General features: G+C 39.4%; 1 protein-coding gene across 1 annotated transcript; it reads right to left on the bottom strand.

Moving 5' to 3' along the window:
- Nucleotides 1-11,190: 11,190 nt before the first annotated feature.
- On the bottom strand, nucleotides 11,191-120,851 carry LOC306670183 (cytosolic beta-glucosidase). The gene is made up of 5 exons (XM_079154792.1): nucleotides 120,599-120,851; nucleotides 79,982-80,209; nucleotides 68,952-69,757; nucleotides 68,087-68,210; nucleotides 11,191-11,821 (listed from the first exon to the last, which is right to left on the bottom strand). Exons 1-5 carry the CDS (start codon nucleotides 120,654-120,656, stop codon nucleotides 11,619-11,621), a joined length of 1,419 nt encoding a protein of 472 aa, XP_079010918.1. The 5' UTR covers nucleotides 120,657-120,851; the 3' UTR covers nucleotides 11,191-11,618.
- Between the last annotated feature and the right edge of the window lie 23,328 nt (nucleotides 120,852-144,179).

A 144,179-nucleotide genomic window follows, 5' to 3' on the forward strand; every position in this document is an offset into this window, starting at 1 on the left:
AGCATCGAAAAAAATAAAATACTTGGGAATCAAACTCACAAAAGAGGTGAAAGACCTCTACAATGAGAACTACAGAACACTAAAGAAAGAAATTAAAGAAAACCTTAGAAGATGGAAAGATCTCCCATGTTCTTGGATAGCAGAATTAATATTGTCAAAATGGCCATACTACCTAAAGTGCTATACAGATTCAATGCAATTCCAATTAAAATCCCAATGATGTACCTTACAGAAATAGAGCAAACAATTATAAAATTCATCTGGAAGAATTAAAATCCCAGAATAGCTAAAGCAATCCTTAGCAGGAAGAGTGAAACAGGGGGTATTGCAATACCAGATCTTCAACTCTACTACAAAGCAATAGTAACAAAAACAGCATGGTATTGGTACCAAAATAGACAGGTAGATCAATGGTACAGAATAGAGGACATGGACACAAATCCAAATAAATACAATTTTCTCATACTAGACAAAGGGGCCAAAAATATGCAATGGAGAAATGATAGCCTCTTCAACAAATGGTGCTGGGAAAACTGGAAAACCATATGCAACAGAATGAAATTAAACCCCTATCTCTCACCATGCACGAAACTCAACTCAAAATGGATTAAGGACCTCACAATCAGACCAGAGACCCTGCATCTTACAGAAGAAAAAGTAAGTCCAGATCTTCAACTTATTGGCTTAGGATCAGACTTCCTTAACAGGACTCCCATAGCCCAAGAAATAAAAGCAAGAATCAACAACTGGGATAGATTCAAACTAAAAAGCTTTCTCTCAGCAAAGGAAACTATCAGTAATGTGAAGAGAGAGCCCACAGAGTGGGAGAATATCTTTCCCACTCATACTTCAGATAGAGCGCTAATTTCCAGAATATATAAAGAACTCAAAAAACTCTACACCAAGAATACAAATAATCCAATCAACAAATGGGCTAAGGAATTGAACAGACACTTCACAGAAGAAGATCTACAGGAATCAACAGATATTTGAAAAAATGTTCAACATCTCTTGTAATAAGGGAAATGCAAATCAAAACTACCCTAAAATTCCATCTCACCCCAATTAGAATGGCGATTATCAAGAACATAAGCAACAATAGTTGTTGGCGAGGATGTGCAGAAAAAGGTACACTCATACATTGCTGGTGGGGTTGCAAATTAGTGCAGCCACTCTGGAAAGCAGTATGGAGATTCCTCAGAAAGCTTGGAATGGAACCACCATTTGACCCAGCTATCCCACTCCTCGGCCTATACCCAAAGGACTTAAAATCAGCATACTACAGAGATACAGCCACATCAATGTTCATAGCTCCTCAATTCACCATAGCCAGAGTGTGGAACCAACCTAGATGTCCTTCAATTGATGAATGGATAAAGAAACTGTGGCCTATATATACAATGGAATATTACCCCACCATAAAGAATGATAAAATCATGGCATTTGTAGGCAAATGGATGAAATTGGAGAATATCATGCTAAGTGAGATAAGCCAATCTCAAAAAACTAAAGGACGAATGATCTCGCTGATAAGGGGATGAGGACATATAATGGGGGTGGGAGGGGTTAGCGTTAGGGTTAGGGTTAGGGTTAGGGATAAGGAGGGTGATAAGAATGGAGGAAGGAAGGACTGTACAGAGGGAAAAGTGGGGTTGGACGGGGGGAGGGGAAAAATAACAGAATGAATCAAACAACATTACCCTATGTAAATTTATGATTATACAAATGGTATGCCTTGACTCCAAAATAGAGAAACAGCCTGTATGCCATTTGTTCACAATAAAAAAAAAAAGAGTCTTGACCCAATCAGTGATTTAATCCCCTAATAAGGATTAATGGAACTGTAACTTGAAATGGTAGAGTGTAGCTGGAGAAGGTGGGAATTAGGGTGTGGCTTTGGGTATATATTTGTATCTTGGGAGTGGAGTCTCTCTCTGCTTCCTGATCATGATGTGAGCTGCTTCCCTCTGCCACACTCTTCCGCCATGATGTTCTGCCTCACCTCCAGCCCTGAGAAATGGAGCTGGCCTTCTATGGACTAAGACCTCTGAAACTGTGGCCCTCAAATAAACTTTTCCTTCTGTATAATTGTGCTGGTCAGATTCTTTTGGTCACAGCAACAAAACAGCTGACTAAACCACCTTCTTTACATAGACATTCTGAGTTTCTGCACTCTAAGATTTCCCATGCATCTATGTAGTTTATTGTTGCTTTCCTTTTGCTAAGAAAAAAAAAAAAAAAAAAAAGAACCTAGTTATTTACTCATTATTTGGGGATTTTCTGTAGGAGAGAAGAGTTCTAGCAGCTTCTGGTCAGTACTCTTGCTAATGTCTTAAATCTTTTTTTATTTTTTTAGGAGAGGAGGGCAGCTTCTCCCTCTCTGGTGCTCTAAGCATGGGAAATCCAGACTGCTTACACGTATGTTATAAGTTGCATGAGGGTCAGAGCTGTTGCTGTCTTGGTCACGATATAGCCATGGTGTCCACACAATGGCTGAGCCAAGACAGTTCGTAATACAGGTCTTACAAAAGGCTTAGAAAGTGAGTGAGTGAATGAGTGAGTGAGTGAATGGAGAGGGAAAGAATGAGCAAGAGAAGATAAAATGATGGATGAAAAGAGCATGAAAGGAAAAGTGGGGAGAAAGAAAGGGAAGGAAGGAGGGAGGGAAGGCAGGTAGGAGGACATAAACCCGTTGGCCACTGTCTTTATTTTCCTATAGGTTGGGAGAGAGATGTACTGGTACTAAACTCCCTAGTCTATTGTCAGAGCTCAAAGGATCATCTGTTTCATTATCGCTTAATTCTAGAATAAATGTTTCTGCCGTCCTTTTACAGAATTATGAACCGTGTCTTTATTTACTTACATGGCACAATTTCCAAGTACATGACAGCCCATTGCTCATGTTGTCTTTGTCATGGAATTAGGGAAATGTAGCGTGCGCTTGGAAGGTGCAGCTGCTGTCCAATGAAGAGGAGGTCCACCTTGAGCGGGGGCCGTGATATGTGCACCAGTTATTCATCAGTTACAGTCTCTGGGGCTTCTGATTCCAGCACCCTAGAAAAAGAATAGCATTTATACAGACAGCTCTTTTTCCTTCCTGTTCACTCCTTTCTAATGAATCTATTGTAAACTGAGGTACACACTTAAATTGATTCTATCTGTTGTACCAAAACAACAATATTTACAGGACTTGTTGCCACAGAATCCATGCAAATCACAGGGAATTTATACATTCAATACATTGAGCAGAAATGGAGACTTTAAATGACATCAATCTCATGAGGTGTCAACACACTACAATGACGTGCAGACCCTATTTTCTACTTTTCCCTGATAAGAAACAAGAGTATGCAATTGTCTAGCATTCAGATTCATCAAGTAAGCACTCAAGAGCAGATTTATTGCACAGGTTAAAGTTGAGAAAAGAAGACCAATATGCTATAAGGGAAAAAATAAATAAAATCTCCTCTCTCTTTTGGTCCCCAGACCCTAATGTGACAAGTTTAGCATTATCCACTGGAGTCATAAAGCCTTTTATAGAGATATTTTCCCCCTTAGCCCTGTTATTTTAATTTGTGCACAGATTTTAGCACAGGCAATTTCTCCCGGCAAGGGCTTTTCCCTAATAGAATTATACTGTCTTAGCTCAAAATGGTCTTTGGTTCTTAGTCCACTGGGCTCAAAAGATTATTTTCTTGTGGTGGAGAGCTCTCCACACCGCCCGGGAGCCCACCATTATCTGCACTGAGCACCCCGATCCTCTCCATCCTTCAAGAGGCTACACAGCTGGGCCCAGCATGAAAATGACAAGCATTAGGAAGCTCCAAGAGTTTATTTTCCTCTGGCTGGGCATCTTGGTTGCTGGATTCCCAACAATGCCATCACAACGCATGCCTTTCAATAGAAAGTGATTCTAACAGGATTAAATGTAATTTAGAGTCAATAAGGAGAAGTTTGCCATAGGCAGAATTATAATAGACAATGTGATCAGAAGGTAGAGAATCTGGAAGGCTTTCAGGGATGCATTCTACTGTACAAAAACGAAATACAGAGGGCGAAGAAAATGTTTATTCTCTGCCAAACCTTTCGCTGGTTCCATCGTGCACACAAATCAATTCACAGTCTATTAAAGTAATAAGAACTGTGCATTGTCGTTTACAGGGAGGCAAAAGAAAGAGATGTTTGCAGGAGAATGAGACGCAGTATGATTTCAGCCACCAGTCTTCTTCATTGCTGTACAAGTGGTTAATGGAATGCTCTGGAGTCTGTGGGACGTGGAACCAGAACCCACAAAAGGCACATAGAGCTTGCCCCAGAACTGCATTTGATGCAGGGCAGTTTTTAAGTCATCACTCAACCAACATTGGTATGGAAGGTGATCACTGCCGTGGAAAACAGCCCTCCATCTCCCATGCAGGGCGGATCTGGACAAGTAAGAGAGTAACTGGGCATTTGATTAGAACTCAAGTCCAGGGAAGAACAAGCCTCCACCTCAAGCAGGAGGAACTGTCTTGGAGCTTCCTGAAGCTGCCCTTCACCAAAATCAATTGCTTTAATCCAGAGAGAAGGGATAAGAAAGTAAAGGTAGGTATGTAGCAAGAGTTGATCGTCTAAAACTATTTCCCTACTTTTAGAGTCTTTATACCCCAATTAGTAGAAAATAATAATAAGCCACCACTTGCTGGGTTTTGTAATTATCACTTAGTGGACAACGTGCTAAGCTGTTTTACACTTACCACCTCATTTAATTTTCACTATAGCCCTATAAAGTAGTGGGTTTTATTTCAGTTCTCAATTTATACCTGGGAATAATGAAAATCAAAGATATTCCCAAGTTGCTTGAGGTCACGTGTTCTACAAACGAAGAGCTGTGATCAAACCCTGGGTTATGTAACACCGCCGTCCACAGGTTGAGCCATCCCGTCTGTTCAACTGGTGACTGGACATGCAAGGCTTCAGTCCTGGAAGAGTTGTGGTTTGGGTCAATGGCATTTCTGGGAAGAGTAACAAACTTATTAGAAAACAAGAGTCGATAACAAAATGGCCTGGTGAGTACAGTAGCAAAGAAAATAACTTTGGATAGGAAAATGGTCATCTTAGGAAGGAAAGAAGTTACTCATCTATTACTCTGAAATGACCAGCTGTGAGGTATGAAAAATTGGCTGAAGTTTCAGAGATATGAGGAATCTTTGCTGAACAGCTGTGCTATGGTTAACTGGCCAGGGTAGCCTGCTGTAAATGCTGGGAGTCAGAAGCCCTGGGTGAAGGGCCTGATTCTACCACAAATGTTAGGAGAGGGGATAAAGTGCATACTGATATCTGCAAACAGATTGGATGGCTTTCTATACTGACTCCATCACTTAACAGCTCAGTGATTCACAGAACAACTCATCTCCCTGCTGCCTCAACTTCCTCATCTGCAAAATAAGGAAATTCTTGTAGAATTACCCCATATGATCTTTTCTGGGATTAGTCAATCTACATCCTAAATTTCAATTGCAAGTAAGAATTTGACTACTATCACTTATTGCATTAATTATTTCCTACATATTTAGAGATTACTTAAAGATGACAGTTATCATACCATGTGCTGGAAATATAAAGATGAATAAGATCTCAAGTTGTTAACTATTGTGGAAGAACAAAGAAACAAAATAATTAAAACCAGTATGTCTATCACCTTACAGTCTGTTAGAATGACTCTCATCAAAACAGAAGTACAAGAAGTGTGGGTGAGAACAGAGAGAAAAGGGACAACTTGCATATCGTTGGTGGGAATGTAAGTCAGCACAGTCATGAAAACAGTATAAAGGTTTCTCAAAACCTTTATACTTCTATTAAAAATAGAACTACCATATGATCCAGCAATCCTACTCTTGAGAATACATCCAAGGAAAATGGAATCAGTAGACATCTGTACTCACACATTTATCTCGGCATTGTTCATTCTGGTCATGACATGAAATCAACCTGATTGCTCATCAACAGATGAAAGGATAAAGAAAATGTGGTATTTATATGCATCAGAATAGTATGCAGCCGTTAAAAAGCAAAATGCTGTCATCTGGGACACGTGATATGGGAAAAAATGAATTTCTGACAAAATTCTGCCATTTGGAACAACATTATGAAAAATGAAAGAAGTAAGACACAGAGAGACAAGCACTACATGACTTAACTCACATGTAGATTCCAAACAAACTGGACTTATCAAAGTGGAAAGTGAAATGGTAGTTGCTAGAAACTACCTATGGGGAGAGCAAGAAGGATTGAGGAGATGTTGGTCAAAAAAAGAAAATTATTATGTGTGAGAGAAATGTAAGTTAGTGATTATAAGCTAGTGAAAAAATATCTTTAAATATCCCCAAACTGTAATCAGCACTTAACAATGCTTGTTGCTGGGATGGGCACGCAGAAGGAGCAAGGTGCATGCTGGCCGATGTCCATCCACGTGTCATTGCTCCTCACAGAGCCATCACGGATGTGTCCATCTCCACCACCCAAACACCTCATGGATCATCTTGAACGCTAAAGAGTGTCTTGTAAAATATACCTTTGACAATAGAGGAAAATACAAGGTAAGTACAGAAAATATATAGATAAATTACAAAGAAAAAAAGTAGCCCTACCACCACAACTCAGAGAGAGAAAAAGAAATATCAGGACATTATTTCTTTCCCAGCTGTTATCTTTGTACATGTCGATTATACTACACATCTACATCTGCTTTATCTCTGAATATGTCGTTAAGATTTTTTCATGTATTTTTTTAACTTTCTATTTTAGAATAGTATTAGGTTTACAGAAGTGTTACAGAGACTGTACATAGAGCTTTGCTTATTCTGCACCCAGGTTCCCCTAGGTAACCATGGATACTTATGGAAACTACAAGGATAACATCAGTAAAGTACTATTAATCAAACACAGACTATATTTGGATTTCCCAGTTTTCCCACCAATGTTCTTTCTTCTGTTCCAGGATCTGATCCTTTAAAAGCCCATGTCGTATTTAAGTCCACATGTCTTTTTGATATAGTAGGTCCAATTGTACACTAACTTTTCATGTGTGCACTCCCCATTCCAAATAGCTTCCTTAACACATCAGGTGCTTTCTGCTGTAAAGCTTTCTGTCTGGTTCCTGTGTCCCCCTTCCTTTGCTATCCCTTGACATGTTACTTTTACTTCTTTACCATCCTACTCGGAAAACTTCAGCCTTGCTCTAAAAGAAAGCTTAACCTTCTCAGAAGAGCACCAGACTCCACATGTAGTCCTGGTCTGCCTTCTCTTTTCCCTAATGTGAACTGGCCTGGGAGCTGCCTCCCATCTACCCAGAGGTTTTAACCTTCCTCTTCCTTTCTTTTCTTTTCTTTTTTTTTTTTTTTTTCACTACTACTTTTTGTGCAATCATGTTATAACTTATATTATTTATATTTTATTCTTCATGAAGCCCTCCCTGCCCACTCCAGCTAGCAGAGAGTGCTCCCTCCTGTCTCTATACACCTGTCACCCTCTGGGAAATTCACCTGCTATGGTTTGTAATTATTTCGTATCTGAGTTCCCAACCAGTCCATGATTTTCTTTGGAGAACTATCTCGTCCACAGTACTGCATTTCTTCCAAGTATTACATGGTTGAGTTTAGGGATCATGAACCAACTCAGCTGCTGGTCACCTTCAAACACAATGAGAATGAAACTGTGGCACCTTCTCGCGTGTGGTCCAGCACTTAAGGGAAGTGCAAGCCGTCACTCCCACCCTGGCAACCACAAAACCAAAGAAATTAAAATTAAGGTCTCTTCTTAGATCCACCCGAGAATTGAGATTGAAAGGAAAATCACTGCCACTGATATTGGAGACACAGGGCAAAAGAGTGAACCCCATCTTACCAGAGCAGAAAGTCACAAAGAGACACCTCTGGGGGAACCAAAACCAAGAGGAAACCTACACTATAACCAGTGAGTTGCTGGGAGCTCAGTGGGAACACGTTTGAGAGTTAAAGATCATGGCTCATGCTACCCAGGCCCTCTCCACATCTAGGAACCTCTCTAAACACCATATGTGTATCTGCTGATCGCCTCTCACAAGAGCTTAACCTCATTTCACAGATGGGAAAACTGGGGCTCAGGGAAATTTCTTCTGTCTCCTAACATCACTTAGCAAATAAATGTCCAAGCCAGGATGCCAATCCAGGTGAACGCCAGAGCCCAGAGTCTTGGTGTTGACACTGTGTTTGTCTAATACCAGATGTCAATAGCCATGTCCTCGAGATACCAGGAGCCAGCCACTGGCTGGGACACCTAGGGCTGCTGGGTGAGCCTGTGGGTCTCCTGGCGTGAGCAGCACTCCTCACCTCTCTCAGAAGGGAACTGCTCCTCCGACACCCTCCCCTGGTGCTGGGACCACATCTCCCCAGCTCACCTACTGCTTCAGGTGTAAGGTTTATTCTCCCTTCGAGCTGCCCATTACCCATTTTTCTAAAGGCCACAGTAAAATATCTCTCCATCAAAATCTCTGCTAACGCCATTCCTTAAAACTCCTGGTGCTCTGGGCTCTGCGCGTATCCCACCCAGGCCAGCCATCACCTAAACCATTGTGATGTGTGATGAATATGGGTTCTCCACGTGACAGAATTGCTAGTAATTCAACAGTATTAATCCCATCAGCTTTGATTTATGATCTCGCTCTCTTGGTAATAAGACTCACAACGCTACTTTCTTTTCCACCTGGTATTGAGTAACAAAATTGTTGTTTAAGGATTACCAGATAAATCTACTTTTTGGGGCCAATGTTGGGACATTTTTTCCAATATATTACAAAAGTTTTCATTATTCCCTAGTTCGTAAAAATAATTAAAAACTACAGGCCAAACACAAATTCCTAGAACACCAAAACTTGACTGGCATTCCACAGCCAAGTACCAAGTTTGCCAGCATCTTATTTTCTGGGTTTCTTAATGAGAACTTGTACCTCTTCACTGAATGAAGGGCTTAGGTGGACATTTCCTCCCAGCATTCCCAGGAGTGAGAAAACTCAAAGATACGCATCAAAAATGTCAAAAGGCCTACTCCCATATTATGGGTTTATAGCAATTCAGAAATGACTTGTTCTAAAATAAAAACTACTTGAAAACGAAAACAATTCTTAAAAATAATTCCCAGAAAGTAAGTAACCTGTGCTCACATTGACACCCCCCGCAAAAAAAGAAAAAGTACCAGCAGATCTCATCCATCATTGTGATATCCGAGTTTCTCCTTAGATAAAACAGACATAAAACATGTGCTTTACAAGCCTCAGATGACCTTCAAGACATCTAAGTACAGTATCTATGGATTTTTAAGTATAATTAACAACTCCTGTTTTTCCAGTTAAAGAATTGAAGCTCTGTTTCGTTGACAGGCAAAAGCCAATCAATCCTTTTCTCAAATGCTAATATAAGCAATTAAAAATAACATTAATTGAAATACTGCAGGGGCTGTTAGACTTTTGGTTGATGGGAGTTTTTCTTTCTTTTCTGATCCTTCACCTTAACCTCCTGGCAATACTAATTCGAGGACTAATTAGGGAAATACCTTTCGTGTGATCCATCTCTGGGTGGAGGAGCTCACCTTTAAAACCCATCAGAGGGCTGCAGAAGGCCACAGCGCTGGTAGGGAGCTTGGATCTTAGCAGTGAGAATGTTTATTCCAAGTGGTAGACCAAATGTGACAGATTGTTTCATTTACAATGCGAATATTAATTTTCAGGTTTTGGTAAGGAAAATAGTGTTCATTTGTATTGTCGTAAAACTTGTAAATATGCCCGGTAGGATAAGTAATACTCAAAGCAACATCCTAATTAAAAGGAAAACTCAGTTGTCTTGCAATATAAGAGGGCACATAAATTGTAAGCAAGATACATGGCAAAAATGAAAAAGACAGGCTGGATAGGAGAGGAATGAAATAAGGTTTGGAAATGTGCTTCTTAAATGAACACAAATTGTGAGATAATGTCTCATTGAACAATAAAAATAACAAACCAGTGGCAAAGATGTAATAGAATTTCCCGTGTATACCATTTTAATCTTAATATAATTTTCCCCAGTGCAACCACGTTTATTGAACTACCATGACCATTTCTTTCTTACTCTGTTCAAAGTTGCTGAAAGTGTGCACTTTGCTGTAAATAATTCCCTGATAATGAACATGAAAATGGTCCAGAAATTGACCACAGTTTATAAAAGAAAAAAATGACATAGCGTCTGCCACCCGGGCAGGGTGGGGGGTTCAAGGATGGCAGAGGCGTGGGCAGTTTCCTCCAGGAGCAGAGCAGAGCACAGAAATCACCTCCTCACAACCACCTGGGTCATCAACTGTACACCTTGTTTGCTTTCTTTTTCTATCTTTGAAAAATGCAAAGAAGTCTCCCATGGCACCCCAAGCTCTTGGTGTGCTGGGCAAGGGCTGGTGGCAAGGCAGTGCCTGAGCTGGCTAACAAGCACGGACGCTATTTGAGAAAAATGCACATCCACACTACTGCAGAGCCAGTCTGCAAAATGGGATGATGATACCTCTTCAATGCAATTCATGGATGTTTGCTAAATGCTACTGGCAAATGGGTGTCAGGGACCAAACTCCCCATACATGAAAGGTGCTAGAGAGGAGAAATGGAGTCCAGAGCAATCCCCACATCCACTACTGACCCCTCCTGAGGAAACTCAGTCCAATCTCCAGCTTCCTCCAGTCCCGTGTGCATCTCAGAAATTTCAACTACCAAGGTAAGAAGTCCCCACTCCAACTTCACATCCACTGTTCTGGGGACTCGATTCATGTGCTTATTTTACAAGGTTCTAAAATCTAAGAGAAACCTTCAAAAGTAGAGACCCTGCTCTGCTCATTACCTTGCTTTTAATTTGCTGCCACTCTGAAATTGGATCTGCTTTTTGCTGAAAATCAGCACTCAAAAGATTGTTTCTACCACTCAATATCTAAATCATTGTATTATTTTATTGTTTTCCAAAAGTTCATTAGGTAGCAGAAAGATGTATTTGTCTAAGCATAGACAAACTAAGTGCCAGACATATCAATAATACATTTTATTAAATAGATTGTCAATTAATTCCTTTGTGAAAAAAGAATGCATGACTACATAACATGATTTTTAACTTTTATTTTTTTAATTCTAAATTAAATAGTGACAAAATTATAGAGCTCTCACAAAATGGATGGACTAAGCAAAAAGTAGCAATGTAACCAGAATATGTAAGCTGGTAAAAAGTATCCTTGTGATTAGCTTGTCATTACAATTGCAAATCATCAGAATATTATTTTTATAAACTTTGCATCATTATTTCCTAGAAAAATTTCTAAGGATTTAAATTGAAGTTTCCAAATATATCTGATTTTTTAATGTAAAAATCAATTTCAGTGGTTTTCTATTTTACTTTTTTAAAACCCTCATTAATCAATATACAAATAGAGGCTGTCATCAAATACATTCCCAAGCATTACAAATTCAGACTTCATAATCACAGATCAGTGGGTACACAGGCAACCCGAGGTCATCTGAGAGGTCATCACCGAAGCAGATTTCCTTTCCAGAAGCATAAGTGTCCTATCCAGGGGACACTGCCCAGCCACCATCTCTATGGAGGCCCCTCCAAGCCATTGCTTCGGATGACCTTGGCATACTCCTTGGCTGATGTGTAAGGGACTCGAGGTCTAGCTGGGTCTTCAAAATCAACATGAAAAAGACCAAACCGTAAGTTGTATCCATCACACCATTCAAAGTTATCCAGAAGAGACCAGGCACAATACACTTGAAGATTGACTTTATCAACATGGATAGCTGAAATTTTGAAAAAAGAAAAATTACCATTTCTTGATAAGTTTTGAGAACACAGGCAAAATCACTAATGAGTACTCTGGGTCTTCTTCTCCTGGTCTGCTGGGGATCTCAATGGGAATAAGAATAAGAAAACCTGCTCTCACCTCTTTATCCACAAAAAATGGCACATGAAGTAATGCATATGTTAATTAGCCAGATATAGCCATTCCACTGTGTGTGAATGTATGTCTGTATTTACATACATACATATATACACACATATGTATTTGTATATATAAATTATATATATACACACACATAGATATGCACACATACACATATATAGTATCAAAGCATTATGTTGTACACTGAAAAATATACAACTTTAATTTGTCAACTTAAAAAATAATCCCCTTTTCCAGTTTTCAGGTTGAACCAAACAGGGTTTCATTCAAGAAGTTAAAATTACATATTATTTTAATTATGTAACCATTTATTCATTTTAACATTTGTTTTATTCGTTTATTTACTCAGTGCACTTATTTAATACCTATGACATTTCTGGCACACACACACACACACACACACTCTCTCCTCTCTCTCTTTCTCTCTCTCACACACATACACACACTCACACACACACACATACACACACACACACACACACACACACTTCTTCCCTGGTACCTAGGAGAGTATTCAGTAAAGACACTACCCAGCATCTCAGTATAGCCTCCAATAGCTCAGAAAATCCATTGGTGAGTTGGAAGAAGTAGCAGCAACATGCCTGAGGGAGTCCCAGACCTCACCTTCTATCCCCATGACCAAGCTATGTCTTACAATTTTGGAAACAGAACCACCAAAATGAAAAGGGTCCGCACACAGCTCTAGCTATGCCTGTCTCCTTGACTATGTATAAAACTGCTCTGGCTCCTGTCTCAGTCCAGTGCGGTTACTGCAACCCAATACCATAGTCTGGGTGACTTATAAACAACAAATTTATTTATCACAGTTCAGAAGGCTGGGAAGTCCTGAATCAGGGTGGTAGCAGATTTTGTCTTTTGGTTTATCGATGACTGCTTTTGTCCTCACATGGTAGAAGGAGCAAGGGAACTGCTTCATGGTTCTTCTGATATGGTCACTGATCTCATCCATGATGATTCTGTCCTCATAATAGAATCACCTCCAAAGTCCCTCTCCTAATGCCATCTCACTGTGAACGAGGATATCAATAGGAACCTAGAAAGATGGAACTTCCATTCTACAGTATATGGAGTCATGTTTAATCCCTTTAATAACAACAACAAAATCTCCCCCACTGTGTATATTCATAAACATGATGTTCCACATAATGTCATTTGTGAATTTTTTAAGCATATCCATGTATTCCACATCAGTGTGGAGAATTCTCTAAATAATTTTACAATGATTTCCATTGTTTTAGTCAAGAAATTGAGTTCACTTTTTATTAGTATTTTAAGTTTAGTAAAACTCAGAGGTTGTGTGAGTCTTTGCATGGAACATTTTCTTTTTTAAAACCATAATAAGTAAACTCAATCAATGCAACACACTAATATCCATTTCTCGGTGTAGAAATTTAAATGAAAGGCAGGTTGGTTTCACAAGATGGCCCTATTCCAAAATAAGCTGAATGAAAATGAACATTCATGTAATAAATCAGATTTTAATTGTACTGGGGACTGATTTCAACCAAAGTGACTCATCTAGCTAAACTTTCAACAAAGCAAGATCCATTCTTCAATTTTTCTTTTGGTATCAATTTGCATTTTTCCGGTATCCTAAAAACACTGCACCCATATTCTAGCAAGCGTGCATTGGTCTCCATATCTTAGGATTTTTGTTTTTTTGACTGAGGATATTATATATAAACAAAAAGTCCCTGGCAGGTTGGTTGACACATAACCCCTCCACATTTGTGCATGGTGCTTTTTGCTTAGAGAGGACCTTATAAATGCCCTAAGTGGAGGAATTGAGTTGAGTTGGATTGACTCTTTTTAAATAAAGTACTGCTGGAACAAAAAAGGAAAATTTAGCATTCATGCACATGAAGTTTTACAGGAACAAAATTATTTACTAGCTATTTCTTCTTCTATCTATTGTCATGTGCATGTGTGTCTCCTCCCTTCTCTGTTCATTATCTGGAAAATACCATTTTATTTAACAATTTACTTTTAGAGACCTACTTTAAGGACAGAATGACATCTTCCTAAGTACCAAAACAGCCAAATACCGGGCTAGAAAACAATAATCCACTTGGCTTTGTAATTCAACCTGGGGATACTTGAGAATCTGCATATTTTCTTCCTCATATGCAGAACTACTACCCAAGGAGAAAGCCCACCAGGTATACAGCCAGGCAGCTCCTGGAAACACACAGTTCCACTGATCACGCATAAAAGGAGTGATTCATGTGCGAAACCAAGGGATAAAAATGAGGCCCTGCCTGCTTGGAAGGGAACAAAAAGGAAATCTTGACAATTTCATTGTTAACTGCCAGGAGTTCAACAGCAAGCTCTAAACTGCCCGAGTGACACTGGTAGATGTCTCTGCGCTTTCGCTGCAGGAACATCCGAGTGGAGAATTACCTAGTTAGGGCTGAGAAACTAGCCTGCTGGAATCCTCACCACACTACCGCTGGGAAAAATGACAAAACCACCCTGGAACCTGCACGCTTCTCCTCCTCCAATCTCCTCGGGAATGTAGAGAGACCATCATCACATTTCTAGCCACCATGATTTATGAGGTCCCAAATCTTGGCAGGGAAAAACACTTCTGTGAGTTTGCTTTCTTTCTTTAGCTTGGGTTGGGAGCAAACCCAATGAGGACCGACAGAACTTTGGAGCACAGCACGCGAGGATAAAAAACGCACTTATCTTCAAGTAGAGTGTGGTGTGAACTGGAGGCTGTGCAAAGGGCCTCACAGCCAGCAGGATGCATAGATGCGAGGAGAAAAATCACTCAGTCTAGCCTCAGTCGGCCTGTTCTCATGATAAGAATCCCATGCTAATGTTGTGTTCTACACAGGCACACACGCAGACACACGTGTGCACAAACACACCCAGGTGCACGAGCACACGCTGCCCAGAATTAGCCAAACTGAAAAGGTTGAGGGCTTAACCATAAGACTACGCTCACACTTCTGCAAGTCCAAGAGGCTCCCCAAATCACCCTCGGTTTTCGTAACTTGCTGGATGCACTCATGGAACTCACTGAAAACTGATATTCTCGTGGTTATGATTGTTACAGGAGAAGGTAGAGATGAACATCAGCTAAAAAAAAAGAAAAATAGATTCCTGATACAGAGTCTGAGGGATTCTAAACAAAGCTTTCATTATTCTCTCCCTAGGAGTCAGAACACATTCTGTCCTGGTGCTGACATGGGGCAATTCAAATAAAGCGTTGCCAACAAGGGAAGCACACCGGCGCTCCATTGTCCAGAGTTTTTATCAGAGACACCATTACATGGACATGATTGATTGATGGACTGATTGATTGATTGCTATGTGGATGAACTTGGTTTCCTGGTGAGCTGGTGACCCAAAGACCCAAATCACATGGTTGATCTTGTGGGTGTGGCTATCTCCATCCTAAACACATTCCTGCTAATTACAGCATGCATTACCTCCTAGAAACTGGGAGCAAGGGCCAAACAACTCACAGGGGAAAATCAAATTCTTTACTACATACATGCATGCCACTCAAACACACACACACCTAATTTAGAAATTCATTATTCATGGTAGTCGAGGAATCTTCTCAAGTTACTGGTTTATGAAATGCCATAATTATGCCTGTGTTCACTAAATTACAAATGTCTAGAAATTGGGAACTTGGGGTCAATGGGTTTATTGCTCACAATTTATTAAGAGGTAGACCACAGGATTTTCTAGGATGCTGTAGGACATCCACAAATGTGCCAAGACAATGAAGCCATCAGACAAAGTATTGATCCACAGACACGAACCCGTGACCAGATAAGAGGAGAGGCTCAGCATGGTGCAAAAGGCAGCCTCACAGCAATATGAGAAAAATGTGAGTAATAAAGCCCCAGGAACATGCAGGAAGAAAAGCATGGACTTCCAGACTTCCGTGTCCAGGTAATGGCAAGCTACGTTATTTAAACAAGACTTCCTAATGAAAACAAACAAAACACACCAGATGAAATATTTTCAATAAATCTCAAACCAATGGAAAGCTAACAGTTGAGCAGGTACCGTCGGGTCAAGTCTCAGAAGTGAAAAATGAGATTGATAGACATGGAAGCTACTTTTGCCTGATGGAATTTTCCAGTCCTCAGAAATCTGAACTGTTTTTGTTCTTCTGAGGTGAGGATACATGTCCAAACCCAGAAGCACACCAGGTGGGAAGTCTAGAATGAAATTCCATATTCAGAAATATAAAACCCTGAAGGAATGAGCCCTCAGGGTAGGTGAGAGTGGTCCAGGGGAAGCTTGTCATTGGGATATATCAAGTCAGCAAACATCTATTGTGAATCTTGGATGGACTGGAACCCAGACCAGTAGTACTCCAAGTGCCTGGTATATGCACATCCAAATTTGTTTTGAATGGCAGTATCTATATTCCGAAATTTCTAATTGTTATTAAGATTATTTTAAAATATAATCACTGTACATAATCAAATATAACCAGGCAAATGTAGAAAATGATCAAAAAAAGGAAATTAATGGAAACAGAAATAAACTCACAAAATTCTCAGTTATGAGAATGCCATTCAGACTATACAATAACTAAGTCCATTGTGCTTAATGCATAGATACCCATTTTAAACATCTTCAGAGTTTAAGAATCCATAAAACTGAAAGGGTAGCTGGGATTGTGGCTTAGTGGTAGAGCACTCGCCTTGCACTTGTGAGGCATTGGGTTTAATTCTCAGCACCGCATAAAGTTTTAAAAATAAAATAAAGGTATTATGTCCATCTGCAACTAAAATACACATATGTATACATATACACATACACACACATATATATACACACACACGTGTGTGTATTGAAGGGGCATTGAAGGGTTACCTTGGAAAGGTAACCTCTGCAGGCTCAAGTTCAATGCCAGATACACCAGTTCCTAGCTGAAAGGAGCGTCTCACTTCTCATGCTCACAATAGACATTGATATTTACTAGGACTGCTGTCAAGATTGAATGGGATAGCACAGACCCCAGCACAATACCCAAAGCATGCTGGGTTTCTGTAGCTTTCCTCATCTTGCCACACCTTAGGAAAATGTGGACTCCAAGGTAAAAATGTAAGAAGAGGGATAGAGACCAGGAATGTACGAGGACAGAAGAAAGACCAGTGAAGACACAGCTGGAAAGTAACGATCTGTCATCCAAAGAGAGAGACGTCAGGAGGACCCGAATTGGTGGTCACCTGGATCTTGGATTTGCTGCTTCTAGAACTGTGGGAAAATAGATTTCTGTTGTTTGAATCACCTGGTGTGTGACATTTTGTTATGGCAACCTCATCAAACTAGCACAGGCTGGTGCCTGAGAACTTATTTTAGTCAAATATCTGAGTGATGTTTATACCTAATCAAGTGTCCAACTCATAGGCCCAGAAAATACTTTGGCAGTCCACTGTGGTTTTTAAATATAGTTTCTATACACAGAGGCATCTCTTTTGAGATTTTTGCGTGTTGGAGAATGTCTCCAACTCCTCTTCCTAAGAGTTCTAGCTAGAGAAGCCCTGTGCTAAGAGACACAGCTATATCTAAGCCAGGCCATACTACCTTTCAGAAATAGATCAGCATGAAAAGAATATGAAAATATTGGATGCTTAAAAGTCCCGCCTGAAATTCCTTTTCAGTCCTCTGCTCTGTTGAAGGCTGATTTTATTGCCATTGATCAGAAGAAATTCTCTCAGTTCATCTTGTGAGGTGGGTTAAATGGAGGCCCCCAAAGGATTTGTCCATCCAAAACCTGTGAACATGACCTTATTTGAAAAAGGATCTCTGCAAATGTAATTTGTTTAAGGATCTCAAGTGACCACCCTGGATAATGGTGAGCCCTAAATTTAACGACGACTGTGCTTGTAAGAGAAAGGAAAGGAGAGAAGAGACATCAGGAAGAAGACTCTGAAGACACAAGCAGAGATTCAAGAAAACACCAAGGATGGCCAGCAAGCACCAGGAGCCAAATGAGAGACACAGAGCAAAATTTCTCCCATAGCTTCCCAAAAGGCCCAGTCCTGCTGTCACTTTAATTTTGGATTTCTGTCCTCCATGACTGTGAGAGAATATATTTCTGTGGTTTAAAGTCACCAGGTTTGTGGTAATTTGTTACAGCAGTCACAGAAAACTGATGCCCCATGTTCTTTTAGAGCAGTTGCCCACTGAGCTCTAGTTGGCAGACCCTCACCGGGAGCTTAAGAGAATTTCCAACCAAGTCTGTCAAAGCCAATGAGAGAAAGCCTTCTGGGGACACAGCTCAAAGATGATTCTCTAGCAATTGCCCCCCACACTAACTTTGAAAATGAGTTTCTGAGTTTGGTTGAGAAGCACCAGGGTCTTTACAATTACGAAGTGTCTTCAGCTGGATAACTGTTCCTGTAAGAGAACTGACACACTGGCTGCTTTCCCTCCCTTGGAAAAAAATAAAATAAAACAACATCAGGAAGATCTAAACATAGAATATGCACAATAAGCCCCCACACATACTTCCAGCTGAATAGCAGTAGCTGGGCAGCATCTGTGAAAATGTGCAAATAGTCCCAATACAGGAGGCCCCACCTGCAGATGTACACTCTCGGTAGCAAAAGCTATGACTCTCTGAAAAGAGAGGCTTCGAATACCAAAAGCTAATTTCTAAATATTTTATAGGAAAATGCCAATTAACCAGAAATGAGCTGCATAGTTTTCTTAATTAACTGTATTATTCCTACTCCTTATATTACACTTTGGGGAGAAAACTGCAAATAGCAAGGAGTTGAAGGCATTATATAAAATATCTAAATTGTAAAGCTGATCTGAGAATAGGTACCTGTCCATGTTATCTCCTATAATTTTTCCATCTATACTGCTTGTACAGTCATTTCCGCTCCAGTAAAAAAGTTTATGAGAACCAAAGTTTTTCCCATCCAGGGAACTTCTTTCTGGTCAAAAAGGCTGCCTTCCTTCCTCCCTTCCCTCCTTTTCTTCCTTCCTTTCTCTCTGGGACTTATTTTCCTTTTCTGTAAAATGAGGGTAACAGTGTCTTCTTGTGGGAGTATAGTGAGCTTTAAATAACTAGGTAGATATCAAGCTCTATGAACAATGCTTAATTCTTAATGAATACTTAACACACACTACTTCATGGCTGCCATTCTTGGAGTCTGGGAGGGTAATGAATGAAGCGTTTTTTCTCTTTCTCCCATCTGGTTTCAAACACCCTTCAGAGGGTGCAGAGTCAACTTTGAGCACCAGTGCTCAGAACCAGAGGAACCAGGACGTCCAGGAAAGTGCAGCCTCCTGGACAGGGCTATGCTCTGTGGTGTGGTCAGTTGTGGGTCATGAAAAATAACCAATAGAAAAGTGGCACTTAGGGTGATGCTTCCAGGTGTACCAGGGTTGCTGAAGCTCCCCCGCTGCCATGTGCTGGGATGGGGACGCTGTCACTCAATTTTCCCAGTACCCTGTGGTAACACCTATTCCGTCTTTATTAAATAAATACATGTCATGCTAGCAATTGGAAATATAAAGGTGAACAAAGTTTTACAAAAGTCCTCTTTCATTGCAATTATAGGTTATGTGAGGGCATATCTTAATCACATTGTCACACTGTGAGCTTTTAATTACAGTCTGCAAAAAGCAGAATGAAAAGGAAGAAGAAGGAACCATGAGAAACAATAGGTTAGCTAACACATATTGAAAATGTGGATACCATTTCAAGGGTTTCATGTATGCATCAAATCTTTCAATCTTTACCATCAACCTATAAGATAGACAGATACTGTCATGGTCCCCATTTCAGAAATAGAGAATTGATGCCCCGAAAGATTAGATAACCTTGGTAAAGTTCCTGCAGCAACTGAGAAGGAGGGTTGAGATAGAAACCTAGCAGATCAACAGCAGAGGCTGCAGACCAAGTCACAGCATCATACTGAGTCTTGCTTGCACTCTGTGGTAGATCTGTCTTCATCAGCAGGGTGGGACCAAAAGAGAGTGGAGCAATTTTCTGCAGTGAAATAGAACCCACAGCCCAAGGATGAGTTAGAGTTACCTAACCCTATCAGCCAAGGTTCTTTCTCAATTTTAACAGCAGCTGACTTGGCCAATGAAGCACTAAAAAGGTTGGGTAGAAGAAATAGGCTCCAATGAAGCTTTCAGGACCAATGTTCAAAGTCAACCACAAGTCTGGTTGGTTGGAGAAACTGCTTCAACTCTAAAGGTCTAATGAGAACCAAATCCCATATTTTTAGTTGCTGCCAAAGTCTAACTTTCCTGCCACCCCAGTAGCCATCAGCGTTCTGGTGGCTTCTGCATCAAAAACTAGACCATAGCAATCATTGTCATTCCCAGTCACCATGCCTAAATGACTCTGCTGCCATCCTCACTAGAATAAGAAGTTCTGCCTCATCCCAGATCTTCACCTTTGAATGAAATTCTCACATGGAATGAGGCTGACTGGTGGACCACATGTCTGCACCCTCACTCCAAGAAACCAGAAATCTCATCCTCTCCCTTGGAGAGACAAAACTTGTATGAAACAAGCACATTGGGTATGTGCTGGGAAGCCCAGGGAACTTGACAGATGTCCACTATACTAGAAGAAGAACTAGAGTGATCCAAGAAGAATAATGGCATGTGTGAAAACTCAGCTATATGAAATGTTCACAGCACATGCAAGGAACTTAACACAAGAAAATAGATAATAAAGAATGATGGGGAAGGTCCCAGGCAACACTCAGACAGAGATGTAGGTCCTGATAAAGGTTTTAAGGACCAATGGAAAATCCTTGAAGGATTTTAAGGGAGGGAGTGACTTTAACTAATTTGCATTTTTTAAAGATTCTGATATTTGTGAAGATACATCTGAGTTCAGCAAGAATGGAATTGGAGAGAACACTTAGGAGTGACTGCAGTCAATCAAGAGGAGATGATGGGAGGGGAGTCTGGAGTGGGATAAGAAGATGGAGAGAGCCAGACACGTGCAAAATACACTCAGACAAAACCAGCAATTCACTGGGCTATCCAGGATGAAGGAAATAAGAAAGCAAAGTGAGCATAATTTCATTGATAATGTTTTCAATCTCTGAATTAGGGGATACTGGATATAGACAAGCTTAAGAGGAGAGGCAGGGAACATAATGGATTAAGCTTGGTTGTGATAATTTTAGGATGCTATTTTGACCTCCAAATGGAGAGTTAAACAACTCTCCATTGGTAGTAGTAGTTGGATAGACAGAAAAGGGGCTTGAGGTAGAATTTGAGATAGGGATATAATGTTGGAGAAATGACCCAGAGATGTTAGTCAAAATCATGGTTTTTGAATGAAGAAATAGAAAACAAAACTTTGGTGCACATCTTATAGCATTCTAATATTTAAAGGTAATGTGGGAAGGGAGATTGAGAAAGAAGGACAGAAATGTCCCATGTTTTGACATGATAAAGTGACAGGGTACACTTTCTATGGGTATAGCTTTAAAAAGTCACACAACTAGAAGGGACAATTTGGGAATGAAACCTAAGGCTATCTGACTACAAAGCCCATGATTTTTTCATCAGTATAACATGGAAAGTTTGCAAGTCTAGACACAAGGATCATAAGTGGCATGCAGAATCAAAGTCACCATGGGAAGCACTGTGCCAGACCATGTGGACAACATGAAGGGACGGACATGGGAGAAGCACCTGGAACATAAGTCTTCTAAGAATAAAAATCGAAGTTAGATGCTTAAGACCCTGTATAGTCAAATCCCTGCTTCACCCTCTACATCTTCCTGTCCTTTCCTGGCCATTTTCCAGGCACACTGGCATCCTATTTCTTCTTAAAGCCTTTATACTAACATTTCCACCTGTCCAGATTGTTCCTCTAGATCTTTACCTAATGGAACTTTGTGCTATTTAGGTCTTAGTTCAAATTCACCCCTATAAGAGGTCTTTTCTGAAGCCCAATTAAAATCCTAGTCCCAAACACCTCATTCTCTCTCATATCATCCTATACTACTGCTTTGTGATCATTATTATTAAATGAAAATGTATTGTGCATATGTTTATTCATTTATTTATTTCTTGTTCATCTCCTCTGGAAGAATGAAAGTCTCATGAGAAAAATACTCCTTGTGTGTCCTTTCAATATGCCCCACCTGAAGAAGGGTACCTAGAACAGGGTAGATGCCAAATAAGGACTTGTTTGAAGTCATGATGGAGAAAGGAAGGTAAAAAGACATGGAGGACAAGAAGAGGGAAAGGAAGATAAAAAGTGAAGGAGGAAAGGAAGGAGAATCGGCTTAATACATTCTTAATGAAACTCTGGTATCACTGTTCTTGTATTGGTCTTAGAATCATATCTCCAGGATGAACAATGAGGAATTCAATAGCCATTGATTCCCCACACCTAAGCATGTCAGAGTGCTCCAAGCTGACCTTGTTTTCCGTATCACTCAGCCCGATTCGAGACCCAACCCGGATATTCCAGCATTCTACCCACATGGACCAGAGTCCCTCTCACTTCCCACTGGCCTCCCACTTTCTGACATTACCCAAAGCTTTCCCCACTGCCTGTGACTGCTACCAGATTTTTGCCTCCGATTCCCTGTGTTTCTCAAAGAACCCCTGTGTGGCCCTTGGCTGCATTTCTGGGCAGCACTTCTGCTAACTTGGGAAGTTCTAGATGCTCAGGAATGACTCCATTGCTCTCCCCTGGAGCACAGCATTAAACTTGAAGAACAACTCCATGGTCTCTGGAGTACCTTAGGGCACCATATAGATGCTCCGAGAGAAAACACCTTTCATCATACACTCTTTTCCCTAGCCCAAACAACGCATTTTGGCATAGACATCTTTTTTTAGTCCATAAGAATATTGATCTACTTGCATAGAGAAAGATCTTGTCTCTGCCAACTATGAGCACAAAAGAGCAGCTCTTAAAAAAAAAAAAAAACAGTCAATATTTCTTTACTCATATGAAAGGCTAATTTCTAGGATCTATAGGTTTAGAAACAAAAATATAGCTACCTCAGCAAATAGAAAGAAAGAAAGAAAGAAAGAGAGAGAGAGAGAGAGAGAGAGAAAGAAAGAAAGAAAGAAAGAAAGAAAGAAAGAAAAAGAAAGAAAGAAAGAAAACACTAAAAGTGGGGACCAAAGAAAAATATGTAGTTTTACTCTGAAACTGATTTAGGGCTTTCAAATTGTAGTTCAACAAAGTGTAAACTGAAAAAAAAAAAAATAATGAATCTTAACACTCCTTACTTAAATTTATCTTTCATTCTCCTCTTACATTTATAAATACTTGATTAAAGGTTTACTACTATATATGTTATTATTTTAGGTGAGCGATTCTTATATAGGGAAAAAAATATTTAATCTTTGCTCTTAAGCTGCAAATAGGCAATAAGAGCAAAGAACACAAACAGGTTTCCCTACAGTGCTCATTCACTCAGTACCCCTAACTTCCTCTATGTAACCTGTGTGAGCCAGGAGACTCTTTTTTTTTTTTTAATATTTTTAGTTGTAGATGGACACAGTGCCTTTATTTATTCATGTGGTGCTGAGAATCCAATCCAGTGCTTCACACATGCTAAGGAAGCACTCTACCACTAAGCTACAACCCCAGCCTGAAACATGTAACTCTTTTTCCAAAGTCTGTCTTCTCCTTTTGTTAGTCAGCTTTTCATCCATGTGACCAAAATACCTGACATGAACAACTTAGCAGAAAGGTTCATTTTGGTTCACAGTTCCACAGAATTCATTCCATAGACTGCTGGCTATATAGCTTTGGGCCTGAGCAGAGGCAGAACATCATGGTGAGAGGACGTGGTGGAAGAAAACTTCTCAGAGAGACCAGAAGAGTCCTCAAGAGCCTGCCCTCTGTGACCTACTTCCTTTAACAATGTCCCATCTGCCTGGAGTTTCCACCACATTCAAGGAGTTCATTCAACTTATTAATCCATCAAATGGATTAATCCACTGGTAAGATCTAAGCTCTCATGATCGAATCATTTTCTAAAAGCCCCACCTCTGGACATTGGAACCAAGCCTTCAACTCATGAGACTCTGGGGGATAATTCGAATCCAAACTACAACAGATCTCCAGGAAGGCAGGAATCACGTGGACCCTTCACTCCCAAGTCTTAGCCCAGTGGTTGATGAAGGACAGGTGCTCAATAGATATTGCTTAAACAAATGAATAACTACACATAGACATACTATGATATTAAACATACTGCCAGCCACATAAGAGTAGAGAAAAAGCAATTCCTCAGCAGCAAGATTACTTCTGTTTACCAAGATGTCAAATTCAACTTCAGGTTCAACTTTTACAAATAAACAAGAAAGCATATGGGACTTACTTTTCTTCCAATTGGATCAACCCCCTGCACAGTGCCCATTCTGTATGTTAGGGATGGGACCACTTTGTTGTGTTCCATTGACCCCAGGGCCAAGGCACTTGTCAGTTAGTGATTTCCTATACATATGCAATAAGTGCTGAATAAATTTTATTAAATGCCCCTTAAAAAGCAGAGGCATCAATGCCACCTTCCAGTAATGACAAAGGAGAGCAAGTGTTAGCATCTTTCTCCCCACACTGACACCACAAATTCTCTTCAGATGCTTGCGTACAGCAGCCCCTGTAATTACCGAGAGTTGAGAGATAAAGTAAGTGAGAGTTAAGAAGAAAGAACAGTGACACCTCTTTAAAATGCTACAGTGTAAATTTTCATATTGCTGGCACCAAGTTCAAGCCCAGGTGGGCACACCTCACCCAGACTGCCTATCCTGGCCTAATGTACAAGTCTCGCTAGTCTGCTTTTTAAGGACAAGGAAGGACACTGCTTGGTGATATGGCCACAAGCTGTTCAGGGGAGAAACTTTGCTCAGCACATTTCAGCTCCTGAGCAAGGCTGGGATTATTTCAGAGAGCCACATAAAATAAATAATCATGCAAAAGCAGATTCGTTCTGATAGGGCTCTGACAGCTGCTCGGAGAGGTGGGTCCTTGCAAGCCCATCTTTCAACGACGAGCTGACCCAAAGATCCAAGAGAGCTCCAGACAGGACCATATGGCCAGGAATAAAAACATATTTCAAACTCTGTTTATTATGCATATCTTTCAAAGGTTCACTACTCTGGATGAAACATTGCACCTGCAAGCCTTTAATAAGCTTCCCAAGCAAGTACAATTATAAAATCGCAGGCACCTGAAGAATTTGTCTTCTCTCACACTTAGACATGCACTGCCCACCGATGACTGGTCTCATTCTTTTTAATTATATGGGTTTGCGGTATTTTGTAAGCTGCGATCAATACTTATTCAGAAAATAAAACTCCTTGTAGGCCTCGGAGTGAGGACCATGAAATACTTTCCTCCTAAACTTTGGGATTCCAATATTATTACATGCAAAACTCTCCAGTCTGCCCAAAAAGAAAGGAAGGAATTCAGTTCATGAGGCCCTGCAAAGGCATGTAAACATTTGACATGAATTTAAGCTGGACTTCATTTATCAATAATATCAGGGGCAAAGAATAGCTTTTCTTCACAAGTGAGCCCTATGAATCCAAATATTTGAGAAACACAGTTTGTTCATTATTCACTTAGAAAATATCCATTGAGCATCTATTATGTGCCAGACTCCAGGCTAAGTGTGGTCATCTAGAGATAAATAGCACAAAGTTTTTGCCCTCAGAGTTAATGGTCTCATTGGGAAGATAGGCCCAAAAGAGAATTAGTTTGGGAATATAGAGGAATGTGGGCTATAAAAGACCCTGCACCAACAATGGCTTAACCCTCTGGGAAGATAAGGAAAATTTTCCAGAGGAATAATCATTTGAACAGAAATTTCAAAAATAAATAAGAATTTGCCAGCTGGTTTTGAAAGAGAAGAAGTGCAGCATATCAAGGTTGTATCATTTGAACTGGCCTCTGTCTTCTAAGGCCTTGTGCCTTGTGATACCCTCTAAGGTCCCCAGTCCTGTTTCATCCCTGTCTCTAATTAGTTGATGCATGAACAAGGCGTGTTTAAGAGTGTTCCACAACTGGTTTGAAATGGATCTTCTTTATAGTTCCACTGGCACTAGAATCTCTCTCTTTAGGGTTCTTCTCAAACTAGCAATCTTTGTGAAGGCATTTTTTTTTTTTTTAATGTCTGTACTCAAATACAGTACACAATGGAACCTCTCAGGATGTTAGGAATGAAATTTATACAAGATGGCTTATCCTAATTATTATGCAGAATTACAGAGTGGCTGAGACTGGCCTGCTAAGATTCTGTCTTATTCCCCCTGAGCCTCTGGTTCAACATCAAAGAAGACTTTAAATTGTATCCTAGAAGCATTATATCATACTTGGCCTTCAAAATAAAGAATGTAGGACCAACAGTGATAGGTGAACTATGAAATCACATGGTAGACCTGGAGACATGCAGAAGATGACAGTACCGTTGCTCCCTGGGGGTGCCAATGCTGCCTTCAGGCACCCATGAGGATGAGCTGCTTCAACTGAGGGCTGTTGTCAGGCAAGTGCATTGAAAGGAGAAAGGGAGTGAGAAACGGAAAGGGAGGGAGGCATCGAGGGAAGGAGGAGCATCCATTTACACAATCAGAAGTATCTCCAATCTGTTTTTATCTCCGGGACCTTAACAGGCATGTATCCAGGTCATTATCCTTCAAGCTTTATCAAACTCAAGGAGAACCTCAGAGGATTACCAAAGGCGGCATCTTACGCTTCCCTTGCACATAGAAAGAACAGCTATTGTTGATTGCTGAAAGCCACATGGTTCACAACAACCCTAAAAGACTGATGCTGTTATGTCCCTTAGATAGACACAGAAAATGAAGTTCAGAGAAAGTAAATGTGCTCCAGGTGATTAAGAAAACAGGTGACAGAAAAGGGATTGAAATCCAACCATCTGCCTCCAAAGTCCACATGCTTTCCAGACCCCATCTTTCCTATTCCCTGATTAATTCCTATGAGAGTTCACAGCCCTGCTTAGGAGGTAGAATTGCCATTATTCTCTCCATTTTTCTTGTTTTTTTTCAAAGACTCTTGATCACAGCACTGTAGGTGGCTGCAGCAGATGCCCTGCACCAAATACGTGACTGGCAGTGGTATGTCCAAGTACAGTCTATTTTTTTTTTTCGACCTTATGGTCTTTCATATATCAGTTATTCTTTACAGGTTTGTGTATTAAAAGGACAAGATGTCCCTAAGAGGCAACCACAGAAAAAAGAAAGATTAGAGAATGTGCATGGGCAGTGACACCCTTGTATTTCATTGTGAACTGCAGTGCAGAGAAAACCATCAGACAAAAAGGAAATGAAATCACCAGAGTTTTAGTTTTCTCTGGCTCATGCCAGGACTCCATAAGTCTTCAAACTCCATTGTTTTGCCATATACATATTGGTTTGTTTGGATTTTAATACATCTACTCTCTTATGCACTAATTCCCTGACATCAAGGAAACTCACAGACCACCTCTCCCTCCATTTCACAGATACTCACCAAGAATAACTTTCCTAAATGAAGAATAGGGTGATATTGACTCCATTTTGGAGCTAATTAAACAGTAGAAAATCACATTTACTGAGTATTCACAGGATGCCAAACACTGTTTGAAGAGTTTTATATGCAAAATTCACTTGCTCTTTCCAACAATCCCGTAAGGTAGGTTCTATTATTGCTCCCATTTTAAAAGATGAGAAAACTGAGACACAAGGAGGCTGTGTCATTTTGCCCAAGACCATTTGCTGACAAATCTATAGTATGGTCTCCTCTTATAGAGTGGAATGGATTAGCAAACTCCAGATAATTCTCAAAGGACAACTATCTCATCTTATGGGGGTTAAGTATAATATTTATTCTTTGATTAAAACAATATGCATTGGGCTGGGGCTGGGGCTCAGTGGCAGAATGCTTGCCTCATCCATGTGAGGTGCTGGGTTAAACCCTCAGCACCACATAAAAGTAAATAAATAAAGATATTGTGTTCATCTACAACTAAAAAATATTTGAAAAGGAACAATATACATTGATTTTCTTCTAAGCTACTGGGAGTGTAGAAACAAATAGAGTGAGACCCCAATCTTTAAGGGGTTCCTCCATTATTGTCATTTGGATCTAGACTATCCCCCTAAAAAACCTAAGTATTGAAAGCACAGTCCCCAATATGGCAAGGTTAGCGGTTTAGAGGCAGTGCTTTTAAGAAATAATTTGATCATCAGTGGATTAACCTATTTGATGGAGTAATATTTGGGATGACTGGGAAGTAATTGTAGGCAGGTAGGTCATGACTGAAGGAAATAGTTCATTTGGGGCATGTCCTTGAGGACTATATTTGTCCCTGTCCCTTCCTCCTCACTGTCCCCCACTCTCCTTCCAGACTGCCACTAGATGAACAGCTTTCCTTGGCTACCCGCTTGCACCACCATGATCTGCCTCATCTCAGACCCAAAAGAATGGAAACAACCGACCGCAAATGAATCCTCTAAAACCCTGAGCCAAAAGGAATCTTTCCTCCTTTACGTCGTTCATGTCAGAAATTTTGGTTCCTGCAGTGAAAACTGAATGACACATCCATAAAGGGGTGGACACATAAAAAAGCAGCTATGATATAAAGTGATCAGAGAAAATGCTGGGTTCCCTGCAAAGATCAGCGAGGGTGTCAGGGAGAAGGAATGCCCAAGGGTGCTATACAGTATGTGATGCTGGAATCTTGAAAGGAAGGGAGAAAATAATGAAAAGGATAAAGCCAGAAAGAACAAGAGAAAATAGGGACACTGCAATAGTGAGAATTCTCAAGAGAAGACCAATGGGAGACCTATCCTTTTACCTATCCATGGCAGGTAGGATCTTAAGGAAGTGGCTTGTGACTTCAGAAGCTGGAGAATTCCAAGATCTGTGGTCAGCAAGCTGGAGATTCAGGGTAGCAAATGGTATAGGTCCAGTCTAAGTCTGAAGGCAGGAGAGGAAAGGTGAATGTCCTGCTCAAAGACAGGGAGAGAGCGAATTCTCCTTTACTCAATTTTTCCATTTATGCTTTCAATAGGCTGGATAAGGCCACCCACACTGAGCAGGAAATCTGTTTACTCAGGCTATAATTCAAATATTAATCGCATCCAGAAATATCCTCACAGATACACCCAGAATGTTTAGCCAAATATCTCAGTTGACTCACAAAATTAACCATCACAGACACATCCTGGGAGCCATGTCTAATTTGTTGTGACGCAAGGCACTGGTAAAGCAGAAGGGTAAGAGTGACCCTTAGGGATATGTAAAAAACCGTATCATGGAATGTCTTGTTTGCCATGCTAAGAAATTGAAATTTTATGCTGAAGGCAATGAGAAGCCACTAGGGAGTTTAAGTAGGAGACAGAGGAGCTTGGGTGTGTACAATGCTTCTGCCAGACTAGAGACTGGAGGTCAGGAGTTCCATTAGGAGGCTGCCGGTGCCTTGTATCAGGGAAGTTGCAATGAGATAGGAGGAGGGCCAGAAACTAGTGACATCATCCAATCTTACAGACCAGCTAGATGGGAAGAAGAACTTAAGATGAAGTCGAGTCTTAGTGCTATGCTACTTGCATTGAAAAGAAAGAGAATTCAGTGGAAAGACCAGGTTTGGAGAATCAATGTTGATAGTAAACATGAGGCTTCATAGTTGGCCTATGTTACCGACATTAATCATTTTGTTATTCCTGTAAGCTACCTTATGAGGTTGGTGTTTTCCTCATTTGAGATGCGAACACGAGTCAAAAGAGCAAGTGACTTACTCAGGATCCCAAAAGACATGGAAGGAAGAATCAGAATTTTAACTCTTTCCAAATTCCATTTTATTCCCCTTCATGATCTGATATAAATAATAGTCATGGCAAAATAATAGTGATGATGGCTTCTGTGTTGAATGACCACTATAATCTGTACACCCTTCTACAAAACTTTTTTTTATTTTATTTTTATTGTTGCTTTATAATTATACAAAATTGTGAGTTTTTTTTATATTTACATATACACATAACAATTGATCTATTTCATTGCCCAGTATTCTTTCCACTTTCTTCCTCTCCTCAATCCCCCCGATTCCCATCTTCTACTCTACTGGTCACAATTCTGAAAATCATTTTTTCCTCCTTTTTTCTCTCTAGCTTCCACAAATGAGTGAAAACATCTGACCCTTGACTTTCTGAGTTGGGCTTATTTTACTTAACACGATGTTTTCCAGTTCCATCTACTTACCAGCAAATGACATAATTTTGTTTTTCTTCATGGCTTTCCAAAACTATAGCCTATATTTGCTACATTTTCTTTACCCATTCTTTCACAGGTGGGGACTAGGCTGGTTCCATAACTTGCTTATCATGAGTTGTACTGCCATAAACATGGGCATACATAGATCACCATAGCATGCTGTCTTTAATTCTTTGGGATAAATACCAGGGAGTGGTATAACTGGGTCATATGGTGGTTCCATGTCTAGTTCCGAAGAACCTCCATTACCAATTTCCACAGTGGTTACACCAACTTACAGTCCCACCAAGTATAAATGCTTCTTTTTTCCCACATGCTCACCGGCATTTATTATTATTGCAAACCTTACTTTTGTTAACTCGTTTGACACTCACAACAGCCCCATGAGGTAGGCGCCATTGCTAGCCCCATTTAGTAGTTTCACAGAGAGGTACAGAGAGGTGCTGGCCACAAGCTGCGTCAGCTGGGACAAATAATAACTGCCTGTTGCAGCCTCCTCTGTGGGGAGGATCTAGGATCCTGGCGAACAGACCACATGGTAATCCTCGGTGACTTGGCCCGTGGGTGTGTCCCTCCCAGGCCACACTTCTCTCGGAGGCTCTGGACTGGGAAAAGCCCTGACACAGTCCCCTGGTTTAAAGCCATATGGGAAAGGTGAGAACTCTGGCCCCTCGTGGCCCCCACTTCCATGCCGACACAGAGCAGGTGTAGAACCTCCATGCTGGGTTCCTTGTGTGACTTTCTGAACGATAGAGCCAGGACTCTTCATCCAGTGTGAGTTTTAAATCGGACACCATTTTCCTGCAGCATTAGCGTGCTGGGCTGTGCAGTCCTGGATAAACAAGGCAGGTCTGACTGCCCGATGCGTCAAGCTGTGGAAACAGCCCTCCTGAGGACACCATTCACCCCAACCCCATCGGCCAATTACTCAGAGCCCGTTTAGTAAATGAGCTCATTTGGTGTGCTAATTGGAGCCCTGCGAAATACACTTGCAGTGAGGAGCTAGCTCTCTGAAACCACAGTTCCCTTCTGGAACATGGCAGGGGCAGCCATAAGGGAAAAGCCGGGCAGGGAAGTAAAGTAGGCCACAAACTCTAAGCCAGGCTGCCTGAGCTCAAATCCCAGCATGGCACTTAGCAGTTCACAGACTTCAGCAAGCTATTCAGGCCTCAGTTTCCTCATCTGTGCATTGGGGATAATAGAACATTCCCAGGACTTAGGAGTCTCAAATAAGGTAGCAATTCATCCACATCTGACATATAATTTATTTACTGCCCTACTTATTTATGTGCAACAACCCACCTTAATCCAAGAAATATAATATTAAAAGGTAGGTGGAGGGAAAATAAATTTGCTCAGATTTTATTACTCAGATCTGAATAAAAAAATTCACTCAGGCTCTTCTCCTTAAAAGTCAACTCCTTCCCCTCAAATGGCCTTAATTTTTACTTTATTATGAGTTTTTATTACTATGTAACTAAGCAACTTTTCATCTGAGCATTACATAATTATCAGGTGTAATTACCTCATCAGTTTTATTTTATTCTCCTTTATTCTCCTTGAAAACTGGTTCCATGTAACTTTATGCACTCCCAGTATCAGTCATTCAATAGAGATTTGTTCACTGATATATGTACTTGAGTAAATGTCCATCATTGCTGATGAAAATCAGCTGGACTGAGTATTGACCAGTCAACTGTACTGCCCATGAGTATTTACTTCTTTGATAGGGAATCTTAAAATCTGGAGACTGGGAAGCCCGACAGCAAGTTATTGGCATTTGGTGCCTGGTGAGGACCCTTCGGCTTCCTTCCCACTTAACACCACTGAACTGGGTCTTAAATTCCATTACATGAATTGGGGGTTGGGGAGATAGATACATTCAAACCATAACAGACCCATAGAGCAAAAAAGAATTGAGTTAAGCCGAGACAAAAAAATATACTTCTCATGAACCCCAGGTAGATTATTCTATGAGCACTTCATAACAAAGTTATGAATACTACCTAACAAAGTATCTGAATACTTTAATCTTTGTGGTCTTAACTCCATTGGGTTGGACAACAGCTAGCCTAAGAAGCAGAATACACCCCCCAAAATAAATTGAAGTTCTGCCTGAATTAACTGTAATTGTCACTGATTCTAGGCAAACCTTCATGCACATGAACACTATTCATTTAGCATTATTGAAACAAGGCTATCCCATAACCACCTCAAGGATTACACGCTAGATTATTATTGACTGAAAAATTATAGCCGTCAAGGTCAAGGTCAATATCAAAAATAATAACATTATAAAGTTATTATTATTTAACCTTTTAAAATAATAAACACAGGTTGATTTGGACAGGTTAATTCATATAAAGGCAAAACAGAAAAAGTATTACATCTTTGTTTAGTAGAATGAGGAAGCCAAACTGTGTACCTTCAGACCTGTTGCTCTAGTCAACTTAGAGAGTTAAATTATTCCTCATTATCAAGTTTCTATGGAAATATTTTTGTATTTTAAAGAAACACAAGGAAACTTTGAAATAGCATCTTTTCTTTAGTTTGTTCATTTTCCTTATTCTATAAACAGAAGCAAATACAACATGACTAGGTAATTCCCAGCTGCGTAAAGATTTAAATCCATGTCTGAAAACTGGACAATCGAATTATGTAGTAGCACAGTAGCCAAGAATAAACCCAATACCTAAATGCAGTTTATTCAACATTATTAACACAAATAAAATTTACACCTATAGTCCTGCGCCTTAAAAATTATTTTTCCCACATCAAACAGCAATATTTTGCTATGCCAATCAAATTAAACCTCCAGAAACATATGGAAAGAAATCAATTCCATAACAAACCTTTGAAAAGTATAGTATTTATCATGTTCAAAGACAGGTTCATTCCAGTTCTAAATAAACTTTCTTCTTCCAAGTAAGGGCTTTTTTCTCTCTCTCTTTTCTTTCTTTGCTTTGCTTTTCTGGGAATGTACTCAATCCAGACATTCTGTCAACCTAACCATAAAATCCTTTTCCTCCCACCCTATGTGAATTAAAAGGGAGGGGGATAAAAACAAATAATCTTACTAGACTCAGACAAATTTAACTGAATTGATTTTAGGTAAAAGTGAGACTAAAATCCTATGCCAAGAATGAGAGTCTGAAAATTATGATGAGAACTGTTTATAGAAAAAGCCCTGTCCCCTTGTTTTCTGTCAACAGCCTCAGAGACTAATTGTGCAATTGCCTCAGCAAATATCCCTGACTAAAGGAAGAGAAGCCATTTTTAATGGCTCTTGGAGCCCTAAATTCCACATACCCCTACAGATGAAAACTGATAGGCTCAAACAGAGCCCGAGTCTGAACAATAAGTGCCTCATGCACACTACCTGAATCATATTCCCAAATTACCAGCTTCTATAGCCACCATTAGCTCACATTTGAGAGGCACAGTCGAGATCTGTCTTCCAAATCATGTACCACAATAGGCTCATCTGCCAGCTATGAGCAGGCGAACAATACAGATGAGGAAAAAGGAACAATGCCTGTGCCAAGGTGCACACAGAGTGGAGTGGAAGGAGAACACATGCATGGGCCAAAGGGTGAACCTACCAGTTACCCGTGGCTTCCACTATGGAAGAGTGTGGGAGTGAAGATGCGGAATACCACATCCCTGCTGCCACAAGGAAGAAATGGACGTCCGGTGCCCAGTGTCCACAGGGCTTCTCAGCATTTCAGCAGCTCCCTGGTTATTCCTTACAAAGATGGAAACAATCAAAACTATTGTGTCAAGATGAAGAGAGGAGATGCTTTTCCTGCTGGGGATTTGAAATTTATATCCAGTTAAAACTAGTCAACAATACAAAACAAAGTTATCCTCTTTGTTTCACCTGAATTTTGCCACATACATCCTTCATTTGTTCATTCACTAAGTCAACAAATACTTACCAAGAACGACCAAGTGTCAGGCACGTCACCAATTGCAGGATCATGCCAGTGGACCAAGCAGAGAGTCACTGGGAAGGAACTGTCACTAAACAAGTACAGATGTGTATATATCAGGTGGTGACAGACAACATAATGAAATCAGAGTAATAGTAGAAATAGTCAGAAGGTGCTAGTTTATACAGCTAATGGTTGAGGAAATCTTCACTGACCAAGCCAGTTGAGAGATAAACAACAAAGGAAGCAATAAGTAAGAAATAGAAAAAGCATTCCAGGCAAAGGGAACAGTATGTTGCAAAGGCTTTCAAGTGAAAGCATTTTTGACATGCAGAGGAACAAGAGGAAGGTCAGGCTAGTTTTAAATAAGCAGAAGAGTGGTAGAGAAGGAGGGAGCCAGTGGGGACTAGATCAGGCAAGGGTCCTGGAGACCACAGCAAGGGTTTTGGATCTTATTCTCAGTGAGAGAGAAAGCCTTGACAGTGTTTTTAGAAGAGAAATAGCAGGATCTGACTTGGTTAACATGTGAAGAATGCATGGCTAGGAAGCAAGAGTAAGGCAGGCAGATGACTTAGGAGGTCGTTATCACCAGCCAAGTGAGATGGTGGTGAAATGGACTTAGGTGTAGCAGCAATGGAGATCATGAGGATTCTGGAGGTATTTGAGAGGAATCAACATGAGATATAACAGAAATTGAATAGTCAATAATAACTCCATGGTTCTTAACCTGAGTAACTAGAATCATCACTTACTGGAGCAAAGAAAACTGCAAGAAAACATTTTCTTTAGGAACATGTTAAAATTTAAGATATCTATTAAGAATCCAAGTGCATATGTTAGATAGGTAGTTGAACATACAAGTCTGGAGTTCAGGGAACAGTTTATAGTGGCATTATATAAATGGGAATTGTCAGCTTATAGGGAGTGATGTAAAGCCATGAAATTGGATGAGACCATCCAGGGAGTGATCATGAATAAAGAACACTTCTAGAGACTAAGTCCTGGTATATTTCAGAAGCTAGAGGCCAGAGAGATGAGGAAAATACCACACAGAAGCTGAGAAGAAGCTACCAATGGAGGAGAATGAAAAGATTGATAACTAAACAGACCTTGGAAGCTATAACGGCTTGGATACGAAAAGCTCATATTAGACAATGCAGAAATGTTGAGAGAAAAAGTGATTATGAGAGCTGTAACCTAATTAGTGGATTGATCCATTTGATGGAATAATAATTTGAAAGAATTATTGTACTGATAACTGTAAAAGGTAGGGAACAGCTAGAGGATGGAGGTCACTGGGGGTGTCCCCTTGGGAATTATCTTTTTCCCCTGGTTCCTTACACTCTCTGCTTCCTGGCTGCCATGAGCTGACCAGCTTTTCTCCTTCATGCCCTTCTGCCATGATGTTCTGCTACACCTCAGGCCCAGAGCAATACAGTTGATGAACCATGAACTGAACCTCTGAAACTGAGTCCAAAATAAATTTCTTTTCCTCTACGTTGTTCTCATCAGGTATTTCAATCACAGTGACAACAAGTTGCCTCTCAGAGGCTAAAGGAAGAAATTATTTCAAAAAGAAAAAAGTGAGGAACTATGTTAAATTCTGCTGTAGGTAAAGTTATAGAGGAGTCAGGAATATTTCCATTTTATTGGGCAGTTAGAGGTCATTGATGTGCTTCCAAGAACTGCTTCACTAAAGCGTGGAAGGAAAGGCCACAATAGTTTCATGAGAGAACAGGACAGGATTATGAATAGCTCAGTGTTTTGAGGAACCTTCCCACACCACAAAAATTAACTCAAAAATGATAATTTCTTAGACACACATTGTGCTGTTAGTCCAAAGAAAAATTGCAATGTCACAATCAGGCCAACTAGATAGTAAATTTGTTGAAGGCAAGAACTATGTCCTTATTCCTATTTTTAAAGAAATGTTGAAGTAAATGTAGTAGAATTCCCCCTCAGAAACAGGTTGTGACTCACAAATTTGTTGGATGTAAACACTTCAGAAAGTTACTAAATATCTTTATGCTTCCATTTCCACATATGAAGAATAATGCTCACATTAAAGTATTATTTTAAGAATTATCAGTAGTAGGTATATGACACCTGATAAAAGGCATGACAGAAAGACCAAGAGATGGTCCCTAGTATTATTACTACTTGAATCTTGGCACATAGGTAGTAGTCAGAAAATGTTTAGTGTATGAGAGGGAAGGACATCAGTCGATATTCCACATTTAGGAACAGTCAGACAAATGGGTGCGATTCTGATGGGAAAACTTGGCAGACAAAAGAGAGAAAAATGTTCTTAAAAATCTACTTATAAAACTCATCACCTTAAGAGTTTTTAGGCCTTCTTGCTGTTCTCTAGGCAAACTTTGTAGGGCAGGATGGGGTCAAGGGCAAGAGGAAATCATGTTACTGCTGTAGTTATAGTAAGGGTCAAAAGATACTGACTGCCTTACCATCTAAGGAACTACCAGTAGTAAAAGGCAGTCCCTTCCCAGAGTTTGCGTCATTCAAGACCACAATTCATCACCCATAACGATGGTCACTACCACTACCTCCATCAAGCCCAATAGACCTGATCTGATTCAGGAGGGAAAAGAGGTCACCTTGTTACAGCTTGGGGAGAAGTAAAGATCCCCTTTTCTGGAGGAAGAAACCCAACTCTTCTCCTTCACTTCTGCCAAGTTAGAGACTGTGATCATTGCTTGTCTGATGGTCTGAGCAACGGGATCCTCAGAGTCTCAGTACTACAGAGATACTGGATCAAGAGCAGAGGCAGGATGGCCGAGGTAAGACAGGAAGTGTTATGCAAACACCATGTAGTGCCAAAACTTACTGTGCAAGAATATGTGGACTTCCACTGGGTGGACCAGATGTCAGTAGATGGATAAGTTTAAGCATTCCCAAAAGGGCTACTTGATGGGCAAGAACACCTTGATGCAAGGGGTCATGGGATATGTGGCTTGCCCACAGTGTTGGCTGAAGGTAGCAGGAACAGGTCAAGACTAAGCTAAGTGTCCTGGGCTAGAAGACTACATGGTGTAAATGTGAACAAGTCTCTCCCATAAGCACATGTAAAAGAGATCCCTTTAGGAACCTGCCTACACTGAAAATGATTGTGTGAGTGAAGGGAAGCTAACCAGAGGGCTTTGAGAAAGACTGTAAGAAGCTCATTACCCTAAAACTTTAGCTTTTTGTGTAATAATAATGTAATTCTAGTGAGAGTTTATGGAGGAATATGTAAATATGATATTCCATGAGTATGTTTTAAAATGTGAAGATGCACCACTGAAAATTTCCTACATTAAAAAATGTCACTATGAGAGTCTCTGATTAAATACTGTAATACATATTCGCCTATTACAGAATTCAAATTCACAACAATTCAGCAGAGATTTTTATAGATACACATACACATATGATATTCACTTGATCTTGAATCTTCCCCAAATTTTCCAAATTTGGTGAAAATATCACCTTCAAAAACTGAAAATTTATTTTTCAAATATATGTATATATATTTGAAACAACTTATGGTGTATGTGTGTATAAATAAATACATATACCTATGAAATAGTCTTGTCTGTTTGAAGAGCATTTTAATGGTATTAACCTGCATCTGCCATTTTACCTGCATTCCATGGACATGTTACTTTGCTTTTCTGAGTTTATGTTCTCATGAAAGATTTGGAATATAGACAGCATTTCTAATCTAATCTATTTCTACAGCCCATGGTGGAGAGTCTCCTAAAACTTCACTCATCCCATTCTGTTATTATTACACAATATCCTGGAATCCACTTTCCATTTTATGGGTTTCCACTGACTGGTTTTGCCTATTTCTCATGCATCCACCTCCCACCAACCACTTCAGTTTTTCTGGAGACATCAAGTAGGCCGGAATGAATGCATATAGTGGATTAGATGAGATTGGCTCCCTCCCTTGACTCCAGATATGGACACAGACTTTTTTCTGGCAAGTCATTATTTCACACAAAAGTCACAGTGATTGGTCTAAAGATGGACTCCTGACTCAAGTTGTCTAGTCAGAACTAAGACAAGAATTGACTGGAGAAGTAGAAAGAAGTTGCTCTTTCATCTGGTCTTGAACCTAGAGGATGTAAAAAAAGAAGCCTAGATCTTCTAATGGCTGCAAGGAGAGAGCCCAGAAGCTGAAGAAAATCCACAGAAATGCAGAGGCAAGAAAGAGAGAAGAAAGAGAACTCTGTTGAGCATGAGTTCGAACAATTTGAAGAACGATCCATAGATTTTTCAGTCACTTAAACAAATAAATCCCCTTGTTTCTTAAACCAGTTTCTGATAAGTTCTTTGTAATTGAAAGATATGTATCTAATACACATGGTTTATAGACTGAATAATTATCCAGTGTTACACAGAGATGTTCAAATATTTTTATAATATATGTAGATAGTGTGTTACATAAAATATAAATCACTATAAAAGTCTTCTAAGTGGTTTTTATTAGGATTTTTTCAATCAATATATAGTACAAGTAAAATTAGAAAATTTCAGCAGTCCCTTCAAGTTCTAAAACTCTGTGATGTTTAAGAGCTTTGGCATTACATAAATCAAGGTGTAAACCTGCACATAAAATGGTACAAAAGACATTTGTCCTCAGAGATTAATCAACGCACAGCTGTGTTCCTTGGCCTGATATTGTGAAACGTGATAACTTTGAGACAATGATGTTACATTTTAGGGTTTGCAGATTAGAGACAGGAAAATAACATTGTGAATTCTGAGTAAGACCAAACAATGTGAAAAAATCCAAAAGATTCCTTTTGTTTTGATCCTTCCTTTAGTGCCAGCAGAGAATTCACATTGGGTAATATAAATCACCAATGTGCTAATTAAGCTTCGCTTCTCACTTTAGGTCTTTTTGTGCTTTCCTCAAAGTGATAACAAATGGAACACCATCATTTTCCTTAGATCTGAGATCACAAAATGTCCACAAGCAATATACAGTTGTAGTGATACAATAGCTGGCAAAATAAATAAATAAATAAAGCTTTAAATATCACCCACCACAAAGTTGGAATATAAAATGTGAAATTTGCAGAGGCATGACTAATGGGGTGATTTCTTTTTTTCCAGCAACTGAACGCCCAGTCCCTGAACCAAGCACATATAATACTTAGAAAACAGTCTTAGAGAAAACTGACAGATATATAGGGTATTTTATCTTGCATTATGTGATTTGTAGAAGTAATCTCAACTGGAAGTACTTCAAAGGAAGGCATTAAACAAGTGTAAAATAACTAATCCACAAGTATTTATTAAGTGTTTGCTATGTAGCCAGCCAAATCCAAGGTGATTGAGGAGGAAATAGGAAAGAGAAAGCTGAGGCTCCATGGAGAGTAGCCTGCTCACCGTGTCCCCTGCTCCATCCTTTGCCCCTTTGGGCTAGCATACACGTTGCTCCCAGGATAGCTGGTTCGAAGCTCAGTCAGATCCCCTTTGCTCTCCAGTGGGAACATCTTCGCAAGCTTCTCACCATCTACCACATCCATTCTGGACCTCCCATAATAGTTCCAACCCAATCTTCCAGCTTTGTCTCCCAGTATTCTCCTTCTACTAGCAGAGAAACTGGGCTCTCATTTTCTTCTGAGAAGGAATTGTTTCTAGAATGACTATGAAAATGAGGATACTGATGTTGATAGAGAAGGAGAAGGAGAGAGAAGGAGAAGGAAGAGGAGACGAACGCGCTGTTTATCGGCTTTGTGCTAAGAAGTGGACAGCTGTACATCTCGTGCTTACCCCATGAGGTGTTGTCATTCCCATTTTTTTGCTACTGCAATGAAATTTACACAACATAAAATTAACCATTTGAAAGACAAACAGTTAATGTATTTACCATGCTATTCAACCACCACTTCTATCTAGTTCCCAAATGTTCTTGTCATCCCCAAAAGAAATCTGTACCCATTAAGTAGTAATTCCCCAATTGCTTCTCCTCCCAGTCCTTGGCAAGCATGGATCTGCATTCTATTTCTCTATCATTCCCATTCTAAAGGTCAGGAAATGAAGTCTTGAAGAGGTTAGGAAACCTAGCCAAAAATCTCACTGCCAGGGATGATGGAGTATGAGTTCTCTCTCTCCCCTCAGCACAACTAAGCAATGGGGCTTTTGAAACACAATTTCTTAAAGAATAAACTTACTATGAATATGGAAGTTAGAGAGAGACTAAATCATGCACCTTGGGGATCTATTAGCTATAAAATAAGCCAGATACAGCACGCAATGGGCCAAGGAAACTTCACTGGCAGCTCTCATTACTCTAAAGGCCCCTGAGGCTTCCTTTCTAGCCAGCCTTTGTTCTCAACATTTGCTATAGTTTGAATGGTGAGTGTCCCCCAAAGGTCCATGTGTAAAAGGCTTGGTCCCCAGGCTGCCAGTACTGGAAGGTGCTGTTGACCTTTAAGAGGTAGAGCCTACTGGACATCCTTAAATTACTGGGATGAGACCTCAACAGGGACGGTGGGATCTCTTTTCTTTTACTTCCTGGCTCATGAGATGAGTGATTTGCTCTACCACACTTTCTTGCCATGATGTGCTGCCCTTGCCAGAGAACCAAAGTTTATGAGCCACCTGGTCTTAGAATGGAGAGTCCAGATCCATGGGCCAAAATAAGCCTTTTCTCTTTATAAATTATTCATTTCAGGTATTGCATTATAGTAATATATGGGAAGCTGATTAGCACACCATTTATGTAATAGACAATGAAATCTACTGTGAGCCTACTGTGTGGTTTTCAGTCAGTTATAAGCATAGTCTGCAGAATATTTTATGCCTTTAAAATTTTGTAGAAGTTAAGAAAAAGAAACCTATATATACCAGACTCAAAAAAAAAAACTAACCATTTCATTGCTTTCATGTGAGAGTCCAGTTTTTTATAGAATATGATTATTACAAATATCTTATACAGAAGATGAAAATAGCAAAAACTATAATAGAATATACATACAGTAATATATTTTATTTTATATACAAGAAATCATACTAATACATACATAAATAATAACTCTGAGAATGTGATTTTCTAAGACACCTCACTTGACCCTATCCTCAATGAACCTCTACAAACACTGTCTGACTTATGCCCCAATCTCCAACCTTACCATATCAGTCAGGGTTCAGAAACAGATCAAGGAGAACTATGTGCATGTTTTTTCAATTTGTGTATGTTTGTACGTGCACACAGGCACATATGTGTGGAGGGAGAGAAAAAGAGACATTTTTCTTAAGAAATTAGCTAACATGATTATGGGGACTATGAACTCCAATTAGAAACCCAAGGGAGAGTTGATGTTGCAGCTTAAGGAAGACTAGAGGCAGAATTCCTTCTTCCTTTTTTGAATTACACACATAAATAACACCATGTTTGTGTGCCTGGGCTTATTTCACTTAAAATAATGTCCTCCAGATTCACCTGTGTTATCTCAGATAGCATCATTTCCTTCTCTTTTTTAAAGCAGAATAGTATTCCATCATGTGTGTAGACAACAGTTTGTGTACATATACATTTTTTATCCATTCCATATGAAAGGCACTATTTCACTCCATTGCATAGTTTCCTTTGGGAACCCCCTTTTTTAAGAAAGCAGATAACACAATGAATTAGAGATTTAGAATATTCTCTCCAAAATCTATGCTAATCTTTGCTACACCATGCTATTGCTAGGAGCCTGACTGAGACAATATGAGTACTTTATAAATATTAATCTAGGGTGGGTTCAGAGGTAAGGCTACCATATGGCATATGGCCTTCTCGGTGTCAGAAATTAATGGAGTCCAGGTGTAGACTTGCATAGGGTCTGATGGAGACACGCTTCACTGCATTCAGTCTTCATGGTCAGGGCTACCTAAGTGTGGCCTACATGTCCTGAGGGGAGGCATCCTGTGAAGTCTGTTACAATGTATATAATTATATCATTAAGGATACGTTCTTTTGAGTTATGGCTCTGCTCTATTCCACCAAGCCTTTTAAAATCACCAAAGAGTGTCTTCAAGAACTCTTTCTTTTGAGACCACCAGAAACCTAGGCCTAAACAATGAAGAAAACTGATAGGCATAGGAAAGTAAAAGTCTAGAGACATATTGACTTAAGGTAAGATTCAATCTCTCAGCTCAGATATCATGCCATGGATCCAATTTCTTTCCATTAGTCTATGATGAGTTCCATAATATCTGCTTCAATTTCACGATTCCCTCATTGTGCCCCAAAAGCTCTAGGCTCTCCCTTTGTGAGTGAATACAGCTGCCAGAGTTTCAGATCTCTCTTTTTCATACCCCATGGGAAAAAACCAAAGATGTCCTTTAATAACTCTCCTGGAAGAGGGTAAAATTGTCTTTGTCAAAACACCAACAAATGTCTCCTTTTGTCTCTTTGTCTCTGGGATTCATCCCACATGCTCTTATCAGTGTCTCAAGAGTGAGATTCTCTGATTTAACTGACCTAATCAGGACTCTTCTCTGAAGCGAAGAGTGGAGCATTCTTGCCATAATTAGGTGGCTGAAATGGGGACAGAAAAATTGCTTAAAGGAAATGTGGAGTATTGGAAGAGCTAACCTGTGTCCACTAGAAAAGCTGTAAAATTACATTTGAAATTTTTTATGCCTTATCAAATGATTGGTATATTCACTGATTTTCAATCGTGGCACCTAAGAAGAATGTCGAGGGAAGGTGTTCTGGTTGGGTGTTGGGCAGGTGGGCACTCTTCATATCCTGAAGTGCACAATTGGTAGAGCTTGAAATACAAGGATGTAGTACCTTAGGTCACCTGTGAGCACCGAAGTTAGGAGGCACAGCACGTTGAGGAAGGCAGGAAAGAGAAAGAGGTTTCACCTACTTGACAATTTTGCCTCCTTTGTGAGGCTTGAGCTCCAGGATGGGCAGGCTCCAAAATGAGCAGAGATAGACTCTGCAAAACCAAGCATACATTAGAGCAACCCTCAGATGGGGTGATCCTCCTGAGAATTTTTTTCATGTCCTAGCTAATTAGCCAAATAGATAATTCATTTTACTCTGGAGAATCCAGTTTTCCCTAAGGGGGGAAAACACTCAAGCTCTGCAAAAAGAAAAAAAAAAGAGTCCCAGACTACTGTGAGTGTTACTAAATACCAAATATCCATCCTCCAGGGCTTAGCCCAGCAAGGGCAAAGCAAAGACACATTATCTGGCTTTGGGAGTAGCCTCTTCCCTCGGGCTTCCCTTCATCCTCTTCCATCTAATTTCCCTGTGCCCTCCCCCAGCATTTAAGGCTTGGAAATAGCTCATGCCATGAGAATGCAGATCCTGGGGAGAGTTCCTTCTGTTACTGCCAAAATATACAGTAGAGAGAATCCCACAGCATGATGTGGGCAGGCAGGACACATGGGAAGAAAAGACATGCCCAGAACTGGATGAGTTAGAAAAGCATCACCACATCAACATGGCGGCACCACTGGAATCCTCTCTCACAGCGTATCTCTCCCAGTGCAGGTCAGGGCTGACCAAAAGCAGAAGTGAGGCAGGGTACACCATAGATGGGACAGAGCAAGTGAAAGGTGAAGTTCAGTCAGGAAAACAGGAATCAGGCAGTTTGTCCATGTGTATGCAGCACACCCAGGGACCAAGCAATTGATACAATATTTTGTGCCCTAAGTAGAAATAACCATTCTGGTAGAACCAAAATCTAGTCCTTGCCCTGCCATGACTACCTGGCCACGGTTTAAGCTTTATTTATGCTTCACTTGTCGATTTCTTTCAAGAATATGTCACCTGATGGACATCAATATCCTATGTCCTTGGCGGTTGCGTTTTAAATTATAAATTAATAAATCCACATTTTGGTTTATATCTCAGTGCCTTGCAAGTTGCTAGACATGAATCTATTCCATGAGAAATGATGTACTTTCAGAATGCTGCCAACACTTTACTTTCTGAACAATGCTGCAGAACATGGCCTTGACTGGCCATGACAGTGTCTTCCAAAGGGCACTGCCCACCTGTCTGGCTGGACTTCAGGTATCATCCCTTTCGTTCGTGCCCTTCAAACTATAACAGCAGTGCAGGGCATCAAGGTCAATCTCATTGCTAAGGATCAGCCTCCATGCTAATCAGGAGTACAGAAGAGGTCATTGCATGTTGAAATATTATAGCTGCTTCATTCAAAGTAGGCAAAAGACACACAGCAGATAAAGACCTATAGTGAGTCTCCATTTCACAGGTGATGACAAAGAGTCTCAAATGTCTTGTCACATATTTCTTAGCAAAAACAGAACCCAGGATTCTTATCTTAAATCTAAGGTTCTTTTTGCTTCCTTGCAATGGTGCCCTAGAATTATCAAAACTAGTGCCATATCCAAACACAAAAATATTTTCTACAACATGCTTTCCTTTGCTTTCAGTTATTCTTAAATGAATTAAATTTCAAAACACATTCAATTCCAATCTACAGTTCTCCCTCCACAAATGTATGTACAAATTTTTATTGCATCTTAAAGATGAGATGCTCTAACTAGCTCTTAACTAACGTACAGTTGCTCTTATGGGTCCTCGATTTCCTTACATTAGTAATGCCATGACCTCATATGACATTTCAGTACAGATCAAGTAAAAACTTAGTAAGAAATTAACATGGATTCTCATTTTTACATGGCACACAGTAAGTTACTAATAAATTCTTCAGTCAATGGTTATTGATTTCAGTATCAGAAGATGATTCTGTTATTGCCTCTTGTAGAACTGGTAGGCATTCAGGCAGAGTTGACCAGAAGAAACCATGTAGGGGCATGTGGAGAGAAGGATCTGGGGTGGGTCCTGTGTGCCATACCTGGGATGAGCTAACTAAAATCCTAGCAAGATGTAAAGTAAAGAAATTAAAAAAGAACAGTGCATTATACTGGAGGCAGCAATGATCTACAATAAAATAGGAGGGAATATCATGCTGCCTAGAGGTAGCAAAATCTAGAGAGGAAAGTGCTGATCAGGACAGCAATCCTGGAAACTCAGCATAAGCCCTCTGCCATTATCCTTGTGAGTATATGATTAATCTCCCAACCCTGCTTAAATTAAAAGAAGAAAAAGAAGAAGATAAACAAAAAGAACCTTCTGTTACTAACTTGCCTAGTTGTACAGGTTGGCTTTGTTTTAAGTCCCCATCACTGCTGAGTTAAAGCAGTCACTCAGGTTCTAAAATACTCCTTTAAAAAAATAGGACCAGGCACGGGCATGTGCCAGTAATCCCAGTGACTCAGGAGGCTGGGGCAGGAGGATCGCGAGTTCAAAGCCAGCCTCAGCGAAGTCAAGGTGCTAAGCAACTCAGTGAGACCCTGTCTCTAAATAAAACACAAAATAAGGCTGGGGATGTGGCTCAGTGATCAAGTGCCCTTGAGTTTACTTCCTGGTATCCCCTCTCCACCAAAAATAGGATGGTTTGCTGAAGCTAACTTGTAATGTGCAAACCAAATGCAAAAGGATAACAACCACCTTTCTTTAAAAATATGATGCTAATTCTCACTCAAGTCAGTGACATGCCTGGAGTGTTCCAGAAGAACAGCAGGAAGAAACATGGCAAGAGTATAGTGAGAGAGACCAACAGAAGTGAGATTCAAGAGGCTGAATAAGAATGGGACCGTGTAGGACCCTGTACGTCATTTTAGTGTTTTCACTATTACTCTGTGTGACATGGATAGCCTTTGATGAGTTCCAAGCAGAACATTTATGATGGGACTTGTGTTTTAAGAGGGTGAACCTGGCTGCTATAAATGGAGAAGTGGGGGTCCATGAATCCAGAAAGAGATGGTAGTGCTTTACACCTCCGTGTTTGCAGAGTCATTGTCTTGAGAAGTACAAAGGAAAACCCAGAGACAAAACTGATTCCTCGAGCACCTGGAGACTTGGAGCTGCCATTGAATGAGAAACCAGGCCAAGACACTGGTCTCCAGGCACAAAAACCATGGCAGCCCTGAGAGCTTACTTCCTAGACAGGAGACAGACAGGTAAAAGCACATTGGTCGAAGCAGGCTTCCACTTCTTAGGTATTTATTTTGTGTCAGGCATTGAGATAAATACTCTGCACATGTGACATGATTCAGTCCTCAAAACGACTTCATGGAGTAGGTAGGGTCCGCCCTATTTTGCAGGTGAGAAAGGTGAAGTTTGGTTGGGTGAAGTGACTTGCCCACCATCTAACTGCTGAAAGACGGAGGCTGGTTTAATCCCATACCTTTCTGACCCCAAACTTGTGCTTTTAACTACTAAGCTTTAGTCTCACTTCAGCTAAACTTAATCTGAGGAAATATGGTAGGTAGGCAGGATGTATGAAGTACAGAGCAGTTTACCTCTGACAGAATGATTGTGTGATCACTTTTAATCCATAAAACGAGAAGGATGGACTCAGTCATTTCCATGGCTCCTTCCAGCTCTAAAAGCCTATAATTTTAAAACATGGTGATGCTTCTTTTCACTAAAGTGAGAATCATTTTTATTTCTTAAGATTGAATAGCATATAACACAATTCTTTTATTTATACAAAGCTATTCCAAGCTGGGCTGAACTGAGCCTCCAGCCTTATAGTTTCCCCATTTGGAACTTGAAAGAACATTAGGAGTAAAAGTATAATAGTGAACACAGGGAGGTAAATGAGGGAAAGGGAAGGGAATATCAAGAGATAAAGGGGTCATCATAGAATAAGCAAGGAAAATTAAAACAAGGTTTGTCATTTTCCAGGGAACTAAACATTTTTGTATCTTTTATACTGAAATATCCTGATTGTCAAATAAAAGGTTTGGTGGCAGAGACAAAAGAATCTTGCTTTTTAATAGAAACTTTAATTTTCATAGTTTTTGTTGCTCCAAATCCCAGCTTGTCATATCACACCATCAATTTATCACCATTGCAAACTCATAGGAACATATTTTCATCCAGAGAGGACATAAATCACAGACAGCCAGGAAAAGACAGAACAGTGCACTTGTGTTTACCTTCTATTTGAGACATGAATGTGAGATTAGAGTAAAAGTCGGCCTCGATTTAAGGAGTCAGACACACAACCTTGGTTTTAATTAGTGTTTAGTAATCATCATGTCTCCATCATAAAGCTAAATTCACAAGGGTGGTGCATGATGTAAACAGTCGTGGGCAGCTGTGGGAAATGACTTGCTGATGCTCAGGGCAACTGGAGTTACAGTGAAATGATACCAAAGTTTTCAATTAGCAAGAATAGAAAAGGAGACACTCTAAATTCTGTTCTTAAATTGTGCTTCAATCAGAGAGTCACAGTCCAGAGCAGAGACCTGAGAGCCATTCTCCCCCACTTCGTCCTCTTGGATGTCTTCCCAGGATGTCATTTATCTAGTGACATCTTAAAACCTTACCTTAAGCCTTAAAACGTCTGTAAAAACTGTCTCCAAGATGATAATAAATGGCTTTGATGTTTACAAATATAAATAAAATGGAAGACTTTGTTCCATATATTAGAATCATCATTGCCTTTGAATAACTTCCTAGGAACTGCCGAGAGAAATGACATTCATTTGTTATCATGGCTGCTGATTTCTTAAAGCACATGCTAAGTTCAACCACGATAGAATGATCAAAGGACATAAACAGACACCTCACGGAAGAAATTCAAATAGCTAATAAATGAATAAAATACATAGTCATCTCTGTAATTAATTAAATGAGTTAAAGCTATAAAAATAAACATGCAAATATGATATCTATATTATATACATATGACTATAGACATAGGCATATGTATAGTCATGATATATACCTATATGATTAGTCATGTGTTCGTTGCACACATTTGTGTGTGTTTTAAAGGGAACCCTCAGTATTAATGAAGAAGTGACAAAATAGGTATCCTAACAAATACTAAGAATTTTTTTTTTCAAAAAATCAACTTGAAAATACATATCTAAGTGCTTTCACAAGTGTGTATCCTTTGATTCAATAATTTTATTTCAGGAATTTCATCCTAAGGAAATAAATGGAAGCTGGTTCCAAAACAATGCTCCCAGTGTGAGTGTGAGCAAAAGCATCTACTTCTCCTACCATCCAGGTTCCTGTGAATATTTCAAAATATGCAATAATTGGAACCTACACTCACTCTGGAAGCCATTAAAGACTTCGTCCATTGGCCAAAGAGAAAGTAAGGTCTCTGGTTTGGATGCTCAAGAAAGGGCAGATGGCACCAGAGAGAAGGAGGAAAAGAAGACAAAGCCATGTGGACAGAAATAGAGAGCACCCACATGGACAGGGTCATGACCAGCAGGAAACCCTCAGACTGGGTTCCTCTCAGTTCAAATGAAGATAAAGTGGACTACTGAAAAAGTCCTGATCGCAGAAGAGAACCACTCCTGAAAGTTACAGAAACAGCTTCACTCTGAAAAAGACTCAGGGGAAGAAAAATATGCGTTCAGAAATCTCCTTTTTTGTGTGTCAAAAGTATGTGAGCATTTATAATAAGCATGATGCTAAACTAAGCAGTCATGAGATCAGAAAAAAACAGAGGGAGAAAATAATTGGCTGAATCAAAAATCACCATGGTGGTCGAAATCAAAAACTTGAGCAGAGGTGAAAATCAAATTAGGAATGTGGACGACATGGTTGGAAGTCTATCCAAATCTCACAGAAAGATTTAAATATGAGGGGAAATAAGATGAAAAGAAGAGGTTCAGAAAATCTAATCCTCCATATGTAAAAATCAGGCTCTCTGTTGGCAGTCATGGTACTCACAAGGCAGGTCCTATTATTAAGGTAAAATAACCTAAATCCTCCTTAATTTACTAAATGCCTGAATATACTGCTGCAAATGGCTTACTGACATTTAAAAAAGATAGGAATCATCTTCATGTGTTTCAAAAACAAATATTCTTATAAGTACCCATGTAGATGTTTGATCACCTGCCAAGAAACCAAACAGTGCATCTACAGACTTCTCTTGCACAGCAGTAGTGTCCCAGGGAAAAGGAAAAGAATCCAGAAGGGGAGAGGAAGAAGATAGTTTTACAGATAGTTTGGATTTTCTGAACCTGGTGTTTTTTTTTTTTTTTTTTCTTTTTTTCCTTATATTTAAATGACTTTGCCCTTTGTGAGGAGAAGCAGCGGAGGAGAGGAGAATTGTCTCTGGCCCATGACTATCATTCCAGCACCTTAGGAGGCTGAGGCAGGAGGATTGCAAGTTTGAGGCCATCCTCAGCAATGTATTGAGACTATCTCAAAATAAAATAGCTCAGTGGTAGAGCACCCCAGTACCACAAAAAAAAAAAAAAAAAAAAATTCTTGAAGTCATTTTCAGAAAGGTTATCCACCATTTCACAATTACTCAACATAAATGGTAACAGCAGATTGAAGTACTTCTTAGAAACTGAGTCTTTTTCAATTTTCAGAGCCATGAGCAATCCATGTCCACACAAACGATCCTCCTCAAATAACAGCATGCGAATTTTTAGATTTCTCTTTAATATTAGAAGATCAAGGCCCTCAGATCAGTGATTCTCAGCATTATCTGCACATTGGAATCCCCCGAGGAACTCATAAAATCCCTGATGCCCAGGCAACACCTCAGACATAAATTAAAATCTCTGAAGATGGAACTCAGGTGTCAGTAGTTTTTAAATCTCCCCAGGTGAAGTGAACACATAGCCAAGAGTAAGAAGTAGTGCTCCAAATCTTTGCTTTTGTAGTGCAGAAAATAGAAAATTAAAGAGGGGCAATCCAGGGGTAATGTTTCCTCCCCAGTCAGAGGATGTAAATTTCCACATTAATGTTTCTAATTTGATGAATGTATTACTTTTTGTCTCTTAAAATACTTGCATGCCATACTAAAGGGACACTCTGGATCTTGCTGACTGATTGCCCTTAGAAACTCCAAAGCAACCGCTTGGGAAAGTGGTCTCCATCAAAGACTCCCTCCCTCAGTCCTACATCTCTTCCTCGGAACAGTAATAATCTGAACTATATTTGAAAGGCATTGTTTTCAACTGGACTTATTCCGGGGTCCACCGATGATAAGGAGACACACACACACACACAAACACACACACACACACAAACTTTGACCCACAGAGAAAATGGCTAGAACCTCTGACTACATAACAAAGGAATGTTTCCACGATCCCTCAAGTATATTGCATTTTTATTAATATAATAATGAAAGCATCATTAGAAATCTGGAGCTGTAGTCTACTGAGTCTAAGCAGGTCCAATGCTGTGTTATGTAGCCTAGAAAGAAACACGTTCGTCTTCAGGTCACCCTGACAACATGTGGGTCAGGGAGTGACAAGAAGCATTACAGGCATTAGCAAGGTCTCAGCACTAGTGGGATCTTCTGCACTGGAGCATGTGACAGACAGCATCCGTGTCCATGCTGCATCTGAGGGCATGTCTTTGACAGAGGCCCAATTATTCAGACCTGCATGTCAGGTTCATAATGTAACTTCCAGATCTACTCCTGAACTGTTCCATCCTGATATTTATTTATTAATGTTCTCTACTGCACTGAAGGAGGCTTCCAAATCAAACACTTTATGATTGATTGGGCCAAGCTTGACTTTAAAGAATTAAGCATGCTTACCTCTAATTCCATAAAGTCTCTACTTTATAATTCATGCTTTTGTCATCAATGGGAATTACTGAGATTCAATTCTAATGCAAAAATATTTACCTTGACAGAGTTTCACTAAATAAAGCTAACACACATCATCCTCAGCTCAGAAATCATATTAACTTTCACGACCAAAAGAAAAGTGAACCAAAGGAAAGAAACTAACTTCTTTATATGCTATAATCTCTCACGTTGCAAAAGCCAAGCCAGAGCTTAAATCAGGGGACAAAAGTAGGACGTAACTGTGTAGTCGTGTCCCCCACCATATTCTTCCTCCTGGGCGTAAGGTTAAACATTACTGGTAGGTTGGCAGTGTTGTGAGACCTCATTAGCCCCGACTGCTCTGAAGTGGAATCTGGGAGAATTTCAACCTAAAATGACCTGAGATTCACAGAATTTAGAATCGGGAGGTGATCTCATCCAGACAGCGGCTGTGCTTTCTGCATTCTGTATCCCCCCACAGAAACAAGTGCACTGTGGGTCCTCAATAAATATTAGGTGTTTGCACACACTTCTGGAACAACCCGCCCCCACAGGGCAGCGTCCTTTCAACAGCATCTTTGACAGATGGGCATCTGGCATCTGCTACCATGCCGTCTATTGACAGGTACCTAATGATCTCCTGAGGACACTTGCTCCCTTACTCAGACCCTCTAATTGTTAGAAAGCTTTGTCTCACGTTAAACTGAAACCTGCCTGGGTGTAATGGGTCCCCACTGGCTTGAGTTCTGCCCTGTCAAACAACACAAAATGAGTGTTTCTACCCCATAGTTCTGAAAGAATTTTAACAAAACTAGCCGACTTCTCCCCTCTGTTAGATCAGCCTAGAGACTGTCTTCTGGGTATGATTTAGAGTGTGAATATTAGCATCGGTGCTCAATGAGGCTGAGGATGGAAGATAATGTTCCAGACATAAACTGAGAGCAATGCTACCACATCTTAATTTAGGCAAATGTTTAAATGACTACAACACATGTATTTGCTTCCATGAGGTATATTCAACACATTCTTCCAGGCATCTGGTCTTGACTCCTTCCAAATTTTGTTTCTAAACCAGGAATCTGATCAGGCCACTTCCTCACTTGATATTCATCAGTGATTCTCACCACTTTCATTACATTACCAAAAATGTATTAAATTCCTATTATGTGCCAGGAAATAGTCTATGTCCTAGGGTGCCAGAAATGAATGTGGCATGAGATTCCCTTTTCTTGTAGAATTTATAATCCATGGAAGTATGTCAAGGAAGCAGTAAACACATAAGGCATATAATTTCAGATAAAGAAGCAAATAGAAATTGATAGGAAATGAAGGCCCTACACAGATTCTCTAGGAAAGCCTCTATAAAAAGGTAAAGTTTAAGCTAAGATCTACTTGATAAAAATGAACAAATCACTGTAAAAGCAGCAACAAACATGTTTTAGCTCTCTCCTAATTTGTCATTTACAAATTTGAAAGGCATCCCCTAAACTTTAGACCCAAATTATTGATTAAAATGGTACAGGGGCAAGGTTAAGAAGAAACATATTGTAGGCACCTAGAGATTTTTGGGGATTTTTTTCTTTTTTTTTTTTTTACTAGACTGTCTTCTGCAACATCTAATTACAAGGATTTTGCAAAATAAAGAATATGTCTTCAGAATTTCCAAAGCAGGACCAAATTCATCCCCTACTGAACTTCCATGAACAAGAGGGCAGACACAGCAATGCTGCCTTGGAGATACTTCCTGCCTTGGGAAAGGCCCCTCACAAGGACAAAAGAACTTAGAGGACTGCATTTCAATTTATGGGGATGTGCAACACTAGTCACATCTTGCTGAGATCGCAGCTTGCCACCTTGGCCAGACACAATTCAAACGTCCTCCCCAGAGCAAGGGCCTGTGTGCCCTCCTCAGGCAATAAGTAGCATTCTATCATGGAAGTCTGAGCTGATCCAGGTCTACATGGAAGGGGCTGAGGGCAGCGCTCAGGAAAGGGGAGAAAATGAAGGATTATTTGCATACCCAACATTGCCTGGCCCTGCCATTGGTTGTCTGTGACCTGAAAAAAAAAAAAAAAATTCAGTAGCCTTATATATTCTTCTTGTGTTCTCTATTTGCATGAGATTATCTCTGAAAGAGGCCAATGTCCACAAGCTCTGCCTATAGCTAGAAAATCTGCAAGTAAAGACAAAGCACAAATCTTTTATTAAACCTAGTCTCTAACCTGTCAAGCCCACAAATTCACCCAAACTCTTTACCTCCTATAGGTTTTTACCTTATAGTGTCTCCTACATACAGAACTTCTGTAATTCTATTGGGTTTTGTTTGCGTAACTCCAGTGTGCATTCTAGGTATAAAGTCATTGTACATTTGAATTGTCTTTGCCACCATTTTCTGGAAAATGTACTGCTTTGAGGAAAGAGAACATTATGTTCAGTTGTGCAAAGATACTACAAAGGCTAGTAACAGGTGTAAGAAATAAGTTTTAAGTATGTGAGCTCCTCAAAGATATTCAATGTAGCACTGTTTGTAAAAGTAAAAAAAAAACTGGCAAGAACTCAAATAACCATCAGAGAAAGAGTAGGTAAATGTGGTTTGTTAACAAATCAGAATACTACAGAGCCACTAAAAGATCAAAAGTACCAACATGGGTAAATCCCACGGAAAATAATGCCAAAAACACATACACAGAGTGTGACACCATTTATGTAAATAGTAAAGCACAGAAAATTATATACAAGCAGTTTATGGGTACAAACATTTGTAAAAACAAAATGTGTATCTAGTGCACAGAAATATACATCAATTTCAAGATCTGGGTTACCCCAGGAGAGGAAAGAATGAAGGATCAATAATAATGCTTTCTTTTTAAATATAAAATATTTGGCAGCAAAATATTAACTGGCTACAGTTAAAGTACCTATATTTTTTGGTATCTTTGAAAATGACTTTTTTTTTTTTTTTAAGTGAAAGAGAAAGAAATTTAAGCTTCATTTCTCCAAAAGAGCTACGTTTCTTCCCCTTTGATAATGAGGTGCCTGTTATTCAGTTGTTTTCCACTTTTTCTATTTTTAACAGGAGTCTTGCTTTTAAATGAAAATGTTTATTTATTCCTAATATATACAACCAACAAAAATGAAGGTGCCCCAGAGCCCTGCTTTCTGCCTCTCCCTCCAGGCAACCGAACTGAGTCCCCAAAGGAATCTCTCAGGAACCCAAGACACCCTGGAGCACAATTCGAAAACTACTGGTTTGACTGGCAGTGAATCCTCTGGCCTGTGTATATCCTGTGCTTTGGACATATATTCCCCTCTTCCTTCCTGCTCCTGGTCTACTAGCTGGTTTTTCTTTTTATCAAAACCTGAATATAATAAATTCACCCATCTCCAGTAATTGACAGAAATTAATACCTCTCACCAAATTTTAACTGGCATTCCTTAACTCCCCCCACATTATTATTCTGAATAACAAAGATTTAACAGAACTTGTGTAAAACAATTTTTTAAAAAATAGGAACATACCAAAAAAACCCTTATGGAAAAAGTTAAATCTCCCTTAAATAAAAGAAAGCATTAAATAGCTGATGGTGAGTGTAATTGAACATATTTATAAAAGAACCTAGTATTAGGAATTTCAAAAGTTAAAGCAAACATCCTTCGACTACTGTTTTAGCATGCATATTTAATAAGGCATTTCTGCAACTAATAATTTATTGGTACAGAGAGCTAGTAGAGATAATTTAACTTCAATTTCATTAAGGATCTTTGTTTTAGTCAGCTTTTTTCTGCTGTGACTTAAAAACCTGACAATAAAAATTTTAGAGGAGGAAAAGTTTACTTGAGGGCTCATAGTTTCAGAGGTCTCAGTCCATAGACAACCAGCCCCATTCCTCAGGGCTTGAGTAAGAGTGTGGCAGAGGGAAGCAGCTCACATGATGATCAGGAAGCAGAGAGAGGGACTCCACTCTCCAGATACAAAATATATACCCCAAAGTCCTGCCACCAACAACCCACCTCCTCTAGCTACATCCTACTCACCTTCAGTTACCACTCAGTTAATCCCCACCTAGGGATTAATTCACTAACTGGGTTAAGGCTTTCAGAACCCAAGCGTTTCTCCTCTAAAACTGCTTGCATTGTCTCACACATGAGCTTTTGGGAGACACCTAATATCTTAACCATAATAGTCTTTAAATGTTAACATTTTACATTAACAGAAATTCATTTGTTCCTCCAGGTGATCTCCAGTTAGACTTATGAAAATGTCACATTTTGTTTCAGAAGCCAACTCAATCAAGCATTGCACTTGACCACTCAAACATATCGAAGTTCAAATCAGATTTTCCAGAAGATTCAGAATGGCCCTATAATATAAATATGGTTTATGAGACATTCAGTATACTTGCAGTAATTAAACAGACATAGGAGTGCTATCATTAGAATAACACTGAGTAATAGCTATACCACTGAATTACGAACTTTTAATATACATCTATATAATGAGAAGAAATTCATTTGGTGGGGACTTTACCCACAGGAACAGCAACAAGTAAGTTACCTGACCAATCAAACTATAATTACCCAGTGAGTTCAGTCTCAGAAATCATAGGTTTATAGCAGAAGGCACCCTGGCTCCCTGTCCTCACTGAGCAGCCACCTAGACATCACCAGGGAAAGCAGCTATGGAAGCACCCTGGCCTATCCTGCCCTTCTCACTAGGGCCAAAAGTGGTCTGGGCATGGGGTGTGAAACTAACTCATAATCAGCTATTTTGTCCCTTAGCCTCGCTCCCCCTTTACAGGAAACCATCAGCGTCTTCTTCACCTTACTCAGTAAGCATCAGGGAAGTCAGCTAGAACATGAAGGACACTATGGAAGGAAAAACTGACAGATTGCAAAGAGGGATTTCAATGTGGGGCGGAGATTTAAAGAAAGGCAGAAGAAGGGAGACAAGGGAATTGACAAATGCTATGTCCTATGCTGATAAGCCGAACCAAGAAAATCAATCTGCTTGCCTGAAAATGAACCATAATAATTGAGCTCACCAAAGAACAATAATACTGATGAGTTTTTAAAGCCTTTATTTTTAACTCATATCAGGTGCTAAACTGTCTTTTAAAGCTGCATATGGCATTGGCATGGTAGGGGCACCAATGGAGAAAAATATGGAAAGTTCAAAGAAGAAACACAAAAATGATCAAGAGGGTGGTGAAAATTTCATCAGGGCGTTTATATAGAATAAAAGGTCTTATGAAAATGAGTCTAAAACATAATTGCATAAGAGCAAAGGTTGATGAAACACCAAGCTAGGTTGATTGCTAATAAGTTATCAGTGCTTGAGATGTCCACCTCTAGAAAACTATGGGAAAGAGAAAATGACCTCTGGAGTAGACGTTTTGGCTACCACCTGCACCAAATCAGAAGGCATGGCAATGTGCCGTCAAAGCAATATGCAAAAAGGGCCTTGTACAGGCCCTGAGATGACTGTTCAAGGATATTTAAATGTCAATTCTAGAATTTCCAACAGGCAACACATTGGCTGTGAAAATAAATAGGAGGCCAATATTAAATGAATCCACCCAGCGAATGTGTAGTGTGTTCACAGGGCAGAGTTTGGATTCCAACAATATACAATAAACTCTTTATCTGTCAGATAGTCAGGAAATGTAGTGCTCCAGCTAATCAAATATTTTTTGTTAATTGTTACCACATGGAGAAGGATTACAAATTTTTAAAGAATGAGAATAAATTAAAATACACTTAACACTGAAACTAAACTGATTATAATTTAATCTTTCTCTAATTATTCAGAATGCATTTCAGGGTCATCAAGAGAAGCATAAATTATCAGTGCTTGATGACTATGCAGGAAGTCACAGTTTTTCTAAAATCCTGGTTAATAGATGCTGGGTAACAAAGACTTCACTGCAAAAGCTATCATTTGAAGGATTTATGTGCTAGGCATTTCTCTAACAGAGAAAGTATATCATTAATCCTCGATGAAAATATATATTCAGAATTGATGTACTGATATCCATGGAGGTAGAATAACTTGCTCAAGATTCACAGCATGCAAGGGTATCAAAGCTAAGCTTTGAACACAGATCTGTCACTGAAGGATATGTTCTTTCTCTGTGTCAAATGAGCATGGCCCTGTTGTGTAAAATTACCAAGAAATTTTCTGCCTGTCTATCCAAAATGTTACACAATCTACGGGTCAAGTGTGTGCATTTCTAGAAGTGCTAAGGGGTTTCTTCGAGCCATTCTTGACATTGGTACTATATATTCTTGAAGGCAGCGGATTGGGTCATGAATATTTTTTGAAGTTATTTCTAAACAAAAGACCAACAGCCGAGTCAGGATCAGGAACATTTCCTGAACATTTTTGGAAGAAAATCTTTTAAGAGGCAAAACCAGCAAGCCACATCGTAACCTAATCTAGTAAAGAATGTACACACTTCAAATAGATTCATTTACTCATCTTTTAGGCAATCATCTAATTCTTGTATTCCTACTCATTTTTAACTCTGAAACATATTTGGACTATTTCTCATAAAAGAACCTGGTCATTTAAAATTATCTAAGACTTTGAGTTAGGTTTAAATCTTTTAAAGCAATGAATTCCACTTGTTGTCAGGCCAGACAAAAGATTCCTTCATCAACCACTGTAATGCCCTCCTCCCATCCCATCCCAACACCTCCCGGGGCCTACTTTTTAATCCTCAGCTCATTAACGTTTCAACCTGAAACCTTCGTGGATTTTTCTTGTTTGCCTTCACTCACCAGCACCAATTAAAATTCTTCTGGGTTCCAGTGCCTTTTCTTCCTCCACCCATTATGGTTTCTCTTATCTCTAAAACAGGCGGTAACTCCTCTAATGGGCTTTCCCAAACAAGAAGGAAAATGTAGCTGAACTTAAGAATGGCACAAAGTAGTCCCAGGCCACGATGTGGTTTCATTAGCTAATCTGATTCACACACAGGAGACTTTGCTATTGATGACATGACCCTATTCAAAGAGACAGACATCCCTCCCCCACTCCTGCACATAGCATTTCCAGATAAGCTTTAAGAATTACTTTCTAGTCCAAAAGAGACTATTTTCGTCTCCAGCACCAGGCTGATGTTTTCATTGTATTGAAGAAAATGCTACCTAAACAGCAATTTGAGGCAATAAACCCTGTGCTCAAGAATCAGAAGAGAAAAACGGACTTGCTCTGTGTGAAGTCTCCACACAGAATTACGGTGGAACAGTCATTCCAAAAGTGCTTCGGCTTGATCCCCCCTTCTAATTCAGGATCTTGCCCAGAGACAAAAGTGTCATGGTCATGTTAAATTTAAGGAAAGTTCAAATTACTGCATTACCTAACTGAATTAAATTATGTATTATAGCAAAGTTGGAAACATCACACTAACTGTCTTAAAACTTGAAAGATTAGGTGACTCCTGCCATGATCCTGCTTGAAAGGTGATGTCATGCTGGTGACTGTAACTACTATGGGATTGTGCAGCTGGGGATTTTAGACTAATGCCTGAAACGGATTTGTTCATCCAATTTCCTCTCTGAGATTCTCTGTTCTCTACAGTAACTTTGTGAAACTGAAATGTGAGGTGTCCTTGTGACTCTATCAACTCAGAGATAACTTTCTCAAGAGAAGAAAAGTGAAGTTCATTTTCAATATGACTGAATAGAAGAAGAAACATGCAGACTGAAGGTCAAGGAAACTTTACCTGGAACCTGAATCAATATCAATAGAAACAGTGCAATGAGGAGCAAGGTCTAATTTTATGTTCATGTAAGACAGGTGTTAAAATTCAAATTAAGTAGCTGGCTAAGAAGAACGAAGAGAGGTTTTTTTTTTTTTTTTTTAAAGCCCATTAATTACAATTCCTTAGACTTAATTTTACAGCTTAAGAAATTATCAGGAGTTCTAATAAAATGTGATCTGTTACATACCTCTCCAGAAAGAATATTTAGAGGGTCACAAAATTCTTAAGTTGGCAGGATCCCAAAGCACCAAATAGTTCTACACTTTTATGTTCTAAATGAAGAAACTGAGGCACAGAAAGGCTAAGAACATTTATATAAAGAGAACTTTGAAACTTTAGTGTGCATTTAAATTATTGTTACCCCATTTAATATCAAAAGGGGATAATTAACACCCAAGCATAATACCAGTGCATGGAAATTGTTTCATAATAATAAAGACAATCAACCACTTCTTAAAAATCACTAAAAAACATGGTGGTACAAATTTAATATTCACTAAAGTTCCCAGAAGTAATTCAGTTTTCTTGCTAATCTAGACCCAATCTCCTTGCCACTCATTAAACATTTACTGACGCATTTACAGAATATTAAGTATCTATCTCAAAATTCCAAAATTTTATTCCTGTCAGAAGTTTGTCTTTCAAGAATGGTGAATAAAATCTACACATACTGCTTCTGCCTATGAGTGCTTTTTACCTTTTAATAACTTCCATTTTCTCTTGAAAATGATTTTCTTCCTTCCTTTAAAGAGTTATAATGGGCATTGTCTTCGAAATTCAAAGTGTCTCTCAAGTTCCACCTAGTCAACTGTCTTATTCAACAAGTACTTAACTGTGACAGGGCTTCACAGGAAACCCGTGAAGTAGTTATGTCACCAAGTTTAATGTTTTTATTTATAATATTGCTGACTTTCTTAGGTACTCTCAGGCTAACTAGTGAAAAAATAAGATGTTGTTAACCAATAATTCACACTATTACAAGTTTTTGAAAATTGACAGAAACAATACTTATATCACTGTAGCACGATTGAACAGCAGGAGCGATGCTGAAGTTATAAAAGTAGAAGTTAAGAAGACCTAGAGAGGAAGGCGACAGCAGTGGAGATACGAACGCTGTTGAGAGCTGATAAAACAGCACCGAAGATCCAGAGAGTCATTTCTACACTGTCTCAGGACCTAATCCCCTCTAACGAACTGACTCATTTTCCACTTATAAAACTTAATACCAATGTATTAACTTGTCATGGGGAATATATCTTCCCCCAATGGAAAACACACATTAAGTTTCCTCAGGGGAATGGCTAGCACTTGACTCTCCACTTTTCTGCATCCTTACCATGAGGCCCCAGTTGGCCCAAACGATCCTTAGCATAGTTACCCAGGCAGCCTGAGACACCCATAGTAAGGTGACATCTACCAGCCTTGCAACAAAGCAGTGCTTTTCCACTCTAACTAAAACATCAGGGAGTAATCAGATTATTTTGGAGATCCAGAAATAAAGGTAATGTAGAAATATGCTTGATTTTATCATCATCTATATCCTGGGTAGGGGGGAAACTGAGAAATCCACCTTCTTTTCATTCTAGAAGCACTCTGGTCACTTTGAATATGCCAAGTAGCTCTTCCTGAAGCAGTTTATAAAAATCATTTTGAATCCTTCTCCTCTTTTCCCCTCTTTTTCTAGTTTTCATTCAATCTACTCTACATATTGGAAATGTAGGTTTTCTTCAGATGAACGTCCATTGTTTTAGTTGCAGGACTTTTTTATGGTTATCAAAATAAATTTGAGTTTCTGTTGGCTGCCACATTACACAAAAACTACCAGGCAAATTGTCCTAAAATATGGAGAGTTCTTTTGGAATCATCTGAAATTGTTTCTTCTTCTTCTTCTTCTTCTTCTTCTTCTTTTTAAAGGCTTTTTATCTAATTTTTAAATCCACTAGGCCTAGAGTTGTGGAGGACTTAAGTAATTATCATCTCAGAGCCATTAGAGCTGAATCAAAAACTTCAGTAGAAACTGAAGTTCAATTCAGTTTCAAGTTCAGTCTAAAGCTGAAGCTGTCCAGCTGTCCATCAACTGGGACACAGCACTGGCATTACAATATTATAGACAGAGAAAATAAACAGTGGTTCTTCCCACTCAGCACAAGGGCAAATTCTCTGATAAATTAGTCATTTCTCTTATAGGCAACTCCATGATACCTGTTCCCATTAAGTCTATGCACCAGGTTCTGTTTCTAAGATGTGCCCACAAATGGCAGGTGTCTCAGGTCACATCAACGCAAGCCTCACCTGGCCAGGACAGGTAAAGTAACTCAGGTTGTGTGTGTGTGTGTGTGTGTGTTAAAAACCCTTAAAGTGGTAACACCGTCATAGCCGTTTAGAAATGTGCAAGAAAATGAAACCATAGAATTTGAGCATTGTAGATTTTGAGGAAAAAAAAAAAAACTAATAAAGAGTATTAAGTCCTTCAAATCCTTCCCTTCACAGTAGAGAACACTGAGATCCAGATCCAGATGGTATAAAATATATCATCTGGACCACAGTGATGGATGACCTTAAACAAAAGTGTAAAGTACCAATGTCGAATATGAGAAGAACATCAAACATCTTAGGTGTTCAAAGCATATGTAGGCATAAATGATCTCATTTTATTTTCACAACTGATTTTGACTTAAGCAGAATAGCAATTAACATGGCCCCATTTCATAGATGAGGAAACTGACATTCACAGAGTCCTAATGATGACTTTCCCAAAGGCACACCAGAGGAACACAGGACTCCATCCAGCCCTTACTCTCCAAGCCTTGCAGACCCTCTACTGCTACGCTTTCTACTGGGCCAGACTTCACAGGGGAAAGAAGGGGAAATTTCAGAACACCACTGGATGGAAGTAGGGTAAAAGAAATAGAGGGAAGTCATACAGTACACCTATGATAAGGTAACCTGTTTAATTTCTGGCTGAGTATATTTGTGGTCTGAGTATTCAGGTTGGTAAGACACAGATATTAGAAAGTGTTTTATTCCTGACTTTTCAACTTAAACAACTAGAACTACCATAAGATGCAGCAATCCCACTGATTACACTTAAAGAAATGAAATTAGCACATCAAAGTAACGTCTGCACTCCCAAGTTCATTACAGCTCAATTCACAATAGCCAAGACATGGAATCCACCTAAGTGTCCATCAACAGATGAATGGGTAAGAAAACTGTGTTATATGTGCAAAATGAGATGCTACATGGTCTTCAAAAGGAAGGAAATCCTGTCATCTGTGACAACATGAATGTTTCTGAAGGACATTATGTTAACTGAAAGAAGTCGAGCACAAAAGACAAATACTACATGTGCTCACATGTATGTGGGCTCTTAAAAAGTTGACCCCATGGAAGAAGACAGTGGAATGGCTGTAATCACCATCTAGGAAGTGGGAGGATTTGGGGAGATGTTGGTCAAAGGGCTCAGAATGTCAGATGGGAGAGAGATCTACTGTACAATATGAAGATGCAATTAATAACAATGTATTGTATTTTTCAAAATTACTAAGTAGATTTTAAGTGTACTCACCACAAAAAAATGATATGTGAGATAAAGTATATGTTAATTAGTGCAATTTAGCCATTTTATAATGTATACTTATTTTAAAGCAAAATGTTATACTTGACAAACACAACTTTTGTCAATTTTGTAAAATTAATAAAAATCTCATAAGTCTGTGTATTAATACACACTAACAGTTATTGTGCACAGTCTTTGGATTCCAGTCTTGTTCTCTGTTTTGACCTGGCTGCTCTTTTCTCTCATCCATCTGGCACAGCTGGGAGCAGCCTTGCTACCTGTACCCAGTCAATCCAACATCCCACCCAACATATACCCAACGCCGCACAAGGATATGTTATATGAACCCTCTAGAGCTGTGAGATGAACTGCTTTGGAGGAGCCAAGGTGACAAAATTCTCCTTTGAGAAGCAATAAAACAGTGTGGGAATCTACATTCAGGTATTTGGGTCTCTATTCTGAGATTACAATGCATTTTTAATTGCTTAGTGTTTCTAAAAGGTCAGTGTATTAACTTCTGAGATCTTAACCTTAATTCTTAAGGTTTTCATGCACATTTAGAAAAACCCAGGTGCTTAACACATTTTGTCCAGTTAAATGGGCCTCTGTGATCTGAAATTGGCATAGGCAGGTGGCTGCCAGGTCTGCGCTACTTTGGGAAATGGATGTATTTCTCCTTTAGGGGCTCTCCATGGGAAGGGGAAGAGAGAGGGGGAGGGATAATGCTGACAGACACCAGCAGGGTGATTCTGTGCTCAGCATCTTGTCTTGGTGGTATATCCAAGCTGCAAGATTTATAACCTTCTTGTTACAATGTATCAGCTTCAACACTTTCAGTGAAGTCTTCAATAACTTCGATGACATCTTGCTGAGGGGGTTTTGTCATTAAAAGCCTAAAGCTGGTCATTAACAAACCTTCTCTGCAATCATCCACCGCTGTGCTAACTCAGGCATGGATCTGACTAGAAAGTTGGGCTGGCTCAGAAACTTTCCAGAAGGATGCATTTTTTTTTTTTTCCTGTGTGGGGTATATTTCTTTAGGGAAAGAAAATATAGTTCCCACTCATTTAATCATTTATTTCTCATTACCTATGGTCTAACCCTTCCCTGACAGACAACCAAATTCAGCAAACATGTGTAGAACACTACTATATAACAGGCTCAGTGCTCGGGGCTAAAGATCTAATTATGAAAAACACAGCTCCAGTCCTTAGAGGATTCGTGGGGCCCCCAGAAAAATTAACCATCATTTACAGAATCCTTAGTAATGTGCCAGAGCCTCTTTAGGTGTTCTAAACATTATCTCGTTCATGTTTTTACCACCCATCAGAAGACAGATGTTTATATTAACCCCGTTTTAGAAAATTAGGTGACTGAAGTTTGTCTGCTTAAGATTTTCCCCAAAGTCATTGAGACCATAACTGTCAGGACCAGATCCCAAAACCATGTCTTGCCTGGCACATTCATCTGCTCCAAATGACAGAATTGGGGCAAGGAAAAGGAAAGATCATGGAATTCCAGGTTGAGGAAAGATTGGAAGTCAAGCCAAAGGCAGACATGCTGGATATAGAGGAGGAACAGGCTGGACAGCAGCTGGACCCCCTTTCCAGATGAATTTATGTGGTAAGTAGAGTCTTGCCCTTCAGGAGTAACTTCCCTGGCGTACCTCACTTCCTGACCTCCACAACACTGAGATGAGAGATCCATCCATTTGTGTGTGTTTACATGTGAACTCACTGACCCTGCCCTGGAGTCTGAGCACAGCTGTTAATTTTATGAATATCATAAAGATTCATACAATGTGAGAAAACTTAACTATTTGAGGATCAATGAATCCCAGACATACAAAAATTCATGTGGCAGAGCAATTCCCAGGTGAATGGCAGCTCTTTCTGCTGTCGGTGATTTGCTTGTTCACCTCATCTGAAAACTTCTCAGATGGAAATAATGGAGTTGTTGCTTCTTCTCCACACCATTCAGCCTGGAAATGGCCAAAGGGTCAATTTTAAAACACACATCAGGAAGATTGTCAAGAAAATGGTGGAAAAACATGCCACAGCTTTGAAGGGGAAGGAAAGGATAGAAGAAGAATAAGTCTTTGAATGGCATTTTTTTTTAAATAACAAGGAAATTGACTTAGAGATGATGGGCACATTTTTAACTGTGCACATTTTATAACAATAATAATAATAATTACCATTGGCTAAGAAACTACTAGATATAAGTTAACAGCTTATGGGTTATATATAACTCATTCATTAAATGCAACCTTATAATAATTCTGCCAAGGGAGAAGATTTATTCCCATATTTATACATAAACAGAGGGTTAGATAGGTCAGGCAACTTACCAAAGGCCTCTCATTGAAAAATTTTCAGAACTAGCCTGCAAGCCTAGTTATATGCTATTTTAAGTTTTGGGTGTTGCTTTACTCTTCTTGGTATCTACAATCATAAAATACAACCTATTTAAAGATAATTAAACGACACAAAGATAAAAAGGTACTCTCTCTCTTTCTCTCTCTCTAATTTTTTTGTCCTGTCCCAAAAGGAATAAGAAACATTAACTCACTTTTTTACTGCTTGACTAATTGCTGTGGAATTTGACCTCAAGAGACCAGTGAGCCCTCCAAGGAATAATTGATCCAACTATAGTGCCGTTAGGTGTCCATCCATGAGTGTGATATTGGAGGGGGGCCTTGTTTGTGGAAGTGACAAAACCATCATATATCTGACACCTGGTTCTGGTGGGCTCCACCTGCAGTGCTTCCCACTAATGGATTCCTTGATCTGTTATTATTTTTAATTGCTCATAGGATGTTTCCTACTAAGAAAGTTCTTGCCAACTAGTATCATCAGTGCAACCTCAAAAGAGTCTTAGAAAATGGAGCAGTAAATTCGGCTCAGCTCTTCTGATAAGAGGTAGGATATGGGGTGTCTGAGCTTTGTCCAAGGTCATAGACCCTGCTGTCCCTTTTAGAGACAGCAGAACTAATTTTAAAGAATATATGCAAGCCCAGAGTGCCAAATGTAAGGAAGAAGTTCTATGCACAGACAAAAAGGCACTTAGACTCAGAAAGCCCTGAACTTACAAATCATATCTGATTCCAAAATAATCAATAATAGTATTAATAATGTACCAGCTCTTATTCCAGTAAATATTACTTAGTAATTCTGTGATTTGAGCAAATGTCTTAGTCTCTTAGTTTCTTCTATAAAGTGTAATGACCACATCTCACTGTTTAGAGAACGACGTGAGATGGTGGTATTAATTAAAACTCAGAATAAGGTTAAGATGAGAGAGAAGAGTAAAACTTTCCATTGTAAGTAAAAAATACCATCTATCAAGAATATGCCTGCTGCTGTATTTCAGGAAAAACTGGAATCAGAGGCTCAAGAGCAATTAGAGAATTGTCCCTCTTTCTTGTCTCCACTTCCGTAATGCCTAGGTATCTCCCCTTCTCACTGCTTGGAAACATATGGCAAAGTAAAGCCACCACTGGTTCACAACATTGCACACACTCTCACCCCTAAGAAACATTCGAAGTAACTGGTTCAAGTTCTAAGTCCAAGGCAAGAACAGAGATTGGCTCAGACCATGTCATGTGCCTACAACTAGACCAGCCAATTATCTGTTGAGAGGAACAGATTTTTATCCCACTTGCCAAGCTGTGGCTGTGGTAATCATGTGGATAGGAGGAGACAGATGGTTCACAGAAAAGAAGGTGTTTTTTTTTTTTTTTTTTTTATTAACTAAGCGTTTTATCACAAAAGGATTCACTGGTTGCTAACTACAAAAATCAATGAAAAATATCTGCCAGTATACCAAGAGACAGATACACTTACTTTTAGACAGATTTTTGTCAATTTGTAGATTTCTGCACATCTTAAAAGGCCATATATACACACACATATATATATATATTTTTTATAATCAAAGCAAAAATGGTATTATGTATCGCGATGAATACCGTCTATTGTTACAATTCAAAGAAAACATAAATGGTAAGAAAATGATGTTTTAAATGCATGATATAGTTGCTCCTTAACTTAAAATGACTTTGTCCTAATTAACCCATCATTATTTCAAATCTGCATTTAATACACCCAACACAACTGAACATCCTAGCATAGCAACATGGTACACTGTGGTCTAGATTGTTCGCCCTTGTGGTTGCAGATCTGACTGGAAGCTATGGCTCTCTTTTGCTGTCCAGCATCACAGGAGAATTATTTCATGTTTTCTAATATAGTATGAAACCAGTCCAGAGAAAGATCAAAGTTCAAATTTCAAGGTTTAATTTCTACTACATGCAAACCTACTTCACACCTTCATGAAGTTGAAAAATCATAAGTTGAACCACTGTAACTAAGGGACCCTGTGTATTTTTTCCATTAAATAATTTAAAGACTCAATGTGGTTTGATATGTATATGTTGAAACAGGATTTTGTTGATCAGCTCTCTTCTTTCTCCTGCCCCTTTGAAACCCAAATCTCACAATTTCCACTCTTCTGTTAATTAAAAAAATCATCTTAGTTTGGGGTCCACCACTGAGTTTTTAACATTAGAGATACTTAAAACTATTTTAAAAATCTATGAAATGTCCTTAAATAATTAGCACTAAACAGAGATCACCAAGCTAGAAATAAAAAGGGACAATTTTTATTTTTCTTTCCTTTTCCAAATATAACAGGAGCAATCTTAGACAAATCATGCATGCTCTCTATATCCATCTGTAAATCTGCTTCAAAGCCTACCTGTTCTTCATGATGAAATCCAGGAGCTTCAATGGGTTAACTATAATAGAGTCCATTTACAGGGAAAAGTTGGGAGGAACCTCAGAGAACTAGAGATTTCTGTGTCTTAATCAAAAGAGGAAGATCACCCAAAGTAAGAATCTATTTTGTGTATATACAAAAGAATTGTTTTGCTTGGGCCAAATTGTAGGAATCCAATTGCCTCTGTCAATAAACTCAAGGCCTAGATGAGAGATCCAGTCAACATATTTTACAAAAAGACCAGTTTCCATTAGTTTCCAGAATTTCTTCGGACTCTTTCCAGTATAATACTGAAAATTCTTGGAAGGAATAATAATTCCTGGACCTTTCAAATAAAATGATAAAAAATGAGTACAGCTACCGTGTTTAATAAAAAAATGGAAATCAGAATTCTCATTTTGCATGTGATCTTGCTGCTATGATATGATTGAGAAGGAACAAAATTTATGAAGCAACACTGTTCTGAGCAATAATATTCCCAGAGGCAGGTAAAGGAGGGAACTGGGAAGCTGCCTGGTCTAGAACTGTGTTAACTACTAAATAGGATTCCTTTCGATTTGTTTGCATATATGAAAAGAATTACATGGAAGAACAGAGTTTCCAGAGTAATATATTATTCTGAAAAATAATTTAAAAAATAATAAAATAAAAAAAATAATAATAAAAATTGTGTTCATCACCCTGAATACAATTCACACATTCGCTAGGAGAAAAGTGCTAGGATGAGAAACTTCTTTGGGGTTCTTGGTTACAAGTTAAGGTACATACATGGAGGGAGGACTTGTGCCATTTTGAAATTTGTTGCATAAACACTGAATTTGGGTCCTTAAAAATTCCTATCCATTCATTTCTTGGTAGTCAGAGAATATTAAAATATGCAAAAAAAAGGGTGCCGTTATCGAGCAGTGCTAATCTTTTTGTAATAAATAATGTTCTTTCCCAACAGCAAACACTCCCTTTATTCTTGCCACCCTCACCTGGAAGCCACAAAATGCAGAAGACAGTTACTTTTTACTTGATTCAATTTCAGGAGGTTGAAGGAAGGCCAAAATCCTCACCTTCCTCTTTCCTAAATACTTTTTCTCCCCTCTCCTAATTACATGACTTTACACTGATTTACATGAATTTCAGCTTTTAAAATCATTGGTCTTTGCAGAATGCAAATAAGTACATGGGAAAATTATATTAAGTTTGCACAATTGATCTTTCATCATTTCAAATGGTACCTTTGAACAGTTCCTGAAATGTCTGTCTGAAATACTCCCAGCGCTGAGTGTCATCAAGAGCTGGTGGGTCACGCTGGGGAAACCCATTCTCAGTGATGTAAATTACAGGGTTATTATACGTATCCTAGAACAAGAGAGCAGAAGTTTTATTCCAAACAGATGTTTAAAAAAAAAAAAAAAAAAGCTCATAAAATCAGGTGCATTACCCTCAATCTTCTTGAAGCTACAACCCCAAAACTAGTTTTCATCAAATTGCACTGACCCTATTAACTTAATTTTCCACACGCTGACCTTTTATGACTAACAATGGAAAAGCAAAACTGTGCAAATGTCCATGAAGACAGTCAAATGACTCTTATTATAATGAGAAGACAGAAATATCTTTCTTCCCATCAGCATCTGCTGATTGTCACTGCACCTTAACCCCTTAGTCCTGCTGGCAGCCACATTTCCTATTCCCCACAGGAGGGGTCCTAAAAACTGGTAACTTGAAATTTTAATTTCAGCCACCTGGATGTCAGCCAGCATAATGGAGACTCAAGAAAGATTCAGCCATACCTTTCCTTAAAATGCCCTTTAACAATCACTATTGTGATGCCAGCTGGAAAAAATATGTCCAAGCTACTTCTATAGCCATCACCAACTTTAACAACAAATTTTAAGTTTGGCTACAGGTTTGAAACCCCATTCCTGGCTACTTAACCCTCATCAACTCACACCCTAATCTGTTCTTCCCAGACAACAAATGAACCTGATCGTATCTAAAATCACCCTTTTTTAAGTTCCATATGCACTCATATATATGCCTGATTGCCACCTTCACATTATTTGGATATACATAGACACAAACGAATCATGCTTTTACCTTAATATATTTCAGTAGTTTACGTATTCCCCATGGCACCACATAGACCCAATCAACACCTTTCCAAGATGGATCTGGAAAATAATCAACCTCCATATCCTGCCAAAAGCCTAGTTCTCCTAGTCCTCCTTTCTTATTCCCCTGGCTCTTAATGAAGCGAGTCGTATAGTATTGCACAGCAAAGAAATCAGCAGTGCCTTTGATCATTTTCTTCTCTTCTTCGGTGAATTCTGGAAGCCGTGATGATGGACACCCTTGCTTTTTACTCATGGATGCAATCTGGGACTTGACAAGCTCAGGATAATCACCATCAATGAATATAGGTTTAGCAAAGAAATCCAATGCAAAAGCAGATGCTTTTTTAACTGCTTCCTGGTCAGGCACAGAGTTGGGATTTCCTGGTTCCAACCAGACAAGAAACAATGATAGGGACACCATACCCTTTTGCTCTTTTCGGAATAAGGAATCATAGCTGTGCCAGGCTCTGGCATGAGCCTTAATCAAATTATGAGCTGCCTGATATCCTCCAGTCCCAAGGTGAGGAATACCAGGAGCAAACCTGCCCACTTCATATGCCAGCACAGCAAGAATGTTAGGCTCATTTATGGTGATCCACTGCTTGACTCGATCCCCGAAAGTACTGAAGCAAAACCGAGCATATCTATCAAAGTCTTCAATGATTGCCTCCGACAGCCAACCTCCTTTGTCCTCTAAAGCCTGAGGCAAATCGAAGTGGTAGATGGTCACTATGGGCGTGATCCCATTTGTCAACAAATCGTCAATGATCTTGTTGTAATAGTCAATGCCTAAGAGAGAGAGAGAAAAAAAAGAATATATGAAAAGTTATTTTTAGTATGTTGACCATAAATTTTAAATGAGAAAGGGTCAAGAGGATCTCTTATTCAATAAGGTTTATTACTTCCCCCAATATAATCAAAGAGACGCTGGAAGGAAATGTGGAATTCCAGAAAAGACTGGCTGATCAGGGAGTGGGAGAGTGATGGGGTGATATCATGGGAAGATACTTGTTTTGAAACTGGAAACATTTGGGCAAGTCACTGTCACCTAAGATTATGCTATTTTCACACTTGTTGAAATTTGATTTGGTTCTTTGTATCCAATCTTTACCTATTAAACTCACTAGAATACAAGCCCCAGAAAAGCAAGGGTCTTGACTTTCTAATTCAGTTCTGGATTCCCAAGTACTGGAATAGTATCAGAAATTTAGTAAACAATAAAGATTTGTGGGGTGAATGAATGAGTGAATGAATTAATTTTGGCGGTATTGGATATAAAGTAAAAGAATTAATTCAGATGACTGTCTGAATGCTTTTACAAACCTATTAGCTTCACAAGTCTAGGAAAGGAAACCCACTGAGCATGAACAAGCTCAGCATTCTTCCCCAGAATGGGCTTCCAACCAAAGAGAGTCAGAGGCTTGGGACATTGTGAGAACCTGGCTGGGATTTGCTCAAACATTCTGACAAGGGACTTGGGAATACATAGCCAGCCCTGGGTCTCAGCATGGGTTGGGGAAAGCTTTGAGGACTGTTGCTGAGTTCAGAAGAATGTTATTAAGTTGAAGAGACTCTGCCTTGGGATCCATAGTCAGGAAGATATTGGTCCAACCTGTTGATGACCCTCACCTGGGAAGAGATTTCCAGCACAGATGTGAGCACTGCACAAGGTTTTGTGTGTAAAAGTGTAGAGAAAATGAATCTTAGAAGAGCAGTTGTCCTGTTTGAAGAGGTTAGTGACTGAACAGAGATATAAAATCATATGCAGAATTGTGTGTGTTAAAAGTTTGCCTAAAGGACAACTCCTTTTTTTGTCCTTAACTTAGTATCCTCGAATTAAAAAAAAAAAAAAAAATTGTAATTCAGATTTAGGAATTGCTTCCTGCATCCAATTATTCATTTGTTAAATGTTTAAATATTAGTTTGATGGAGAAATTATTATATACTAAAACATATAAACATGAGCAAGGTAAAACACCATCCTCTTCCTCAGGAAGCTTATCAGGAGGGGCTAGAGATAAACTTATAATCCAGTACAACATAGTACCACTAGTAAAGATAAACTATAGAGTCCTGCCAGAAGTGGTGGAGCACACCTGTAATCCCAGTGGCTTGGGAAGCTGAGACAGGAGGATCATGAGTTCAAAGCCAGCCTCAGCAACTTAGTGAAGCACTTAGAAACTCAGTGAGACTCTGTCTCTAAATAAAATATTTAAAAAAGGGGTTCTGGGGTTGTGGCTCAGTGGTTAAGCACCTCTGTATTCAATCTCTAGTACCAAAAATTATAGAGAGAGAGAGTCCTAATTTAAAATGTGGTAAAGGGTACCCATCCTACACTTGGGGCATTTGAAAACATTCTGAAAATATCATAAATAATGACTTCGAGAGTGAACAACAGGTTACCTAAATCCTACCCTGAATCCTTCACCTATGAGCTCTGTGACCTTGGGCAAGTTACTTGATCTCTCTGAATTATCTTACCCCTCTGTGAAGTGTAGTTAATAATAGAAACCTATTTCAATGAATTATGATGACAGTGGCATGAATGAATGAATTGAACATGCTTAAAACAGCTCTTAGCATCTGGTAAGGACTTAGTACAGCTTAGCTATTATTCTAGAAATGATTTTTATTGTTATTGTTATTAGTGACAACTAAGTTGATACTAAAAAGGTGAATATAAATCACCCACACAAGTGATCAAGGAAGAGAAAAATGGGAAAGAAATGTGCCAAAGACCAAAGGAGATGTAGAAATAAAGAGCACCCAAATGAGAAAAATAGGCTATTCAGTGTTCTATAGCTGGAGAGTCAGCAACCATCATGGGCAATCAGCATAAGGCCTACAACTCAAAGGCCATCAGGAAAGAGGAAAAGCAGCCAGATATGGTGGCACATGCCTGCAATTCCAGCAGCTGGGGGGCTGTGGCAAGAGGATTGTGAGTTCAAAACCAGCCTCAGCAACTTAGCAAGGCACTAAGTAGCTCAGTGAGCTCTTGTCTCTTCTCAAAATAAAAAATTTTAAAAAGGGCTGCAGATGTGGCTCAGTGGTTAAGTACAAAGAAAGAAAGGAAAAGGAAGAAAAACTCTATCTAGTTTGTTTGTTTGTTCTTTAAAGGAGACATCTTCAGGTATAGTCTGGAGGTTGCTGGCGTAAGGAAGCAGGAGGAAGGATAAATAGTGGTGATCCCACGTGGTTGGTTTGGGGAGCATATTTGGCTTTCTCTGATTGGAACTGAATTGAAAGCGGGTGAGACAAACAAATACACAAGCAGTGGACCAATTCCTGACTATTCTGGACTGAGGGCTACAGAGATGTGGTTTGGCTTCTGATGTTTCTTATATAGGTCACAGTTTTATTTTCATATAGAATTATAGCTATATTGTCTGGTCATCATTTGTAATTCTCTTAGAAGGGTATGACCCTTTCAGGCCGTAAGTTCAGTATAAGGTGAATGCACAGATCACCAGAAGAGGAGTAAGAAGAGGGGAAAGTTATCAAGATCACCAGAAGCCACATTATACGCAATCATGTGTTGGTCCTCTGCCTAAGTGATATATTTAACAATACCTCATTTATTTCACAAACTGAAAGACAGTGTGAATCATGTAGAACAATTGCATATTTGGGAGATGCCTTAATATACTATTTCTCACTTGGTAAGCAGAATAAGTCCTTTGCCTCCCAAAGATGACTGTACCCCAAACCACGGAGTGAATGAATATATTATCTTACATAGCAAAAAGAGATTTTGCAGATGTGATTAAAGTAGGAACTTTCAGATGGAAAGATGTCTCTAGCCTGTTCAGATGACCCAATATAACCACATGAGTCCTAAGAATAGAAGAAGTAAGTCAGAGACATGCACCAATAAAAGAAGAGAGGATGGCAGCTTGAGAGGGACTCAATCTGCTATTGCTGACTTAGAAGATGAAAGAAGGCGACCACCACATCAAGTACTGCGGGGGCCTCTAGAAGCTGAAATGGTCCTCAGGTGAGAGTCGTCAGGGAAAAGAGAACCTCAGGCCTACAACCACAGGAGCAGAATTCTCCCAACCAAGACCCAGGCTCTCCCACATAGGCTTCAGAAATAAATGCAGCCCTCCTGACACTGGATTTCAGCCTTGGAGAGACACGTGTCAGACACCCGCAGGACTCTAAGGTAACATATTTAAGCAGCTAAGCTTATAGTCATTTGGTGCGGTAGCAATAGAAAACTAATATACTCACCAAAATTTCCTTTCTTTCTTAATGAGAGAGCATTTCAGGAACCCATCCCTGTGCCCTGTGAGCCCACATTTCCTCATTTGTAAATGGGGATATCAAAAGGGGATATGATGGGATTATCTTGGTATTGTTAACATGAGTTTTTCTAGTCAATTCTTTTCAATGGCTTTGAACATAAAAATAATATTAACTTTCCCTTACTGAATTCGTACTCTAGATACCAGGTGTCATGCTTTCGCTTTATCCTAGCACTAAGCCAAAGACATGGACGCTTTTATCCCTGTCAAATATATGAGAACAGTGATATTCAGAGAGTCTCAGTGTTGTCAAATGGAACAACCAACACTTAATCCCAATTTGTCTCACTACAAAGACAGAGGGGTTTCCATTGCAATACCACACTTTTCATGTTTACTAATGTTCCAGAGTCAGAAAAGTGTGACTGTTTCACTAGGTTTAACATTCACCTATCACAGACCTGATTACAATACCAGGTCTTTTATATTTTTTCTTTTGGAGGAATCATTAATGATGGTTTACCAGTATAATTCAAACAACATGAAAATCATGAGTAGTGTTGAAAATAAATCAATATTTTAAGTAACAGAGCATTGCATGATTAATATTTCATACCCCAGGTCTGAGCACTTTATGTCTGGTTAGTATAGTTTATTCAATGCTATCATGAAACTTTTCCATGAGGTAATAGAGTGGGATTTTAAACCACAAAGCCCCATACGATTCAGTCAAAGGACTAGGACAAATCACTTGGCCCCTACACCTAAGTTTCCTCATCTGTGATAGAGGAATATTCACAGAACCACCTCAGGACTGTAGTAGTGAATGAGACCAAATGGCCAATGGACATTCAGCTTTATTTCTTTCAAACAGGTACCATGCAGTGCTAATTAATTCTCTGAATACACATAAATTTTGCAATGATCATCAGTTACCAATCTAGGGATCTTGAGACTTTTGGAGATCATTTGGGTCCTGTTCTGCTTCTGGATATTTAGGACAGGGTTGGTACTTTTAAGAATTAAAACTTCTATAACTTTCTTTCATGGTCAATACCATAGTATCTATTTTATTAAGCTTGTTTGATCTTTGAAAACATGAAATATATTTGAATTAAAATTCTCTAAATATAGGAAAAATAAGCAAGCCCAGACTAACTCAAATGTCAAGGTCGTATTGAGGGCAGTTGGGTGGTAGGTGCAAGGTATGGTGGGTATTATCTGCAATGACAGGGAGTTATCAGACACCCGATGACAGAAAAAAAAAGAAGAAAGAAGTTAATAATGACAGCTGGACTCAAGGGAATTGAAGTTGGAAGCTGAGAAAGTCTTTGTCTTGTCCAGTGGGCGGGGACGGTCTCTTCCACTGCAGCCTCGCGGTGCCTCTGCTCCATTCCCCTCCTTATTTCAGAACCAATACTTTATGTGCCCAATTTTCTGTGGTCTCAAAATGGCCACACCATCTGACAAAGTTCCCTCAGAGCCCTTGTGCCCTCCGCCAACCAACTCTGACCCTCAGTATCTGCGTTGCAAACACCCTAGAGAGGGGAACATTGCTGGGCAAACTCATCGTTTCCCACAAGGTCTCAGGAGTTGTATATCACAGGGGATGAAGGCTTTCCTTTGTCCTCTCAGCGGTGTCTGGGAGTGGAGCAGAATTACAGAGTGCAAAGAAAGGAGTAAATACCTTAACAGAGGAGATGACTGGAGCGTGCAAAGATGATGCTTCCCGATTTCAAAAGAAAAAAAAAAATCTATAAATACCGTAACAAGAATTCATTTTGATCATGCACCTAACATGTCAATATACCATAGTTCACTTGGATTCACACCTCTTCCACGATTCATACCAATTAATTTATTTCATTGTCCTAGGTTCTTTTGCCACACTGCCTGTATGGGTTAGCTATTGCTGCTGTAACAAATTACCACAAATTTAGTGGCAGAAACCGACAAATTTTATTATTTTACAGCTCTGAGGGTGAGAATTCCAAGGAATTCTCAATGGGTGGAAATCACGATGCCGCAGCTCCTTCTGAGGCTATAGAGTAGAATCCACTCAAGGAAGTGGTTCCTTGCCTTTTCCAGGCTGGGGAGACCTGCGCATGCTCTCTCCTGTGACCTCTTCTCATTCTCGCCTCTCCTCTCAGTCCTCTGCTTCAGTTCTCCTATCTCCCCTCTCTGGCTCTAATCCTCGTGCCTTCCTCTTTTAAGGGGCTGCTGTGGTCACACTGGACTACACAGATGATCCAGGCCCATCCCATCCTGAGATCCTTAACTTAACCTGTATAGTCCCCCTTTTATCAGGTAAGCTGATATATCCTCAGTTCCTAATATTCAAGACAAGGACATGTTTGGCAGGATCATTATTCAACCTAATGTAATGCTCAACATAGAATATGAGGTTGATGGTTGTTTAGTTAATTTATTTAAACCATTCCTGACAAGTGCTAGTGAACAAGAAATTCCACATAAACATTCCTTTTTTTTTTTTTTTTTCCTTTACAATAGTTGTGTCTCCTACTAATCACCTGAAACTTACTTTTGTGGCAGATATGAAAATATACTTGGACAGTTGAGAAATACAGAAATATGTGATCTCAGTTGCCAGCTCAATCTCTTCTTGTGAAGCCTTGAAAACTCGACATTTGAAAGAGAAAGGCTAGGTAACAATTTCACTTTGTAAAATATTCTTCCAGTTTGGGGACATAGAATTTTACAAGGCTCCAAATGTCCCATAATCAAGCTTTAAAGTGGGTAGTCAAACACACACACACAAAAAAAGGGGGTGGGCATTCCTTGCAAAGGACAGGGACCGGATTTTCTAATTCTTTCCACGCTTTTTGAGAAAATGTTTAAATGGAAAAAAACAAATGATGGCCTTCCTGAGTTAAAACAGTTCCAATCGCTTCAACAGATCACTGCACAAGAATGAGCAACTGCTTATTGAAATTCTGCCTCCTGGAAGCACAGCCAGTGCCCTCTTGTTCAGGGAAAAGTCTGTAATATTAATCAGCTGTGGCTTTACAAAAGCTGAGGCCAAACACAGAAAGCTCGGTGCTGCAGGCACCAGAGGGCCACGTGAGCTTGGCGTGAGTGATTTCCTGTGTTGTTCCGGTGACTCCAAAGAGTCCAGAGCCACTCCTCCGCCACCTTCGTGCTCCAGTTTTTCTGCTTCCCTGCTCTTAGGTTGGTGACCTACAGTGTGTCCCCATGGACTTCTCTACATCTTAACTTGGCTCTAGAAAGCTTGCCATGCTGACATATTGGTAGAAGTCTATAACCCTTTATCTAAAAATTTTGGAAAAAAAAGGTGTTCAAAATTTTCGGTTTTAAAAAAGAAACACAGAGCATAGATCATATTGAATTAGCAGCTCCAGTGGGGTAGAGTCAATATTCCCTAATATTTTTGCAACAAAATATATAAATATTCTCGTGAAATAGAATAAAACCAAGATTATGAAAAAAAATTTGGACATCCATTTTTAGATCAGTTGGTGGTACTAATTTAGTTTTAGAAATATCCTTGGAACCTTTCGGATTTTAGAATTTCAGATAAGGGATTATGGACCTGTGTAACATATCAAAGGGGACTGTGATTAGTAGTTGTAGTACTAGCAGTAGTAAGTGGTGGTAGTAGTATTTTGTTGTTTGTCACCCAAATGGAGCCTCAGGAAAACAGACTCCTAGAATCAGTGGAAAGAGCCTTAGTGACATGGAGCCTCCATTTCATTTTACCAAGAGGGAAATAGAGCATCAAGAATTCACATGCTTTGATGAGGCTAGAAATGAGCTCTAAGTTGGATGCTGAGTTTTGATGTTAGACAGACCTAGGCTGATCTTAATCCTAACTAAATTTGTCATCTTAGAAGTTTTACACCCAGCCTATGCCCATGTTGCCATTATTCCTTCTCTTTTGAGAGGCCCTTTACTCACAGGGCTCTTATGAGCATTAAACTGACCAATGTTAAGTGCAATGGTTGGCACAGTGAGCTGTACATCCTACACGTTCCATAAAAAGCAAAAATTACCATCCTCAGTTGTGATTTTTATAGTTGCTATTGACCTAATTCAACTAAATTCAGTGAGTGTTTATGGAATTCCTCCTCAAAAGGCACTGGACTTGGTTACAGTATCTGCCCCATACACTGTAAACAACTCAAGGGAGTCCCTTAGATCTGCATTGTGAATACTTAGCACAGTCCCTGATGCACAGCAGGCACTTTGGATGAATGGGTATAAACTCAAGATACTGAAAACCATACAGTAGATATAAAAATAGTAACAAAGAAGAGTGTGAGAAATACCTTAACAGCTTTGCAAAGTGCTAAGAAAATAGAAAAAAAAAAAAAAAAAAGAACTGTGTGTGTGTGTGTGTGTGTGTGTGTGTGTGTGTGTGTGTATTTCCTCTGGCTTGGAACAGAGGAAGACTTTAAAGATGAAGCATTTGTGCTAGGCTTTTAGGCCTAAGTAGTAGGCTAGTCCGTCAGCAGGTGCAGTTAGGGGTCAGGGAAAGGCCATTCCAGGCAGAAGGAAGAGTGTCAGCAAACTCTACGAAAGCAGAAAACAGAAAAATGCAAAGTATTTTTAATAAGGATGGGGCTATGTGCGAGGGAGATTATGGGGAGGAATCACATGGGACCCAGCCAAGCAGAAACTGCAGTCTTCAAAGCTTTGGAAGTCAGTGAAGACTAAGTCCAATAGAACTTGCAATGATATAGGAAGGAGTTGAGACTGGAATTTGAGGCATGAGATGACTGAATAATTTTTATTTTGCTTTTTTTCAGCAAGAAATGATCCAGACTAATATGACTTAGGCCAAGCTTTAGGAAAATGGCAGTAGTGGTATTTTATAGGAAGAATTAAAGAACAAAGAGAGGGAAAGTAGACCCATCAGAGTATAACAAAAAGCCCCTGGACAGAATGATAAATACCTAAGCCAGGGCAGTGGGGGTAGTTAGGAGGGGAGAGGTAAACAGGCACAAGGAGAATGGACCTTATGTGGCAGCCAATTAGATGTTGGAAGCAAAGAAATGAAAGGATTCAAAGATCACTTTTTGTCTTTTAGACCTTGAGGTATAGTGGTACTGAAGAGAAGGGAAGGTATAGAGATGTTGAATTAGGAAGGCAGAAAATTATGAGTTCACTTTTATACTAAACAACAAATTACCACCTGTTCAAAGTCAAAAATAAAAGGAACCACTGACGTCAGGAAAGTACACATTCGCCCAGCAGCCATCAGTCAGGGGCCAATGTCTTCAGAACCAAGCCATGGGCCTGCTTACCTTGCACTGTCCCTATGTGGGGGAGGCCACACAAAGGTCAGAGCTTCATGTGGGCCCACAAGCTGTAGTTGGTTCCATGTCCCGAGGAGATCACCTCAACTCACATGAAGTGAGCACTGCAGGTGCTCACGACCATGGAGGAATCATCCTCTGGGGTCGTTGTATGTGGGGATCTCACAACTAGCTCATAAAGGATCCTTGGGTATCAGCGAAGGCTCGGGTGTGGGAAGCGTGGGGCGGCAAGGTGCCCTCACGCTGGGCCATCCACCTGCCTACCTTGCATTCAGAGACTCTCCTTAAATTTTCACTCGAGGCCCCTCACTTGCTCACCCAGACCCAGACTGTGAGTAGTGTGAAATCTTTTCCAGGAGGAAGTAGTAATAAAGTATCATTATTAAGAAGCCATATGTTGTAATGCAGGGGTTGGCAAACTTTTCCTATGAAGGAACAGAGAGTAAATACTTTAGGCTTTGTGGGCCATATGGTCTCTGCCCCAACTACTCAATCCTACCATCATAGTGAGAAAGCAACCATAGACGATATGTAATGAATGGACATGGCCTTGTTCCAATAAAACTTTATTTAGAAAAACAGGTGGCAAACCAGATTTGGCCCTCGGGTCATTATTTTCCAGTCCTGTAAGGTGGAAAGGGCTAGCCAGACCTTAGTTTTAAACTTCAAACCTACCACTTCCCAAATATGTGAATCAGCCACACATCTCTGTTAGATATTATCATTATACCTTTCTTATTGATTGTGAGGATTAGAGAAAAATGAGTGTAGAAATGCCTAATAAGTAATAGTCATTCACTAGGCAGTGAATGATCCTCTTAATTACAAAGCATAATAGGAATAAAAGCTAACATTTATTGAATTTTATATGTGTCAAGCACTTTGTAATCTATTATTTCATTTAATCTTCCAACAACTCTCTGAAGTACAAAGTATGTTCCCTTCTACTCTTGGGGAAACTGAGGCACCGAAGGGTGCCCAAGAGATACTTGTACACATAGTAAGTGAGGTAACTGGTGCTTCATAACATGTAAGTGGACTCTAGGGCCCTTGGTGTTAACCCCTGTGCTAGTTAATTAGTTTCACTAATTCAGCTTCAATTAAAATGCTCAGAATCATGTTAGATTCTTCAGGGCTTCTCATAACTTCTCACAGAGCTACACAACTGAAAATAGTTTAATACAACAACTTTTCAAAATTCACCTTCAGGTTAACACTCAGATAGCATCTTACATAAGTAAAACACTTATTTCAACCTCCCTCCCCCAAGAAAGATCTCAACAGTGAAGGAATACCAAAATATTACTGAGAAAGCTGATGCAAAACCATTTCAAAAAATTTAGCCTATAATCACTCTGAAAACTTGCAATTTCAAAGCTACACTGCAGAATAGCATACTGGATTAATTATGCCAGACTGCAGCAATAACCTTGAATTAAAGCTGCAACCTTCTATTTTTAAGAAACACTTGCCTTTCTGGTTGATGAAACCTGTCGTCCCATCAGGTAACAGACGTGACCAGGAAAGAGAGAAGCGGTAATGAGTCAATCCAAGCTGTTTGATACATTTCAGATCTTCCTCCCACAGAGTGTAGCTGCCACAAGCTACATCGCCAGTCTGGTTCTTGAAAACTCTCTCCCCTCCCTGATGGGTGAATGTGTCCCAGACACAAAGGCCTCTTCCATCTGCATCCCAGCCTCCTGAGAAAAGGAAGAAAATGCAACAGTTACACTCTTGACATAGAGAGGCATATGTGGAATGTAAATATTTGTCACCAAAAGAACATACCTCATTAACTCAACGTGCCATATTTATAACTTTAAAATACGCCTTTGAAATAACACGCGTGAGTGGGTTATGTGTTTAGCTGTCCTTGATCCCTGAAGTGACTAGTGGCAAATAAAAAATCACTGCATTAGTACCTCTGCCCAGCCGGCTTTCGTGGTTCATTATCTGAAGATCTCTGGGCTGGTAACAGGTAGGACTCAGGGTCGAAACACGGTCTCCGTGTGAGCCTTCCTCCTGGGCGCTACTGACACACCGTGTCCTTGCACACCACAGAGTCTTGGGACCTTTTCCTCTGACCCTCCACACCTGACTCCATTATGGTTTGGATCTGGAGTTTCTGCCAAAGGCTCGTGTGTTGAAGACTTGGTCCCCAATGCCATGGTGTTCAGGGACGGAGCCTCTGGGAAGTTGTGGACCATGAGGACTCTAACTTCATCAGAGGACTAAAGAGTTCAGAGCCCAACAGACCATTTGGGAAGGCGGTGGAAACTGTAGTAAGTGGAACCGTAGTAAGCGGAACCATAGTAAGAGGAACCTGTGGAAGGGCATGAATCCTTGGGAGCGTTTCCTTTGGGGTCTATGTCTTTTCCCCTCCCTTCTCTCTCCTCCCTCCCTCCCTCCCTTTTTTGTCCAGTCCTTTCTCCCCTCTCCCTCTCTTCCTTTCCCTTTCTCCCCCTCTCTCTTTCTGCTTCCTGTCTGACTTGAACTGAATACCTCTGCTTCACCAGGCCCTCCCATGACCAGAGTAAGGGTGAAGTGAACACATACTGAAATTTCTAAAACCATGAACCAAACTAAGTCTTTCCTCCTTCAGGTTGATTTTCTCAGGCATTTTGTCACAGCAACAAAAGCTAATGAACACAACCCCAATTTTCCTATTATCCGACAGAGGAGCCTGTAATGGTCCAGTCTCTTATCTGTGGGAAGTCACTCATTTTCCCTGTTGATATGATATTGGTATTTGAAATTCATTTATTCATACCTCCATCAATTCCACATATGTATTGTATCAAGCACTATTCCTAGTACAAGAGATGCTGCGGCGAACTACATTGTGCCTCAGGTTCTTGGGAAATTTACATAAGAGGCAAATGCCAAACAACCAGTGTCATGGCCCTTACCTTCACAGAGAACAGGGAAGGACATTCACTCAATTGTGAGGTAGAGTCAGAGGAGGTCTCTCCCTGTTCAGTGTCTCTGTAAACCTAAAACTGATCTAAAATATAGTCTATTAATTTTATTACAAAGAATATATACATTATTTTGATGTTTTTATACCTAAGGAAATATAAAACAATCTGTATGTTTTCTGAGCATATATATATGAAGCCAAAGTACACCAACATTCCTGGGACTGATAAATTCAGGTTAGTAGTTGTCCTCAGGTTGAAATGGATCTGTGGGTCCAGAGAAGAGCACAGGTGGCCTCTAGTGAAATCTTCTGTGTTTCAGTCCTTAAACCAGGGAGAAGGCATACAGGAGACTGTTCACTACATTAGCCACAATCCCTTTACATAAGCCTAAAATATCCCATCATAATTGTGATATAAGAAAAGAGTTTACAGTCAGAGCAAAGTAAACAAAAACAATTACAGGAACATCTTTCACATCCTCCCTGAGCATCTCTGTACTCATATTTTATGCACAGTTCCAACAGGGTTAGAGATAGTCACCAAGCACAACATGGAAGATGAGAAGATACGGGAATGAGTCAGGGATGGGGGCACAGGAAGTGATCTCAGCTTCCTGGGAGGCTGAGGCAGGAGACTCTCAAGTTCAAGGCCAGACTGGGAGAGCTAGGGAGACTCTGTCTCAAAATGAAATAAAAGGGCTGGGGATGTAGCTCAGAAGTAGAGTACATCCGGGCTCAATCCATGGAATAGGAGGAGGAGGAGGAGGAGGAGGGTGGGGGAGGAGATGAAAGTAGCAGTGGTCTCAGTAGTAGCATTTGCGGGTGAGAAACAAAGGGAGACAGGAGAAGCTTCTAAAAGGAGGATCTCTGACAAAAGCAAAAGGGAGCATTGATCTCTAAGTGGGATACTAAAACCTACACAAAGAAGTCCAGATTAGTTAAAAAGTATAGTACTTTCCAGAAGGAGACAAACACAAATATGAAAATATAATTTTTTCAAGTATGGTACTCATAGTTTCGAATAATTGATTTAATAAAGGAAGGAGCTTAATCTTGGAGAGTTTAAGCAGTGGTGTGCTGGTAAATATTTAAGTACTGGCTATATTCAAAAGACACACATAGACATGTACATGGGTTTACTGTCAATTTTCTTGATACAAAGAATAGACACAGTTTACAAATAATAAAATATGCAATTTTCCTTGCTGTACATTCCATGTAGTCAATTAATTGTCATAGAATGATTTTTTTTTAATTTTTACATTGGTGGTCATTGTGCAGTTGCAAACTAATAAACACACAGCTTTTACATGACAGTTTGTTAGTATTTTTGCTTAAATAAACAGGCAAACTGAAAGGAAAAAAACAAAGATGTACCAGACCTTGACTTGTTCACCAGTGACATGAGCTACTTCTTTACTAAATCATATAACAGTTTTGAAATACTGAAAGAATGTTTCCTCAATTTTTGTGCTACTCACAATGCAACAGCCACAGATGTGAAATATTTTAAGTTTAATCTGCACTGTTGTTTTAGTCTGTTTTTTGCCACTGTTACCAAAAGACCTGACAAGAACAATTTTAGAGAAGGAAAAGTTTAGTGGTCAGAGTTTCAGAGGTCTCAGTCTATAGACAGCTGAGTCCATTCGTCTAGCTTCAACTTGAGACAAAACAGTATGGCAGAAGAGTATGGCAGTTGAAAGCAGCTCTGGATGTGGCAATCAGAAAGCAGAGAGAGTTCCACTCACCAGGGACAAACATAAACCTTAAAGACACACCCCTAGTGATCCACTTCCTCCAACTGCACCCTCCCTGCCTACAGTTACCAACCCATTAAATCTTATCTGTGGTTACAACGCTCATCATCTGATCATTTCACCCTGAACCTCCTTGCATTGTCTCACTCGTGAGCTTTTGGGGGACACCTCACATTAAACCGTAACAATTGTTGACTCTTGATCAGGTCCAGACCACAAACACAATGATAAATCAAATACTGACTTTCAGCACTTGCAATTCTACTTGTAGTAGAATTGGTTGCCACGGTCAATTTCCAGCAACCAGCGTGCTAGAACTGAAGGTAGAGTTGGAGGATGAGTAAGTAGGCTTTGGTTTTGGTTTTTTGCAGTACTAAGAAATGAACCCAGGGCAGGGCGGATGCGCTACCCCTGAGCTACATCCCCAGTACTCTTGTATTTTGAAATAGAGTCTCACCAAGTTGCCCAGCTCATCTTGAATTTGAAACAAGCTCCTAAGCAGCTGTAATTGCAGGTACACATCACTGCACCCAGCTTACCTTAACTTTTAATTTGAATTATTTATTTATACATATATATTGTTTATTGTTTTAAATGACTCTGTTTAAGAACCAGCTCATGAAAGTGCCAGAAACTGAACAATAGCCTCTGATGGGCCAACACAAGCTGCTTCACCATATCACTGATAAGTAACTTGCCTAAGATCACACTGTTGGGTAGTAACAGTGCCAAGATTTGTATCCAGATCTTAGAAGTCCAAGTCCTTCCACTTGATCATGCTGCTCTTTGTAATAAAGATTTGGAGCAATGAACAAAGAGCCAACTGATGCAATACTCCTCAGTGTACAGAAGCTCAGAAATGCAAAATACAGTCTTTCTATGTCAGAAAGCAGTCCATCAACTTGACGAAAACTGTTTTGACTATTTTAAGAAATAAATATTACTAAGTAGGAAAACATAGTTATGTGGACTAGCTTGTTTTCAACATGTGCTTATTAAACAAAACATGTCTAAACATTGCTACAATGAGAAACGGAGCTTTGAATTGAAAATAAACAATTATAATTGATATTTTGTTAAGAACATATTGCTGCCAGCACCCATAGTACTTCAGCACAAATATTGCTAAAAGAATAGTATTAAGAACGCATTTGTTTATTAGGAATTTTCTCTAATTGAAATTATGCACATATCCTACAGTACAATTTTCTTTATGATGTACATTTCTGGGTTGCCATTTCTGGGTCGACCCTATTATCTGAATCATTCTCAAAACAAGTATATGTCCTGGATGAAATAGGAAATATGGTTTTAGTGCATCATTAATTTGACAGGAAATTAAGTAGTTCAGAAAACAAAGTGAAAGTGTGGTTTAGCAGCATGAGCAGGTAGTGATACAAGCTTTTGTTCTGAGAATGAGGGGCAGGGGTTTTAACTTGCATAGGAATGAATTGCACATCAACACTAACATAAAGACTGGTAAAGGAGAAGGACATTGTTGCTAGGAGTCTTAGGTTATACATGGAGTGGTACAATATCACTTGACAGTGACAGGTTAAAAGATGTACACTATAAATTCCTGAATGAAGCACCCAGATAACAAAACAAGGAATTACAGCTAATAAGTCAGCAAAGAGTATGTATCAGAAGCATAAAACATAATCTGAAATAGTCAGAAAAAAGAAAGAAAAGACAGATGATCTAAGTAAAAAACAAATAGCAAGATGTTAAGGTTTAAACTTGACCATGTCAATAATATCATTGAATATAAACAAGTCTAAACAACCCAGATGAAAGGCAGAGAATATCAGATTGAATAAAAACACAAGACTCAATTGTATGTTACCTGCAAGATATTTAAGTAGAAACACACAGGAAGAAAAATAAACCTCTCTATCAGTAGTCAGAAACTAGACTAGCCATATTAATATCAATGTGGATTTTAGGACAAAATAACTCCAGGAAGGAATTGACCAAAAGGACATAATGCTAAAGATTTATGCACTTAATAACAGAATTTCAAAATGCACAAAGCAAAAAACTGATAGAACTGCAAGAAATTGATGGGTCTATAATTATATTTTGAAATTTCAATTAGAAAACCAAAAAGACTACAGAAAAAAATGGACAAAAGATGTTAACAGTTCCTTCACAGAAGGAAAAACAAACATTTAGCAAACATTTTTAAAAATGTAAGAGATCATTAAAAATCTGGGAAATGCAAATGCATACCACAATGAGATACAATTCTACACCCACACAGTTGGCACAAATTTCAAAGTTGGGCAATATGAAGCACTGGAGAGATTGCTGCTCAGCAGGAATGCATAGACAGTGCTGGTGGGGAGCAACATGGAAAGATCTAGTAAAACTGAGAAACACATCGTGTACCAAAACCCAGAATTCTTGTACCAACACATGCTCTGTTTTTACAAATGTAGACCTGGAGTCATCATATATAGCCTCGTCTGCAAAAACAAAGTGAAATAAAGAAGAGAAAGAAAATCACTGGAAACAACCCAGATTTCTCTTATCCAGACAATAAACAAACTGTAGACGATTCCTACAACGAGAGACTCTATAGGAGTAAGAATGAATGAACTGCATCTACATAGATCAAGCTGCACAAATTTTCCAAATATAATATTGGAGGGGGAATAAAGAAGTAGAATATGTACATGATGTATTTCCATCTTTACAGTGTCCAAAACATGTAAAACTGAATGATGAATTGTTTAGCTATACATTCTTATGTGGCAAAGCCACAAAGAACAGCAAGGTGATTGGCAAATATAAAATTCATTTGCATGGTTACTTCGGGGCACAGGGAGGCAATATTGGAGGGGATTCTGAAAATGTAATGAGAATATGGATATCATTTTTATACTATGCACATCAATCACAAATATTATTTTATTCATCATGTGTCCAACAGAACAAATTTGTAAGACATTTAATTGTTCATAGTAAAGGCCATTTGTTCAGAATTAGCTCTCTGCCAATCCAACACCGACAAATCAATTCAACGAGGTCATTTCTCCTCATAATAGTCCTTAGAAGATGTATGATTATTGTTCCAAATAATCCTAGCAGAAATCTAAGGTACATAATGATTGGAAAATTTTCCCAAGATCACAGAGCTGATGACAATGACCATCAAAACATGACATGATGGTCTTAACCATACCAATACCAATGAATTAAGCTCCTTGAAGACTGTTAACTTTCAACTTAGGTGAATCTTGAAAAAAATAAAGTCTTGCTTCATGAATTAGTGTTTCACTCCATGAAAATGTGTGTTGCTCCACTTTCCTTTGAAGATCTCATAGTATAGTTTAAATATGTAAAGAAATATTTATACTACACTAAGAGTCATATTGTTGTATTCTGTAGTTACAAAAACAGCATGGTATTGGCCTCAAAACAAACATGAAGACCAATGGTACAGAATAGAAGACACAAAGACAAACCCACATAAATACAGATATCTCATAGTAGACAAAGGTGCCATAAACATACACTGGAGAAAAGATAGCCTCTTCAACAAATGGTGCTGGGAGAACTGGAAATCCATTTGTAGCAAAACGAAATTAAGCCTCTATCTCTCACTGTGCACAAAACTCAACTCAAAGTGGATCAAGGACCTAGGCATTAGACCAGAGACCCTGTGTCTACTAGAAGAAAAAGTAGGCTCAAATCTCCATCATGTTGGCTTAGGAATGGACTTCCTCAGCAAGACTCCTAAAGTGCAAGAAAGTAAAATCAAGAATCAACAAATGGGATTAGTATCAAATTAAAATGTTTCTTCATAGCAAAGGAAACAAACAAGAACATGAACAGAGAGCCTACAGAATGGGAGAAAACCTTTGCCACCTGCAGCACAGATAGAGCACTAATCCCCAGGACATATAAAGAACTCAAAAAACTTAACACACACACACACCAAAAAAAAAAAAAAATAACCCAATCAATAAATGAAACTGAACAGACACTTCACAGAAGAAATATGAATGGTCAAAAATATATGAAAAAAATGTTCAACATCTCTAGCAATTAGACAAATGCAAATTAAAGTTACATTGAGATTCCATCTCACTCAAGTCAGAATGGCAATTATCAAGAATACAAGTAACAGTAAATGTTGGTGAAGATGTGGAGAAACAGATACACTCATACATTGCTGGTGGGACTGAAAATTGGTGCAACCACTCTGGCAGATTGGAGATTCCTCAGAAAACTTGGAATGGAACCACCATTTGATCCAGTTATCCCATTCCTTGATGGGATACCCAAAAGACTTAAAATCAGCATAGGCAGTGATGCAGTCAAATCATTGTTTATAGCAACTCAATTCACAATAGTTAAGCTATAAAACCAACCTAGGTGCCCTTCAACAGATGAATAGATAAAGAAAATGTGGTATATATACACAGTGGAATATTACTCATCCACAAAGAAGAATGAAATTATGGTATTTGCTAGTAAATGGATGGAACTGTAAACTATTATGCTAAGTGAAATAAGCCAATCCCACAAAACCAGAGGCTGAATATTCTCTCTGATATGTGGATGTTTACACATAATAAGGGTGGAGAGGGAAGAATAGAAGTTCTTTGTATTAGACAAAAGTGAATGAAGGGAGGAGCAGGTGTAGGAATAAGAAAGACAGTAGAATGCATCAGACATAACTTCCCTGTGTTCCTATATGAATACACAGCTGGTATAACTCCAAATCACATACAACCACAAGTATGGGAAGTTATACTCCATGTATGTATAATATGTCAATATACATTCTACTGCCATCTAAAAGTAAAAAGAACAAGTAAAAAAGAAAAAAAAAAAAAGACCATGTAAAAAAGGCAATAGGAAATGAACAAGTAAGCATTCAAGAGTTAGCACTGTCATTAGGAGCTGAGTAGGTTTGACAAAAAGAAAACATTTTAAGGCAGGTGTTAAAATTAGTAAGAGTTCTCACAATGAACCCAATAAGAAGAAAAACAAATCTGTAATTCAGGTGCCATGCTGAGGATGACAGGAAGAAAAGGCACAAGGGGCCTAAACACTGGCTAACAATATTCCAATATTTTTTACCAGAAATGATAAGATCATGTATTTCATTTTAGTTACTCAGAAAAAGATAAAATGGTTTCTAGAATTTCCATCCTATTAAGTTATAGAAGAGACTCCCACAAAAATGTAAAATATTGATATTTTATCACATATCAATGACTTCCAAGTTTGCAGAGTATGATGGAAGTTGCAGAGACTCTAGAGTGGAGCACAGATAAGTTTACATTCTGTCTTCATCCCTTATTATTCATTGGGAATTCTCTGTGTATAAAGTAGGAGTTTAATATCTAGTACTCCATAGAGGTCTGGCAAAAATCAAATGGGCAAAGCAAAAATGCATATGGCAGATAGTAGGTTCTCAGCATTCATTCTTTTCTCCCCCTCTAGACTCAATGCATTGAGCACTAACTGGTTGACACAGGACATGATCAGTTATGACCCGTTTTTTTTTTCTCCTCTCTGTGGCCTGCTCTTGACACTAGAGTACACATGTTGGAAACACTCTAAACAACAGTATTTGCACACTTGCCTGTGATTAAGAATCAGTATCTTGGTTTGTGTGAGTGGGTCTATGGGGCTGCCAGCCTCCTGGTTTATAAGACATCATTACAAATGACATCATGTCATTTTCTCTATTGCTATGACAGTGTCCTTTGAGATCTATATGCACAGAGGAAATCATGTATAAGTAAAAAGTCAAGAAGTAAGGAGTAGATTAAGTGGATGTTTACATCTGTATGGGCTTCCTTCACATCCCCAAAATGAAGCTAGCATGTGACATCTTTTCAGGGGCATATTGGACTCCCCACCATAACCACACCACCCTCTCAACACTGCACAAGTAACACAAAGAGCTAGAGTTGTTTTCAATCTCCCTTTGCCTTTCTTTACTTTGAGCTCCATCAAGGCAATGTCCATCTGCCTCTCCAGGAGCAAGAATGGCATATGAGAATGCTACGTGCTGAGCGAAATGCTTTCTGTGCACCCCACTTCATGTGAAACAGAAACGTTAATGCTTACTGTTCTATTGTTTCAGAAATAGGCAGATGTCATCCTCATGCTTAGAAGTTACAGATAATTTTTTTATAATTTTTAATTTGTTCTAATTAATTACTGTTAATTTTTTTTAAGATAGAATGTGAACAGATTCAGTAGCACACACCCATAATCCCAGTGGCTCAGGAGACTGAGGCAGGAGTACCCCAAGTTCAAGGCCAGCCTCAGAAGCTTAGTGAGACCCTAAACAACTTAGTGAGACTCTGTCTCAAAATGAAAAATAAAAAGGAGGGGGGATGTAGCTTAGTGTTAAAGTGCTCCTGAGTTCAGTTCGCAATATGGAAGGAAGGAAGGAAGGAAGGAAGGAAGGAAGGAAGGAAGGAAGGAAGGAAGGAAGGAAGGAAGGAAGGAAGGAAGGGAGGGAGGGAGGGAGGGAGGGAGGGAGGGAGAGAGAGAGAGAGAGAGAAAGAAAGAAAGAAAGAAAGAAAGAAAGAAAGAAAGAAAGAAAGAAAGAAAGAAAGAAAGAAAGAGGCTAAATATTTAAGTAATTGCTAGTAACAGTTATAAATCTGATGTGCTTTCAGAAGAAAATATTTGTTTTCATAACTAATATTTATGAAGTATATAAAATGTAACTATTCTATGTGAAATTCTGAGATTATAGTGAACAAGGATTTCTTGATCTAGAAGCAGCACCTTGTAGTCAAAACTAATCCAAAAAGGCCTGCGGTCTCCAAAGGCAAAGGGAGCCACCATACCATACAGAACACATTTCATTACCATGTCACAGGAGGATGGAAGGTTCTAGAAAGGATGCCTCCTTTTGTGGGGGAAAAAAAGAAATTGATAAAGTATCTGAACGTATCAAGGAGCAATTTACATTTCTGGCAGACAGGGTAGGAACAAGTTCATGAGAGGATCACATGAAAAGAAGCAACAACAATAACAAAGAAAATTATTAACTCTCAAACGAAACTATATATTTATATATATATATATATATATATATTTTTTTTTTTTTTTTAAAGAAAGATAGTCATGGGACACACCTGGCTCAGTAGTATACAATATGTATACTAAAATTATGGGAAAATTAAGGGAAGTTAAGCAAAAAATACCAAATGAGGAAAACAGAAGAAAAATTTTGCTTTGCATCATGCAATAAGCAGGCAAACAAATAAAAAACTTCCATAAGTTGATATTATATTTTCAACTAGAAAATCAAATTATAGCTATAAATATATGACATTTAGAAACAGAAGTAAATACTAGAAAAAAATAGTGAAAAGGTTAAAAAATATTGTCCTTGGGAAACATAAATAAGTACAACAGAATGACATAGAAGACCTTTCTTTCTTGTTGGTGGTGTAAATCTCATAGTAGTATTGCAGTTCTTAATCTATGTGCATATATTACGAAGATAAAATGAAAAATTAAATAGGAAAAATAAAGATAAGCCAAGAGAGGAAAAATAAGATCTAGGTGTCAAGCAAAGGAACAAAAATTTGCTGTACAGTGTGGTATAACACCCCTAGACACCACAGAGGGATGAGCAAGGGCACTGTGGTCATCCCAGTGACGAGATACTGAAATTGAGTGGCAGGGCCAATAATGAGGCCTGCCAAGTGCAGACAACCAACACAGACATGAAAACAGCCTGGTAGGATACCAGCAGGGCCTCCCCTGGGAACCACCCACTGGATGGGAAAGAGTGTAGAGGAAATCTAAAGGGAGGAAAGGGTGGAAGAGAGAGCAGAAAACACAAAAGGACACAATAGCATTTGAAAATATGAAATACCGACATGTAAGAAAAAATGCAATAATGGTAATGATAAAAATTAAATTATAAATTAATAAAGGTAAAGAGGAAAAGCATCATGCAAATACTAACAAAAATAAAGCAGAGTTGACAATGTTAATATTAGTTAAAATGAATACAAAGACAGAGCATTTGAATGGGGCAAATATTTTCATATGAGTAAATCTACAGTCCATCAAAACTACATAGTAATCATGAACTTTTATGTACCTAACAGTAGAATTTTGAAATATATGAGAAGAAACTTCTATATGTGTAGGGATATGTTAAAAATGCCACTAACACAATAAGAGACTTTCTCAGAATTTGACAAAAAAAAATTTGACTTACAAGTTTGTAAGCTTGTCCTCTATGGTACAGACACATATGTGTATATGTACATAGATGTGTATATTTACACATGTGAAAGAGCAAGAGAAACAGAAACTGGAATGCAACAAAAAAATTATTTTCTAACACCCTTGAGGAATTCACAATATTACAATTCATCCAGGGTACCTTCTACAACAACTAAACACAAAAGAGAAAAGGAAGGAAAATGGATGTGAAGGAAAGAAGGATGGAAGAAAATCTAATAGCAGCAAAATACAAGCCTACACATCACCCTCCCCAATTGGTCCACTTGGAACTTTTTTTTTTAATTCTAACTAAATCTTAAACAGAAATATGAGCAGAATAATTTTTTTCTTTTCTTTTTTTTTTTTTTTTTTTTTTTTTGCAGTGCTGGGGATTGAACCCAGGGCCTTGTGCTTGACAGGCAAGCAGTCTATGAACTGAGCCATGTCCCCAGTCCCAAGCAGAATGATTTTTAAGGAACATGTGTTACTGTGTTACTAACATTGTCTTAAGGAAAAACAAAAACTTGAAGACAAACGCCTTTGATGCAGTCAAGTGCTTTAAAATGGATTTTTCCTAAGTTGGACTTCACTGTGCAGATTTTTAGAAGTTTCCACTTTGGAAGACAGACAAGCCTGGCTAGGCATCACATGGTTGGACCACTGCATTCACAGACACCAAGAAACTACGATCGACTCAGTATTTCAAGAACCCTCACAGCGTCCCAGACAAATGATACTCCCCAGGATTTCCCTGCTGAGAAATGAAGTTCCCAAGGCTTCCCAAGACCAGTGTCGCCAGCACTTGAAATATGAATTACAATCGCAGACTGGAAGACTCAAGCTCAGTCCTTGGTGTTTTTATCTCCCTAGGAACTTGACGGATGGAAGGAGGTGGAATTCAGTTTTGTCACTAAGTTTATTTCTTCAAGGTGCAGGTGACCATCTGTGAAATAAGACAATTCTACACCGTTACTTCATGAGAGATAACACCCCAAACTCTTCAAATATTTTGAAAGCAGTGATTTGATGAACTGAGATCCACCATTTCTTACTTCCTTTCCACTGTAGACAGAGCTATAACCAAAGTTTATTGACAACTTTGTCTAATTTAAAAAAAAAAAAAAAAAAAACTATCACTAAAATTGACTGAACTGAAATAAATATTTATTGAGTTCAGGGATTATGTAGATAACAGTAATCCAGCAGATTCAAAGAAGTATAGACCAGCCATCTTAATGGCTTTATTCATTCTTTTTTTCTTTCTTTCTTTTCTTTACTCTGTGATATTCTTCTACTTAGCAGTACTGAAGTGGGACTATAATATAAGATTTAAAAACAATTGAGATAAACAAAAAGAACACTAGGGTGAATGAAGCTAAGGAACACTGAATATTTAGTCTTAGAGACATAGCTGTAACTAACAGGACACACATGTAACAAGACAAAACAGAATGTCAACATCAGCACCAACATAAAAATAGTGTTTTGGGTGCCAGACCCAGTTGCAAACACTGAAAGGCACTACCCCAAAACAGGAGTCACAACTCCTGACTTTCTTACCCACATCAAAGACATAGATGTGTGAAGAGTGGAGGTTAATGGTGGTCATCAGGAAGTAGTCCCTTGAAGAGAACTGTCAGTGTGCTCTTTGTTGCATGCCTCAAACAAGTCAGGGGAATGATCCTTCTCCTCTCAACTTAATCTGGAAGAGAACACTTACTATGGATCAAATGTGTTCCTCCAAATCCATATGCTGAAGTCCTACCTCCACAGACCTCAGAATATGACTATATTTGAACAAAGAGTTTAAGGAGGCAGTTGGTCTAAATGAGACTGTTAGAGAGGGGCCTTAATTGAATAAGACAACTGTCCTTTTAGAACGAGGAAGAAACACCAGGAGGAGGAAGGGGAGGAGGGGGAGAGGGAGGAGGAGGAGGGGGAGAAGGAGAAAAGGAACAGAAAGGAAGCAATGGGAAACTGCAGCAGGGTTAGTAAGCCCCAACAGGCCCTGAGACAAACAAGCAAACACTGTGCCTGAGCTTCTCATGGAAAAAGGTGGGCCAGGGGAGGGAGTAACCATGGTGATGACTTAGCACCTGTCCAGGGAGGCCTGAAAGGACAAATAGACTTTGCATTTGTCTCCTGGCATGACTCTAAGAAGTTACTACAAATTTAGTGGCTTCAAACAACAGAAATTCATTTTCTCATGATGCCAGAGCCTAGAGGTCTGAAATCTAGGTGTTGGCAGGATGGGTCTCCTCTGGAATCACAGAAGTGAGAATTAGTTCCCTGCATCTCTCCCAACTTCTGCTGACTGCCCCCAATGCCTGGCATTCCTTGTTTTCTGGAATTATCACTGCAGTTTCTGCCTCTGTCTTCACCTGTGCCTCCCCTCTGTGTGTCTCGGTGTCTCCTTTTCTTTTAGAAGGACACTCACACAGGATTTGGGTAAACACAGGATGATTTCCTCTCAATATCATTATCTCAATAATGCCTGCATGAGAACCAGGGATTGGGATTCAGATATATCTTTTGGGGTGAGTATTCAACTTCGACGGAAGTTGAGGTCAGTGTTCCGATTGCTCCAGGAGAGTGGAAGTGATGAGCCAGAGGTCAGAGCATCATCTGCACCTAAGGAACTAGGAGACGCCCCAAGAAGGGGCCACAAAAATGCCCAGTGGAAAAAGAATCATCCCCAAATACCTGCCAAAATCAGAGAAAGTGAAGCCACCTTAAAAACTTTCTCCTTTGTTATCTCACCTCCAACCAGATTGAGACCACAGTCAATAACACAAAATAAGAGGAACAGGGACAGAAAAGAGATGACCTCAGCCCCTTCTCAAGAAAAGAAAAACTAAGAAAAACTTACCCCTGAATCCACTTTGAACTTTTAACCATTTCATAGTTTGATGATTCTAAATGCCAAAGTTAGACTACGTTTCACAACTTAAAGTGGCCATATGTGTCAACCAGGGTCCCAGCAGGAAACAGATGGCACTCAAACTGAATAATTGAGGAGAGCTTAATAAAAAAGACTATTTACAATGGTGTGAGCAGGGTTTGGGGAGAGCAACCAGGGATGGTGGGACACCTCAGGGCTTGCAACAGCAGGAAGTCATTACTGCCCATAAAGGGGCCAGGGGCAGAGCTGGCTTCCAAAACCAGCAGAGAGGAGCCGTTTGCCCAGGGCTCCCTGGCAGAAGAGCAGGGACACTGCCGACCAACGGCAATCCAGCAGGGAGGGAACCAGGAGAGCAAATACTTGGCCTCTCTCTCCTCCTGCTCCACCCTCCCATCTCTCGTTAGTGTTTCCCGTTGATCAAGTCCACACAGAAGGTACAGGACAATGGAACCCACTGATCTATTCATGTAAGTGAACCTCTCAAGGGCCCAGCACTGGGAAAAGTGAACAGAAAAAATTCAGGAAGTCATAGACCTTAAAGCATCCAGAGAAATAGAGGCCACCTATGTTCGCCTCTAAAGAAAAGGGAGAGAAGAGCTCTCCCTGCTGAGCAAGTGTGAGGAAACCTGGGAAACAAGAGTAAAGTTACATTTACTTACAGGTACAATACAGAACAGAATGCAATGCAACTACTGGTTTGCTAATTCAGAACAGTGGTAAGTTCTTACAGAAATCAGCAGTGAGAGGAAATATTTCAACTTTTGTTCTGGGATTTGACCTTCTGGCCTGCAACCCTGTACCCGTGGTAGAGTTTGTTTTCTGATGATCATAGTGTCTTTAGGCTACAAAGACTTCTGAGACTCCTTCTTCATTTACATTAGTCGTGTTTAATATATGCAGCTCTTTGTCTTAACTGCTTTTGCCTCTGCCATTCTACTGCAATTATTCTTTTATCTTTCAATTAAGTCTCTATGCATTCAGTCACTTATGCATTGAATCACACTATCTAGTGAAAGACACTTTTCTCTATGCCTTTGGAAGAAAACCTCCACACTTCTTCAAAGTATTGTATTCCTCTATGCTGGCTACAACTCTTGATTGCTGCTATGCTAATCTGAGCCCCATTTGGAAAGATGGAACAGTATAGTAGGGAAAACACCGTGATAATAATAGTAGATATCATATACTGAGCCTTTGTAATGGGTAGGCACTTTGCTAAGCACTTCAAATGCTTTATAACTACTAATGTTACCCTGCCCCCTGCATTTAAATATGAGGAATCTGAGGTTTCCTTGAGTTCAAGGATTTGGAGAAGGTCATAGAGCTAGCAGTTGGTGGAAGTAAAATTGTAAGTCAAGTGGGACTGAACAAAGACATGCTCTTGACTCCCTCTCCATTAATGATATTTTCTATAGTAATTAATATTTTCTATGTGGTAATTCTCTCTATGGGTTACAATCTCTGTGACCTTAGGGAATTCGCTCAGCCTCCTGTACATCGGTTTCCTCATCTATACAACACAAGTGATGATAATACCTGATCTTCCTGTTGACAGGGTGAATTTTGGGGATGCGTTATTGGAGTCAAAGCCTTTAAAACTGACCCACTGGGAGTCAGCATATAATTGTCTTTGGAGCTAACGATAAGTTCGTTCCTAGGACTCAAGCTGCGCTCCCTCGTGGGCTGCCTCCCCTAGTGTCAGATCTCAGGGTAACCAGGGCTTTAAGGAACAGGCTTGTCCAGTTGGCCTTCTCAAGGACAAAATTCTTCATCTTTTTCTGGACTAGCGGATGGCTGAGTTGCTTTGGTGCTCCAGGCTGGTGACCATGCAGGCCTGTTGGCTGAGCCCACTGAGTTCTGCCCACACATCTCTGGGTTCCTCGGGTTTGGCTGGTATTCAGTCATTGTTCTGGTCTCAGCCCTTAAGAAGGACATTCATCCTAATTCAGGGTTCTGCAGCAGGAGGAACGGCTCTTACACAAAACACAGTGTAAAAAGCCGTCCCCAAGGGCAGCAAGTACTTTTTGCAGTGGGCTTTTTTTTTTTTCCTTCTAAAAAACTAAAATAAATTCTCATATTACATAACTACGGGACAAGGGATCAAACAACAATGCTTAAAATGCATAAGGTGCCCTACATTCAACCCTCCATTGCCCAGAAGCATCACCCTTTGCTAAACTTCATTAAGCCCTTTAACTCTTTCCTCCCTTCACTGCATGGAAATTACAAGGTGCTATTAATCTGTAACTTCTTATTGACATCCCGTGAAACACAAAATACTGCAAGAAGCCTTGACTCCTGGGAATATGCCTGGCCTGTGTCCAAAACTTTTATAAGAACTAACTCAATGTTCACTATTTTCCTATCAGTCATGAATTGCAGATTTTCATCATATGACACAATTAAACTCCAAAATTAACTTCCTGAATCTATCTTATGAATTGGGCAAGTTAAATGAATTCTGTTACTCGATTAAACATGAACATCTTATTTTCAATAATTCCATTTTGATGCATGTCTTCTGGAATGGCTATATAAATTTGACATTCATAAAAATAGGCCAATGGTATCCTTTTTAGATGAGTGAAAATCCCAGTCTTCAGAGGCAGTTGGATTTTTCTTATCGTTTCAACAAATATTTATGGAGCACTACAATGCTCCAGATACTAAGGCATAACTCTGAGGCTTAAATCCTAGTTCCCATTTCCCAAGAAGAGTGAGGAAGGTGGGGAGAGGTTTCTTTGAAGGGTTTGTCGTGAAAAAAGATGGGTCATATATCCAGATACTTGCATCCTACAGAATTCTGAACCCCTCCCCTCAGCAACTAATGAGGCAAGAATTCCAGATTTGCCTGAATGGGAATGTGGACTTAAAGACCCAGGTCCAAATTGGTCTTGGGCAACTTAACCTCTTTGATCCTGCATCCTCCTCAGTCAAAAGGAAATAATTATATTCACCTTGCAAGGATTTTGTAAGGATGTGTTTAAAATGTCTGGCACCCTGACTGGCAAATGGCAAATTTTTTAAAGCAGCTGTTATTGTTATTATCATTTTTCCTATCACTATCAGGATGACAAGCTTTCTCTCTACATGGTTTTGATGTTTCCAAATATCTGTTAGTCTTGCAGTATATTTAGATCTGTGCTATATATCCAAGTGCATTTAATGTCAGGCTATATCATAAGGCAAAGCTGGTATAGTTTTTGCCTTACAGAAAAATGCTCTTCAGAATCAATGGATCATAGAAATTAAAAGTTCAACTTGAGGTATGATTGAGTCATAGGCCATTGCCTGAGGAGAACAGAACCATCCATTCCCCACAGACAGGTCTGTACTTGGTACAGATGGGCTCCCTGGGTCTGTATGTACTGTATGTTTTGCTATATGTGAAATGGTTAATTAGAAGAGGTAGAGGAATCTGAAATGTCACAGCAAGTTCCTCTTGGCCCACTGTCACGTTTCATGAATTCTTTTGCTGAACCCATTTGGATTAAGCAGTGACCCAATCCAAACAAATTGCTTCTGTGCCTCTTGTCGCCTATCACCTATTTACATTCCAATAGATCTGCATTGTGTGGCTCAGTGAGAGCCATCAAGTCCTTGGGCAGTGTTTACAGCTAATATTTTTTATTATTATTATTTCTCTGAGACTCAGATTTCTCATGATAAGGTGATAGAAAACTACTATACAGAGAGTAAGTAGAACACTTTTTTTCAATAAAGGGGAAAAAAAGATTTATAAGATATACGATTCCAGCTGAGGAATTCAAAGAGCAACCCCATGGATGAGCAACAATCATTTCTTGTAGGTTTTAGGTAAAGATATAATTTACCTTTATTTGCAGATACAAAACCGTAAGAAAACATTACTTGCCATCAATATCTCTGGCTTTAAAAATATTTATGAGATTGAAATAGATACCCAGAGGCAGACATTTCATTTCAATGTCATAGGTCAGGCACATTGGCTAACACCCCAGATAATATTGATGTACCTTCAAAATTTAAAATAATATATATACAATTTATTTATTCATTCACATATAGAGCACCCATCCTGAAGTATCTGGGACACTGAACAAGGTTTACATAAATCTGACTGTTTTTTCCTCTGGGCCATTTGGCTCAGTCTGGTAGACCATAAATATTCAATAATACTTTACAATGACAAAGCATCTTTTATGCAAACATCGCTAAGCACATTATTCACCAATATTACAATCTCCTTTTTAACCTACTGGTAAAGTCACAGAAACTAATTGACTTTTCTTCAAGGTCCCGCCACAAATTGTTTATTTTGTCGATCAGAGTCCAGGTGTCCTGATCTTAGTTATAACTAAAGGGAGAAAAAAATAAACAAACACATTTTTAGGTGCTTAAGCTGATGACCTACACTAAATATTTTTAAATTGAATCTATTAGGCAAAATGTCTTCCTTAAAGATGTTAAATGTTGTGATGCATCCAATTGAATTTTATAACTTTTGTTCCAATTTGCCCAAGGCCACTTACCATTTTCAAAGCCCCAAGAATGACCTATTTTAATTGAATCCTGTTACAAACAGTTAAACTTTCACACTCTCATCAAATCAGGTTTCTAAATAGAAATTAAAGTTAGAGCAGAAAAATAAAACTTTTCATGGAAAGGTCCAGTTGAAGTCATAGCACAGCCTTACCAGAATATTCAAGCACAGTGAAAAGCTAGGCTACTATCATAGATTTGGTCAAGTTACAAACATTTCATGTTACTCAAGCAAAAGGAAATATTTTTATTTTGTATTTCATCTCTTCCCAAACGTTAAAAATAAGGCAGATTAAACATAGAAAATTAATAAACTACAAAATATGGGAAGATTTTTTAATTACCAACAATTCTGTCTGTGACAGCCATTGAATGCATTTTGCAAACCTCCAAACTCAAGGTTGACCAGGCCCAGTCCTGAAACCCTCACAGTGTTTGCATTGAGGCCACACTTCCCTGGGATGATCCCAACCAGTGCTTCCTAGGGCATGTCTGCTACAGCAGGCCTGTTCCCGGAAGATGAGGAATTCTTCTGACAAGCAACTTTAGATCAAGAACCTATCACGTAAAGACCTTACTGAACTTCTCTTTAATGGTATGACAGTCTAAATGATTTATTCAAACTTTCTTCTCTCTCTCTCTCTCTCTCTCTCTCTCTCTCTCTCTCTCTCTCTCTCTCTCTCTCTCTCTCTCTCCTTCACTTATTTCATAGGCATATCAGCCTCTCCTGGCTTTTTTCTCATTTTTTTTCATGGTATTTCTTCCTAATAATCTTCTGCTTTATTTAACATCTTGGTATCTCCTTCTCAAAGGACCCAGAGAAACATACCACCTGGTGGTGATGATGGTGATGGTGATGGTAACGGTGATAATAATGATAGTGGTGATGGCAGTGATAAATGATGATAAGGATAAACGCCTATTGAATTATTTTTAAAAATCCCAGCCCTTATACTAAAAGTTTGCCTAATTGTTTCATGTTTCCCTTCTAATAAATTCCAAAAGGTATTGCTATTCACCTGAGAGAAATAACTCTTGAAGAGATTAAGTAATAAAACCATGTTGCTTATGAAAATAAGAAATCAAATTTAAATTTTTGTTTTTCCTATGCCAGGAGACTATAAAGTACTGGTGCCAGTAATCAAGACTTAATATTATATCTTTATATTAACAGTTTTCATCATAATCTTCCGGTCCTCTTCCTAGACAGTTTTTATATATAGTTAGCATAAAATAATAAATATATTAAAACATTATAATAAATTGAATTTTTGCTTGAAATTTTCATCTGAAACATGCATTTATCCACTTTTTCATTGTGTAAACCTACTCCATTCACATAATGTTTGATAACTTACTGTATTATATTCTAGTTTTGGATCGCATATATCAACTGTCAATAAACCAACTTTGTGTAGTTGGGGGGACTTTTTCTAGACCATTAAAGCAAACAAAGTTCAAGCAAATGATCCAAAGCCAAGTAACTTAGACAATGGGAACTATTAAAACATCCAAAATTACAATACCCAGGCTCAGATTTTAGAATTTATTGACACTATTAAATAGACCACTTAATAACAAACCAATGGACGTTTTGTAAAGGAAACAATTGGTACAATAAAACATACTTAAAAGATTTACATCCCATAAGCATCTTTCTAAGAAAGAACATTGGCTTGGAACTTGTAGCAGCTTACTAATTCAGGAACAGAACTTTCTGATGGCAGCAATGCCATTTAGAAAAATTTGAGATTCCTTTGACTCAGAAACTAATTGACTTTCCTCAAGGTCTCCCAGGAATCACTGGGTCAGTGTTCAGTCTTGGCAGATTCTGCCAGTGTCTCAAAGTGACTCTGTGAATGCAGAGTTTTCTGGGTTTTTCATGTTAGACACTAATTATGGTAGCTACAGATTTGTTTCCACTCTATGCCAATTGGTAACAAAAACAGATGTTCCATCAGCAGCTCTTAAAAGACCTCTTTTAGATAAATACACATGCTAATAGGAAGACTGTGTTTGCTTTGCAAAGATGCTTTAAGACACATTACGAAGACATCACCTCCCAAAGGTGCCTTCCCAAAGACCCTCTGCATGAAAAAGAAAGCTACAGCTCTTCTTAACTCTGACTTACCTCCCTATCCCACCATAAAATTTTTACTGCTACTGGAATTTGGATAGAATGTGAGCAGTAATTGCATCACAACTTATATGAAAAATGCCTACTTTTGTAGATATTGGAAAGATCTATTATGAGTTTGATAGGAGGTGTCCCCCACAGGTAGGCAGGGAAGGTATAATTGGAGGAAGTCACTGAGGATATGCCTTTGGGGTTTATATTTTGCCCCCAGTGCACAGAGCTCTCCCTCTGCTTCCTGGCTACCATGACTTGAGCTGCTTACCTCCTCAATGCCCTTCCACCATGACAGTCTGCCTTATCTTGGGCTCAGAGCTATGGAGTAGACAGACCATGGACTGAACCTCTGAAACCATGAGCCAAACAAAACTTTTCCTCCTCTATGTTGTTCTTGTCAGATCTTTTGGTCACACTGATGCAAAATCTGACTAAAATAGACCCACTTTCTTTCTCCAACCCAGTGCAAGCCTTTAGTTCTGACTTTTAAATAGACAAGAAACTGAATCACTAAGTGTTCTCCTAGCCTCTCAAAATCTACCATTCCTGCAGACCTCTCCTGAACATTACAACTTGGAATGTTACCCTGTCCCTTAAACCCACATATTGCCTGCACCACTGATAGTGGCTGTAAGTTCCCTGTTTCCTTTAGTTCCTTTGTTTCTTGTGGAGCTTATCAAATCAACCTGTTTTCCCTTTGTCACCAATGAGTTGTGTGACATTGATCATGTCAATCAATCACTCCAGTTTCTATAAAATACGGAAAGTATATTGATGTTTCTAAAAAAAACATGCTCTCCACAATTCACAATAGCTGAGCTATGGAACCAATCTAGATGCCCTTCAACAGATGAATGGATATAAACTCAAATATAATCTCTAATAACTTTAAGCCATAATATATTGGCATATGTGATAAATATACATAATGTATGTCCCTCATTATTACTTTGTCTGACAATATATTATCAAAGACATAAATAAATAAATAAATAAATGAAAATACTAAAAAAAAAAAAAACTGAATAAATGTTTGTTAAATGAGTGAAAAAAAAAAAAAAAACAGGCTCTCTGGAGAGGAGTCAGTAGTTGCCATGTGGTGAAGGAAAAATGAAGAAGGGAATTCCGAGTGAATAGGCACAATCTCCCCTCTTTCAACAAGAGAAGTTCCATCTGTATCTTTTAATTATTAGAGTCCAGAGTTAGATTTTCTTGAAACTCTGGTGTACTGCATTAAAACACATTTAAAAATCACTGGACTAGGAGGTTCCTAAAGTTCTTTCCCATCATTATAAGATTCTGTAAGAATGTCAGCATTTAAGTTTTTCTAATTCTTCCACAGAACTTAATTCAAACATTGAAAACTTGCTCATCTTTGATCTACTCCCTGTTTCCCTTTCCAGCCCTATTTCAAGCACTCTCTTTCCCTTATGACTTCAATCATCAGATATACACCAGTGACTATGAGCAAATCCAACCTGAAATGGAACTTTGAATTTTCATTTGCCTTCTAGACATTTCCTGAAAATCCCCAAAGGGAATCTCAAGCACAAATGGAACCTATTATATTTCCACCATACGACCTCCAAACCTGCTCCTTCTCTAGGGCATTTTTACTTCTACTTGTAGCATTATCAGCCATTCAGATACCTAAAAATAATCACATGAGACATCTTGGTCTTCCTATTTCCTTCATGCCCTACATTGCATTCATGAACATATCCTTTTGGTTCTCCCTCAGTCATGTCTCTCCTCTTTTCTTCCCTTCATCCTGTCCCTTCCACCCAATTCAGGTCTGCTCCTCTGTCATCACCAGGAGCAGCAGCAAGCTCCTTGTCCATTGAAACAGCTTCACAACTGTTCCCAAGCCTCCATTTCCTCTGCCTTCAGTTCTTTCTCTGCAGTGCATTTAAAATTCTCATATATGGAACTGGTTCTATTACTTCCTTTGCTTATGTTTTATGGCTACCAAATGCCTAATGCACATGACCCTTAAACCCACTCAGTAGCCTGGTATTTTGTGTGCATCACAACATGAATCTATTCTACCTTTTTAGCTTCAGATCCTGCCATTCACCCTATTATCAGAAAACGAACTATGGCAGGCTTTACCAAAGTATCGCTCATTTACAAAACAATCCTACAAGTCACATACAAAAAAGTGTAAACTCCCGTTATTATGTAGTCTCATAGGAGTTTCCACATGATAATGAGAACTTCAAGGGATTCACACACACACGCTTTAAATTCAAAACCATTGAGCTACTTAACAGGACATGACTATACAGTTCCCCAAATGCAACATAAATATTCATATTTCTGTGCCTTGGCTCAAAATATTTAATCTGCTGATAGTCCCTTCCTTGTGTCTCTCCCTGAAAACTAAACTAAATGCTTATTTCTTACAACCCGACTTAGATCACCACCCCCTCCCACACACATTCTTGTGCTGCCCCCTCTCTGACTTGGCTCCAGCAGCATTTTGCCTGTTTGTTCAACAGCGAGAGTCAGCATATCCTATCAGTCATGTGCACACCTCACTCACCCACCAGAATTTTGGATTCAAATGATCATTTTATCCACTTTTACACCTCCAGGCTGTGGTCCTCATGGTAGACAAATATCTCATTGGGATAAACTAACAACTATACCACGGTAATTCAAATAAATACTCATAACTTAATTATCCACTTCATACCAAGGAAAACAGGTCTCCAAGTTCAACATGAAGAAGGATCTTTTCTGGATCTAATTGAATAGTCTCTCTCAAATCAAGAGAAAAGGCACTGCCCACGAGCAAGCCAATGATATCATTGCAGCTACACCTGATCTTTACTTGAACCATGTGTTTACAGGATGATCTCAGGAAACTATTTGGCTTTAGTTATATGATAGCTATGGAAAGAACCCCTCTGTTCCCTCTTTATCAAACTAGTTGGGCAACGAGAATTTTTGTGTGCCTACAGTTGTGTGCCAAGTTCTCAGCACCGCAGGAACCAAAGATATACAACAGGACCCATCATTTCCTTCCCATATCCTGTTCTACACCCCAACACAAGCAACAGTGATCAAAGTCCCTTCATAATATTTCTCCTTGTGAAAGAGCTGTAGCTCCCACATTCTGTTACAGGATGGCTGATGTGCATTCCTACCCTGTACCTACCAGCTTGCCCTGGGTTATAATTTATAAGTTATATAAAGTAATGAACCATCTAGAGAAAATGTTGCTTTTTCAAAGATCCCCAAGTATACATCTGTATGATGGACTACAATGACTCCCAAGTAAGATTATTGTCTTTAGAGTAAATAATACACTTTTTCCCCCAGGTCTCAAAGCCAGTATTTAAATGATTATTCATAGGTGTTGTGGGAGACTTTAAGCTTTAGCTTGGCAATTCCCAACATAAAAATGGGTAATGTTTCAGAAACCTTGTTTATGCCTCACATGCCCAGAAACTCACCATTGCCTCTTACATTATGTTCCAAATTCCCAGGCCAACCCCCAAAATCTATTTATCTCATCACACACCTGAAGGGTATTCAGTGACACCAACCCTCATTTACAGTATTGTTCCTTTGGGGGAAATGCCCTCTAAAATCTCAGTCAAATGGCATGCAAATACATCTCTACCTGCATTCAGCAGTGAATGGGGAAAGATGAGAGAATGAAGACAGAAATAATATTCTCAGAAATCAGAATCTTTTAATTCCTAAATAGAAGTTCAAAGACATGCCCTCCTCTAAAAGATTGTTCCTTATTAGGGGCAAAGAACTGAAACCTCTACTATCAAAGGATTTTCAGAATTTGAAGTCGATCCCACCCTCTCAGTTACCTAGATGAAACATCAACATGCTTACAAGATTTGACATTGAATATGAAACTGTCTGACCTCTTGTCTGTATTTTCAATTTTCTCCTAATTCTCTTAAGTGTATATTGTAATTAGTATTCATTTTAAATAGGTTTTAAATGAACACATCATAGGAAATATTTTCCTGTCTTGCAGCAATTTAATATCAAATATATTTACAGTTTCAAAATATAAAACAAGCTCTTTCAAATTAAAAAAGAAGCTTTTTTATTATTTAAATGTAAAGGAGTTTTTAAATCTCATTTATTTTGTCAATTGGTTCTGCTTAACATTCTTCTGCCCAGTCCACTCTCAATTATCCATGCTAAGGAAGGGGAATCAGTGGCCTGGATAATCTAAAACAGCAGATAATTTTAAAAGCCCTTGTATTTGGCCCGGTCATACTTTACAATCAAATTCTGATTATCCACACTAATGAAAGGAAGAGCAGGCACCTTGAAAAAGATCCACGCCAAGTTGGATCTGCTCATCTGACTTAGAGTACCCCAAGGAAGAAGGCCACAAAGTATGGTAGAAGGAAAACACAGGGCCCCACCTGCAACCAGTGGGAACCACCCATTCAAAATAAAAACACAGATCTACCACATCCATGTCAACATCCCTTGTGGTATTGGTCACTTTTAGAAGCATGGAGTTACATTCAAATGCTCCCAGGTTAAAAAAGGAAAAAAAAAAAAAATGCAGATTATATCAGATTATATATTGTTCAAAATAATATAGTAACAGATTGATCATACAGACGAAGAAGGTCTTTGGGGGGCTCCCTTTGCCCCATCGGACACTCAGCCCCTTATTACCTCTACCATGCACATAGTAACATGCTCAGAAGAGTGACATAAAGAATAGAGATGACAAAGACGGTACCTGGTGTAGGAAAAGCTCAGGCCAGGAAATGAGGCCTCCCAATTTCCTCTGTTGGTCTCATTCATGCCAATTGTCAGATGTGCATTCAAGCAAAGGGAATCGCATGCACAAAGGTACAGAGGCATGAAGGTCATGGCATATTAAAAGGATGTCATGTGTTTCATTTTGGTTAAAGAATAAGATACTAAAGAATCAAGAGAGGAAACTGAGGTGGAAGCGGAGGTAAAATTACAGAGTTTGTTCTGTCATGCAAGAAGTTCAGACATATCCTGTAGAAGGTAAAAAAATAAATAAATAAATAAGTAAAATAATAAAAAAATTTAATAATGATTAAAGTTTTTTGAACACTTGTCATTTGGCCAGGACTGTTCTGAACATTTGATATTCAGAAACACATTTAAAATTCTTAGTAATTCTAAGATAGGCACTATTACTGTTCCATTTTACAAATAAGGAAATTGAGGCCTACAAAGCTCAGGCATCTCCCAAGATCACACAGCTGGTAAGTGGTGATATCAGGACTGAAACTTGGTCTTTTTGATTTCAGAGTTCATTCTCTCTTTTAATAAATAATAAGGTGATCAGAATTGTAAAAGACCACACTAGAAACAATATGCAGGAGAGATTGGAAGAAAATAGAAAGGAGGAGAGGAGAGATGTTAGCAACACTAGAGATAAGTCCCAGAGCTGAAGGAAAGGTAGAAGTGATAAAGAAAAGGGGTATAATCAAGAGGCTTGGAGGACAGAATAAAAAATAATTGATTATAAAAGAGGGCATAAAAAAAGAGTATGACATGAGTTCCATATTTCTGACTTAGAGATTTATGTGCTGCCCTAATAATTTTTTTAGGATCTCTTAACCTTGTGCACCAGTGAGCTTAGCTGGAAAGGAACCCCTACCAGATGGGCAGGCCCAGGAAAGACAACCCAACCAGGAGCTTCTTTTTCCAGTTCAGTGCTGGCGAATAGTCATCCAAATAAACAAATGTCCTATCACAGCTGATTGACTTAGTAGTGACAAAAGAACTCATGAACAAATATGAAGGCCAATATGTAGCTAGCAACCTCCTTCTAACTGAGTCATGGAGATTCAGCTATTTGTTTCTTGTTCATCAAGGTCAGATATATGACTCACATATAGCTTTCTTTATAACATCCATGTGCAAAGATAGGAAGAGAAGGTATAGGAAGAGGAACAATGCAGAGACATGTTATCTCTTATCAAGATATTTGCAGAGGTCTTAAGAAAATTAAAATCTTTTTCAGAACATTCCTCTGGGGGGGGTGGAGGGAGTGTATGTGTGCTCCTAAGTTTATAAATGAATAGGTAAAGACCAAAAATTCATTCTCAAAATTTTAAAAATACCTCTTTGGCTGATTTTTAAACTTTTTGCTGCTTTTATCTATTAAATGTTTTACTATTACCTTGTATTCCTTTTAGAAATCAAAAATGTGTTTTCACTAAACATATGCTATAAGTTTCCACTTTATTCAGAACCTGCCAGTACAAAGAACATACAAGGAGTCCAACAGTTATCAATAAATAACCTACATAGGGGCTGGAGTTGTAGGTCAGTGGTAGATAGAGCACTTGCCTAGCATGTGTGAGGCACTGGCTTCGATCCTCAGCACTGCATGTAAATAAATAAATAAAATATTGTGTCCATCTACAACTAAAAAAGAATATTTTTAAAAAAATTAAATAAATAACCTACACAAACCAATAGTACTATAGTTTGCAGCACTCCCCATGAAGGCAACTGAGGTACAGAAAACTTGGTACATGAAGAATCTGTGCTCAAGAGAAACATAGGGAGTTAAGAAATGATGAATAATTCGTTACTTAGAGAGTTGACTCCAGAAGCGACCAGCACACATGTGGCCTTCTTGGTCATCATAACCTTCTTCCACTGTGGCTTTTCTCACAGAGTCTGAATATATCACTTTCTCTTGTTAGCTTGTCTGGAATTCCATTAATTCTGTACTATCTTATTGTCTTAGTTTCTTCAGTCTGTGATAAGACAATGCAATAGACTGGGTGGCTTATAAACAATAGAAACTTCATTCCCACAGTTCTGGAGGCTGAAAGTCCTCCAGGGATCAGGTGAGGGCCTTCTCTCATTCGTAGAGGACTGACTGTATTTTGGTTATGTTCTCATATGGCAAAGGAGGGAAGGCAGGTCTCTAGGGTTTCTTTCATAAAGCAGGAATCCCCTTCATGAGGGCTTCACCCTAACAACCTGATCACCTCCCCAACGCCAAACCTCCAAATGTCATCACATTGCTTAAGCTTTCAAAATATGAATTGGGGTGAGGCAGGGGAGGCGTACATTCAGTCTATAGCTCTCATCTGCTTTCTAAAAAGCAGAGGACCAGAAAATTTCCAGAAGTTGGGTGCATCCATGATGATAAGGAGAATGGTAATGGTAAAAAGAAGAGGGGAATTCACTCATTAACCCTGAATAATGTCTCAAAATCCATGAGGCACTTGCTTATATTAATGCATGTTCACAAACAAACATAAATTAATAAATCACTATTTATGTTAATAAGGATTTCCAGCTCGAGGTGGGGGGTGAAGCATACATATTTCATTCTTTTCCCTCTCATGAACCCCTTGAAGTGACAGCAAATTAAAGGAATCCTGCAACTGCTATAAACAAGGAAAGTTCCCAATAGAGAAGACCACATCTACTCAACTACTTCTGGAAAACAGAAAGAAAATAGTAGCAATTTGACTGAGAAGGTAAGACAAAGCCTCACAACACAGGCTTACTTGCTGAAGCTCACCAATGAAGGTGATGATTAAAGATGGCTCCCCAGAGAGTCTCAGGGTCAACCAGTGCAGCCAGTAAGTCAGATCTCATAGTAGTCACCATCATGGTGACCAAGTAGAAGGCCACCTTTCTCACCTTTCTCACTGGCCTGGCTGGTTTCTCTCCTCCACAAAGATGGAAGTTGAGGCTGCTTTGCCTCATGTTGAAGTCCCAAAACTCACTTCTTGAAAGTGAGAGAGTGACTGGAAAGGACTCGTATCATGGGTGCAAGGGCTAAACATGAACTTGAAGGCAAGGGGAGACAGAAACACAAAGGTAAAGAATGAACACACTCTTCCTTAAATGCCCTCGCTATCTGATTTCTACATCCTTGCTCTCTTGCCTCCCATTCACGGTTCTTCAAGAGAGGCCCATCCACTGTTACCACTACTTCGTGGAGCTCCGTTCCTTACAGAGGCACCCTGTTCAGGTAGCCATACTATCTAACTTTAAGGAAGCCTAATCAGCTGCCGATACGCACCAGCATATTCTTGCACTCATGAATGCGAAGGAGCTCCTAAGTGAGGATCATTAGGTGTTGCACAAAAACAACATGGAAGATGAGAACCAAAGTAAACAAACAGATAGCCCAAAATCTCAATGATATCCAAAAAAGACACAGAAAGGAGAACTTAAATTTTTATTTTTCATACATTGACAATTTATAATTGTGTACATCTAAGAGATATAAAGTGATGTTATAATTCATGAATACAATATGATTTAATTAATCAAGCTACTTAACATATCCATCACCTCAAATACTTAATTTTTTTTGTGGTGAGAACATATGAATATATTCTCTTAGCAGTTCTGAGATGTGCAATATTCATCACCAGCTAGATTTACCATGGCATATGTATATGTATGTATGTATGTATGTATATATATATATATATATATACACGCATACATATGTACATATATGTACATATCCATATGTGGACATGTACATGTGTATGTACAAAATCCTCCTGTCTGAAACTGTCTACACTCTGACCATCATCCTCTCAGTCTCCTACTCCTAGCCTCTGTGACCAGCATTCTGCTCTCCTCTACTGTCAGTTCAATTGTTCTAGATTCCACATACAAGTAAGAACGTGCAACATTTGCCTTTCAGTGTCTGGCTCATTTCATTTAGCATACAGTTTTGCAATTCCATCAATGTTAATGATTTTTTTCTTTGTCAAGACTAAATATTATTTCATCATGTATATACACCGTATTTTCTTGTCCGTTAATCTGTTGGTGGACAGAGATTGATTCTGTCACTTAGTTACATGAATAATGTTAGTTGTGAATAAGTTTGCGATGAACATGGGAGTGCAGATATCTCTTCAAAATACTGATTCAGATCCCTCTGAATAAATGCCACAGAAAAGGATTGCTGGACTGAAAATTTGATTCCTTTTTTTTGTTTTTGAAAATTTGACTTCTTAAATAAGAGGAATAAATTTTATCATAAACCTGCAGATTTACATAATAAATGGAAAACGTTCAAAAAAAATAACATTATTAAAGAGACCCAGGTTTGACAACATCCAGAAAACACAGCATAGCTTCCCAGGAAAGAGTCAATTAACGAATTTATTCCTAAAAATTAGAATTACCATTGCCCTAACTAAATATTTAATAAAGGGGTTGAAAATAGAAGGAATGTAGCTAAATTCAAATACAGCTAAAATATAGTAATCTGGAAGAAAAAGTTGAGAAAATCATCCCAGATAAGAAGCACAGAATATATGAAAATTTCTCTAATATTCATTCAATGAATTTAAAGGAGGGAGAAAGATCAGCATTAGGATTTTGCAAATGATAAGTCTGAGGTTTACAGAAAGAAATTAAGTGATTTGATTCATCAGTAGTCCATAAATAGACAATGATATATACCAGATGTGTTCCACTCTTCAGACCAAGGCTGAAATTCAATTAAGATGTAAAACTGTGGCCCCAATGGTTATACCCACTCCCATCGGTCAATGCCCTTGCCAGGCTAGTCGATACCTGTGGCTTACAGTTGGCATCTAATTGGTGAGTGTGTGGCAGTCAAAACCATCCCTGCCTCCACCTACACATCTTCCATTATGAATTTCATTGTTCAATTAAAAAAAAAAAGAAGAAGCAATTTGAGATGCTGCAGAACTCAAATTTGAAACTGGAAGAATGAAGTAAGGGTTGTTTGTGTCTGTCACATCAACTTTCAAGCTATGAAAAAAGTCATGAGTAAAAGCCTACTTCCCGTCTTTCTCTTTACTTACAAAAAATAAAGAACCATGCTTAAGTCAGTTTCCCCCTCTTTCTTAGGTTTCCCAGACAAGGAACAAATCTATCAAGCTCATGTTGTTATAGAAAAATAACCAGAGCAGCTAAAAGTTCAAGTCCCTTTATTTTTTTTTTAGTTTATTTTCATTTTTATTTTTACAGACTGCATTTTGATTCATTATGCAGAAATGGGGTACAACTTTTCCTTTCTATGATTGTGCACAATGTGGATTCTCACCATTCGTGTAATCATACACATACATAGGGTGATGATGTCTGTCTCATTCCACCATCTTTCATAGCCCTGCTCCCTCCTCCCTCTCATTTCCCTCTATGTAATCTAAAGTTCCTCCATTCTTCTCTCACTCCCCACCCCCCTCACCCCCATCATATCTCATCATCCAATTATCAGGGAAAACTTTTGACCTTTGGTTTTTTGGGATTGACTTATTTCACTTGGCATGATATTCTCCAATTCCATCCATTTATCTGCAAATGCCATAATATTATTCTCCTCTATGACTGAATAATATTCCATTGTGTATATATACCACAGTTTCTTTATCCATTCATCTGTTGAAGAGCACCTAGGTTGGTTCCACAGTCTAGCTATTGTGAATTGAGCTGCTGTAAACATTGATGTGGCTGCATTACTGTAGTATGCTAATTTTAAGTCCTTCGGGTATAAACTATTAAATGCAATACTTGCTTTGGGGTTTTGGTTAAAAAAAAAAAAATTCAAGACCCAAACTGAATGCTTAATCCAAAGAATTTAGCAGAAAATAGGGAGCAAAACACACAGTTAAAAAGGGTTGAACAGAAAAACCAAATTTACAGCAGTCTAGGGAAATAGGGGACTTTTTCTGGTACTGGCAGGAAGAAAATGTAAGGTGCCTCTAGCTCCAGTTTGTGCAAACCAGCTGAGTTTCAAAAAAGGAACAAAGAAAAACAGTCTGTATAGAATCATATGCTTGACCTAAAACCAGCCCGAACACCTGCTCTGTTCATTCTCCTTCTTAGAAAATTGTGAAACTAACCTTCGATTCCTTATCTATAGTATTCAACCTTTGACACACCAAGAAAAACAGAGATGGCCAAAGACAACCCTCAATTTCTGCCAACATAAAGCCAAAGTCAAAGTTAAATCAAGAGCAAGCATTGTATTGGTGTCAGGGGCATCACAAGAGTTCGCAATGGCTTTCATAAAACCAGGTCCTTTGCTTCCCTGAGACCACAAACTCAGGTCCCACTAGGAAGCGTTAGTGGAGCAGCTTAGACTCTGCTTAGGATTTGAGGAATTTTACTGAGCATGCTCACTCTCAAGAGCCTCCTCTGAAATCACTGGGAGTTACAAGCTCGTAAGAGCCATAGAATTGGGTTCTAAACATCACTCTCACAGTTCTTCTGTGGCCAATAGAGGAAGTAAACAAAATACCACTGAGTCACCTGCTGGCTTTGGGCTCCGCATTCCCTCCGGCCACAAACAATGGACAGAGTGGACCTCACATAGGGTTAAATTTCATGGGTATTTTTCTGTACTTAAAAATACTGAAGACTCCTGTCTCTATATACATTGATTATCTGCATTTTCTCCCCTGCCTCTTGGCCTAACAAATACATTTTATAGGTTTTACAATGTCCTTTACAACTCGCCTAAAATACATAATTTTCCTCCTGCTTATACCACTTATTTATTATTTATTTATTAGATTTATATTGTACCTTCCTCCAAAAGGCTCAAGGCGCCACATGCCGACTGTTATATAATAAACAATAAACTTTTCTTTAATACCATAAACAGTAAAGCAGCCAGAGGAGAGGCAGGAGGCATATGAACAGGAGAAGGAAGGGCCATGGGTCTGTTGAAATATACAGCCAAGTCATTAATAAGTTAGGAAGCCTTGTGAACGGAAGGTTCGCCCCTGCCCCACTCCCTCAGCCGCACTTCAAAGACCCTGACACTGTCCTCTATTCCAAAGAAAAGAACCAAATACCTCCACCTTTGCACAGGTTAAGGGGAAGTTGAATTGATGCTCTCTGAGAGTTCTCAAGAGAATATTTGAAAACAAATATACCTACACAGACACTGATTTTCAAATCAGTGGTAATGTTTTATAAAAATCACTGAAACATTAGTGTTTTTTTTTTTTTTACAAATATAATTCATGCTCAGTTCTCAGCTCTGCTGAATGTCTATTACTTTCAAAGTCTGTATAGGCCAGGCAGCATAGAAGTTCAAAAATTCTCAAAATCAGAAAGTGACAGTCTGGCCTCCGCTTTTAAATCACAGGTCACGTTGATTTGACAAAGTCACGTGTTGATTTCCTGCCTCTGTAAGGCAGGAGATGGTGAAAAAGATGGTTAAACACTAACTCTGCCAGCATCTCCTGATAAAACAAGTCAAGAAAGAGGGTGTATATTCTAATTTGTGGCCAAAACTAGAAATGAGCATTCCCACTGATGGAGCAGATGAGGTAAGTCTTCCTATCAGTACAGAGCAGGAGTGAATGCAGCCCCAAAGAGAGAGAGAGCAACAGCAGAATAAGTACCAGCGTATTAGTGTCGGTACCTAGTTAGCACTACACACCAGGCACTCCTGTGTTCGTTTCATATGCCAGCCCAGGACAAATCTAGAGACTGGGAAAGACCATCTTCCTGTTTTATAAATAAGGAAACTGAGACCTAAAAAATTTATTTACATCTGCTCAGCTAATAAGTGCTTGAGCTAAGATTCAAATCCAGCACTCTTAGGGTAGTAAATTAGTATACACAGAAAATGATTCTGCCCATTGACAAAGGCGGCACTTGACAACTCTTAACAAGAGCACGTTGGGTCCAGATCCCCATCCTGGAAGCTGTTGATAGAGCCGTAACAATACATTAGCCAGTTAAGAACCACAAATTAAAAGCTTTAGCATAACACAGAAGCAAACCCATTGCAGAAGAGCATGGGAGAAACTGCCTCCAGGGAGACAGAAGATGTGCAGCACTATTACAGAGACCACAGGAAGCTAGGAGGTCAGGACAGATGGTTAAGGTTGCCCAGGTCCTAAGTGAGCAGGGGCTGGAAGCTGATAACTGAAACCCACTGTATTCTTCTGCACAACTGATTGCAGACTTACACCAAGTTAACTGTAGAGTCCTCTGATGAGTCATTCTCAGTCTTTTATGCCATCCTTAAATGTGAATACCATACATTGAGCACTTACCAAGTGCCAATAACTTAGCATGCATCATCTTATTTAAACCTCTTAACTCTGCTACAGAGTAGATACCATAATTATCTCCATATTACAGACTAAATTAAATTTGTCCTAATGCTGTCTCCATACATAGAGAGTTGTAACCTAAGTTAATATGCAAACAAACATAACCTAACTTGGGAGCACATGCTTGCGACAAGTGACTCAGTCTTGGCCAATCATAGCCACCAAGATTTCAGCCAATCACAAGCTGCAAACTACTCAGATATGCCGCAATGAGGCAGATGCTGAATTGTAAGCAGTCTATTGCTGTATGTCACTTGCATTTTTGTTTATAAACACTGCCTGTGCACTTTGTCAGGTGGAGCTCTGCGAATCTTCACTGGTTCACATTGCTGCCCAATTCATGAATCATTTCCTTGCTCAATAAGCTCTGCTAAATTTAATTTGTCTAAAGCTTGTTTCTTTGTTTGTTGGGTTAGCAGACTGGTATCAGCAGTGAGATCTGAAGTACACATCCAGCAAGCCCCAGGACCACCAGGTGACTACATGTGCCCAGAAGGACCCATTGTGCCCATTGATCTCTGGTGGCAGTTTGGGTCATGAGAGTTCTCTTTCAGATGTAAGTCCCATGGATTTTTGTATTTTGAGTTTTTTTTTTACTTTATCTGAGCATTGTTTTTAACTGATCAGTGTCCATAATTGTATTGGGTGCAGTAATTAACTGGAATTAATCAACTTAGAGTCCTATCTAGACATCTGTGAAAATGGGTTTACCCAAATCGAAGGAGTCAGTGTCTCCAGGAGTCTGAGACCTCACTTTGCAGATTACTAGCTAACATTGTATATAGCTATTAAGAGTCCAGAACCCATGTATTTTGTTTTTGGAATATGGGTTAACCTTTCTAAGGACAAGTTAGAATTACAGTCACCTCGGTGGGGAAGTTTTAATCATTTGTGAAGTTCATGATAAAAGTCAAAATCCAAAATGCCACAAAAACACTGGGATACATTATTTAATTGGTACATAGAAGAACCTAAAACCTTAAATGAATCAAAGATTACCTCTTCATGGGGCTCCTTACCAAGGCAAATTTTTTTAAAAAATATTAAAAGTCTTTTTCACAAATAATATTTAAAAGCTTTAGCCATCTGGGCAGGAAATTTTGTTTTTTTGGCCAGAAAAACAATTTGGATAGAGATATGCTTCGATAAATTAATGAGCTTTGCATTATTGTAATTGGCACATGGCTAAATTTTTAGAAAAAGAGCTGAGTTCTGCTCTGTCTGTATATTTATGTATATATACATGTATGATATGTATGCATCATATTTTTTCCATTTCTTTATGATATTGTCAAATTAAACTCTTAAAGACCTCTGTTGGATTGGCTTTAAGAAAAATAACTTTATATATGATGTGTTTTCTCGAGAAATAATCATGAACCCAAATTCCTTTCATGTTCACATGATCTGAGCAAATTTTAATAAATAAAAATATTCTTAGTTTGATTAAAAGAGGTGTGTCTTCAGAGTTTTCAGTACTAAATATGATGAAGATGCATAACTTTTACTACCTAGGTTTCCTGGTAAAATAAATTTATGTTATCTCTATATTAAAATCTTTGTTAGCAAGAAAGATTAACTTAAGATGATGACTGGTTATTTAATAGTTCATTTTTATAATCAATCCAAATAAAATTGTCTAAAATGGGTTAAATAGAGGTGTGAGATCAAATTCCCATGGAATACATGTCCTTCCCAAACCAGAAGATTTTAGTATTCTTCTCACAAGAATGGGTAATTGAGCCTGGCACAGTGGCAAACACTTCTAATCCCAGAGACTTAGGAGGCTGAGGCAGGCAGATCTTGAGTTCAAAGCCAGCCTCAGCAACAGTGAGGCACTAAGCAACTCAGTGAGACCCTGTCTCTAAATAAAATACTAAATAGGACTGGGGATATGGCTCAGTCAGTGGTTGAGTGCAGCTGAGTTCAATCCCAAGTACCTCCCCAAAAAATAATGGAAAATTAAGATAAAATGTTGCCTCCTTCGGAGTTTCTTATTACAGAGAAACTACAGATATTTGGAATCATTAATAAAAATGTTCTGTGCCACATTGACAAACCATACTATGGGAAAACATATGCTTCTATAGGTTATCATTTGTAGATTTGCCAGGTTGCTGGTATGACAGACAGTTTACCTTTACTTGATTCCCAGTGTTCCCTGGAAATTAAGGACACAAAGTGTTAAGAATTCTAATATATGTAACTTTAATTTACATAATAAGGGAAACAACTCTGTCTATAAGTATGCAAGGAAAGTAAGATGTGCTTTGGTTAAATAAAATAGAGTCATTTTTGTCCTAACATAGAATGACTAGTTGCTCCAAAATGAGAAGATGAAACATTTAGGAGAAAGATTCTTCTGCTATTAAGACTAGTGCAACACTTAAAACTAGTGAATTGTTTATTTCTTGAATTTTCCATTTAACATTTTTCACTTGCTATTAACCTCAGGAAACAGAAACCAGGAAAAGTGAAACCACAGATAATGGAAGACTATTGCATTGTGCTTCCACACTCATGTAAATATGTGCCTTCCATACTCAAGGCCACCTATGTGGGTATAAGTCATTGCTTGTATGGTGTCATCAATTAAATCAGTAATCTCTCTTTCCACTCAATGTGGTAATTACCCTTACAGCACACTATTAAGGAATCACATGAAATTATGTTTCCCTTTTGACCTTGTTCAGGAACTAAGCAAACAAATTTAACTGACCTCTGCTCAGATGACAATAGGTGGCCCTCTTCCAGTCACCAGGTGCCTTTATCTGGTCTGCAGAGAATTTGCTTACTTGTTTGACTTCTTCCCTGGTTTAGGTTTTGCTCTTTGGCCTGGCTCACTCTTGCCTTCCAAAGAGCTTCCCCTGAGACTTCCAATAAAACCTCCATAATCAGAGGTCAAAGTGGCCAATAACCAAAATTAGCACTAACCTTGAAAGAGGTGAAATTAGATAAGTTAGTTTCCACTGAGGGAACGTGCCGATGGGATTCCTGGGGGCTCACTCTTAGTAGAGGTGGAGTGTCATTAATATGGAATTTAAAGCTAATCCATATATTAGGGAAAATCTTGGCTTTTATGGCCGATCAGACATCCTAGGGTTCAGAGAGTTAGACACCACTCCTTGAAAGGTGGATGAGAACATTCCTGTTTGATAAAAACTCTCAAGGAAGTATTACATAGCTTAAATTTCCTCCTTGCCCGTATTGTGGATTTGTGTATGTACTGAACCAAATTGAATGTTATACTTGCCTCTTCTCTGATCTTATTTCCATCAAAAGCTAAATTTAAAAGGTGACTGATGCTATTATTTCTCTAGACATTAGACACTGTCACTAAATACATTAAGAAAATTTCCCAAGAGAAGGGAACACATGATGGACTTTGGGAAGTAGCTAAGAATTAGTTCATGGGCATTCTAAATAGTGCATGGAGAATTTTTATGTCGTAGTATATCCCCAGTTTACTATGACCCTCATTACCAAGCTAACTACAAAAATCAATACCTCTTTAAATCAGGTCATTTTGTAGTGACTCTGACCCCTAATTGCCATCACACCCGAAACAACTGACTTGATCATGACCAGATGAACTTGAATACTGTTGAGCTATATCTTTATTGCTTGAACTTTGAATTATTGGATTTTGATAAGTTTGGTACATGGAGACTTCTGTTAAGGAGAGCATTTTAATTCTTTGTACTTTTCTCCTGATACTCATCATAATATTCTCCCTGGTACATTGTTGCTACTCCAAAGTCTTAAATGCTTGTATGCAGTCATCTTTTGTATGTTAGTTCATCTCATTATAGTTAGAATAACAAAAACATGAACAAAACATAAAGAATCTCCCAACTAACTTGACAATGTGAATTCTGAAATCTATACTGAAACCACACAAATCCAATATGATAGTGACAGAAAGGATGTCAGTGCCCAAGGTTTGGGCTGGTCTCTCAAAATCTTTGGTCACTTTTTGATAGACCTGCCAAAAGGGGGGAATTAGATTCAATTAAGCTTTATCTAAAGCTCACTGGGTATGGTGGTACATTCCCATAAGGCCAGCTGCTCAGGAGACTAAGGCAGGAGAATCTCAATTTCAATACCAGTCTGGACTACTTAGCAAGAAATGTCTCAAAATGAAATTAAAAGAGCTGAGGATTTGGCACAATGGTAGAGCACCTGCATAGCATGTATGAGGTCCTGGGCTCAATCCTCAATACCGAGAAAAAAAATCTTTACTTAACTCTTCCTCTATACATAGAGAACTGTAATTGAATTTAATATGAAAACACACCACAACCCACTGGAGAATGTATTCTTGTAACAAGTAATAAAGTCTTGGACAATCATAGCAGCCAAACTTCCAGCCAATCATCAACTGCAAACTGTTCAGACACATCCAAACAAGGCAAATGCTGAGTTGTGACCCATCAACCTATTTCTATAAGTCATTTCCATTTTCTGTCTGTAAATACCACCTGCTGTCTTTGCTGGGTGGAGCTCTCTGAAGCTTTATAGGTTTAGGATGCTGTACAATTCATGGATCCTCTTTTCACCCAAATAAACGCTGATAAATTCAATGTGTTGAAAGGTTGGGGTAATTTCTTTTTTCCTCTTTTAACAGGAGGCACAGAAAAATTGTGTAACTTGCCAAAGTCACAAAGCCAGTAAGAAGCAGGGCTAGACACCAAGTCTAAGCAGTCTGGCTCTTCAGTCCATCTTCCCAGGCACCGTGCTCGGGAGCTTCACTTGCTCGACCACCCCCTTGCTGATCTGTCTTACCTCGCTTTCAAGAACGAAACTAACAAAGATCATTTCTTTTTTTCTTTACTCCTAGAATATCAGGCTATTTAGGTGTCTACCCTAACCAAGCAGAAACTACCAGGGACAAGAGAAAAGAAGACACCGTGGTGAGAAGGGCAGCAGGGACATCTCTGCTAACCAGGACATTCCTCAACATCCCTTTAAAAGAGCCTCATGTCACAGAGCATGTATGTACAAAAATGTGCAACTCCCATAGGCGTTGTCTTACGCCTATGTTGACTCCTCATTCCCCTTTCTGTGCACCCAGGAAACAGCCGTAGAAGCTGGGAATCAGCAGCAGCCTGAGTTGTGACAGGATCAACTTGCATTCTCTCTCTGTCTTGAAAAATTTCCCCATCCTCCTTCAAATGACTCTCTTTTGGTTCTTTAATTTTTAGATGAAATGACATTAATTCAGAGTCTCCTTGACCATCCAACTTCAAGAAGCCACACTGACATAGACCCCCTCACTGCCACATCCTGTTATCAGAACAGCACATCCTACAAGCCATGAAGTTCTCACAGACTGATTACCAGTTCTTGTTGGTGTATTAGTTCTCTAAGGGATGCTTCCACAGAGAGCCACAAACCAGTGATTTAGCCAACTGAAACTCACTCTCTCCCAGTTCTAGAGTCCAGAAGTTCAAACTCAGGGTGTCCAGCAAGGCCATGCTCCTGTTGAGACTCTAGGCAGAGTCCTTTCTTGCCTTTTCTGGTGGTTAGCCACCCTCTTTGAAATTTTTTAGCTTATAATTGTTCCTTTGTCCCATGGTGTTCTCCTCATAGGTCTCTTGTCTGTGTCCAAATTTCCTTCTTAAAAGAACACGAGTCATACTGGATTAAGTGCCCGCTCTACTCCACTATGATCACATCTTAACTTAGCTAATTACATCTTCGAATGACTAGTGCTAGCCTCCAGAAATGTAAGAGAATAAATTTGTGTTGTTTAAGCGTCACAGCTTGCGGTAATTTGTCACAGCAGCCCTAGGAAACTACTCTGAGAGACTCACTTAGCTTCATTTAACCCAGGGTTTTACACACTTATTTGATCAAATATAATAATAATAAATATTTTCCCTGTGATAAGCAATTAACCTTTTATTCCTTAGGGGAAAAGTAGATGGGCTTTAGAAAACTTAATCTTCCTACTATACAGATGAAAAAACTGAGACTCAGAGGAGGAGACCACATTCACATGCTGAGGCATGGGGGAAGGGAGGCCAGGGCTCAGACTCCAAGTCCATTCTGGGTTCTCTTTACCATTTATAATTAGCTGTTCCCTTTGCTTCTCAGCTGCCCCCAGGAAATGGGGTGCCAAGTACAAGGTAAGACTTGGCTCTGTGTTCACCAGGAACAGTGCAGAGCGCTTTGAGGAAGCTCCTCAATATTTTTCCAGTCAGCAAAAGAAATTTTCCTCTTTTCTTAAAGGGTTTAGGGAAAATATGTCCAAGAAACCAATCACAAAAGCAGCTGGTCCAGTGAAAAGAGGTGTGTGGGATGAACTTGGGGTGAGTGAACATACAGCTTGACGAGTACGTCTGCACCCACCCCTGAGCCTGAGGAAAGAGAGGGGAACGCGGCCCCTACTGTCTGAAAAAGGGGCACAGTTGCATCTAGAACGTTGCCGATTCTTCGACGCTTTTTCTTCTCTTTTTTTCTCCTTGTCCCACCCTCATCTCTAGGTATATGGAACCCGCCGGAAGCAATACATTCCAGCCCTGGCAAAGGAGAGGGCTTCTCCTACCTTCCACTTGATACGCGGCAGTGGCTGCCCCCCATCCAAATCCCTTAGGAAAAGCCATGGCTTCAGAGTCTGTCAACCTGGCCTTCAGCTCTCAGGAACTCAGCACCCTTTCTGCCAGAGGCACCAAACAGCTGTGCAAGTAAGTGAACTCTCACCTCAGGCCAAAGTCCCAGAAGGCAAATATGTGTGCCACAAGATTAAAGGATCCCACCTTTAGAAGAATCCAAGTCACTTTGTACAGGAGAACAATTGCACCTGCTTCCCCGGCTCTGCCTGATCCTGAACAGAGCTGGGTCAGTCTGAGGACCAAGTTAACTTTTTACCTTTTCATATAACACATAGACATTGTTTTTAAAAATCATGCAATTCAACTAGAAGTTCCCTTTAGCCAATTTCTCCCAATTCCTGAGCCCTGCTTCGTAGAGACAACCATTTTCAGCCATTTCTTCTGGTATTTACTCCCATGTAATTTAAGTACTAGGCTCATTCTGCTGCAGCTTAATTTTTTTTTAATTAAGTAACTATCGACTTCTGAGCGTTAGGGTGCAGGATCTAGTACATTGCTCTTTCTTCCGTCTCCCCTCTCTCCACCGCCTTCCTCCATTCACCCTACACAAGGTTATTTTCCTAATGAAATAAATTCAATGTTTGTGTCACTGTGACCACATTTGACTTCCATGCTTACCTGTAACTATTTCCTCTGCACTTGGTCAACTCTCTGCTCTTTATATTTATTTTATTGCCTCTATACTATCACTAACTCATCCCAACCACACCTCCAGTATAAACCTCTGATTGTTCAAACAGTTCTTCTGCCCTGCCCCATTCTGCACTGTTAAGTTACCATGGAGCTATACTCCACGGTCCCCTCCGTGTCCTCCAGCGAGGTTCCTTCCCCACTCCTTGTCTTTCCCCATCTTTGTTTCTTCTCCCCTTTCAAAGAAACAAATCCTTGATGACTTTCTGACAAAAGGGGATAAGGGAGAGAAGTATTTCAAAACCCCTTAGTTCTGGAATAGCCTTTAGTCTAGTATCACACTTGATAAGCAGTTTGCTTACTACTGGATTGTATCATGGCAATAATTTTCAATCCAAATTTTGAAGGCATTGGTTGATGGTTTTCTAACTTCCAGTGAAGTTTTGAGAAGTTTGATGACAACGGAAGTCCTGATATTTTATATTTTACCTGTTTTGTTCCCCAGCCCTCCCTCACTGCTCCCCAAACTTGTATTTCTGAAATTTCACAGACATATGCCTTGGGATGGGACTTTTCTTCCTCTGGCCTGGGCACCCAGTGGGTGTGACACAGTAATGCCCAGTGTCCACAGCAGGACAGACTAGATGGCTGGTCCACGGGAACTCACTGAAAACAGCTTTGAGAGTTTGCTACAAATGTAAAATTGATCCAAAATGAATTTTTTTTTTTTTAAAGTTCCGGTGGGAAGAGGATCTGAGGATAATCAGTGAGCATATCTTTTGGCTCACCAAGTAGGTACTGGATCATACTAGGCTGTGTAAACTTGTGAACAGAAGATGTGGAAGGAGGGTGAATTGAAATAACACCCTCTCCAGTTATTCTAACCCTAAGAAGAAAGAAGAGCTTCAATGTGGAAGGAAAGGGATAAAGATATTTAAAAGTATATGTTTGGTTTAAAAAAAAAAAAACAGCAAAACCGCAGGTCAAGCTATTAAATATAGCCCCAAATCATTCATTTCTGAAGCCATTATTGTTAACAGAATGGAAAAAATAAATATGAAAAAAATTTTTGTTGTGAAACACTAGATGGCAGTGTTGCAACTTTTTAGGTTTACAAGCGACTTGGGAAGTGGTATTAAAATTTAGTATGCCAGCACTGAGGGTACACGCCAGTAGCCCCTCGCTCATTATTACTGCTCTCTCAAGATGCTTCTCCAGGTGGGAAAAAAAATACCATCTTCTGAGTGCTCCACACTCTCTAAAGTTATTTTTCCACAGCAGAATTTAGTTTTTCTCAACTTTAATCAGATCCTCCAGCACTGTGGAAGAACAGCTGAGCAGAGACATGGATGACAGAGCAAACGCTTGAAAACGCAATACCAGGCAGCTTGAGACTTGGACAGATGTGGAATTTGACTACTGGAGGAGAAAATTAAAACAAACTTCCTTGACCCTGAACCCTGACCCGGGTAGGGTTAGCAGGGCAGGGTAACAAAGAGAGAAAGGAGAGGAAAATCCCATAAGCTTACTTCCTTAACAAGTGTTGTAGAGAAAAGCAGACCAAGCTAAATTGTGACAGAGCTGCAAAGACAGTGAAGAGATCACACAGTTCAACCCAAACTGTGGGCTGAACTCTGTGCCAGGCAGGACAGTCACTGTAGCATCCACAGCTGGTCAGTATCCCCAGAAGAAATTTAGTCAATACAACTTCTCCCTACCTACAGATAGTGACTAATAAAACTAGGGGGAACACCTCCGAAATGAGTTCTCTCAATTATCCATCTAGAAGGAACTTGCAGAAGGATTTCTGCTAGCTGAAAGAGACTGGAGTTCCCTCTTCCTCACCATGGTTAAGGGGAATAGGATGGGACAGACCTGAGTACCGATCACTCCTGGGGAGTACTCCAGCCCAGTACTCCCACAGCCTCCACGAGGGAACTCCAGCAAAGATGAGCCAATACTACCCTACCCTGTCACAGTGACGGGTAAAACACCAATGATCTGCAGCAGCCAGGATGGAAGCTTCTGTGCCACAGACTGCCCACAGAGAACCTGCACTCAGGTCCCACAGTTGCAGACAACCACCAAGCTCTTTGCTGCCACAAAGAAGACCTCGTGGAGGGAAGCAGATTCTCAGCGATCCATAGCAGTCAGTGGCAGCCCTGAGCCCTGTACCCAGTGCTCCCAGTACCCAACAGAAATAGCCAGCAGAGGTAGTGTCGGGGTCTTAAGCGCCCTTGCTCTTCTCGACCAGTGACAAGGGAAGGGGACACTCCCCAACAAGGTCAGACCAGGATAGGTAGGGCCGACTGACCACCTGCTCCCAGCGGAGGACAATCAGATGCGTCAGGGAGACCCGTCACAGCAGGAACTCGTTTATTGAGGAAATCGCACAGCTTTTATGTAGGGGGGGGGGGCTAGGCGGGAACCAATCAGCTTAAAGGTCAGCAAGGCAGGGGGGGTTCACGCAGGTGAGAGTCCCATAGGACTATATGGCAAGCACGAGCTGATCACGGTCGCAGAACTGTTGTTAACCAATCCCTGAAGGTGGTCCGATTCATCGTCATTAACTATTGAAACCACCTTTGAGGCCTTGATCTTGCTCACTCACCAGGAAGTAAGGAGTCAGCCTGAGTTAGTTAACATGTCATTAGTCCCAACAGAGGTAGCATCCTCCAGGCACACAGACTCAGGTCTCTGGACTGACTAACAAGCACCAGCTGGTGAGAAAATCATAACAACAAGGGAAGTCACTCTTGGTGCCCCAGCATCTCTAGTGGGGTCCACTGCTGTGAGTCCCAGAATTGCCAGATATCTCTCATTCACAGAAGGCAATTCCTGAGGATAACCTCCAATCAGCAAGCACAGAACCTTAGCACATATACAACACAGTACACCCCACAAAGGATCTTGCAGAGGAGCATCCCAGAGATACCAGCTACCATCCAGTATGCACAGATAAAAGTCCACTGACCTGTGACCTATGCATTCCAAGGTGGGCAGCAGCACTATACCCCCACAAGGACCAACTAATGCTATATCAAAGACTCCAACATCTCTATCTTAGACTGCACTCTCCAAAATATACATGGGGAACCTACATTGGGTTTGACAGCCCTGGAAACTTTTCTTCAGGAGGGTACATAAGACTGCACACCCCTCACAGGAAGTAACCAATCTGCTAAGTCACAGAAAATTTGCAACCATCTCCTATTACCCACTAGAAAGCCAGCAGGTACCTGGATACACCAAAGATGGAAGAATCAAATTAAATGAGAATCAAGCACTTAAAATAAATCAAAATAGCAGGAAATACAAAGAATCTCTCTATATTAACACTGAATGTAAATGGTCTACACCCTCCAGCCAAAAGACATAGATTGGCAGGGAAAAAAACCAAAATCCAACCATAAGTTATTTACAAGAGGCTAACCTCACAGGCAAAGATATTCACAGACTGAAGGTGAAAGGATGGGAAAAGATATACCATACAAATGGAGAAGGTGAGCAAGCAGGAATAGCTACTCTCATATTTGGCAAAGTGAACTTCGAGTCAAAATTAATCAAAACAGACAAAGGAGATCACTTCACCCTGGTTAAATGAATCATACAACAAGATATAATGATTATATTTATGCCCCAAATATCGGTGTACCTACATACATAAAACAAACCTATTCAATATAAAATACACCTCAATACAATAATAATGGGTGATTTCAACACACCTTTCTCACTAATAGATACATCATTCAGATCAAAACTAAGACTTCAGAAATAAAAAATGTTATTAACCAAATGGACCTAATAGACACATCTGTAAAATATTTCATACATCAACAACTAAAATCACTTTCTTCTCAACTGCTCATGTAACAGTCTTTAAAATATTTTAGGACACAAAGTAAGTCTTAACAAATACAAAAAGTAGGAACAATTATGTGCATATTTTCAGATCATAAAAGGATAAAATTAGAAATCCACAATAAGATCAAATAAGAAACCATTTCAACATGCTTTTCATTGCTATTTTAAAAGAAGTCAATAATATATATGTATATCTACATATATATTTAAACTCTCAGGTTTAATTTATTTTTAATGTTTTTATTAGTGTATTGAAGTTATACATAATAACAGGATTCATTTTGACATAGTAGTATATGCATAGAGTAAAATTTGCTCCATTTCTATCCCCATTTTAATACCTGGAGACTAAGTAATGCACCTTTGAATGAGGAAAGGGTCACAAAAGCAATCAGAGAAATTTTTTAAAAATCTTAGAAACAAGAACAAAAAAACAACATATTAAAATCTCTGAGACAGTACGAAGACAAGTCTAAGAGGAAAGTTTATAGCAATGAGCTCCTATATTTAAAAAAAACACACACAGAAAGTACCCAGGTAAATAATCCAATGTTATACCACAAGGCCCTAGAAAAGGCAAAACAAACTAACTCCAAAATCAGAAGATAGGAAATAATTAAGACCAGAGATGATATTAATGAAAATGAGAATTAAAAAATGCAAAGGATCAATGCAAAAGAGACCCTTCCAGTGATTATTCAAAGATTTTTCTACTACATGATTCTTAAATTAAATTTTAAAATATGTAGTAAAGTATAAATTTATAAAAGCAACAAATAAATAGAAGGAAGACCAGCAGAGCAGAGAAGACTGGAGGAGAGAAGACGGGAGCGGAAGAGGAAGCGCTGGGACTGAAATGGAGCAAATTATATTCCATGCATGTATAATTATGTTGAATTAACCCCACTGTTATATATAACCATAATGCACTAATAAAACATTTAAAAAGACATTAAGCCTGATAATTTATATATATTTGTATATATATACTTATAATTGACCTCTTTTAAAATAACAATGAAAAGCATATTAACATAAATAACATATTTATAAAAGATAATCTTTTAATTCAAAAAAAATTTAGTGAGAAGAGTGGCATTATTTTACACTTTTGCAAATTCTATCATGCTGGTTTAGTAGAAGACCGTGGGATGTTCACGTCTTCTTCTTACTCAATTTGCTGCCTCTGAAACACCAGTATTAACTCACAGAAGAATGAGAAGGAAGGAAAAGGAAAATCATGTATTAGTATTATGGAAGTAGTTCCTCTGCATCTTTCTCACCTTTCAATACCCCGTTTCACTTATGTTCTCTGATTTAAGGTCTTTATGACTCTAAGTCAAGAATTTGCAGCCCCAATCTTAGGTAAGAAAGAATCGCTGTGTTTCTTTATTTTCTTCTTTTTTTAAATTTATTTTTAGTTTTACAGACTACATTTTGATTCATTGTTCATAAATGGTGCACATCTTTATTTTCTTTATACACAAAGAGTTCGGTCTTCATGGCTCCATTTGGAAAGACTGGATGAAAATTTTGTCATTATTCAGATCCCCTCTACTTGATTTTAGGACCATACAAGAAAACTTAGGATTCATGAAGACCAAATTTTTTACAATGCCTTTTCCACTTACCTCCCAGTTTTTGTGTCTGGACTTTTTTAACTCTTAAAATTAAGGCTCCTAATGAGGTATTTTCCTTTAATGCGGAAGATTAACACTGATTAACACTAGGATGTCTGCTCTCTGAAACTACCACAGTCCCTTCAAGACCATTGACTGCTAGGTTTTGTTTGTTTGTTTGTTTGTTTGTTTGTTCATTGAGGTACTGGATCAATCCCAGGGTTTCACACAGGTGCGCACAGGTTCAAGCACTGAGCTAATTTCCTGGCATGCTGACTGCCATTTAGACACACTATCCTCTCCTGTTGTAAACCTGAGGTCTAAGTTCACGTACCCTCACCACAACCTCACACGGATCCATTTAAGTTCCTGCCATCTTCCCTGCCATTGGGGACAGCTACCAACCTCTGTCTATTTCCCAAGCTGAGGGCAAATAAAAGTTACTTGCATTTTGATTCTGTCTTTGAGTGTGCTGTTTTTCAAAGTCCCCAGGAATGTGAAGTTATTAAAAATAACTGCCCTCTATGGTTAAAAAAAAAAAAATCTTACAAAAACCTGTTTCCCTGTTAACTGCAAAACAGTTCTATAATAAGGATTCAATCCCATTAGTCATGACCTTGATCCTCCCCAATTTAAATTGACCTTGACCCTCCCAATTTGAATTGCAAAGACTCCAAAACTGAATGTTCCTATTCATTTGTACTAGGGGGAAGCAAGGTTCTCAGTGAGCACTGCTTCAGTAAAGATGCCTGTGTGTCAGAGCTCACCTTGCTTCCTTTTCCGTGGGGCCCCACGGGTGGATGACAGTGGTGGGTTTCCTCACATGTATAATGGGGATGGCCCCGTGACTGTCCTGGGCAGTGGAGCTGGGCACTTGCAGGCTGGTTCACTAAAACCTGCCTGCACGGTCATCATGTGTGGTACTCCCCTTTCACCCCTGGAAGGGATGACATTTCCCTCCAGTGGGAAATTCCAAGGCTCTGCTACCTCCTAGACAGGAGTCTCCTTGAAATGGGGACCAGTGCCTGCCCTGCAGGCCACCCACTTCAGACTAGGGTGTGAAAAAGACCTAAACTCTTAGTTTGCCATAAACCATGAGACTGGGGAGTTGCTAATAAATATACTCTCTGAATAACAACTATAATTTTTTTTAAAAAAGCCCAGTGAAGCAGTTTAATGACCTCGAATTACTGTCTTCCAGCAGGGGAGCCTCTTCAGTGAGCTCCAGTTACTGGAGAAGAAAGGAAGTTAACTAGAAAGTCAAGGAGGGTCAGGGAGGAGAGTTGGGGCAGGGCAAATCTATCCTACACAATTGTTTGTGCAAGGGATTATTCATCTGCATTTTCTGAGTTTGCCAAGATCTAATCAAATTTTAACCAAAGAAAACGTTTTACTAAAGTGCTTTTCAAACAGGGGACCTGATACCTTAAGTTATTGGCTATTTTTAATTTTTTAATAATTCTAATTATAATTATACATTTACTTCCTATGAGGTCTCCCAGTCTATCTAAAAATGTCAATTTTATTGCTTTAGGCTAGAATTATATAAACCCACTGTGGTAATACCAGTTTCTCATGCATAAAAATGCAAAAATGAATTAGTTATAACAATGTCCTCAGTTTCTTAGAGACAATCTATCAAAACATGGAGTGTACAAAGTAAATAAGGAACAAAGGGCAGCTCTGACCGGGTAAATCCTGACAGGCATGATGTACACGTGTGCACATGTGTGGGAGCAGGGGCCAAGAGCATTTATCAATTTGTCAATTCAGTCACCTGCCTCCTGATAACAGAATCTGCCTTTGCCCTGTGCAGCCTACATGCTTCTAGAAAATCTGGTACCTGGCCCCACCCAATAATTCACCACCATTAGGGATTCTCTTAGTCTACCTTCAGGTCTCATCTCATTGGCTACAGGGTTTAGATTAGACATGGACTCCACACCCAATTCAATGACAGGGGAGAAAGTCCATCAGTCCATCAGGGTCTCTGAAAGGGAAGTTTCTCACTCTTCCACTGAAGCTATTTAAGGGCATATTCCTCCTGCTACACCTCAGTGGGAAAGTTTGGGGCTGCCACTTCATAAACACAAAGAAGAGTAGCCTTGGGACATACTGGAGAGATGGAAGGAAAAAAATTTTTGAGAACCTATGAACTCCCTTTACAGTTTAGGTCTGTTTAAGTGGTTGGGTTTCCGGCTTTCTACCACCAAAAAAAAATCAGATACAGTGTGTTTGTGTGTTCATGCACATACATGCTTGCGTATAAGTATATACTTTACATACTACTAGTTAACCTTTTACAACATGATTTGAATGGCACAGTTTCACACATGAATTTGGGTTGTTTTGTTTAGTTTTTGAGATTTGCTGGAATTTTAAAAATAAAACAACAGCAGCCTAGGAATATTGAAAAAAACCTGGAAAAGTTACATTATGTCATGAATGCATAAAATATGCATAGAGAAGAGTCTGTTTTGTCATTTACTACTATAAAATATAGACCAACCTATTTTGAAAAGCTAAAATTTCTCAAAACCTGCCCACCCAAACACATGGCACTGTTCAGTCAAGAGAAATGTAAACAAGTGTCAAGAAGCAGTATTAAATTAAATTATAACTGCATAAATTACCTGCAGTGTGCACTGGCCCACTGTAATAATTTTTTAGCCACCTCCTGTTGCTACTGCAGGGAGCTCAAGTGTTACAAATATCTGCTGAAGCCACCATGTGACGCTAGTCATATCCACATGATCAGTTCATTGTCCAGTAAATTTTTCAGCAAAAGTGATCTCTCTCGGTGTTTCTTATCTTTCACCATATACAATAATATACAAGTATGCTTCATTGTCTGTTTTGTTATCAATAAGACTTCCAGTCAACAGCAGGCTACTATTAGTTAAGTTTGGGGGAAGTCAAAAGTTAGTACACAGATTTTCCACTGCACAGGGGTCAATATCCCCAACCACACATTTTTCAAGGTTCCCCTGTACACGTGTGACATATTTATGTTCTTGTGTTAGGTCTGTCCAAACCTGTGGTTTCATGTAAATGTAGATGTGCACAAATGAGCACAGAAACATGACAGTTTGTGTGTATGTGTGTACTTGCATGTGCATATGGTTCATACATCTCTAGGTATTATAAATTCTCTCCAAATAAAGGAACATCAAAACTTATACCAGATTGTTTTTCAAACAACACAGCACAGATCACCAGTGTGGAAATGAAGATATATGTGAGATAATTAATGGGAGACTCAAGTGAGATTCAATTACTTTATTTGCATTTATTTATTGAAGGCTGCACACCCCATAAGATTTAGCATGAAAGAAATATACAACAACAGCAGTGCTTCACTCAACAGTTCAAAAAAACAAGCCGTATTGCTACATAATTAAAGATTTACTATGGAGTAATTTTCTAAACAAACAAAAAAATGCTCTGCCTTTCAAGGTGTTGACAGGCTGTTACTAACAATGGCATACAAATAATCACAAAAACCACTCAATACCACTCAGAACCCAACTGTGGAGCACGGAGCTCTAAGGATAAAAGACACCACAGAGCCCTTTCCATTGCTCTCAGGAGCCTCCCCACAAACCCGCAGCTCTGGTTTCAGTTACAGCAGTAGCACCTTTCAGGACGCTGGTCACAATGCAGACTCCTCCACCTCATTGTGATTCAGATTCATCAGCTATGTCAGAAACTCAGCTCTTCCTCCTAAAAACCATACTCTAAAAACCATGAACTCCATTCTGTATTCCAAGAGTATGTGAACCAGTGTCCCAGTGTGCTGGGATTAGCATAAGGCAAGTAGGTGCCCTCTGGGGAGAAAAAACTTAAGAAAGTCCTGGCTCTCAGTCCCAGCCCTGGTGTCAAACACCAGAAGGAGAATACTGAAGTTCAAAGGCTTTGCAATAGACAACAAACTGGCTTTATTTCTAAACTGTTGTGGCAGCACACAGGTGTGCCATCTGCCTCGGGAGGAAACTCTAGCTAATCCACCTAAATCCACACGTGTTTGCACATGGGAGATGTGTGCTGAGGGACTGGGTTTGGAACTTCAGAAGCATTTTCTTCCTACAGTAAATAAAATGACATGCCGGAGGCTGGCGACCTGGAAAGAAAGCGCAAGAGCAGAATTCGGCTGAATTCAGAACAAAACCAGAGTGAAGAAGAACAATTTTGCTGAAAATAAATTTGTTTTAGATCAACTAGATTGGAAAGCAAGCTCAGCCTTGTGGCATGTGACAATGGCAGAGAACCTGCCTCTACCTTTCTCTCTTGGACCATAATCAAAGGCTGTCTTGTACCCTGGATACTCTTCCAGACCCATCTCCAGCCTCCTCCTCCCTGCCCCAGGCAGCCCACCTCCAACCCTAGTGACTGCACTTCCGCCATGTGTCAACTTACAGATGTCAACCTAACCTCATTCCAGTGGCCTCTTCTCTACTCCAAGCCAACAGGAATTCTTTCCTGCCCACAAAGCTCCAAATGGACTCCCCATGCCTACTTTTGTCCCATACAACAAACTCAGCTGTCACCTGAGCAGCAGCTGCGGAAATATCACACACTATTTCTTGTTCCCACACAAACAGTCCAAACTGCTGCTGCTGCTTCTTTTATTTTAGTACTGGGGTACTTTACCACTGAGCTACATGCCCAGACCTTTGGACCTTTTGATCTTTATTTTGAGACAGGGTTTCACAAGTTGCTTAGGACTTCCTTATTTTGCTGACACTGACCTTGAACTTATCCTTCTGCCTCAGCCTCCCAATTTGCTGGGATTACAGATGTGTGCCACCACCCCTGGATGGCTCAAACTTCTTGATATCTGCAAAGCCTGCACCGCCTGGTTCCTGAACGCTCATTCACACTCACACCAGGGCTCTCATTAACTCTTTTAACTTTTTCCAGCTTTTCAAATCTAAATGCTCTTTTCAAATCCACTATGCTCTTTCTCATCAGATTTTTTTCCTCCAATTTTTATTATTTCTATCATGATTATGAGTACATATTGTGCAAAGTAATGGGTCTCGTGAAATTTCCATACATGTATGTAAGGTGTTTTGGTTGTATCCACACTCCCTATCACACTGTCTTGCTCTCTCTTCTCCATCCCTTTTGTCCCCTTTCCCTTCCCTGATATTTTTCCTGCCACTTTCATGTCTCTCTCTTTTTTTTTTTTTTTCACTCTAGATTTCACATATAAGAGAAAACATGCAATATTTATCTTTCTGAATCTGGCTTATGTTGTTTAAAATGATGTTCTCCAATTTCACCCATTTTCCTGAAAATGACATGATTTTGTTCTTTTGGCTGAATGATCTCCATTGTCTTTATCCGTTCTTGCCTTGATGAGCGTCTAGGCTGATTCCAATGTGGGTATTGTCTGGCACTGATTTTTCCGAATTCCTCCACCTACAACTTGTTTCTCTTATCCTGGCTCTTACTTAGCTTCTATTGACCAGCTTAAGTTTACTTGTTTAAGTTCACATTCCTGAGATGAGTTCAGACCCCATGCTGGATGCTTCCATTGGCCATTGCATGCTTCCTTAACACAATACTGTAATCACTGTTTTTTTTTAAATTTGTTGTCTGTCTTCTCAATCAATGTGTAACTACTCTGAGTATAGGGGTCACTTTAATCAGGCAGGCTAAACATTAAAGGCTCAGTTGCTCTTCTGGATATTTTTTCCTAAAATTGTCACACTCTGAAGGGATTAGTATGGTTCTTGAGGAGCCCAGTTAGTTGCCATTACAGTGAGCTGTACAACGAGCAAGGCTGGCTGCCGAATCTCTCTGGCTTCCTGTCGTAACATGTATGTGAGCCCTCCTTGCTGTCCACCGTGAGATACTGCCAACGACAGAACCAACAGCATTGTCTAACTTCAGGCTTTCAGCTTCCAAAACTGTAAACTAAATAAACCTCTTTTCTTTATATGTCATCCGAATGCAGTTTGTTATAAGAATAGAAAACAGACTAATACACTAATTTTGTTTTAAGAGCATTCCATGTTTTATGCCAGATTACTACAGGAAGAATCTGAGAGAAAGGAGAGCCCCACCTAGGTTTTCTATGTGTTTGTTGTTGGCCACTCCTCCTCATGATACCTTATAGAGTCCAGAGGGGGGAGAAGAATAGAACAGGAACAGGGAAGAGTACCCCAAAATCTGAGGAGGATTGCTCTGTTCTTCTGTGCCCATCAGGTCTTCGGTGGAGAAAGAAGTCCTTTGAGGGCACAGGATGGAGTGAATTTTGGGTTTTGGCTCAGGAAACAAGCAAGGATGCCGCTTAGAGGACTTGGTCAGAAAAACTGAAGCTTGGGCTGGTGATGTAGCTCAATAGAAGGGTACATGCTCAGCATGTGCTAGGCCCTGATTTCGATCCTTAGCACCACGAAACCAGCATGCATGAGCACGTGCACATACACCCCCCTCCCACACACACACTTGACACTGCTCAGTCTTAGCACAGCTGATGTAAAGTTTGCTGCATGGGGCAACACTCAGCCTAGAAGCCCCTTCTCCTACCTTCCATGTAGTACGTGCTCACATTCCTTCATTGGGGACCCTACATTACATGATGCTACGTGGCACAGCACCAGCCCTCAACAGGATATTTCTATTCATAACATTTAGAGCTACAACTTAATCTGTCCACTTTAAGTAACTATGAAAGATTATTATGTTCTCATTCCACATGTGAGTTTTATGTGATTACATTCTGAGCAATGATTTCTTGTATTTACAATGATCAAAATTCATATAGGGTGAACGGCGTATTAATATTCTTCCTGAAATCAAGATGAGGCCATTAAATATGCAGTGGCAGTCACAATCATTGGGAGGGAATTTAGGACAAATAAAGATGATCCCTAAAAATTTGTTTTGTGATATTCACTTCATGTGAGTAGAGTTTCATTGAAAAGACAGACATCATACAGTCAAATAAAAATGGAGAAATAGAATCTCAACTGGGGAAATAAAACAGAATTTAAGTCTTCTGATAATGCCAGAGTAGCTTATTAATGACAGATTTACCTTTTTTCAAATTCAGTTGTCAACTCTAAACACAACACCAAAAATAACTTTCCTGAAGGACCTAAAGATCATGCAAAAATGGAGAAGTTTCAAACAAGGCTGAGATCCACTTGTAAAGGTGTCTAGCCCGAGAACACTCCCGCCAGTTCCCACAGAAAGCCTCTGTTCCACTGGCCTGAAAGAGAAGGAGGAGTTTGAAGGAAGAAAGGACGTTGGAAACTGAGGAGGAAAATCCAAGAAAAGAGGGAGTCGGGAGTCGTGGAAAGGAGGGAGCCACAATGTAATGACATTGCCCTATTTACATTATATATTTCCTCTGATTACCTTTCATTTATAACAAATGATACTACTTTTCCATTCACCACTATGATATAAATTTTCCTTTGCAAATACATTTTAAATTTAAAAAAAAAAAAATCTGAGCCAGAGTAAAGCAAGTGGCAACAGGCATTTCAAACCTCTGGCAGAATTTAAAAGGTGGCATCCAAGTGTCTGAACAATCCTTATCCTTTTAAAACCCACAGTCACTTCTCCCTCTATCCCAGTGTGTACTCTCACAGAAGGACGGTGTTGACTAGCTCTGCCTCTGGTCATTTTTATTGGGAATGGAATTAGAATATTAAGTAGGCATTTTCAAGACATAGGTGACACCTCTTTTCTGAAATAGCCAGGGGGGCAGGGTCCTTGGCTAGATATCAACTGACCAGCCCAACAGGAGTCATTGCTTGGCAGGTTCCTAGACATATAAACTTGGACATATTTCTTGGCAGCTCCAAAGGAAGAAGCTGTTCCCATCTCTAAAATAGTAACCATCAGCCCTAGATCACAATATTTTTGTGAAGATTAAATGAGATGATATGCACAAAGCTCGGAGAACAAGGCCAGGCCCACGGTGGGCACCTCATTGACAACAGCACAGCCTGGTTATGCAGGTCTTCTTTTCCTTGGACTATCACATCTTCAAAAGGCTAGCTGCCCCACGCCAAGATCTGATGATAAGAAACCAGGAGGACCTACAAGTCCTGCTTTGGCTCAGATTTTTCTCTGTATTCCTTTATCTTCAGAAATAGACCCATTTATTCCTTCTGGGTTTAGGGAATGATCCTCAAGTGCCAGCTTTATTACCTGCTCTGGGGGAAAGGGCAAAAGGTCATGGAGACCTTCCTAGTTTTCATGACCTACGTCAGGGGAGAAGGGTGAAGGGAAGGTGCGAGAAACCTTCCTGCCTCTGCTGTTTTGCCAAATTTCAAGGTATCGTGTTTCAGGAAAGTGTGTTCTGAACCTCATCATAACTTAAGAAGCCACTGAAAGTTTGCTACTACTAAAGGGTGGAGAATATGGCACTTTCAAAATATGCCACTTTGGCATAAGGATTATTTTGAGCCAAAGCATTTTGTTTTTAAATGAGGCCACCATCCTCTGATGTTTTTAACATCGAAAACAAAAAGATTTATTTGTAAATCTCATCACTGTTCGCCCTAATTAACATGTAGAACTTTGGACATCAGAAAGTAGTAATAAAGTCATAACATGTCATGCTTTAAAAAAAAAAAAAAAGAAAAGAAAAAGAAAAGAAAGAAAGAGAGAAAAGGATTGGTCTGCCCTCCTTGTACCAGGAGCAAAGAGACATTCCAATCATTCAGAGAGGAAAAAACTCCTGTGCAAAAGACACCCTTCTTATACCAGGAGAAAAGAAGATTCTTGTCACAAGAGATTGGGAGTTGAAGCTGAATATAATCGCATAAACGGACTTCATTAAAACAGCTTTTTCCATCTTTTAAGTTCCTCCCCACACATCTAAGTTACTTTTCCACAATCGTCACTCTTTGTTCAACCTACTATGTAATAAGCCTTTGGGTCTTGCCATTTCACTGGGTCTTGGTTTTCCAAGAGGGACTTCCATGTATGTGTAAATTCTGTGTGTTTTCTTTTGCTCATCTATTTTATGCCCATTTAATTCTCAGGCCTGGCCAGAATTCCAAGGGGGTAAAGGTCTTCATGTGTTTTCTGCTGCTATAACAACAATCCCTGAGACTGGGAAATTTATAAACAATAGAAATTTATTTGGCTCATGATTCTGGAAGGTGGGAAATCCAAGAATACGCTGCTGACTTCTGGCAAGGGCTTTGGTGTTGCATTCTCCCACAGCAGAGGGTGAAGTGAGGGAAAGGGCAGGAGAGCAAGAGAAGAACCCACTCCCGGGATAACGAATCCACTCCCCTCCTTCACAGCAGCTGCCGCAATGAGACTTTAGTCCTATAGCAGAGTTAAGAAGTTCTTTATGTGGTTTTGTCACGGAGTTCTCCTATTCTTCAGAGAAACAATCAGAAGCTCTAAAAATGAGAGAAGAGAGAGAACATTAAGGGCAAAATCTGGAACCTTCTATTTTAGTGCATTCGGCTATTACTTTTGGAAACACAAAATACCAGTCTGTGTTGCCACATCCATTTCTGGATCACTTTCCCCAGATGTATGCAGCTTTTGTGTTATTTCTGCCTCTGTTATTTAGAAGCCTCAAGCCTTCAGCTAAAAATAAGGATTTTACTTTGGGGCATAATGGCTAATGCATAAAACTAATATTGGCTTTTAAAATTTTTTCCTCTTCCAAACAAATTCACCCCTAAATCAATAATGCTGTCTTTTCAATAATTAGGTTGTCAATGATTAAAAGGCAAACACTGTTAAACTCCTCAAAATTCTCTTTATTTCCAGATTCAATGCAAATTCATTCCATTTTGCCTGTGGTCTATTGAACTATGTCTGTGCTAATTTTTTTCTCACTCTCTCCTGTGGTTCTCTTTTCTCTTCCTCTATTTAGCTCTATCCTTCCAAAAACTTCAGTGACTATAATTTTGTCAGTAGAAATCAGGACACTCACCAAAGATCATTTTCCTTTATGGTAACCATCCATAAAGAGCCCCATTAAGAATGAAAAGCTTCATGAACATTTTTAAAAAACTGTGATTACCTATTTTTTGATGCCTTAAGCAGAACTGTCAATTTTGTCAGACTAAGGGGAAATAACATTTTTATTTGCAATGTTTTCCACAAATATGCTACGTATGGCTTTTATAGTTAAAAATTCATCATCTCCTCCAAATGTAAATATTTTCTTGGGATGAGAAATCCAATAAAACCACAGGTCCCCAGTCTTTGTGGTTGTTATAAACAAGCCCTGCTTTTTGAGCTTTCAGTCTCTCAACGTGACAGCCACGGATTTTATTTTAAAGGTTACGCTTTGCATTTTTTCAAATATGTTTGCAAGATTTATTCCTATGTGGTTAAATGTTTCCACATCTCTGAAGTCACCTGCTAGGATTGGCCCCACTTTACATATGGGAAATCATTTATGGGAAATGAACAATGTTTCCTTTGTATCTTTAGCCATGAGCTGGCTCAGCCTTACCTTCACAATTAACTGTGTTTCCAAAATTATTTTCCTGGTGTGCACTGTGATTCATTTATTCCCTCAGAGAACAGAATTGCCTTATTCCAAGTCCACAGTTTGGCTTTTGAATGTCAACAATGCTTTTGCTCTTCTGAGATGCTTAGCAGAGCCCCTGAGCTAGCATGGTGTGACACAAAGAATCTGTCAATGTAGCGGAGGTAGCTTCTCCAGGTCTCTCTTTTCCTGGTTGTGTGTCTCCTACCACCCATCCCTCTTCTGCTTCTAACATACAGATTTCTTACAAGATGTGTTTTGAAGATGTGGCTGTCTTGGTGTTGAGGTTATGATGATATTTATCTTCATTTACTTTTGCGTTTTTACAAATGTTCCATGGTAAGTGTACATAATATATCAGAAGAGGAAAAGCATTTTTCTTAAAATGAGACCACATGAGGAGTATATAAATTCTGCAGACCATCAACAGACCCTGACTCTAACCACAAATATTCTTCAAAGCAGGTTGTGTGTACATTCCTGTCCACCCAGCTAGAAGACAGGAAAACAGCCACACAGGCCCACTGTTCCTGCTTGAGCGTTGGCAACAACTGTTTTGAATGGCAGCATAGACGCTTTGAGAAATAAGGTCACAACCGGCTGCCAATCATTTTGGGCTAAATAAAGCTAAGATTCCAGAGGCCCTGGCCCTTCTTCTGTTTGATCTTTCTTTGTCCACTTCAGCATATCTTATTTTTTCAGGATGCAGATAAGTTGGTAGTACAGCTGCTCTTTGTGCCATATGGCATAGTAGTTAATGACCCACTGTCCCTTCCAGACCTCTCCTCCTGTTCTCCAGTGGTAAAGTGGAAGTAAGACCTTCACTCAGAAACATAGAGCTAAAAGGCTTATTCATGGAGTTCTGAGAGGAATCCTCAGCAAGGGCCATAGAGTCTTTTGAGAAGGAAATAATATTAGAAGTCATTTAATGAGGCGCAACATTGATGTAAAGAGAAGTGGAGAATTGCCGGGAGAAGCAGTTACACATCAGCAACGCCAGAACTCAAGTCCAAGTCTCCCATTCCAAGACCCGTCTCTCCGCCCAGCATTTTCATTCCATCTGAACATACAGTCCATTATTATCGAGCAGTCAGAGCACATTCCTACCTTAGAGCTCTTATACCAAGAGAGATGGCCAAATTTTTCTTTGATATTTTAACTTGCGGGGACATCAGAGAATTCTGTTTCTTTATACGGGCACATACTAATCATCACTTGATGGTGCCACTTTCTCATATATATCCAACAGTAACAGAAAGGATCACAGAATCCACACTCCTGGCCAAAGTTTCCTCACTCTATTCCTGTAAAAATAAACAAAGAAAGAAAAGAAAAGAAAAGAAGAAAAGATTTACTCCCTCTACCCTTTCCTTTTCTCTCTGCTATGTAAAAATTGCACAGAGAGAAACAAATCTGGAAATATGTGCTGATATTTACTTGGCACTGGGATTAATAACCATGAGAATGAAGGAAACCCATGATGCTGTGGCAACCCCAAGAAGAATTGGTAGCGCACTTACGAGAAAATGTGAACTGGGTCTCCAAACCAAGAGGGGTATTTCAAATAATCAGTTCATTTGGGGGAAACGTCTCTTGCCAGGGTCAACATATAACCAGAATTCCAGCACTCTGACTTGTTGAATCAGCATTATACTTCAAAAACAAAATTGTTTTTTAATAGAATGATCCTGTAAAAAGCAGACAAAGAGATAAGACTATTGGGTACCCAGCAAGGCCTGACCTTCAGAGTCTTCCTGGCCTCTGAGCATTCCTCCCTCCTATGTCTGGGGCAGGAACCCTCTGAAATGAGGTCTTCAAGGGAGAGAGTACCCTTCCTCAGTTCGGGACTTGCTTAGAGAAGGGTAGTTATAGAATCTAGGATCTGTCCTTTGGGAGAGGAATTCTGGTTTCTATGTATTGCTTTGGTACAAGAAGTTAAAAGGGCACAGACACAGGAAAATTGGAGAAGCCAGAAAGACCGTACTGCTGAGGCCCTTCGGTCTCCTTTAGTCCAGAGTCCTCAGTGCACCAAGGTGCCACACTTTGGGTAATGGGGCTCTGAGCCCCAACAATGGGCAAGAAAAGGCACACTTCTCAAAGTCCCAGGGAGTCAGCTCGAGCACTTGAGTTCCCCGCTTCTGCTTCACTTCCACTTACATTCCAAAACTTAGCCTGATTCTGCAGTCCTGCCTACAAGAAGGGGTCTGGATAAGAAAGCAGGGCAGGTTTTCAAGCCAAGAACTGACCACTTGCTTATCTCCTCTCTCTTCACAAACACCTAATTCACAGATAAACTACAGATAGTTCGAGGGATAGAGGCACATCATGCCAACACATCGTTCTTTCTGTACTGTTGACAGTGCGTATCTGACTTGAGTTCGCCAGCTCAGGCTCAGGCAGGCTCACCCATGTCCGTTTGTCCTAAGGTCCCCACAGGAAAACGAGGGATTTATGGGAGAGGCAAGGGAACCAAGCAGAGACCAGGCTTCATCTGGCCACTTGGCCAAACCGCCTTACCCTCTCCCCGCTACAGTCCTGAAAGTGGGAAGTCTTAGACTCTTTTCAAAGATTTAGAAATGGAGGGTCATCAGGGTTAGGCAACTTCCTTGATTCCAACTGAAACGGAGTGAAATAGGGATCTATTCAACAATAAAACACATTGGCTTTGCCCCAGATCAGAATCTTCCTTAAACTACTGAACGCTTAAGGCTGATCTACAACATGTGAAGAGTATAGAGACTTTGGCTCTTTTGCTCCTTTGCAAGAGAACCAACCTTAAGGTCCCACCCAGTCTGTCCTTTCATTAGGACACACTAAAAAAAAAAATCATCGCTTTTCATTCAGGAAAAAAAATTCAGATTTTTCTGAACAAAGAGTGGCTAGTAAAAAGGAGACTAAGTGCACAGACAGAGATTATGTATTCGTGTTGACATGTGAAAGAAGTGATTCAATCTGTGGAAAAAGTGGTACTTTCACTGTGTCAGAGTCACTGGAGACCAAAATCCAGGAGCTTCATCCTCCCCTTCGTTGGACACCCCAGTACAGATATCATTGTTGTGCTGAACTTTGGCTTTTGCTTTTCTGGATCATTGACACTTTTATTTTAAAAAACTTAACTCCTAAGGAAGCTTCCTTTGTATAACAGAAGCTTGTGATTTCTTTCCATAGGTAGATATTAATCTCTTTGAGTACTTGGGTCCTTCTTTAACTATCTTGATATATTGGTCAGCTTTCTGGGACTGTGACAAAATACCTGAAATGACCAAATTATAAGGAGATAAAATCTATTTGGGCTCATGGTTTCAGAGCTTTCAGCCCAGGGATGCTTGGCCACATCAATTTGGGCCTGTGGTGGCATAATATAACATGACAGGGATGAATGGCCAACCACAGTGGCCAGAAAGCAAAGAGTGGAGACAGGAAGGGCTATAGTTCCAATACCCTTGGAGAGCATGTCCCAATGACCCAACTCCCTTCCACTGGGCTTTACCTCCTAAAGGTTCTACCATCTTCGGCAGTATCATGGGTTGGTGACCAAGCCTTTGACACATGAGCCTTTGGAGGACACGCAGGACACTCTGATGTAACAAAGAACCTGCCCTTGCATTCCTGTGAGTATCACTGAGTAAGACAGGAAAGGTGGAAAGGAAGCATCAAAGGAAAAGAAGGAAGGAAGGCAGGAGGGAGGGAGAGCGCTTTTCATGAATTGTCTTGGTCATGCTCTTTCTCAGCTTGATGCTTCTGCTCATCACTTTAAATTCTGACTTTGGTAGACAGTCCTTCACCTGTGGCTCAAAAGTACTCAATCGGCAAATGAAGAAGCCCATACCCAGAGACATCATGCCCTGTGACCTGTTCCTGATGTATAATCACCCCAGGAAGATGTCTCAGCAAGCTGGACCTGGTAGCCATGGCAAGGGACACGGCAGTGGGGATAGCAGCTCATGAAGTCATGATGTGAAGAGAAAGCAAAGAAAGACAGTCAGAAAGTTTCCTAGGGATTATTGCTGCTCACCGTGTTCGTACATGAAAAATGGAGACAATTACTGACGGTAGCTAACAACCACCTGGAATCCTCACCTTGTACTTTCTCTGAAGGTACACAAATCGAGGTCACGTGGAGAGCGCTCATAAAAGGATGAAAATGCTACAAAGGTCATCCTGACAACCACCAGGAAACCTGTAAATCTGAATTATTACTCTCAAATAAATCCTGTGTAGATTTGCACAGTGATTGTCATTCTAAGCCATTGTCATGAATAGTCAGTCAATTTAGCCCAGAAATAGTTCTGTTGTCTTGAAAATGCCATTTTTTTTTTTCTTTTGTGCATACATGTAGACTGCTAAAATAATTGAGAAGTCATTGAACTGTGACAATTCCAGAGCCTTGGGGTCCTATGGAACAAACCAATACCCAATTTAATCCAATCGGCACCTGAAATATAACTTAACCAATCAGAAACCTACAACTTAACCTCTAACTAGGAACTTTCCACCAGATTACATCCAAATGAGGCAGACGCCTGGCTGTAGCCAATCAGGTCCTGTCTTTGCTTTGCTTCCATGGGTGACCTATACAATACCACTGCCCATGTTGCTAGAACCAAGCTCTCAACCTCTTCTGGTTCAGAGTTGCTTAATTCATGAATACTTTACTCCAATTAACTCTGCTAAATTTATTTAGTCTAAAGTTTTGTTTTGTTTTTTTTAAATAACCAAGACACCTAAAGATTCTTGTCCTTAAAGAAAACAGTAAGGTGTATTAGTTCAAGGTTACAAGCACAGTCCCTACCCCAAGAGTGCACATCCAGACCCTCCCTTGAGAGCTGTGAAGTATTTGAGGAGAAATTATACATCAATCTCCTTATTTATTAAATAGGTACATACTTCAGAGAGTTGCTACAATTAAATTATTTCACTTACAGTGAATGTTTAGAACTTGATCTGATGACACAATGATTATAAATGATGATAGATCATATATATATATATATATACACACATTTATATATCAAATTTTGTCACTCATGTAATGATGAGATTTTATTTCACCACTACTCCAAGTCCTTGTAAATTGAATCCCAGGATCCAGATCAAATATATTCCTTCTCTCTGCGTAAGTGCACTGGAAAATAAATGTGAGCCAATAGTTAAAGTTTATTTTTGTGCAATGAGGTAATCTACAGAGGAGGAGACCAAATGATCTATCATCAGGTTCCTGTGAGTCAAAACAAAGAATATTGGATCTCACATTTTTGAAAGACTTCTTTTCTTAAATACCCTTCTCAATTCCTACAATTAAATACCCTTCTCAATTCCTACAACCAACCCACAGGCATTAGCTGAGGGCCTAACACTGGACACTTATAAAGCAGAAGCTGTGTGTGAACCAGGATTTTCAACTTTCTAGATCTCTGTGCTGCTCAGCACTTCTTTGGGTTCCGTGAAGAGATGAAACAAAGGATAAGGCATATACTCCCTTCCTTCAAGAGCACATACTATGCAAAGAAAATAGTTATCATTAAATACAGAGGAAAGGGGAGTTAGAGGGTAGACTCAGAGCCCATGGGTTCCTGGCATAAGGCTGAAAGCATGGCATATTCTCACTGAGGGCCATGGCTTTTCCTTGGTGACCTGAATCTTCTCATTCCCTGGTGCTCTGCCCTTACCAGGGCATGTGTACGACTTCAACACCCCATTTCACAGAAAGGGCACTTTCAGTGGGCCATCCCTGACTGCTTCCTTCTTCTCTCATGTGTGCCCCAACAGCCTAACAGCATCACCTTTCTGAGGCACTTCACTTTTTGGAGGCCCTTGTGTCTTTCCCAGTATCCACTTTATCTTGGACTCTCCTCTTTCACTCATTTCAAACATGGCAGCACCGAGGATGACAGTGAGCTGTGGTGTCGACAAGAAGGAGATGAAGCACCACGTTATTATTTTTGACTCTCATGGGAAGAGCCTTTAACATACTTCATTTAGTTTTGTGTTTTATGAACTGTAAAGTTGCCCATTTCTTATGATTTATGCTGCAATGTGCCTTCCTTAAAATTGTCTCAACTGATTCTGTGCAGCCATTTCATTATTTTTCACTAGTATGATTTTATATTGACTATTTAAATGATCTTTATTTTAAACTATCTCCTCCAAAACTTGCCAACATTGTTAAGTGCTTAATATGTATCAGAATCTGTTCTGTGCCATTGAATCATCCAACTACAACCCTATGAGAAGGGTATTATTAAACCCATCTTAGAGATGAGAAAATAGAGGTTTAGCAAGGGCATATACTTTGCCCAAGAGCTTTCAGCCCAGAAAATAAAAAAGCAGTAACGGAAAAGTTGTTCTAACTATGAATCCTGAATCTTTAATTTCTACATCTCAGTAGTTCCCCAACCAGTCTGGGAAGCTCTTTAAAACAGAAACTATTGCTCTGGTGTGTCTGTCTCCCCCTACGACTCAGCAAAGAACCTCTTGCCTAGTAGCTTCATACTAAATATTTGAGAAAGAGGGGGAGGGGAGGCAGGAAGAGAGATGGGGAGGAGGACGAAGAGAAGATGGACTCCAAGAAGGTAACGATTGTAATAAGGCTTCCTCCTTCTTGAAGACATTCCCCAGCTCTCTCAAAACCTTGAGCTCCAGCCAACAGGACCCACTCACCGTTCCAGCTTCCTGCAGGGGGGGATGAGGATGGGAGGTAAGCAGGCAATGCATTTCTAATTTTCTGCATGGATGCCTTAGTTACCGTTAAGATATTGTCAAAGGGAAGTCATTTCAAAGAAGAGAAGCTAGCCTGATTAAGAAGTTCGATTAAGATTGGCTTTTGAGAATATATTAAAAGCCCAGATGAAAAAGAAAAGATTAAGATTGGAAGCCGTTAAGGGGACCCCTCAAATAGCAAGATGGCAG

This window comes from Sciurus vulgaris, assembly GCF_902686455.1.
Source record: "Sciurus vulgaris genome assembly, chromosome: 9".
In the NCBI taxonomy this organism is placed as follows: Eukaryota; Metazoa; Chordata; class Mammalia; order Rodentia; family Sciuridae; genus Sciurus; species Sciurus vulgaris.

What these genes read in the sequence shown, in the direction of transcription:
- LOC306670183 (XM_079154792.1), bottom strand. Translation starts at nt 120,656, where the DNA reads ATGGCTTTTCCTAAGGGATTTGGATGGGGGGCAGCCACTGCCGCGTAT. An exon ending in TGCCGCGTATCAAGTGGAAG is followed by an intron (nt 80,210 to 120,598) that starts GTAGGAGAAGCC and finishes TCCTTTTCTCAG; the next exon opens with GAGGCTGGGATGCAGATGGA. An exon ending in AACTACTGAAATATATTAAG is followed by an intron (nt 68,211 to 68,951) that starts GTAAAAGCATGA and finishes CTCTTGTTCTAG; the next exon opens with GATACGTATAATAACCCTGT.